Source organism: Rhododendron vialii, chromosome 6a (genome assembly GCF_030253575.1).
Source record: "Rhododendron vialii isolate Sample 1 chromosome 6a, ASM3025357v1".
Classification (NCBI taxonomy): Eukaryota; Viridiplantae; Streptophyta; class Magnoliopsida; order Ericales; family Ericaceae; genus Rhododendron; species Rhododendron vialii.
Window position 1 is genome coordinate 24666387 of NC_080562.1, and position 144179 is coordinate 24810565.

The window sequence follows — 144179 nt, forward strand, 5'->3', positions numbered from 1 at the left end:
ACTTTCAAACCCAACTGGCCTCATCTATTTTGATGAAGTTTTGAGTGAGTTATGGTTACTTTTCGAGGACTGGTCCGTTCAGGACCAACACTGAGGTTTCTTTCAAAAACACAAGATGTAGACTTTCATTTACAAATCCGAGAGTACCATTGCGTCCCTAACAAGATTTTGCTTAACAGGGGTGAATGAGAGGTTTGTAAAGTGCTTGTTCTATTTTATACGAATTTTTGAACGACAAGCAGATTGAACGTAGGAAGCACCCTAGACTGACCGGAGCCTCTTGACGGCTTGTTGGACTTGTTTTCTAGAACAAGATGGCGTGTAGATGCAAATGTGATATGTGGGTCATGTTTGAGTAAATGAAAATGTGATTCATGGTTCATTATTACATGCCTATAATGTGCTTGATAGAATGTCAAGGAGAAACAATGGACTCGTTCTTGTAGTTAAATGCCACACTTGATGTAGTGAACTTACTTTTACTTCCTTACTTCGTAACATACCGTGACTTAAAGGAAAATTTTATAAGTGTGTAAACGGATTCTAGATTATAATATTTTTAGATTATGATTGGATTATAGAATCCTTCTTGAAGATTTGGATGATTTCATTTGGTCTGAATACTCAATTTCTGAATAGATGTGAGATGAGACTGCAAATAAACAGGGATTTGTTTGAAATGAGATGTGTTTGACTGTAACGCAAGGGGTGGAAATACAGAATGCAAGAGGTGGAGTTTACTGTAACGCAAGCGGTGGAAATAGAGAACGCAAGGGGTGGAGTTTACTGTAACGTAAGGGGTGGAAATACATTAACGCAACGCAAGGGGTGGAAATACAGTCGGACATATGTATGTGGGGACACTTCAAATTTGAGTTTATAGTTGTGATATGTATTGTCTTTTATGATTAGGATTTTCTTTATTATACACATATTATTTGGTTGTTATGGTTGAACTCATATCTGTGTGCGGTTGAAGTACTCTTTAGATGATTAATTGAGATTAGAAAGTAAGGCGTACGTGTGTATGCGAATGTGGGTCACTCATGACATGTTGACGTTGAAATAAAAATGCAATACAAAGGGGACACAAAGAAGGGTACGATAGATGTTAACCTGAGAATTGATAGATGGATTTGAATATATGTTTGAGTGTCTTGATGTTGTGGTGTTGTTATTTATTTGACGTGTCATTGCTCGCATTATGTTTCTCCTCCTCATGAGTAGGGTGTATATTTCGATGATAAGTTGGTTAGTCAAATGGGACAAAAAAAAGAAAATAGTTGTTAGAGAACCGAGAATGTCTCAAAGCTGCTGGAATGATAATGAAATAACAAAACTTATATTGGTAATGGTAAGCTGTAGCTTAAGTAAAAGGCGTGTGTACATGCGTGTGTGTGGGTGAGAGTGTTGGTACTTGTGTGAAGGAGAATTCTATGTTGTCGAAAATAAAGATAGTGTTGTATGCTCTACCTTTAGTCAAACATCATTTCTTTTATCTTAATGATTTACTAGGAAGATATATTTGACCGTTATAGTTGTGATACATTGGTGAAAGGTTAGGTTAGTATCCACGAGTTGGAATTATAAAGGAAATTTATGAAAAGAGATTCAATAGATAATAACCCAAGGTTTGAAGGAGTGATTGGGTGGGTGGGTGGGTGTGTGTGTGTGTGTGAGTTCCCCGAAGATTTGTTAGTATGACTAATAGTTCGGCATTAGGGCATATTTGTTACTTGATAAATGATACTCTGATGAAGGGTTGAATTGGCATTTGCATGTAAGTCGGACTTTTAAAGGAAATCGGACAATTGTGATTCGATAGAGGAAAGATTGAAAAAAAAAAAAAAAGAGTTATGTATGCATTAGTTCTTTGAGTAAGTAAGTTAAAATGATGATGTACAACTTTATTTTCTCTAATGTCATTACCCATATTTCGAGTTCTGTATTGTCAAACAAAAAAGAGAAACACTTGTCACCCCATATGCATGTAGAGCTTGCTAGAGATTTTCCTACTGGGCTAGTGTAGCTCAACCTATCATTTTCAGGTATATTGCAGGTCATTGACATAGAGTGCTTGGAGTGCATGTTTGACTTCATCTTTTGAAAGCTAACAAGGGGACTACTTGGTATCTTAGTAAAACTCTTTCGAAGATGTAAATTAAAATTTTGATTAATGTTAAAATCTTTCGACTATGGAATTTTGTAAATTTTTAATCCTCTTTTTCTTTTTTTTTTGCTCGGCTATTTTTAATCCTCTCTTTCAGTACTAGTATAGTGATAATTTGGGGCCTTCGAGCCGGAGATGAAATCTTTGAACTTAACTTGTGTTTGTAAGAAAGAATTGTCTTTGGGGGTAATATTTGTATTAATGCAAGAGTTTCATGTATTGAAAGTTATTATTTCTTATGTTGAAAATCAAGGGCGTGACAATGGCAATAGTAGCCGGTAAAGAAGAGAGGGAGGTTCTTAGAATGTGATTTTGTGAATCTAGAAAAGAGAGAGAAAAATAATAAGATTTGGCTATGGTTTGTGTTATGAGAGAGATATCGAGAGAGAGACACACACAATACTGAAGAAGAGAAGGAGGTTACCTTCCATGGAGATTTTGGTGCAGAGCAGAGATTAGGAGAAGGGAAACGAACAAAAATCCGTGATTTGTTTTGAAGAACGAACAAAAATAGTGTTGTTACGTTTGAAAATTTTGTGGGTGGAGATTCTATTTTGACCCCCTTTTTTTGCCTAAGTACAAAACCCTTGTATAGGCTAGGACAAAAATAAATTTTAAAGTCAGGTCAAATGAGTAAAAATGGGGTGAAAATTATATCTATCCCTATTAAAATTTGTCAGCCAGTGGGGTCGGTTGCCTACACTTGTCTCAATGTCCCTCCTCCTATGCATGCATAGTTCTTTTGTGTGTATGCGTGCGCGCGTTAGCCACGGAATTGTAATACGTGTCCCTTCCAATTTCTAAATAATCTCATGCCCCGTTGGAACATCTCAAGTAGAGCTCTTGGGTCCTAGTTTGTTGTGAGGTTTCTTTCCTTCCATATATGTTCTGGTATCGTGGGTTAATTCCCCTTGTCTTTGATTTTGTTGCTTAAAAAATGCGATATTTTCCAAAATTTAAAATAAAATAAAAAGTTGGCATCATTTTTTTTTTGGTTGCCAAATTTGACATTTGAGCCTTCGTGTCACACGCAAAGTACATTTTTGCATTCTTTTTGATAGCTTTGTTTGGGGATTTGATCCCTTGTAGTTTAGGGCATCATTAGCGCATAAGTACTAACACATCGAGTTTTATTAATAAATTTTGTTGCTGGATGGTAATAAAAAGGGAGACTTAAAGAATCATCCTCAAGTGCCACTCGCCTTATGTAATGACTCAGAATTTTTTAATGAATAAAAATTTCATTTATTTATCGGAATTTCTTTTTAATTACTTAATATTACTTTTTAATTTCTATAATCCGTCATAATTAGATTCTAGTCCTTTAAATTTCATTTCTTGATTAAAAGCCCTACATGGCTAGTAAAGTTAGTTTCTAACCGATTAGTTGGAAGATCAGAACTACCAATTCATCTAGTTACAATTCTCTAACACTAGATGGACCTTTTTGACCATCTTTGAGCCTTATGAACCCCTCTCAACCCTAATTGAACCCTTAGACCTTTAGGGGTAATCATTATATTCCATGAATGGTCATTCAATCCCATATCTATCCTCTTTATATCCTTAACCATTGGTTAATAAATGCTAGGGGAATTATTATTCCTTGGATAATAAACTTTTGACTTGCCAATGTATGTATAACTTGACTAGACAAGTCATAGCCATCATGTTGCTTCCAAAAGAAGCAAGCCTAGCCATGCCATGCATGCAAACCTAGGGTATAGCCTTAAACCTAATTATTCTAGGGTTACTTTTCTGGATATATATATATATATATATATATATATATATATATATGTGCATAGTACAAGAGGGGAGAGAGAGAGAGAGAGAGAAAGGGGAGAGAGAGAAGCCGAGAGGGAGAGGGAGAGAGAGGCCGAGAGTGAGAGAGAGAGGTGTAGTGTGTGCATGTGTTTTGGATACTTGCACAAGCTACCTTATAGCCTTAAGTCTATTTATGACCATGCCAATCCATTCTAGGCTACTTTAGTCATAAACCTAGCCCATGATTTTGTTCTTCCTTACAAGTAAACTCTTTCTAGGACAAGACAAGACATAAACCCTTCATAATAACCTAGGATTCTGCCTAATATTGGATTGACAAGTGAGAGAAGGCTTTGATTTGATTGGAGGGCTTGATTTGACCAAACAATGGAGCAAAATCCATGGGAAATGAGAGAGAGAGAGAAGGCTGGCCAAAGGGGGAGGAGAGGGAGCCAAGTTTTTGCTATAAATAGCACCCCTCATTCACCATTCAACTCACACCTTCAAATCCTCTAACTTCTCTCTAGAAAATCCTTGTTTTCTTACTTTGTTCTTCCTTGTTCTTGAGTGTTCTTGAGTTCTTCTTGTGTTCTTCAAGAAACTCAACCTAAACCCCTCTTTCATCCATAAAGTTTAGTAGTTTTAGTCATGAAGAAGTTTCGAGAGAAACCTTTCTCTTTCGAAGCTACCGGAAGTTCACCATAGGAATTTACTCCGCCCGATCGTCAACTTACATTCTGTAGTCGTCACTACCGCCAAGAAGAAAGGTAGAATCCCTTGTTCACTAAACTCAACGTATAACGTAGAACCATATGTTGGAAGTGTAAGTAGATTTTCCGTATATAAGGTTATCTATTCCCTATAAGGTTTGAAATGCATGATAATTAGTAAACTTATTCTCGCTAATGGAAGTATGAACATGTTGGAATAATCGACTTTTACTCTAATAAACATGTGTTGTTTTGAATTTCCCACAAAGGAAGAAAGAACGGTTTTTCAAAATATAAGACTTTATCGTTGATAGAAGTATTTGTATTTTGATCTTTAGATGGTTATGAGCATGTGTTATGAATTGTTTGTATTACTTGTCTTGTTGTAAAGCATAAGTGATTTTCACTCCAAAGGCGTTCGTACATGTGGCGTTATGCTTTAAGTAGGAAATTGAGCATGATTAGTAACATAAAGTTGGATGATCTTGCTAGTTAGTTTCAAATTACAATGAATGATGTATAATTACGTATGTGAAAAGTCCTGCTGCGGAGTCGTTGCATGAAAACGAGACACATAAATCGAGAAAGTAGAAACATGACACATAGGATGTGGTTAATGAAAATGCGTGTTTTGAAAAGGTGAAATGTTTTGAAAACTGCAATGTGGCCGGACGTGGTAGCCCATTGTGTGGTGTGTGTTTTGTGTGCCAATGGAAACCCGGTGCGGCAGAATCATTGTGAGGATACTCGGGAGACCGGAACGGCGGAACCGAGGTTGGGTGTGTGACTTGGTTATCCGCGGAAAGGAGCTAATGCAAAGTGTGCCAATGAGAATCTTGTGCGGTGGAACCATTGTGAGGATATTTGGGAGACTGAAACGGCGGAACCGAGGTTGGGTGTGTTAAAACGATTTTGGAAATGTTGATATGGTTTATGAAATGTGGGAAATGGTGACACGGTCTACGAGAAGTCGCGTAGGAGAAACTCAAAAAATCAAGGACACAAAATGTTAGTTTGGATAATAAACGAGGATGTGTTATTGTTAATCGTTTTGTCAAATATGTGTGAATTATGTGGAAATCATTGAATTTGTGATCGATTGTTTGTAAGTTAAGGGTTAGAGGGTATGTGATATTCTATTGAGCTTTTGTAGCTCAAGGTGTTATCTTTGGTGACCCTGACATATTATATTGGTGGCGACGCCGGTATAATGTGCCAAACCTTATAGACGAATATGGTGAGCTCTACACCTTGGAAGCTTTTGGGGCTGAGGAGCTGGCCAGGATGGAGGAACTAGTAGAGCAGTAGCTAGAAACCCTAGTTCCCCTTTGTTTTGTTGAATAAAAGTACTTTTGTTAAGATTATGATGTAATATTGAGCCAGACTCAATTTAGTTTTTCGATGAAATTGTCTATTTAACGTTCCTAAAATTAGGGGCATTACACCTTAAGTTTTCATCCGGCACTTTTTTTGCACTTATAATTTCATCCTCATTTTTTTTATAATACCAAGACTCTCTCTCTCTCTCTCTCTCTCTCTCTCTCTCTCTCTCTCTCTCTCTATATATATATATATATATATATATATATATATATATATATATATATATATATATATATATATATATCAGGGCGGTTTTGGGGACACTTAAAAAAACATTTCATAGTTTCCGATCGAATTTTGATGATCCGAGCCGCTCAATGTGATCAGAACGTGATTTTAAGGGTGCCTGAGAGAAATCAGCAAAAAAAAAAGACTGGGAAGGGCTTCATCCGAATAGTTTTTTATTGAACATTATTGAACGGTCCAATAAAAAACTGCTCAAATCAAGCCCTTCCCGGTTAGTTTTTTTGCCAGTTTCTCGCGGGCACCTTTAAAATCACGTTCTGAACATATTGAGCAGCTTGGATCATCAAAATTTGATCGGGAACTATGAGATTAAGATTTAGAGTGTTTTTTTAAGGGTTTTTTTAAGTGTCCCCGGAACCGCCCCGTGTGTGTGTGTGTGTGTGTGTGTGTGTATATATATATATATATATATATATATATATATATCTCACCGAAAAAGAGGACCAAAAATTAATCCTCCCATCCCTGTTATAAAATCGGCGCTCAATTTTCTCTCAATCCCGAAATTTCCGGCAGTCTTCCATATCCATTTATTCTTTCCACATCCAAACCTTTTACAACCCCCCATATCCATTTATTTTGTAAAGATCCAAACCTTTTCCCAAATGGCTTCATCTGCAAACCTTTTTCCACATCCAAACCTTTTCCAAACCCACATCCAAACCTTCAAGAAAGGCAACCTAGCTTCACGAAAATGATTAAAAAAACCATTCGCAAGTTTTCAAAGAAGGCCAGAAAGTTGTCGGTGGAAGGACAAGTGCCGCTGAAATTGAAATCCCAAATGGCTTCCTCAGCATTTGCCGCTGCCCAACTCATCCAGCCCACCGTTGGTAATCAACCTCATTGTTGCCGTCAACCAAATCGTTGCTGACCGGCACAGTCAAGCCATCATGAAATCTGATCTATCTATCTCTTGATCGAGAACATCGCCACCGCCACCCGCTGCATCCACCACCCCATCCCCGGCTGGCTCCGTCAACCCATGGTTGATTTGGTGGGTACGTTGATCGATTTTGATGGGGAGATGGTCAATTTTGACGGGGAGATGGGCATGGAGGAAATTACCAGTGGTGATGACGGGTTGAAGATCGTTAGTTGTAAGACTTGTATGATTTTTGTAGCATAAATAAAAAAATCTAAAAATTCATTCGGATTGATATATAATATGGTCTATTTTATGGTCTCAAAAGTATTTCATGGTTTACATGGTTATTCGATTCATGGTAAACTGTTTAAATAATTTTTCATGAATTCAAAACCCACTTTGCATGGTCATGATAAGAGATGATGAATTTGCAGAAAATAGTCATGGTCCGTATCCATGAGTTTTTCAATTTTTGGGTTAAACATAAGTTTAAAGGCAGATAGCCATAGAAAGCATGGTCATGATTTTTTTTCACGGAGAATGGTCATGATAAAACATGTTGAATTTCAGAAAATAGTCATAAAAATGGTTGTCATTTTCAATTGTCATGATTCATGAAAAAATGGCAGATTTACAAACATGGAATAATTTGTATAGATAATTCACGAAAAACATAGCCGGTTTGAAAACATGGTTGATTTGTACAAAACTATGTCATTATTTGCACAAAAAATATAGTGAATTTGCAAAATTTGTCATAAAATATGGTTGTTGTAGTTTGATTCTCAATAGTCATGATTCATGAAAAAATAAATCATGGTGAATTTAGTGAAATAAACCATGAAAAAATGGCAGATTCACAAACATGGAATAATTTGTATAAATAATCCACGAAAAACATGGCCAGTTTGAAAAACATGGTTGATTTGTGCATAAATATGTTATGATTTGTGCATAAATCGATGTGCATATTGAATGGAAAGAATTTTAGTTAGTTTTAAAACTAACTAAATTCACGAAATTAAATTATTTTTGGAAATGATTCAGAATATATCCATTAAGGATTTAAAAATGTGAGAATTCAAAATTTGCTTCATTCCTATCCATTAATGATCTCATGATTTTCGGTAACTTAATTACTACAATTCCACTAATTTAGGAAAGAAATATATACATAATATGAATATCTTATTAAAAGGGTAAAATAGGTTATTCACCATCCGAAAGGATGAAAACATAGCTTTTCAAAAAGTGCAGGATGAATACTTACGTTGGATAAAGTCTGAGGATGAATATTTAAAAACTCCTAATAAAAATTGTGGATCACAATTTACCAAGGTGCAATTCTTTTTTTTCTTTTTTTTTTTTTGTCAAAAGTGTGAAGATTGTATTGATAAACACTCAACGACACTTACAAAACGGAGATCATTACTCAATGCAACAATAAGACCTAAACGCCCTTATGAATTGTTAGTTAATTAACCCATGTAATGTTGATCGAGTCACAAATTTATACTCGTATAAATTGTTGTGGACCTCATTGCGAGATTGTGTTTAATTGACAAGTTCACACCCCTTTGAATTTTGGTACCCCTTGTGAATTTGTATTTGTATTCAATTTGTAAATTCACTTTTTTTTTATCAGCAAAAGAAATTTCATTCATTACAACGATAAAAATAAAATAAAGTCAGAATAATAAGAAAATAAATGCATTGAGAGAGTCTCGGAGAGTGCACAATACCCTCATACTACTGCTACTTGCAATTTCTCAACTTACCCCACCGCCTCTCAATTTTTTTTAACAGCAAAAAAGAAGAAGAAAAGAGAAATTAACAACCACCAGAAACAATGTTGTTAGCAAAGATCGAGCCAACTCCACAAAACAAATGTTTGAACCATGCACAACCCGAACACTGCCCACAAACTTTTTTTTGACCTTAAAAGAGAAGATATTTTCATTCCAAGGAATTATACAGTATCTACAGATTTTCATCCGAATATAGAGATAAAGAAACACACCCAAGCCCCAAAACTAACAATATATAGAGAATACAAAAAGACAAAGCTAATGTCTAAGGCTTATACATGAGCCAACACTCTTCTTCACACCGTCAACATGCGCAACATGGATTGGTATACGTGGAGCTAGTACCTGCCTACCAATCGCTTCGGGATGGCAGAATTCGATATCAAAGACAACATAACAAATTGATGAAAATTAGTCACTTACTGACCCACCAACCACAACCACTAGATCTAAAAAATCCAAACCGGCACAAACCTTGGGCTGAGGAAACTAGCTGGGACAGAAAGCGGACCAAATATCCAGGCAGAAATTGGACAAAACATTCGGACAAAATAAAACCAAAAACCCTAACCCAACCTATTATCTCACCGCTGGCCTCAAACTACCAGATCTGGGAAGATATGGAGGAGACAAACCAAACCAGGCATACCCACCATCCTTTAAATTTGGGTCCACATTTTTACTGAGATATATAGTGTAGGCCTAGTGGGGGCCTGTACAACCACTGAATTCCATCTTTTTAAAATTTTTTTTTTTTGCATTTTCATTGTAAGTTGTCTTTCATAAATTATCTCTTGTATCACTCTAATACATTTTGTAAATTGTTTCACTCTTAATTTTTTATTTTAAGTATTTATCACTAGAACAAGTCCATTACATTGGCGAATAGCCTAGCACACTCTCATTCTCGATGATGCATTGATGTTCTCTTCGGGGGATGCCTCCTTGCTGAGAGGTAAGCTCGTCGCCTAGGTGGTGAGCATTGGCCGATGAATCTCCATTGGCTATGGCACCTTCCCGATGATGCATTGGCGTCCCTGCACGGCAAAGCGTACCTGGCTAATGGTCTTTGATTCTTAATACCACAGTGCATAGCCCAGGGGATGCCTCTTTGCTGAGGGGTAAGCTCGTCGCCTAGGTGGTGAGCACTGACCGATGAATCTCCTTTGGCTATGGCACCTTCCCGATGATGCATTGGTGTCCCCGTAAGGAAAAGCGTACTTGGCTAATAGTCTTTGACTCCTAATGCCACAGTGCATAGCCTAAGGATGCCTCCTTATTAAAAGGTCAGCTTGTCGCCTAGGCGGCGAGCACCAGCCGATGGATTCCCATTGGCTATGGTATTGTTGCTTCGAGAAGCTTGGCACCTTGATGTGTCAAGCGGGCATCCTCGATGACGCATTGATGTTCCCCTCAGGAGATGCCTCCTTGTTGAGAGGTAAGCTCGTTGCTCGGGTCCCTTCAGTAATCTTCCCTGATGACACATTGATGTTCCCCTCAGGAGATGCCTCTTTGATGAGAGGTAAGCTCGTTGCTCGAGTCCCTTTGGTAATCTACCTCGATGACGCATTAGTGCTTCCTTCAGGGGATGTCTCCTTGCTTAGAGGTAAGCTTGTTGCCTATTTCATTGAGATGGGCGGGGAGCGCAGTAGATGGATCTCATCCATTGGCTACGACACGTCCCTTCGGTAATCTTTCTCGGTGACGCATTGGTGTTCCCTTCGAAGATGCCTCGTCACTCAGTGGTGAGTGCCGGCCAATGGAACCCCATTGGCTATGGCATTGTTTCTTCGGAAAGCTTGGCACCTCGCTGTGTCAAGCGGGCATCCTCGATGACGCATTGGTGTTCCCCTTGGGAAATGCCTCCTTATTGAGAGGTAAGCTCATTGCTTGGGTCCCTTCGGTAATCTTTCTCGATGATGCATTGGTGTTCCCTTCAGGGGATGCCTCCTTCCTAAGAGGTAAGCTCGTCGCCTATTTCTTTTTTGTGTTTAGAGAAAAAGAATACAAAAGAACACTTTGATATACGGCCGAACTAGGCTCGTAACTATAAGTCAACGTCATACCGCAATTAGAGAAAAGGATAAGAAAAACATTTCGTGTGGACTTTTTTTTGGTACATCTGGAAGTCATAGATTAAAGTATTAAACCAACTTAAGCCATAGTTACCACTACACTAATATACGGCCTTGCTGATGGCGGAATCTCAACTGAGACCACTCTATCTCCTCCACTTGGCTCCATGCCCATTATGCTATCTCCAAGGTGTTGGTCAAGTAATTTTGTATGAGACTTTGGAGCTTGCTATTTTCAAAGATTTCAGGTTCAATTCTTTTTACCATCAATTTTTGTAGAAAAAACTGTAAGAATTAGTTAAAATTGCGTTCAAATTGGCCCGAGATATTATGCATTATCAAAAAATAAAATAAAACAAATATTTTTAGAGGGACGATAGCTCTGAAAAGACAAATTGTCTGTCTTTTCTGTCATCTCGGGGAGCATAAAGCATTAAAGTTATGAGTTGGCCGCGTCTGGTTTAGTTAACCAATTAAAGAGAGTCCACTCTGACCGCACCAAACTACCCCTCCAAAAATTCTAACTCCACACCCAAACACACACCCATTTACACACTCCTATTCACAATGGAGGTGGGGCCCACACACAATGAATGTGTAGTGTGTGCGGGCTCCACCTCTACCCCTCAGCCTATTGCTTGCCTATGTGGCAGTGGGCCCACTTTAAAAAAAAAAGGTAGTAAACGTGTTCTTCTGGATCAGGGAGAGGGGACGGGCAACACTAAACACCACCGACGACGACCACCACCGCCGAGCCCCATCACCACCTTCGACCGCCACTCAACGGCTCCACCTCCAACGACCACCTCCACCTGGTGAGCATTGCCATTACCGATACACACGGTTTACAAAAACCGACAGACAGTTTATTTATTTTTAAATAAATTTAAAAATAATTTGTGGTTTTAATCATTTTTTTGACTCAAAATGAGCTCCACAAAATCATCAATAAATCGTTAATCTATAATTGAGCGACTATTTCGAGTTCAACAAAGATTCTTCAAACTACTCATTAGTTTAAAAATATTTTTCAATTGTTTCTTCAAAAATTTAAGTCAATTAGATATCGATAATGACTTTTTCAGAATTCGTACGAATGTTGAAAAAGCCCTTACCGATATCGGATTGAGATAATTTCTTACAAGAATCCATAAAAAAAAATATTTTAAGAATAACTTGCGATTTGAATCTTTTTTTTTGAGATCGATCCGAAATGAATCCCACAATATCATCAATAATTATGCCCATTTGTTAGGCACCATATAGGGAACAAAGGGAAATGGGTGTTTAGGCCAAAACGGCACTGTTTTATAAGGAGTGGTGATAGGAGTGGTAAAATGGTGCGGTAGGGGTAGCAGCGTTGTTTCCAAACGCTTTGATAAAATCCGTAAGTCGAGGAACAGTGTCAATGGATTTATCCCCAAGAGGTTCGGTCAAGTAGGCATTATAAAGCAAATAAGTGTTTCTCTTCCAGAAGGTTGCTTACATGTTCGAATTTTATAGAGGTCATAGAGCCATAGACTCCAAACCTTTAGGGCAAACTCTTTGAGAGGTCACATGTTTCAATTATACGGAGACCAAACATTCTAAACGTAGGTCTTATGAGAGGATTTGTCTGGTCATTAATTTCAGAGCCCTGAAATTAGTCAAAGTCTGCGTAAACTGATCCGAACATTTGGTTATAAAAAAAAATTCAAAAAAAAAAAAAACACTGTCGGTGGATTTGATTATAATCGTTATCATAGACTGTCGGTTGGAGGCTTGGAGCTTATCTTATAGACTTATACTATATATATATATACATATAAAGGAATTTTCAAGTGAGGGATCCCTCATTTTGTTAAAATGAAGGACTTTTGTTTCCCGATCAAATTTTGAAAATCCGAACCGTTCAATGTGTGCAGAACGTAATTTTAAGGGTCCTCGCGAGAAATCAGCAAAAAAAATGACCGGGAAGGGTATCATTTGAGCATTTTTTTTTGAACCGTTCAATGAAAACTGCTCGGATGAAGCCCATCCCGATCATTTTTTTTGCTGATTTCTCACGGGGACCCTTAAAATCACGTTCTGATCACTTTGAGCGGCTCGGATCATCGAAATTCAATCGGGAAGGGGAGTCCCGCATTTTAATAAAATGAGGGATCCCTCACCGGAACCTAACTCTATATATATATATATATATATATATATATATATACACGCGCGCGCGCGGCAGACCTTTGAAATAAATTGAGACCAACTACCACCGAGGTGGTAGCCCAGTTGGTGAGGACTACTACTTTCCTTTAACGCAGACAGAGGTTCGAGTCCCGGCATGAAACCCGTCTACGGATCAAAGGAGGGACTTTTCACCAGCTATGCATTAAATTAGTGCAGCGGTGACGATCCGTCCTCCGGGACGGTAGCTATGAAGGACTTAGACTTTGAACTCGACTGAGAAAGAAAGGGCAGGGCAAATGAAATGCTCTCCATAGTCTCAGGTGGAAGATGGCTCGAACTGGACATTTCATTGGCGGGGTAGGGAGCCCCTATGGTCACGCTCAAGGGAAGTTGCTACGCTGGTTGTCCCTTCCATCCTTTCTGATTATCAAAAATAAAAAAAATTGAGACCAACACCCCCACAAGTTTGACTTTGATTTTATGACTAAACACATAGCACCTCGCATCCTCTTAATGAACAACTGGTACATTTATCTTTTCCCGTATAATCTATACGAGTATTGCTATGTGTACATATGCAATGTACATATCATGTACATATAAGTTTCGTTGGGCCCATCTCGGGTTCCTCAAAGATGATTCTAACTGCCCATTATTTTTAAAATAATTTTTATTGAGCCCTGTAAAAAATCAGCTCAACTCGATATTGGTATGGATTTTTTCTGAATTTGTAGGAGCAAAATTGAGCAGTTAAGTAGTTTCGCCTCCACAAATTCAAAAAAAAAAATCTTTACCGATATCGGGTTGAGCTGATTTTTTACAAAGCTCCACAAAAAAGTATTTTAAAAATAATAGGCGGTTTGAATAATCTTTGTGGGACCCGAGGCGGGCCTCACAAAACTCATATATACATAGTATATTTAAACTTATATGTACCCATAGGTTTATTGAATCTATAAATAGCCCCAAGGCCAAGCCAGCTCCCTCCAGAGTCACAAAAGAGGTATACTCCATAGAAATATAGCATGGCAGCTAACAGGGTTGGTGTTCTATTTTTACTCCTTGTTTGCGGTATGCTTATCTCACCCTCTTGTTTTGCATAATTAGCAGACTCTAAAGATAATTACTCATCTCTAAAAATTGAAACTAATTTTATTAGTCTTTATTCTAAGCACTGATATATAGTATTATACCTTTCTTTTTGAAAGTTTCTTTAGATTTATTCACGCGGCATGTTATCAAACATAAGCATCTGAGTGTTCTAATTAAGTATCAAATAACCAAACAAAACTGTTATATCTAATGTATTATATCAGGTAGCAAGGAAAACAAAATGACAAGGGCATTTTTGCCAGAAATTATTTTCCTCTCAGTTCGGCTCCTCCGTGGTGGAGATGTTTGCTCTACGCATGCACACGCGGATGTAGGCTTTCAAGTTGAATCACAATATATATTCTTATGTTCTTTGTGTGCACTGGCAGAGGTATATAGGGGCACGGGGCGGCCCAAGTCCCTCCCAACATTTCAAATATTTTACTAATATTACAAGTAATATGTTTTTTATTTATATAATTAGTACAACAATCTCTAAAATTATGACTTATTTTGGTTTGATGTAGCCAAAAATTAAAGTTATTTTACATTGTTAAGTAAAATTTTCTCAAATTCTTTCATAGACGAACATAATCAAACATGTGCGTGACAACTGTCGATAATAATGCAAAAGATATTATATTCAATATATTAATGTACCACAAAGCTACACCATATATTAAGTACATTTTTGCATGAAACTACTACTTCTCTTATGTCGGCCCCTTCGGGCCAAAATTCTGACTCCGCCACTGTTTTTTGCGTGACTGCTTTATTTTTTCCTTATGCATTTCGTACTTGTGATAATAAATAATGCATCAACTTCGAGAGCCTCAACTTAACAAAGCCTCATCAAATGATTCTACTGAATTTTACTACGAACATATTTTCCTCGCATTTGTTAATTTGCTTCTTTTTTTTTTTTTTTGGATGCACTTTGGCTATGTCAGGGGTGTTTCTACTAGCGGTCAAGCCGGAACACGCTAGTGCTAAAATATGCCCTGAAGATTGCAGAGTGGCAGAGTATATGATATGCCGCGGAGAGGAGCAGCCGGCGGCATGCAACTGCTGTTTTGCTGGACCGTGTTGCACCATTTACTACAGCGATGGAACCAAATCAGTTTGCAGCTGATATTGGATACTTAAAAAGCATCGATGGACAATCAAAGAAAAGGGCATGCAACTGCTTATATGTGGATGAGCTAGGTTTTTTTTCTTGTGGAGAATCTCGAGATTGTATTTCTTCTTCTTCTTCTTCTTCTTCTTCTTCTTCTTGTGTGTGGGCGCGCGCGCGCATTGTTACCCATGGAGGTGTAATATGTGCATCCCTTCTTACTTCTTAATAATCTCAAGCCCCAATGGAATATCTCATGCCCCAATACAACTTGTGAGGTTTAATTTGTTCCCTTCATATATGTTCATGTATCGTGGGTCAATTCCCCTTGTTTTTGAGTTGGTTAGTTATAAAATGCGATATAATGCAAAAGATAGAGTAAATTAAAATGTTGGCATCATTTTTTTTTTTTTTTTTTGTTGCCAAATTTGACATTTGAGCCTTCATGTCAAATGCAATTAAAGTCCATTTTTGCATTCTTTTTGACAGCTTCGTTTGGGGATTTGATCTCTTAATTAGGGCGTCATTAGCGCAAAACTATTAACACAATCGAGTTTTATTAATAAATTTTCGTTACTGGTAAAAAAAAATGTGGATCACAACTTGCCCAGGTGCAATTCAAAGATACAGTTTAGGCCATTTGTGGCTGTCTTGGGACCCACCACGATTGCAATCATTCACTTTTTACAGCTCAACAAGACTATTACTTACGCCAAAATTCACGTTGATCGAATAAAAATTGACATAATTTTGTAACACTGACCATGTTTATCTTGTAAAAGAGAGACTGTAATAAGAAATCAAAGCCTATTTATTTTCAGAAATGATATTGGTACCGACCTCCCGGTACCGAAATCGTACCGCCGGCCGCCGGTGGGCCGTCTCCGGCCACCGGACGGCCGATCCGATCCGTCCAAAAATTTAAAAAAAAAAAAACGAGGGGGCCAACGCGGGAATCAACGGCATCCGAGGTGTGTAAGGTGCTTGATCTGAGCACCCTTTTTTCGTGTATATATGTATATTCCCGCGAATATACATATATACACGAAAAAAGGGTGCTCGGATCAAGCACCTTACACACCTCGGATGCCGTTGATTCCCGCGTGGGCCCCCTCGTTTTTTGTTTTTAAAATTTTTGGACGGATCGGATCGGCCGTCCGGTGGCCGGAGATGGCCCACCGGCGGCCGGCGGTACGATTTCGGTACCGGGGAGGTCGGTACATGTAGCACTACTCATTTATTTTTAAGTAAATGTCATTCGAAATTATATCAACCGATATCCGATTTGTAGGAAGAGTGGATGCGCCATGCATTACCAAAAAAGAAGAAGAAATAAATAGAGCACAAAGCATTAAAGTTATGAGTTGACTGCATCTGGTTTAACAGCTTGGTAGGAGAGAGTGAATGCACATGCAGCTCGGGACTCAATGGAGTCAAGGGAGCACATGATCCCCTCAATTGTTCAAATAACACTAGTACCCCTCTTTATTCAAAGTATTTCTCATCTATTATGCTTAGAGCCCTTGTTGCAGGGTAAGCTCCTCTCATACTCTAATCCGCCATACCCTCCAAACTTTTATTTTTTGTCCTTATGCCAGATTCTTAGTAATGATCTGAATTGTTGAACTCATTGCTCTCACGAAGAACATGCATCATATCTTCAAAAATTGAGCTCGATCGTAGATCAGAAGACACATGAATAGAAATCATTTAAAATACAAGATTTAAGTTCAAAATATATTTGCCATACGTTTCATAAAATAAAAATCCGATCTGTTCATGTACCTTAGCTACTACCTATTTATGTCTGGTCAAACTAATTTTTTATAAGAATTTCAAGCAATTTCTAATTGATCAGCTGATTTAAAAAGTGCACATTGTCAAATTTTGTGTTTTGTAGTAATAAATACTAGAGTTTAAAACTACCTCAATGTGGTTAGTTAGAGGACGAAATTTCACAACTATGACAATATGGGCCACAATGGAAATATTCTCAATTGCCTCTCCCTTCCCTCTATAAATAGGCCCAAGCCAACCCCCTTCAGATGATCAAAAAAGAACCCCAAAGTGCCAACATTAGTATCGAGCATGGCAGCTAACAGGATTGGTGTTCTGTTTTTACTCCTCATTTGCGGTATATATTCTCCTTGTTCTTCCTTATTCTCTCTCATAGTCAGGGCTGGCCCCGGAGTAAGCCCCACAAGCCTTCGGTCTTGGGAACCCTTGGGCTGGGGCAACCAAATATTTTTTTTTTAAGTTACATACAAATATAAAAAAGCTTCCTATGCAAGCATAAATCATTGCCTAGGTGATGCGGTTGAACAAGCTGTTTAAGTCCTCTTATAGCCGAGTTCAATTCCCGAACTCTCCCTGCGTCTTGATTTTTCATTCTCTCTTCTAACAGTAACTAACGGAAAGCGTAACCTTCCCCTTTTTTTTTTTTTTTACTTCAAAAAATTACTTTTAGTTCTTTCTTTCTTTTAGTAGTTAATAAATATGCCATAAATTTCTTTTTCTTTTTTTTTTATGAATTTTTCCCTTTTGTTTTCCTCCCAATGCACAATATTACAAAAATCAAATTACTTTATTAAAATTTTTTGATTAAACAAACACAACAGTAATGTATAAGGGATAAGTTCTTCCATTTGATTAAAAAAATCATAACTAAAATAAATGAGCGAGCTAGTATAGTTTTTATTTTTATATTCGAACTACCATTTCACAAGAGGGATTAAAGAAATGGGCTATGATCTTAATTGAAAATGAGGCACCATTCCACTAAGAGTATTTTTGGGCATTTGAGGCTTTTTTATTTTTTTACTCTTTTCGAGACAGATCATTCTCCTCACATATATCAACTAAAAAGCCAAAAGTTAGCGGAACGGCCCCGAGTTCTTGGATAAGTAAAGTATGATGACTTAATTGAAAATTTTGCTTCATAAAATGTGAGGAGAATTTATTTTCTTTGAAACCGGGGATTACATTTTGATTTTGATTTTTTTGATGTTATTCAAGCTAAAATAACTGTAATTTTGAATTTTTTTTTGTACTTGTATATATATATATATATATTTTGTATGACTTAATTGTAAGTAGGCAACAAAATATGAGGTTAGGCTAGGGCAACCTAAATGTTGGGCCGGCACTGCTCATAGTGTTTACACTCGCTCGTAAAGTGTAATATGATATAGCACTTGTCGCAACTCACTGAATCCCTATTTACCGCCTCCCTGAATGTGGATAAATTTTGATTTGACCCCATGCATTTTTTGGTTTTTATCAAAAAATAGCGTTTATAAGATTCTCGCGTCTATCACTATTTATACGATTTGCTTGAAATTCTTTTACTCACACTTCTTTATGAATTATTTAAATTAACTTTGGTGGGGTTTTTTTTTTTTTTTTTGTGTGTGTGTTACAACAGGCATGATTCTATCGGCGGCTACACCCGCGTATGCTAGGGCTAAAGCGTGCCCTCAATTTTGCAAAAAGGCAACGTACATGAGATGCAAGAAAACCGGACATAAGAAACAGAGTCCAGCCTGCAACTGTTGTTTTGTTGCTGGGAAGGGTTGCACCATTTACTACAGCGATGGAACCAAAACAGTTTGCAAAAAAGTAAAATAAAACGGAAGGAGACACGTCCCTGCAGACCGGTGCGCGTAGCTGCTTTTATTTTTGTGAAAATAAAAGAACCTCTTGCCAATTGAGAAAGTATGACTAGTTGTTTTCTCAGCTTCCTCTCTGTTCTTAGTAGTAGTATTTGTGACTATCTGTAATAAATTTGTAGGAGTTTTTTCCTTCATACATACTCCATTTGGAGTCCGTTTTCAAACAATTTTTTTCCCCTTTTTTTAATCAAATCACTTGTTAAATCCTATTACAACAATAAATCAAATCAAGAGATCTCAAGTAATTCTTGTGTGCAGAGCTATCAAAATCATCAGACAGACTATAGAAAGAAACTTATCGATATATTTTGAGATGTTTTTTTTAGTGAAAATGCTAGAAATGCACATATGACGGAACAATTTACAAGGGAAAACAGCAAAGGAAATACAACAGCTAATATGTACATCAAAAGAAAAAACTAAAACAAAACGTGAAAGTCCGTAGTAGCTCCAATCCAAAAAGGTATTCCCCTTGTAGCTGTGGTAGTAGAGGAGGATGTCATCGCCCATTTGGTAAGACAATGGGCTGGATGGACGGCCTGGCGAGCGCAACAAAAAGTTATATGCATAATGGGAGTTAGTCCGCCCGGCTAGCTGCATGGTAGCATTTAAACAATCATAATAAATAAATACTAACATTAAAATTATGATGCAAGATCCATGCATGTGATAGCCATAAGAATAGCCAAAATTCAGTTTTCCAAGCGCACGTGCTCTCTTGGGCCTGTTTCGTACTTGGTGCCATACAAGTAGAGGGATGAGCTCCCCTCGGTACCCCATCCCCACAAATTCTTCCAAATTTCATTTTGTAGCCCCCACTAACACTATAATAATGATCCAACCTTATCGCAATGAATCCATAAATTCGATCCAAAACTGTTCGCTTTGTAGAAATCAACAAGTGGGATATTCCTCTCAGGAATAAAGTCGATTGGATATGTGTCACCGTTCATATTTTCGGTAACAATCTTCGGTCGGATATGTGTAAACTACATAACCAATTGAAATTTATTTTAAATTACAACCCAAAAAACACCGTTCATTTACTTGTCGATTGAGCTCTTGACGTAAACGGTAGCCGGTAGGTATTAAATTCCTAGGCAGAATGAAACCCATTACAGACTGTTTAATTACTTGTCGATTGAGCTCTTGATGTAACCAGTAGCCGGTAGGTATTAAATTCCTAGGCGGAATGAAACCCATTACAGACTGTTTAATTACTTGTCGATTGAGCTCTTGATGTAACCAGTAGCCGGTAGGTATTAAATTTCTAGGCGGGTTAATGAAACCCGTTACAGTCTCACAGCAACAGCAGTCGGATCCCAAGCTCCCGACCGAGGCCCAGAAAGCGGAAACACGCATGGCATTCCAAACCAGATTTCACATTCAATGATATTATGATACTGAAGTCCATAGAAGTCAGGAATTTTGAATGTTAACAAGCACATGTACAAAGAAAACATATTTTCCGAAGCACCAAAAAAAATTTACGTAGGACAAAAACACGAAAAATATATAACCAGTATGTCGAGTAACAGAGATGTCCTTAAGCTGTCTATTGGAACGTAATGTAGATAAGAATGACCATGATTATCTTTCTCCTCTTTGTTCAGGCGTTAATCCGCGGCCTTGTCCGCAACTTGGACAACTCTTTAACCCAAATCCCTGGCAATCATAGCATCTACAACAATTCATATAAATTCACAAAACCGATCAGACCGAAGAAAACTTACTATAATTATTTTTTTACAACCATAACTAGACGACGTGATTTCATCCTGAAAGAAGCGAAAAATTTTGCTTACTTCCAACGCTCAAAGATGTTTCCATTCTTCTTATTTTTCCCTGTACCCTGAATCAACAAATACAACTCAGTGTAAGTGTAACTAAACACATAAATTGACTAAACTATTCATAGTACAGGACAGGGTTATATAGGTTTTAGTGGAAATTGAGTGACAGAAGGGTAAATGACAACCTTACATCCAGCACAATCTACTGCACCTTGGCCTCTACACGTTTGGCACCTTTTTATGATCTACACAAAACATATTTATCGTCTTAGGATAAGTAAATAATTAAAGAGAATAAATTATATCCACCGTCGATGTAGAACCCCACTTTTCCACAACCTCCTATTATGGGTCTCACCGAGTGTTTATTGTTGTGATCTGAACTGTTCATATTTTAAGACCTACAATATAGTATTGCCGTGCAAAAAATCGGAAGTCGATAGATATATCAGAATTTGAATTTTGGTTTATAAAATGGATGATCTAATTTCTGTTAATAATAATAAAGATAAACTATTCATTTTACAAAGCAAAATTCAATTTTTGATACTCATATTGATGTTCGATCAAGTTTATTTTTTGCATGGATACACTATTATGTGCAATCTACAAGATAAACGATTTAGATCAACAATAAACACACGGTAGGACCGAAAAAGGTGGTGGTGGAAAAGTGAAATTTTCTACCGCTGGTGGAAAGAATTTAATCTCGTAAATAAAACACTAGAGATCGATGGAAAGACTATTTGTAGATATGGAGAAAAGGATCTCTTCTAGTATTTAGCAAATTTGTTATATGCATAGACGTGCATGTATAGGAAGTTAGGAACAACTTGTCCATATGATCAGCATGCGTAAGTTTATGGATTGTTGGTCTAGTTGGGGCATCAAATCGTCGTCGTTTATCTTTAGTGGTCATTGATAAATACTGGTCATTGATTAATGCTTTTCGATAAGTAACAGATCGATGGAATTATGGAACATCCCATTTGGCCCAACTTAACGATAGAAAAGTGTACTGTTTATTGTTTGTGCCCAATTTTAGACAGCTATTCTAAATACTACTATGCATTAGAGACTATCGTGGTTAGTAATGGAACTACTCTAAGTTGAGCATTGGGGTTGATGAGAGCATAATTCCACAGCTTTAACTCATGGCGCGCCAACTACGTACGTACGTACTACACTAAATTTATGGATCCGACAATGATTTTATAAGAACAGTTCTGCAAAGGGTACCAAAAGAGGAGGATACGGTGACTCTAAGTTCTAATTGGTGTATGTTGTTTGTTCGATATATTCATGCTCATGCACAATGAAATAGTCTTTGTTGTTCACGGCAACCTAAGTGGCTAAAGAAAAGGAATATCTACCTTCGTCGAAATATTGGGGAAAAGCATGCATGTTTCTTGTTTATTAATTGGTGATATTATTCATACTTATATTGAGCTAGATGTGGTCTTAATTTGTTCTGGTAGTACTTACTTATTAGTGTTTGTACTCATTTTTTACCTAAACGAGAAGACCTTGAATCTTGGACTAGCTGGGTCATTTTGGGCAAGGCCCAGCTCGGTCTTTATATAGGGGCCCAGTTCACTTATGAAGGGATTCCAAGATTATAGGCCAGAAGTTTCTGGGCCAAACCCATGGATTTTCAAGGAGTTTACAAGTAGGGAAAGAGCAAGCCCAAGTCTCTCACCCTCGTTAACCATTTACCAGTTTTTACAACTTCTTAGGCCATCTACAGTGGCATAATAAAAAATGGATAACCAAAAGTTGACACATCAGCTTTTGATTATCCATTTAAGAGGTTGCTAAGCTTAACAATGTTGAGGTCCACAATGGTCACTTCTAGTCCATAACTAAAATAAGGGATACATTACAATTACACACTCTCTCTCCCCTTGTGTTTTCCACCACTGATCACTTCCCTCCATTACACTTTTTTTTTGGCAAAAATATATCGATTTTTTCCTTTAATTTTGGGGAAAAAATTGGTGACTTCCTTCCCTAATATTATGAATTTGGGAAAAAAATCATGTACTCAAAAAAAAAAAAAAAAAAAAAAACAAATGTGTTCTTGAATTTGTAAAAAAAATGTAAGGTTCTTTATGTACTCAACCACAAGGAGAGGAACGAAAAAAGAATAAAATAAAAACGGAAAAAAAAAAGTGAAATACCATAATGCGGCGACAAATGTTTTCCACCATTGATCACTTCCCTCCATTACGGTTTTTTTTGGGCAAAATATATCGATTTTCTCTCTTAATTTTGGAGGGAAAGAAAAAGAAAGAGTTTGTGGCTGAAGAAAATGAGATATAGAGCAGGCGAAGAAAATACCATTTGAAACACGCGTGTACATAAATTTTAGAATCAATTAACTTATGTGGTGTGAGATCCACAAATTTTGATTATTGAAAAAGGTTGCTAGTTTTGGTTATCCAAAGCCCAAAATTTGATTATTTCTAAGAATGTTGTTAAGTTTAATTATACCATTGTGAGCCATCTTTTACACCAATATTGTTAACTTTCAAAATAATTTGCTTTTGATTATGCCACTGTGGATGACCTTAGCATTTACTTTCAGCACTTTTCATTTTCACGCAAGACTAGCTTGTAATTCCGATATTACTAAGTCTAAGTCTAAGTCTTTTCATTTCATTTCCTTTCTTGTACCTTGTCACTTTATTTACAGAAATACAAGTGACTTTTGTTTCTTGTTCCATTTTGTTATTCACTAAATATTAAGTCTTTCATGAGTAAGGCAAATCCAAACCAATTTTCATGGCCTTTTCCAAGAGGTTGTGGAGCAATCGCTTGCACGAAGAAGTCATATCAGGGTACCACGACTCCCTAATCCGTTTGAACCACGCACGGTCTTAGCACGCCCGCATCACTCACACTCGACGTTCCCTGACCTTAGGGTACAAGTTCCATTTTTGGAGCAAACACTTAGATCCTCTGCACTTTGGCTATGTCGCGATGATCGTAATTTTGAATAAAAAGAGAATTTGATTGGTAGAAATCAAATACTGCCAAATAATATCTTCTCCTACCTGAGATAATATCGTTTCAGATTGCTACTTTTGGGAACGTGATTTCTGAATGTATATCTCGTAAAAAATCATAAATCTATTTGAGTCCATTCCAAATGTCGGAATGAGCAGACGGTATCAATTCTCATTTCCGTCAAAGATTCATGACCGGAGACTTAGATTCTATGTTTGCAAATTTGTAACAGAGATGATATTATGATGATGCAAATGAAGCAGCAAATTAAAACTGGAATGGATTTTCCGCTTGACCAAAAAAAAAAAAAATAAAACTGGAACATATACGATAACTTTATAGCCACCGGAAGGTTTGCCTGGTCGTGAACTCTAGAACCCATAATTAATCGAGGTGTAAGTAAGCTAGCCCGAACATCGGCTTACGAAAACAAACACACATACCGAGTCAAGTGAAAAACCACCGGATTTGGCAGCCAAAGGCGTGAATGGACTCTTCGTCTGATAATCTCTCCGTTGTTGGTTTTCAATATACGCGACGTGCAGAACGAACGGTGAATGATCAACTGCCGGCGGTGCTCGCGGCAAAGTGGTCGTTCTCCAGCTGCAACAAGTAAAAGCCTTAGCCATCTTTGTTTCTTGAACACAGATTTGTTGTTGACTTTCTATATATCCAGTGGAGGAGTCCTGAAAAAATGAAGCAGATGGAAGAAGGGGATTAGATAGATAATGAATTAATTTCACCCACATATCTTCTATTGATGGTATTGGTGTCTCTGTCCGTCTGGAAATGACTTGTTTTTCTTTTCTCCTTTTTATATATTTTTTTTAAATGTGGACGTACTCAATAATGGGCTAAATTCATTTCACAGAGTTTTTGTTCGTTGTCATAAAGAGGTTATTTTTAACAAGATTTACAACCACAAATACACACACATACCCGGTGTAGACACCTCAATCTGGATCTCCCAATTGATTTTTTTCGATTTCTTGTTTCCCCAATGATGAATCAGATCAAAAACTGTCTTGAGAATGAAATAGTTTGGGCTTGGAAAGAATGGAATCTATCCTAAACCCCAAAACCTTAAGTCAAACCCTGACCTTAGGATCGCGCGTTGATTTGAATCTCCCGCGCGGTGATCCATCTGCCAGGTGTTGGTCAAAATCAAAGCTTTGACTATTGACTAGCGCGCGAGTTGGTTTACCCTCGCGCGTCGAACTGACTCCAGCGCGCGATGGTCAACACATGTCCCCATCACCTTTTTCCAGTTTGATTTTGTGATGATCAGGGGTCTACAAAGCTGTATAACCCCGTTTTCGTCACCTGAACAGCATTTTGCAGGGCTTTGGAGTTAGCCACCCACTCAACCTCTCCCATCATCTTTCGGGGTGGCCTTAGCCACCAAGTAACTAAGGCCAGCCTTGTTGATCGGTCTCTCCACCTTGTTTACTACCCACTACACCTCCTCTTACCCTATAAACACCCCATTGGTCTTCCAAGTCCAAGGTTACAAAAAAATCAAGCAAGAAAGATATACAAACCCTAATACACTTGGTCTTCCATTATTCTTGCCATTTCCATACACTCATTACACAAGTTCTACCACCTTATTCAAAGCCATTTTCATAGCACTCAAGCAAAGGTATAAACTTACTGTTTGTTTACTGTTTTGATCCCTGAGGGGGGCTGGCAGGGCCAAGGCTGGTAATCAATACCAGTCCTGGCTCTAAAGTCAGCAGAGTTACAAGAAATCGTGCACAAGCACTCCCGCGCGCGCGCCTGTCTAAGGCAGCACACAACGGTTCACGTGGGGATGGGATGCCAGTTGTTTTCTGTTTGTACAATATTTCAAAATTACTTGAAGCATGATTATAAATAACCCACTGTTTTGCATGTTAAAAGTCCATAGCTTAGCTTAGATTGCCTATTTAGTTACTCTAAAATGCCCCTGGGTTGCTTTTGAATATGTCTCAGAGCTCAGGCATGCAAAGCAATACCTGAAAGTCCAGTCATGACCCCCACGCAGTCATCTAACTTCATCGCGCGATGGTCAGCCTATTTCCAGGGGTCGCCCTTGCATGGGCAGCTTGGCTTTTGACCCTTGTTTTAATACACCCCCCCCCCCCCCCAGTTTTTAGGGGTTGTATTTCAATTCCATTTATTCTGTTTGTAATCATTATTAACTTTCAGTTCACTGGTCCTTCCAGAACTCAGAAGAAGATAAAATTCAACCTGTTGGAAGGATATCAACCCGCGCGCGATTGTTGGGTTTGTCGCGCGATGGTGGGCTTGCATGCAAGTTGCCCACTACTTGTGTCAAATTCATACAAAGGCGCTGTTTTGATATTTTGTCAGGATTTTATCTCATTTATTTTCTAATATATCATCCATCCATTCTATTTTCAATCACATCTTGCAAACCATTACAGCTTTAAATCCCTGATTAACTGTTTCTCCGCCATAATTGGCTAAAAATTGGTTAATAAAAGAAGAATCGCAAAAACTATGTTCACAAAATGCCTAAGTAGAGACCGATCTCCGAATTGGGCGAGAGGGGTGCCTTAAAATCCTACCCCTCTTGTAACCTGGCTCCCGAACCCAGATATAGTTATGACAGACTGGTGCCTTCACTTTTTCAATTCAAATAGCACGGCAAGTGCTTCGAAATACTGTTCCTTGGGTGTCGGACCTTCAAAACCCGAGTGGTGACTCTGTATTTTTGAGCGCTTGCCATCCGCGCTCGCGCTCCCTCGATCCGGGCCCTTGCACATGAAATCCGAAAATTCTAAAGGCATGCTGCCCACACCCGGTGATTGTGTGTTCTTGTTTGTGGTTATAGGAGATGATGTTGTTCGGTGGAAGTCCACTAGCATGGTTGCATGTGTGTCATAAGATTCCGAAGATAAATCTTAAGTATAAAGTCAGCCTTTAAGATAAATGTTAAGTATAAAATCAGTCTTTGTTCTGGGCTTTGTTTTTTTTGTTAAAGAATAATTATTTTGTTCATTTATCTTATGGTATAAAAATCAAAACTACTGCTTTTATGCTCCAAACCGTCTACAGTATTTTTTTAAAAATCTCTACTTTAAATATTAGTGTAAAAATCCAAGTAGTTCGGCAGAAGTAGGCTTAAGAACAACTCCCTCCGTCCCTTGTTTAGAGTTCAGTATTTCATTTTGTGTTATCCCTTAATAAGTATCCACTTTGTAAAGTAAGTGGATAAAAGTTGGTGAATTTTTCATTTTGCACATAAAAGTAGATTTTATTTTAAAAAGTTGGTGAGTAAAAATATAATAATGATGTCTTCATAGAGAGTAAATAGGAAAGTAGAGGTAAAAGTTGATGTGAAATGATGACTCCTTAGTAAATTGAAGTTATGAAACTGAACACTTAAAAAGAAACAGAAAGAGTATGGGGAATTCTTGATAAGAATGTGATCTTTCCTAGTTTCTCATTCCTATGAAGGATTATGGACATTAACTAGTAATTTGATCTGTGTTTGTTCTTGTTTTCTTTTTTTAGTTCCATATCTTGAAATAAGTCATACGTACCAGTTCCCCTCTATTGCGATGAAGAGAATTTCACCGCTGCAGATAACATAAGCTGTGATAAATTGTTGGTGGCAACTTTTCCCAAAATTTCAGCTCATCTTTAGCTAATTACCAATGGACATTTTTTTTCTGCTGTGTTTTGACAGACCGAATTTGACATGAGACGATTAAAAACCTAAGACCGCATTTCCGAAAGTTGAATATAACAAGAAGTGGACTAAGGGACTACGTACACACCCACCACTAATTGCACGAAAAGTGAGATAAAGGGCTTCGAAAAATGAGGTATTGATAATTTCCTCAGAATTATTTCCATCAAACTACTCATCAGGTCATCTCATTATTGGTAAAACTCATCAAAGGAGGCCTAAGAGTAAAATTCTGCCAAGTGGGGAAAACACTATTCTGCAGATACTACCATCACACTGTAGATGCCAAACAAGGAATATTATTTGGTTGAACTGAAACAAATCAATATTTTCGAAAGTGTTTTGGGCACAAATTGTCGTCATCTTCGAAACAGATTCTAGGATGGTTTGGTGTGGTGCAGGGACATCAGGAATTCAAAGTCACAGAAAATGAAAACATATGATAGTGTTCGCCATCGATTTTAGACTATTAACTAGAGTAACTTGCCCATAAGAAAAAAGGAGGAACAGCATCCAAGCTTATACCATGCGGAAAACCAAAACAGAGGCAGCCTTGTGCTAACAACCACAAGTTTTCAGTAAATCTAGAGGTCAATTACCATGTGCGCTAGTTTGGCCTGAGGAATGGAGATCAAAACAAGAACAGTTTTCATCCTCATTGGAGACATGTGCTCCAGTAAACCTAATGAGAGTAGGCAAAATATTTTGTAAATGGCAGACGTAAGACAAATGAATAAAGTTCACTATTATTGATTCTCTATAGTAAGCTGCTGGCAGAGTATTTTCAAGTGCTCACGTTTGTGGATAAAGTTTATAATAGACCCAAATATTCGGCAAAGAGAAGAGAATACCTGAGGCAAGCACAAAATAAAGGATTACAAATGAGCTTCCATGCTTTCCAAAAAAACAGCAAAGGGCTTCCATGGCCAGGCCACTAGCTGCTTCAAAAACCAACACAAATACAAGACGCAACCGGCTTCCAGGAAGTACAAAATGGGTCATCTGCAATTCAGTCCATTGTAGCCGTTATCAAAGGGATATGAGTAATTCAACTCTCTGAGTACTCAGGAGTCGGGGTAGAGCTGCGAAGGTAGCTAAAGATCTGGCTCGAGAGATGCATCTTCTCAAACATAAGAAGATTCTGCAAAAGTGAAGATGATGCGATAGGAAACAAACATGAAAGTCTAAAAACTCAACAATTTGCACAACATTATGCATAACATGCCAATGTGAAAATGTGTCATTGGTAATTGAGTAGATTTATATGTTTCAACTCACAATACAGTGCACTCACACATTAACATAATGGCACAATGTTGTGCAAATTGTAAGACCTAAACAAACAGAAATCTATCTTATTCTTTTCAAGCATGTTTTATTTCTTAATCATTTTTATACTATTATTTTCCACACCGAAATAAACAAAGGACCATGGTCTCCACCAGTTTTCTTCTATGCCATCACCAGAAGTTTTCTCACCTTCAGTAAGGTAAGGAGAGGGAGGAGGACGAGAGCACACCCCTCACCCAAGAGTTGCACTCTTTAGTGTCTCTGGTTCTACTTGCCATCAGAGGTTACGGCAGTAAGCAGTAAGCATATTCTAGACATTTCAATCTGTCTTCCCCATATAAATGTGCATCTTCTTTTTCTTAAACACCATTGCACTGCAACAAGCCATAGGCTGCCCTTCAAGCTTTCTAACTCCAGTTACTCTACATAAATAAGCCCCTAGCACTATTGGTTTGGGGCCATTCAACCAATTGTTAATGGCTTCAAGCTTTACGTTTTCTTCATTGATGATTTTAGTAAATGTTAAAGCATCCAACTCAAAGCAATTAAAAATGAGGGGAGAGGCCGCCCAAGCTCATATACTACTTTTGGACGAGATAATTAACCGATGTGGGACAAATTCCAACTGTAAATTTACTTGTGTATCCCTTCTTCTACAAAAGGAGGTTTCCACCAACATTCTTGTCTTTTAAGTCCTTCATTGAGAAGCAATTCACTTCTTGTCCTCAAATTCTAAGGATTGCTGCTGGTGGTTAATTTACTACTGTCCCCATACTCAATCCAGAATGGAGTAGTTGATAGGATGGAGCAATTGAAAGGAAGTATAGGCACCTCACGAAAGCTACCATCGCAGTTTTACAACAAACCTCTCTCCCTTTGCTTACTGGTTTGATGTTTTGGCATCTACTAATCCAATCAATGAAAAGCCAAGCTCCTCTTTCACTCAACAAATGCCTTAAGAAATTTTATATCACCAACAACCTGATCACTAATTTGTAAGAGTGGTTGGTTGGGTGTTTTCCCTGGCTTAGACCCTTAAATACAAACAAGCCACTGAATAAACAATGTCTTCTATCGTTTTGTGTTATATTTCCGCTCTCAAAGGTTATAAATGTCTAGACATTGCCACGGGAAGGTTTATGTGTCCAGCCATTTTGTTTACAATGAGCAATGTCTTAAACTTTTAGCCTTTTTGGGGTTATTTTTGCCTTTTTCTGAATTGATATGGATCAGAAAAGTAAAAAATGGAGCAAATCTGGAAGAAAAAAAAAATTCATTAATAACAAAAATAAGTCAAAAGTTTCAGCTTCTCTGTCTTTTCTAAGTTTTTTTCACATTTGGTTCATGTTTTTACTTTCTTAAGATGAACAATGTTCAACCAAAAACTCCAAAATGTTCACAAAAGACAAAAATAAAGAAAGAAAGGTCAAAAGGTTAAGACATCTCAAACACATAAGGGATGTTCCCATCTTCTCCTTTTGACTTCAACTACATCTACTACTCCACCATGAGGTGGAGGCTTGGAGCCAGCCGAGGCCACCCACCTCCATTGTAGGGAGGTAATCCCAAACAAGCACAATTAGTACCCGAGCACATGGTACCGGGGACCACATGCTAAATGAAACAGATCGCACCGCCGATGAGAGCGGTGATCGGCAATAAGGACCCATGATATGAGAAGTCATTGGTCCAAGCATTCTGCTCGGCAGTGAGAGGGCCGAATAGAGGAAGGACTCTTGTAATGCAGCCTTAAGTGATAAGGCAGTACGAATAATCTAGAAGGTACCAGTACAACTGTACTCCGAAAAAGACTAGGATCCCGCGAATAGAGGATCTGCGTGAATCCCCTAGTGAAAGAAGGATGTTTGGCCAATAAAGGAAAAGAGTCCTAAAAGGCCTCTGGAAGCGATTCGATAAGGGAACGAGAATCGATAGCCTGGGTTTCCTATACGAAATAAGGAAACCTAGGGCAACGAGGGTGCTTGGGCAACAAGCAAACAAGTGTCTATATAAACGAGGTAAACCTAGAGGCAAAAGGTACGCAATATGTTGCAATCACATTATTTTTCCTACTGTTAATCAGAGTTCTCCCTAGTACGCGATACCAACTTAGGCATCGGAGGGCCTGTGCCGACGAGAGGCATATGTGCGTTCACCCCTGTCTGTGTTTGCAGATTATGGTTCCGACGAAAAGCTAGAGTTCCGATCAAGCGGCACGAGTGGCCGTTGCGTTCAGCGTGCTATTACAAGCACCATCAGTTTTTGCTCACCTACAACTGGCGCCATATATGGGAAATGAAAGAGTTCCCCTTGAAAAATGACCATGGTGGGAGAAGATTCAAAGACACCACTCGACCCAAAGAACTTGCTGAACGGAGGGGGAGACAAATCCTTGCCAGGCGTCCCGAGAAAGTTCGAAGCAGGACATGAGAAGAGGACAGCAAGCAAGGGGAACCCACTGACCGTTCCCGATAGTTCTAAGAACAAAGATGGAAGGACGGCTACAGGGTCCACATGGAGGGAGAAATCCCAACGTAGGGAAGAATCTATTGCGCACTCAAAAAGTGTTAACAACAGTGATAATATCCTCGATAAAAAGAGGCAGGAAATCAAGGAGTTTGCGCACTTAATGAAGCGAAGAGAGCATGAGATTCGAAAAATAAAGCGGATTTAGGAGCACCCCGAAGACTCTGGACTTTCACGAAGAAATTCCAGGGGGAACAGTCGAGTCGAGCCCTGGTGAAGTACAGGAAGGCTTCTTCACGAGGAAGAAGAAGTAGGAGTAGGAGTCGTACCCCAAAACAGAAAAGGGCTTCTTCACGGAAAAAAAGGAGCAGAAGCAGAAGCCGTACCCCCGAGCGGAGGAGGGCTTCTTCACGAAAATGAAGGAGTAGGAGCCGGAGCCCCACCCCCGAGGAGGGAGGGACTAGGAAGCACCATAGGGACAAGTCCGAGAGACCTGAAGCCGATTGGGACAAGAACGGAGCTCACAATACTAGAAAACGAGAGGATAGGACCGTGATTGCACGGGAAGCAGCATGGAAAGCCCTCAGCAACAAAGCTGCTTTTCCCTTCGCAAGGAGGTTGTTGAGCAGGGTGAAGCACAACGCGTTCGTTCTATATGAAACAAGTGCGGATCTAGTAGCTCACGTACAACATTACCAACAAGCTATGATGATGCCAGCATGTGCAAGATGTTCCCATCGAGTCTGGGGAAGGTAGCTTTGTCCTGGTTCCATAAGCTGGGCCCACATTCCATATGGGGATGGAAGCAGTTAGCCGAAGAATTCACTGCTCGATTTTGACAAGCAGAAGAGCACCAAAAACCTTTGAGAACCTCTCCGCAATGAAACAGGGAGAGAACGAGCCAATCAGGGACTATGCAAAGAAGTACTGGGAAACTTTCAACCAGATTGAAAGTTGCAGCGATGAGTATGCAATTGCAACGTTCAAAACTAGATTGCTTGTTCGAGGAGAGTTGCATCGGTCATTAAACATGAGTCCGGTGGACACGTTAGCAAAATTTATGGAGCTAATCGAACAGCATGCCAAAATGGAGGATGACATACTCCGGGAGAATGGAAAAGTTGTAGCCGAACAGGCAAAGGGGACCGCGAGGAAGGCGGAAAAACCAAAGCCCAAGACCTACAAGGAAAGAAATGAGTATGGGCAGACTAAGAAAGAGCCATACAGGGACAGGCAAGCTCCTAATCCTAAGTCTTTCTTTTCAATAACCACGGTCTGGAAGGAAACAATCTATAGAATTCTTTATCGAATAAAGAATCGCCCCTACTTCAAGTGGCCCTCGAGATTAGAGGGAGACAAGGGTTCTAAGCGAGCTACGAGTCAGCACTGTAGCTACCATAAAGATTGGGGTACATGACAAAGGACTGTGAGATGTTCAAGAGACACATTGACGATCCGATGGCTTAAGGATATCTCAAGGAGTTCGTCCAGGAAGGACCCAAAGAGAATGAGAGTGCAATAGAGTTGGATAACAAGCAAAATCCAAAGGGTGTGATCCACATGATACATGGATTGGCCACACCTTATACGAGAAATGAGGTGAGGCTAATCCAGAGGCAAGTTAAACACGACCAGCATGTCATGCATCTGGAAAAGAAGAGAGGACGTGAAGGTGAAATATGCGACGAAAGCATAGTCTTCACAAAAGATGACCTGGGAGGAGTCCAAGTGCCGCACAATGACGCCTTGGTCATAACCCTACGAATTGGGGAGTATGACATTGAAAGAATCCCGGTGGACTTAAGAAGTTGTATGGAAGTTCTGTACTACAATGCGTTTAAAAAGCAAGGACTGACACAGGCAGATGGAATTCGGTGCAGGAGCAATTTGCCATTAGGGAAAGTAACGTTGCCTGTTCTGGCGGGAACAGTAGTGTAACGAACCGATTTCCTAGTGGTAGATGTTCCATCCTCCTATAACGCGATTATAGGAAGAACGTGGCTGCACAAGATGAGGGCGGTTTCCTCTACTTATCACCAGATGGTGAAATTTCTTGGATCTAATGGAGTTGAGAAAATCAAGGGCAACCAAAAGGTGGCACAGCAGTGCCTTATCTCCATTATCAAGAAGGACCCGAAAGCCCACCTAGTTCAAGCCGTGGAGGTTCCAAATCAACCGACCATCGAGGATGTCGGAGGTAACCCTGCCGAGAAAGTGGTGGAAGGTTTAAAGAAAGTACAGATCAACGAGAGGTATTTTCTAATTGGAGAAACACTGGGAAAGGACGAGGAAGCCGAACTGGTAGGGTTCTTAAAGGAGCACATAGATGTGTTCACATGGGTTCCCGAGGAGATGCCCGAGGTAGACGCAAACGTGATTTGTCACCACTTGAATGTGGATCCCCAACATAAACCCGTAATTCAGAAGAAGAGGAGATCAACCGTACAACACATGGATGCTATCATCGAGGAGGTTGATTGTTTATTGGAAGCCAAGGCTATACGTGAGGTTTACTACCCGGAGTGGTTATCTAACATAGTAGTTGTGAAAAATAAGAATGGAAAGTGGCGTATCTACGTGGATTTCACGGACTTAAACAAAGCTTGCCCTAAAGACAGCTTTCCACTACCAAGGATAGACTAGTTGGTTGATGCAACTGCAGGTTATGGAAGGATGAGTTTCCTTGATGCATATCGAGGATATCACCAGATTGCTATGTTCGTGCCCGATCAGGAGAAGACCTCCTTCATTACAATTTACACCAAGAGGACTGTATTGTTATAGCGTTATGCCCTTTGGTTTGAGGAATGCTGGAGCAACATACTAGAGGTTGGCAACGATTATGCTCAAGAAGTTGCTCAGACTATTGAGGTATACATAGACGACATGGTGGTCAAAAGCAAAGAGAAATAGAACCACATAGCCGATTTGAAAGAAGCATTTAAGATCCTGAGAAACTACAAGTTAAAACTCAAACACCTCAAAATGCGCATTTGGAGTTAGTTCTGGAAAATTCTTGGGCCACCTCGTAACCATAAGAGGGATAGAGGCGAATCCCGGTCAGATAAAGGCTACAAAGCCCAAGGACCACGAAAGAAGTTCAAAGGTTGACTGGGATGGCGGCAGCCTTCAACAAATTTATAAGCTGGTCAAGTGACAAGTGCAGGCCCTTTTTCCAGTTACTAAAAAAGAGGGAAGGGTATGAATGGGGAGCAGAGTGCGAGCAAGCCTTCCAAGACTTGAAGAAGTGCTTGGCAGCGGCACCACTTTTGTCAACTCCAGAACCGGGTGAGTCCTTGATTTTGTATTTAGCATTCTCTGAACATGTAGTAAGTGCAGTATTGCTAAGGAATAAGGGGCCTGAACAAATCTCTGTCTACTACGTGAGCAAGACGTTGTTGGACGCGGAGGTCCTGGCGAAGCTGGTCCTGGCATTAAGGACAACGGCAAGGAAGTTGCCGCATTACTTCCAAAGTCATAAGATAGTGGTATACACAGAATACCCGTTGAAGTCACTGCTACTACGAAAAGTAGATTTCTCGGGAAGGATATCAACGTGGTCGGTAGAGTTGAGTCAATACGATATTGGCTATCAGCCGCTCACCACGATTAAAGGACAGGTGTTAGCCGACTTTATTGCAGAGTTCTCTCCTGCAGTGGCTCCCCAGCCTCCTACAAGAAAGGGGCAGGCACTCGAGCTTCCCATCGAGAAAAATGAAGCACTAGCCGAACAGGAACCCCCTGGAATGGAAGTTGTTCGTGAACGGTTCAGCATGTAATACTGGATCAGGGATTGGGGTTGTGCTCTTTCCTCTTGGAGGAGTAATGCTAGAGCTGTCTGTTCGGCTGGGCTTCAGTGCGTCAAACAAACGGGCCTAAGGAGTACGAAGACTCTAAAAGTCAGAAGGATAAAGGTATATTGTGATTCACAGCTTGTGGTGAATCAATTGTCCAAGAAATATGAGGCTCGGAATGAAAGATGGCAGCCTATGTGGAGGCCGCCAAGGATCTACTTTATACTTTCGAAAAGATTTATGTTGAGCAGAATGCCCATGCAGATTCATTGGCTTGGTTGGTCGCAACTGTTCCAACCGAGTTCAAGAGAAGGGTAGTGGTGGACTACCTTAGTGAGCCTAGCATTGGAAGAAGCGTAGAGTTGGTCTTGGACGTGAACCAAGGACCAAATTGGATGGATCCAATTATGGAGTTCCTACGAGATGGGACACTCCCCTCTGACAAAAAGAAGGCTCATAAGATAAAGACAAAATCCGCGCGGTTTCGACTGTCCCCAAAAAGAAAGTATAAGATGTCCTTTACAAGACCGTATTTGCTTTGTGTACACCCCGAGATTGTGCAAAAATTCCTCCATGAGATCCATGAGGGAACATGCAGAAGCCATGCTGGGGGCAGATCCATCGCCCACCGAGCAATAACCCAAGGGTACTGGTGGCCGCACATGCAAGAGGACGCAAAGGTGTATGTCAAGATTTGTGAGAAGTGCCAGAAGTTCTCACCCATGATTCAAACACCAGCCGAGATCCTCTGGTGCCTTTAACAAGTCCTTGGCCATTTGCACAGTGGGGACTGGACATCGTGGGTCCACTCCACAAGGCAACTGGGAACAGAAAGTTCTTGTTGGTTGTAACGAACTATTACACGAAATGGATTGAGGCAGAGCCATTGGCCAAGATTACGGAACCTATGGTGGAAAGGTTGGTCTGGAAAAGCATTATCACAAGGTTTAGGGTCCCCTACTCTTTGATCACTGATAATAGGGTGCAATTCCAAAAGAAGTTCAAAGCTTTCTGTTCCCAGTATGGGATAAGAAACTACTACTCCACCCCAGTCTATCCTCAGAGCAATGGGCAGGCATAGACATCGAACAAAATCATTCTTGATGGAATCAAGAAGAGGTTGGACAAGAAAAAGGGCAAGTGGCCCGATGAGTTACCACTGGTCCAATGGGCGCACCAAACCACGCCTAGGAGGTCTACGGGAGAGACCCCCTATTCATTGGCATATGGCACAGAGGCTGTTATACCACTCAAAGTTGGTTTGCCAACAATAGGACCGCTTTGGTTGAAAGCGGGGGCAATGACAGGGCCCTGGAAATTGAGTTGGATCTTGCCAAAGAACGACGAGAGTGGGCCTTGGTGTATTTGGCCTCTTATCAGGAGCAGCTCAAGAAGAGCTACAATAAACATATTCACCCACGAGAGTTCGGTGTTGGGACCTGGTGCTACAAAAGGTGCCCGGTAACACCAAGGTGAAGACCGAGGGCAAGTTGGGGGCCAACTGGGAAGGCTCGTATCGAGTAACTGAGATTGTGGGCATAATGGCTTATCGGTTGGCGTCTGGACAGGAACCCAGTGCCAAGGCCTTGGAATGTCCACAATTTGAGGAGGTTCTTTGTTTAAAAGACTTCATTTTGTTTTAGAATGCAAATCGTGATTGTGTGGGAATTATGAATACAATTCCCTTGTTTTTTTTAAATATATTTTGTAGTTGCAAGGGGTACGTGTAACGCCCCCTTGAGTTCAGAATAATGAATAAATTACAATTTGGCAGTGAATTATGAATTTTTAGGAATTTTTTATCTTTTTCTTCGTGGTTCTATTTTATCTTGTGTCTATACGAATACAAAGCTAGAATACGCTAACGCTCTTTCTTCCTTCATATTGGGGAGCAGAGAATGGGCGCATATACCCTGGCACGTACGAACAAACGCACAAATTGGCTAAGTATGAGAAACTTAGATTTGTCCAAGTGTGAAAAACTTGGGTGCATATGAATACATGCACAAAATCTCTAAGTCCGAAGAACTTAGAAGCGTACGAACAAACGCACAAACTATCTAAGTATGAGGAAACTTAGAAGCATACGAACAACCCAAATTGGCTAAGTATGGGAAACTTAGATTTGGTCCAAGTATGAGAAACTCGGGTGCATGTTCACCCAAGTTGACTAAGGCTCCATTCTAGAACACCTTCTTAAAAAATAAGTATTTATTTCATATTTTCAAACTAAAAAATAATGTAAATGAAAAATAATTTTTTGATTTTTTTTTGCACCGTATAAAAGATTTTGATAAGATCTATTAAACAAGATCCATATTGGTAGGAAAATTATTTGCGTAAATACATTATTTTTGAGCTTGAAATTATCTTCTTAAAAAATAAGTAGTTATATTGAGTTCAAGAACGGGGCCTAAGCATATGCACAAATTTACCTCAAACTGACTAAGCATGAACACACTTGGGGATTTCCGTATGAGCCTACAATATATGTCTTTGGTACGAATGCCACACATATCAATACTGGATATGAAACACTTGGATATATAATACAACTGTGAAGTTGGAGCAACAAACAATGCTTAAACAAAAGTTAAGACCTCGCAGGGATGCAAGAAAATTTACCAAGCTGCAAAGGGCCACCAAATAGGGTTAAATGCCACAAAGGGCTAAAAAACATGTGTTTGAGAATGTATCAGTGCCACACAGGGCAGAATCTATGGTCACGCAGGACTTGCAGGTTGGTAGAGTAATGTTCTAGGATGAGAGATGTTTTTTCTTACCTATCCCTCCAGGGTCAGGCCTTGAATAGGTGCATGAGTGAATGGCCTGTACGGTGTTGACCTCCGCAATAGTGCTGCCAGCATTGTTTCCACTGGCCGGGGCTGGGAACATTTCACCTTCTTGCATGGCGTCATCCGTAGATTGCGCGAGGTGTCCAGTGTTTAGCTCCTCGTCCGGGTTGTCCTCCTCTTCAGCAAAATCCTCCTCAGGCATAGCCACGATGCTCGGTAGATCGTTCTCGGCCCAAAGTGGGGACGTCTCCGGAACACCAGCCTTCTTCAAACACGTGGCCCAAACAGCAACCCAAACTTCATCTTGAATTGTGGGCAGAAGGCCTTGTAGCTCTCCGTAGCAGAGTTTTATGAGGGCTTGGTATCTTTGATACCATCCAATTTCGACTTCAGGTTCTCCGCAGCAATACGAGCTTGGTTCCTTTCCGTTTTCCGTTTCGAGCCTGGTAATGGAGCGTTGCAATTTTGCGTTCTCACTAGAAAGCTTTGCGCGTTGGGACTCAGCTTGGCCCAGCTTTTGGGCCATGGCCACCATCTTTTGCATTGCCTGATAAATGAGGGGATCAGTAGCGAAAATGGGGCTGTTAAGCAAAATAATGAAGAGGGGGAGTGTACCTTGGCACTGTTGACCATGAAGGAGCTAAGGAGCTTGTCGGGGGAATACTCAACCTCCTTTTGCATGTCCCCGGGCAACAGGAAGGCCTGAGATAGGGCCAAAGCGGTGTCCTCAGCGTCAGCGCTGTCTCTCACATTAATGGGGCGATTGCCATGAGAAAGCTTAGGGGCCCAAATCGGAATGTAAGCAGTGGGTCCACGAGTAGTAAGGTTTCCCTCCGTTAAGTCAGTACCTGTGGGAGTAGGGTCAGGGCGCCGGTGCGTGTCACGATGACTGGCAGCGATCTCTTCAGGGGAAAAGCCCAGAGGAATGTCGGAGTGAGCAACGGCCCGACGGCCATGACCTTGAGAACCGTCACGGCCTTGGTAGGAGCCTCAGCCATGAGCAGCGCCGTGACCCTTACCATGACCAGGAAGGGATAGCAAGCTGCTGAGGTTGACCGGCTGGTTCATCTCTTGTCTGGGAAAAGGGTGCGAGGGAGAGTAACCTCTTGAAGATGAAGTGGAGGTTTCTTCGGCAAGGAGAATGGGCTCGTCGGGAATTTGAGGGGTGTGACCGGCTATGTCTCTCTTGAACAGGATTCGAAGTAGAAGAAGTTGGAGGCCTTTGATCGTCAGTTGCACGAGTGCGGCGGTCAATGAACCCGCTGTATGAAGCTCTGTAGCTAAGAGGCACTTGAATAGCTCTTTCTCGACATGCGAGATGAGTCTCCAGCCCATTAAAAGCTAAAGCGCGACTGATGTCAGCCACGTGAACTAAAGGGGTGATGATGTCATGCCCTTGGTTGACGTTTGTAGCTACAAAGAAAGAAATGTGACAGAACGATCAATTAAGAAAACAATGAACAAAGGTTGCTCAGCAAATGAAAAATTCTATAAAGAGTAAAGAACTAACGTGGTGTGCTAAATCTATGCGGCACATGAAAGCCTACCACCCTGCCGTCCTCATCCTTGGGCTTGAAGTTCCCTGTGACGATGAGGAAATCATTGTCATCCCCCGAGCAGAGTCAGGAAGCTCAAGAACGAATTTTTTCCTAGAATTCCTACTTTTCAGATAATACGTGACGGCATCATTTGTCCTAGAAATACTGTACAAGTGATGGATGTCGTACAAGCCTAGGGATGTACCAAGCATGTGGTTAAGGGAGTTTACACCCATAACAATGGGGAAAAAGTTGGCAAAGAAAACCTAACACCGCCCTCGACGACGGCGACGAGAGGAATATGAAGAGTGTCGTTATCGGGACACTCACGAACAGCGTTCTCAGGGGCAAGGGCAGTAGTTATGTTGTCTGGTATGTCATAATGAGCCCTAAAATCGGCCATAGCTCGAGGGGTGTTACAAAACCGCCTAAACCTCCCCATTTTTCTGAGCACAAAAAGATGCAATTTAGAGGGGGATGAAAACTACGAGAAAAGCAGAAACCCTAGGAATGAAAAGCCCTAAAATCAACGAAATGCGATTGTAAATAAGAGTGGAGTGGGGAGTGATGACTTACGAAACGGAGATTGAATGAACCTAGTGCAAAAAGGAGAACAGTGCTCCTATGGCGGAAGTGCACTCTCCTTTCTGTAGGGGGAGTATAGAGAGAAGAAGTGAGGTTCAAAATGGGACGAAATCCCATATATACCCTAATGAGTGGGGTGGCGTATGCGAAACGTCACCCCAGACGCCGTTTGTGCGTCTCGTTCCACGTAAACGTTCGTTCACATTAAATGCGAACAGTACGGATCACGTCGCGTGTAAAGGCGGTTGCAGTGAAAACCTGTATAACTCAAAAAGCTAGAACATTTGGCTTGGCCCAATGAAGAGGTTGCACCAATTTTGAGTTTGAACGGTATAAAATGGAGGAAGCAACAAGATTTTGCTTGGCATTAAGGAGCTTTGCTCGTCATTTGAGTAATAACAACGAATAAAGCTGGGGAGCAATTGTAGGGAGGTAATCCCGAACAAGCACAATTAGTACCCGAGCACGTGGTACCGGGGACCACACGCTAAATGAAATGGATCACACCACCGATGAAAGCGGTGATCGGTGATAAGGACCCATGATATGAGAAGTCATTGGTCCAAGCATTCTGCTCGGCAGTGAGAGGGCAGAACAAAGGAAGGACTCTTGTAAATGCAGCCTTAAGTGATAAGGCGGTACGAATAATCTAGAAGGTACCAATACAGTTGTACTCAAAAAGACCAGGATCTCACGAATAGAGGATCTGCGTGAATCCCCTAGTGAAAGTAGGATGTTCGGCTAGTAAAGGAAAAGAATCCTAAAAGGCCTCTGGAAGTGCTTCGATAAGGGAATGAGAATCCGACATACCCTAGGTTTCCTATATGAAATAAGGAAACCTAGGGCAACAAGGGTGCTTGGGCAAACAAGTGTCTGTATAAACGAGGTAAACCTAGAGGCAAAAGATATTCAATAAGTTGCAATCACATTATTTTTCCTACTGTTAATTAGGGTTCTCCCCAGTATGTGATAATACCTTAGACATTGGAGGGCCTATGCCAACGAAAGGCATAGGTGCGCTCTCCCCTGTCTGTTTTGCATATTATTGTTCCGACGAGAAGCTAGGGTTCCAGTCAAGCGGCACAAATGGCCGTTGCTTTCAGCGTGCTATTACAAGCACCATCAGTTTTTGCCCACCTACACCCGTATTTCTATGTTTTAGTAAGGCTTATGTATGTTAAATTGGTCCTCAATTTAGATTAAGTTACCATGTGCCTTGAAAATTTATCTTAAAATTTTCATGTAATTAACATAACCAATTATGCGTATTCTAGTAGATAAAAGAAAAGAATAACAATTATGTGATGTGCTATACAGAGGAAAAAATATGTAATAATGATGGTGTATTAACGTCAGAATTTTTTTTAATCACGGTCAATTCAGTGCTTCACAAATGAAGATCTTGGTTCCGCCACTGACTCACCATTACTTTCTCCCTCTTTGTGCCTACTTTATCTGTATCACCTCCTCCTTAATACCCTAATGCCTAATGCCTCACAAGTCAGCATTCGGCCCATTCCTGAATTTCTTCTGGATCTCCTACTTATGTTTCCTCCACACCTTCCAATTCTATTCCTATTGAACCTATTAAAGTACACCTTCCTCCATTGTTTTACCTTCCTGCAATTTTACCCAACCACTTAATGATCATTCCTACTTTACCTCTAGACTCGGAGGTGTATCGCGTGTGGGTGAATATTTAGGGGTCAAAATGTAAAAACTCTAAACTGAGGATATTCATATATGGGTGCAAACTATGATACAAGTTCAGGGATACATTAACTAATATTTAGCCAAATATCTTCTAAATTAACATGAGTTAAGAAGTTGGTGAATAAGTTTTTTCGCATAAAATTTGTTGGGCAAAAAACAAGGATAAGTCATTGGGCTTTTTCCAGACCAGTCCTATGTAGATAGACAAAGTCCCAATAAGTCCTAGCAATCTAATCCAAGAAAAGTTCATACCCCAATAGGTCCTGTACGTAAATTTGGTTCAAAAATAACCTTTGACCCATTAATTCCTCATCACACACGCGTGGGATTATTTTTCCTTTCTGCCGCATGTCAGGTGCTTTGGTTCTCTCTCATAGGCACAATTGTACATCACTTTATTCTCTCTCTCTCTCTCTCTCTCTCTCTCTCTCTCTCTCTCTCTCTCTCTATATATATATATATATATATATATATATATATATAAACTCTGTATATTCGATTTCTCTCTCTCCCTCTCACTTCTTTCTCTCCTTTTTTATTTTATTTTTTTTATGAAAATGCCTAAACCCCAGGGTATCCTATAAAAATGCCTAAACCCCAAGGGTACCCTATGAAAGTGCCTAAACTACTAAAACCCTATAATAGGAAAGTGCACACTAAAACTCCTAATTCCTCATCACACACACGTGGGATTATTTTCCCTTTCTGCCGCATGTCAGGCGCTTTGGTTCTCTCTCACAGGCACAATTGTACATCACTTTATTCTCTCTCTCTCTGTATATATATATATATATATATATATATAGTCTGGATCCAATGAGGGATCCCTCACGGTGCTACCATGCGGGACTCCCCTTTCCCGATGTAATTGTGACGATCCAAGCCGCTCAAAGTGATCAGAACGTGATTTTAAGGGTACCCGCGAGCAATCAGCAAAAAAAATGATTAGGAAGGGCTTGATCCGAACAGTTTTTAATTGAACGGTTCAATAAAAAACTGCTCGGATCAAGCCCTTCCCGATCATTTTTTTTTTGCTGATTTCTCGCGGGTACCCTTAAAATCACATTCTGCACACTTTGAGCGGCTCGAATCGTCGCAATTCGATCGGAAAAGGGGAGTCCCGCACCATAAGGCCGTGAGGGATCCCTCATTGGATCCGGACTGTATATATATGTTTATATATAAACATATATATATATATAAACTCCGTATATTCGGTTTCTCTCTCCCTCTCCCTCTCCCTCTCCCTCACTTCTCTCTCTTTCCTTTTTTATTTTATTTTTTTTATGAAAATGCCTAAACCCCAGGGTATCCTATAAAAATGCCTAAACCCCAAGGGTACCCTATGAAAGTGCCTAAACTGCTAAAACCCTATAATAGGAAAATGCACCCTAAACCTCCTAATTCCTTGTCACACACACGTGGGATTATTTTCCCTTTCTGCCGCATGTCAGGCTCTTTGGTTCTCTCTCACAGGCACAATTATACATCACTTTATTCTCTCTCTCTCTCTCTCTCTCTCTCTCTCTCTCTCTCTCTCTCTCTATATATATATATATATATATATAAACTCCGTATATTCGGTTTCTCTCTCTCCCTCTCCCTCTCACTTCTCTCTCTCCTTTTTTATTTTATTTATGAAAATGCCTAAACCCTAGGGTACCCTATAAAAATGCCTAAACCTCAAGGGTACCCTATGAAAGTGCATAAACTGCTAAAACTATAATAGGAAAGTGCACCCTAAAACTCCTATGAAAACGGCTAAACCTAAACCCCAGAGTACCCTAAACCTTAGAATATACTAAAACCTAAAATCTCAAGGTACCCTAAGATTTTAAGATACCTAAAGGTACTATGGTACCTAGTAGGATACCACAAAACCCTAGCATACCCTAAACCCTAGAGATTTCAAAAAATATTTTTTTCGCAGAAATTGAATATATAAAATAAAAGTTATACTGTACTTGGTAAGAATTTTAGAAGTAAAACAAAAAGGGAAGTGAGAGAGAGGGGGAGAGAGAGAGAGAGTGAGTGACGAGAAGAAGCACATGAGCAAGAGAGAGAGAAGTGAAAGGTAGAAAAGGACAGCACAATTGGAAAAGAGAGAGAATGGACAGACAACATTTGTTGTGGGCTTCTGCCGTCTGGCATCGTGAGGGCAGTAATGTAAGAATACAAGGACAGGACTTTCTCAGCCATGGGACTTATAGGAGAAGGATCTCTCCAGCCATGAATTATAAAAATAGTACCGGCCCAGCATTATCTCTAAGTCATTTAAAGCTCCAAAGCCCAAACTCTTTAATAAGTTGTCAGCCCATAAGCCTTATTGGACTTCCCTTACATGCAAACCAAAAAATAGGAAATCACAGCAGTTAATGCATATGTCATAACTGTCCATGCAATGATAAGAAACAAGAAATCTTTGCTATAACAGTCCACAAAGCCTGCAGGTGATAAGCGTGTCCGTTCTTGAAATGTCATGTCTTGACATATTCCACAACATGTCTTGACATATTCCACAACACATCCACATTGTGTTGATGTGAGTGCTTTCCCAAATGACAAGTCCATGTAACATACGCTCATTCCATAGTCCATACTTACTAGGTCTAACGCTGGGATTTCAAAATCCAAAAATCTATATTGTCTTTATGCTGTCACCATTCCCTCACTTATTTTGCCATCAAATTATAAGAAACGACTGCAATCTCTTATTGGGGCTCTAGTCAATATGATAAATACAAAGGTACATGGACGCTTGTGCTGTTATAGCTTCATAAGACTAGCCATAAGTTGTAAGTCTGTTTTGAACCTCAAAAGGAATTCAAATGGTTCTATAGCTAAACAGAAAGCTAGGTTAAAGGCTAAGGGATACCTCAAGAAGACGATGTTGATTTACTTGAGACTTTTGGAGATTTTTTTATTTTTTTGATAAAAAAATTAAAACAAAAAGGGTAGTGAGAGTTTTGGCATTGTGACTAAGCAATTGTACAAATAGACTCTTAATCCCCTAGGCATTTCAATTTCTTTCCACATGGGAAACTTTGATGGAATAGCCCTCACATTTCTTCAAACATACAAGGAGAAGTGTGAAATTCTTACATAAGTTCCCTTATGCATCAAAGCACTTATTAAATGCAATTGATTATTCTAACACTTGCCAAAATGAATACAAGAAAATCTAGCATACAAGGAGAAGTGGGCAATTCTTACACAAGTTCCCTTATGTATCAAAGCACTTATTAAATGCAATTGATTATTCTAACACTTGCTAAATATGAATATGAAAAAATCTACCATGGTAGGAAACTATAGCTACTATGGATATTAGTATCCAATAAAGCTGAAGCTACTTGACAAGGAAAATTCAATGCAAAATAAGAAACTATAAATTTGGCCCCACCAACATATTAAAAATAATGAAACGTTCTAAGTACTTTATTTTTCATAACTCACTCTCCTATTTAGACAATCCAAAGGAGATTTAGAGCATTAAAGTAGATTTCCTCTGACAACACAATAAATGTATTGAGTAAATAAAAACAAAGAAAAGAAAATAAACTAAGACAATCTTTAAGGAGAGTGAACAAGTGGACCTGAAGTGATCTCTCATTAAAGTCATTACCCTTTTTGGTTAGAGAAGTTTACATCCAAAACATCCCAAAAGGGTAATGAAAGTTTTTGACAGGTCATTTCTTACAATGAAGATATGGCCAAGCAGGCTCTATTCAGGCCAAGAGTGGATTACTACTCATTTAAGAAGAGAGAATCGTCCGCCAAAGTTCATAGGATTAGTTACTTTTCAGCAAAGATCTTACCTGTTTGTACGGGTCTACTCCTTAGATCATTTTCTATATACTTTATGATTTTCCTAAGGTTAGGTGAGTGTGTTATAAACCAGAACACAGAAAATATTTGACACACAAAACCAGGTTTTTGCCCTTAATTAGAATAGAAAACCAGGCTCTCTCTCTCTCTCTCTATAAATATATATACACACACACACACACATTCATATATGCATAGTTGTTATGAATTTACTCTAAGACTATGTAGTCCTTTTTCATTTCTGCTACATTTTATTGTGTGATTAGGGATACGAGTTATTTCAAGTCATTTTGCATACAGATTACATGGACCTGAGCAAAGATCCTAATAGAAAACTGGAAATGGCTGCAATCATGGTTCCAGGAAAGCAGGAATCCTTGATTTCTTCAATGGGAAGAAAGCATGCGCCCAATCGGCATACATTTTACCAAACTCAAAGGCTTGAAGCGTAAGGCGAAAATTGGTTCCAATTTTCCTTCTTTTTTTTTTTAATTTGGTGTATAAATGAAGCTTAATTTGGTTCCCTTATTACAGCCTAATGGACAATGTGTTATAACACTTGTTCATGTTGATCCTTACACTTTTAATCGAGTTTTTTTATTTCTTAGTGAATAAAGGCATGTTGTTAACGTTCCTATCATCATATGATCATCATATGTAACTTCTTTGTTCCAATCAATTTTGAATCAGACTTTGAGTGTGCATGCTAAAGTCATATGTACTGTTTTAGATTTAGACATTGATTGTATGATTTCAAGCTTGAATGGATTAGTCCCATTTCTATCTTTCTCTCTCTAATGTAACAACTTTCTTCAATCTTTTGGATCAATCTTGATTTGTGAATATTCTACTATCTGTTTGTTTGTCAATCTACACTGACATGGATTTTGTCTTGTTCGTGCTGAAGATTTTTTGAGGAGTGTCAACATCCAACTGAAAGACATCGACATCAATTAGGAAAGGAACTAGGACTTACCCCCACACAGATCAAGTTTTGGTTTCAAAATAAGAGGACTCTAGTGAAGGTTCTTTTTCTTTTTGGTTTCCACATTCCTCTTTGGGGCAGATGTTAGCTATTTTATCAATTTTACTAACAGATCTTGGTATATTTCAGGCACAAAACGCGAGAGAAGAAGGCAATGCTCTTCGGGAAGAGAACGAAAGGCTAAAAATGGAGAACTTTGAGACTAGAGAGATGCTAAAGGATGAGTATTGCTCTAGATGTAAAGGTATTAGCAACGAAGTGAGTGACCACATTCTAGAACTACTACAGATAGAAAAGTCCCAATTAATTGACAAGGTCAGATCTCTCCCTCCCTCCCTCCCTCCCTCTCTCTCTGCTATTTAACATTATTTTATTTGAGTCAATTCTTTGTTATGATGTCGAACTATCCTTCACACATGTTGCCAACATGTTTTACCCTAGCATATTTTGCAGTATGAACGACTAAGCAACCTCCTCAACTCCATGGGTATTTCGGCTTCAAAACGCTTTTCACTACCCCATTCCCCTGGGTCATCATCAGATCCACAAGAAAATTTTATGGGACAAAGGATAGGAGGTATTTCACTTCATCAAGACCTTGACTCAACAAACCATAATGATCACATACAACTCTACCGAGAAAAGCAGCTCGAACACTCTGACATGTCGCACATGGCTTTGACTATTTCAAAAGCTACTAATGAATTGTCAACACTCTTGGTCAATGAATCGTTGTGGATAAAAGATCCCACAAACCAGAGATATGTAATTCACTGCAAGAACTATGAAAAGACCTTCACAAGGATTAATCACCTCAAAAGTTCACATGTGAGATTTGAGTCGTCAAAAGTGAAGGGTCTTGTCAGAATGAATGCAACACAGTTGGTTGAAATGTTACTTGATTCGGTTAGTCTATATAATTACCCAACTTTGCCTACTTTAAACGTATGACCCTATTTAGCATATCTTTATTGGCACGTCCCATTAACTACCAACCAAATTCTGCAGACTAAAAGGCAGGATATTTTTCCTACAATCATCACAAAGGCAACGACACTTCAAGAAATTACAGCTCGAACACCGGGAAACCCTACTGGTTCATTCCATCTGGTTGATAGCCAAAAATTATTCAATCCATTTCCTATACAACGAACTTCGCTCAAGTATAGTTAATTTAGTTTTAAGATTTTCATGCAGGAATATGAACAAATGCATATACTTTCGCCTTTTGTGGCACCTCGAGATTTCTACTTCCTTCGCTATTGTCATCAAATCGGTGAAGGTGAATGGATGATAGTAGAGGTATCATATGACATCTTCCATGGAAGCCGAGAAAGGGACTGCCATTCCCACTCTTGGAGGCTACCTTCTGGGTGCATAGTGAGAGACTTGTCGAATGGGTGCTCAATGGTGAGGATTTCTCTATTTAATAATGTTGTCACATTTGCAAATTATATTGTTGAAAATTAAGTTATGGAGATCATATTTAGAACTATCACAATTCACAAGCTATATTTATAACACAATAAGGAAGGTTTTACTCGATGTTAGTAACTTAATTTACCAAATACGAACTAAACAATCAATCAATATCTGGGCTTTCTTTAAGTAGCTGTAGAGTAGAATGACTACTTACCATACTTTGTTGACTAGATGAAGTACCCTAAATCCTATTTTTTAATGGAGGTGTTACTATCATGGGCAACTAGTTTTTATTGAATATGATGATACTAGAGAAGAACTAAACCCATAGGAACTTAAATATAACGTCTAGCATAGTCTGTTGGATTGTGCCCCACATCGTTTGGACATGCTCCCTCTATGCTGGTTATAAGGCCCTAGCTTCCCTCTCATTAATATCTAGGTTTTAAGGAGACTTTATGGGCTGAGCTTTTCTAACATAGTCCTTAGTCATGCAAAATAACATACAAATCATTTTTTTGGCCATATTTTCCAAGGAACATCTACCCAAAAGCTTGTTCATGCCCTACTTTATATGACTGCAAAAATAGAACACAAGCACAATGCTCATTAATTAATATGAACAGCCTAACAACTTTGGCAATGATAGTTATAGTATGGCCCTTAGCGACAATATAATACCAATAGTGTTCGTGGTTGTGGATGTGGATCTAATTTTGGCAACAACATCTGCAATTCACCAGGCAAAGGGCATTTAACAGATTCAACTTTTTGGGTAGTGTCAGTAATTCCACCATTACTAACGTAATATTATCATATTATGTGTCTCATTTAACCACCGTTATGCACTTCCACATGTTTCAAAATAAAAAGTTCGCAAGAATAAAAATATTGCTACCTTCCTTCTTACTCAAGGTTTTAAATATAAGTTGCTACATGGCATGTTTCAAAATAAAAAGTTCGCAAGAATAAAAATATTGCTACCTTCCTTCTTACTCAAGGTTTTAAATATAAGTTGCTACATGGCATATCGGTTTTTACGCTTTCCGATACCGTTAAACCTCGACATAGCAGTGAGATGCATCGCAAGCATATAGGCCGGTTCCCCTTATGTATCGGTTCGCTTCCAATTCACATACCAGTTCATAGCCATTACGGTTGATAGCTTACTTGTACAGTTGATTTAGGCCTATAAAATTATTTCTTTTGTAAAAGTGATTTTAAAAAATTGAAGAACGCTACAACTGATTCGTGTGACGTATCGTTGGATACTCCTGGTAGGACCGCTACCGTCACGGGTCCTGATACCGCTATTTAAATCCTTATGTACTGCTAAGTTAACTTTAATAGGAGCCCCATTCCTTTATTTGCTAGATCACTTGGGTGGAACATGTTGAAGTCAATGACAAGGCCCTAACTCATCAACTTTATAGAGATTTCATATCTTGCGGTCTGGCATATGGAGCAGAGAGATGGCTTCTCACTCTTCAGAGAATGTGTGAAAGATTTTATTACAATATGATAGAAAGTCATGATCTTGGAGAGGGTAATCTTACCATCAACTTTTAATTTCTTCTAATCATGCAATGACTTGTTTCTATCCATATCATTTTCTCTGGGTTTTTTTTTTACTTTACATGTCATGCGGGGTTTCTGATGGTGTTTTTTTCCAAAAGTAATCTATTCGCATGAAGGTAGAAGAAGCATAATGACCCTTTCACACAGGATGGTCAAGAATTTGTGCACAAACTTAGGGATGAAAAATAAACTGGACATACCTCATCTCCCTGAAAACAAGAATATTGAAATCCGATTCTCCGTTTTCACAAGCACCGTAGGAGGAAAAACTGATGGCTTGATTGTCAATGCCGCTACCTCCATTTGGCTACCACTTTCATGTCCATCTGTCTTTGAATTTTTAAGAGACGAAAAAATGAGAGCTCAGGTACGCAAACATTCCAACTTTTTTTTTTTATTGAATGTTACATGTACTACTTGCCACAAATGTCATCCTTGATGAGCATTAACTAGTTGGACTCCTTTCATTGTTTACTAGTGGGACATTCTTGCTAAAGGGATTTCGTTCCAAGAGATTGCAAAAATGTCATACGGAGATCATAAAGGAAATCGCATATCTATCATCCAGGTAAGCTTTTATAGAGTTCTCCTTTAGTTACAGAAGGGAGTATGTGGAAAACCACAAGAGAGAGAGAGAGAGAGAGAGAGAGAGAGAGAGAGAGAGAGAGAGAGAGAGAGAGAGAGAGAGAGAGAGAGAGAGAGAGAGAGAGAGAGAGATTTTCTACATTCAATATACATGGATTTTAGTCGTGTTAGAAATGGCAATGCTATATAAAGAGAATTTTTATTCAAAAATCACTTATGCAGAATAACGTGGCCTTTTTCGCAGTCCTCTCTTCTAAACTAAAACACCCGCCATAATCACTGATAGTGTGAAAATTACTCATGTCATACATTTTAGACGAGACTAAAAAATTCTTTTGTAATCTATCATTCTTAGCACGTATTCGACAACAAGAATGCAAGAAGTAATTGTCCAAGTTCATGTAACATGCAAATCTTGGTTAAGTATGCTAGGCTTCATGGTCCTCACTATTCTTGTCAAGAACAAAAAATTGATCCTAATTAGAATCAGTCTAAGGAAGTTAACTGAAATTGCTTGTCTCAAGCAGCCTGTTATTTCCTCTGGGAACAATATCCTGGTGCTTCAAGAGAGCAGTATCGATCATTTGGGAGCAATAGTAGCCTATGCCCCGGTCGACATAGCATCCTTAGACATAGCAGTGAATGGACAAGACTCTTCCTACATACCGCTAGTTCCATCAGGGTTCGTAATATCCAGTGATGGCCATCCAGGCACCACAACTGGTGCATCTACTAGCACCACTACAAACCCTGAAGGTTCGCTTCTCACCATAGTTTTCCAGATACAGGATTGCGATGCCTCTTCTCCAAAGCACGTGAGCATGGAGATGGTGGCCAGTGTCCATGCTCTTATTAGCTCTACCGTGCGGAGTATAAAGTCAGCTTTGAACTGCACCAGTTTGGCTTAACCTCTTCGTGGTGGATGGATTTGTGTTTCTATAATTCGCCATAGATTTGTGCTCTTCTTTCTTTTTTTGAGCTAATTGTCTGAATTTGGGATTTCATAAAATGATGTCAACTACTGGGACGTCAAGTTGCTCATTGCTGCTGGTTTTAATTTGAGGATGTTTTCTATGGTATTTTAAGCATGTTTGCCAAGCTAGCTGTATGTCATCTAATTTACGACATATAAGTCCTAGCTAGTAATCCATGAACCTTACTTTCATCATGTTTTCTCAAATAACATGCCTTCGATGGCATTTTATCATGTTTAAAACTAATTCTCAGTATGTCTCCATGAGTTATTATATGCCTTAACACGTCATATTAGACACGTTTACTAGGCTAGGCTAGTGTGCCTTCAATGTCATTATACAAACTACTTGTATCATCTGTACTCAGTTATTCCACATGCTATGCGTACGAACTGATTTGAGTTCGTCAACGTGAAAAATAAAAATAAAAGAAAATAATCCATCCATCCATGTAGTGAGGTATCTTGCGTGAAAAGAACATAAAAGGTTGCGCATAACAAAAATCGTATGCCCATGAACAATCTAGAGACGGCATCAATTGTGGTTTTATTCAGCATGGTCCATCCATATTTCAAATTTCATCTCTAATAAACAACCTAAAACTTGACTGAAACATGTTCTCATCACTTTCAAATGGGTTCTTCGCATCACAATGTCACTTCACTTGAAAAGAAAATTTTGAACACCATCTAAAGATAGCATGTACCTTGAAAACATATGAACAACGCAACGAGTAGATGTGTTGCACAAAGCAGGGGATGGAAACCAACCTGCCAAACAAATAACTATTTGTAAGTTGATCAATGAGCCTTGATTCTGGCCTTAAAAAAAAAAAAAGGACCAATTGAAAAAATAGAAATTTTCAAACCCCAATTCACTTGAATACTCAGAGATTCAAGAACTGGATTGCCATCCGAACATCATCTTTAGTTATTTTGCGTCAACAAATTTGCCCACAAAACCTTTGCCTAGCAACAGCCATTGTGTGAGCGCAGCCGCCCGGAGGGTGGTCACCCGGCACTCGCGTGACTGAGCACATGTGGATAGACTTTACTAAAAACATGATGACTAGCACAAAATACTGTCAAATACTTGCAATTAAACAAATACTCGACAAAACTCAGAGTCGCCACTTGGTTTAGGTCCAAGAACCATGAATGACTCTTATAGAAAGGCTTGATCCTAGCATCACCATAGACAGGTCCGAGGGCTAAGGTACCGAGTGGGAAGGTGTTAGGCACCCACTCTACCCAACCTGATGATTGGCCTCCACTCATCACCATTGGTTCAAATCATCTCTATCCTCAATGCACGAGACTCAAGCAAACAGATAGGTAGGTTTTAGTAAACACGTTTTTAAAAATGGAGTCTTTTACAAGAGGGAAAAATCATTTGAAAAACTACCTCCGTCGAATGCAGCACACAAAAAAGAAAACAAAAAGCAAACAACATAAGGATGAAGGCCTAGAGATGAACAACCCATTATCATCCCGTATCCACATGTAATGATCAATAGCCATCCTTAGGTCCTCATACGGTCCCTAGATATAAACTAGCACACAAGAAAGATTAATCCGCCGTTGCGAATGCCGGAAGGGTCCTTACTTCCAGGGGAAGTTACCCTAAAGCTAACGAGCATAGCAAAGGCCTAAATTGAATGAGTGCATGCAACATGTGATATTAAACTAGACATGCAACTAAATAGAAATAGGAAACATGCATGATATGATTGAACTGAATTGAACTAACATGCAACATGAACGAATTAGGAAACTAGCTAAAACTGGGAAACTAACCGGATTAGGAAACTTTCCAAATTAGGAAACTCGATCAAGTTAGGAAAGTAACCTGATTAGGAAACTTTTCAAATTTGAAAACCGGGTTACCCAATTAGGAAACCACAGGCTACTCACGGATGAACCATGAGGGCAAAACAGCTAATCAAACGAACATCATGCTACTATGCGACATTTACGGGTAAAACGGTAGTTTGACATGCTGGGGTGAAACTGCCAGCATAATGACCGTAAAACAGATGATATGCACAAGGGTATACGGACAGCGTAACGGCATAGACGAAAATATCAATATGCATGCGGATAGCATAACGACTGGGGTAAAATGGTAAATATGCATGTGAGCAGAGTAACGACTACGTGGATGCATGTGCGAGTGATCATACGGACAGAGTAACAGCAGGGTAATTTGTATGAAGAACTAAACGTGCAGTACTACGACTAAACATGTATGAAGGGCAAAACGGTCATTATACTTGATCTATCTAAACCCTAGATTATCATGCATGAACAAAAACTACACTAGCATATGCTTTTAAAACGAATTGAAAAGCCTAAACTTGCATGAACTAAGCAAGAACAAGGTTGTCAAATCGTGAATCAAATCGAGAATCGGATTGACCCTTTTCCGAATTGTGAATCATAATGATTCGATCCAAATTTCGAAAATACATTAAAAAATATATCTACGCACCTAAATAATAAATATACATTGTAACATTAAGAAATTTAAGCTTAAATCTATATTAAAGTTTGTTTTCTATTATTAATTTACTATCACATGGTCTAATAGGAAATACTTGTGCACAACTTGAAAATAGATAATATAGTAAAATGGATATGTGCATATAGGAGTTAATGATTCATTGCAAAAACGAAAGCTTAGCCTTAACTAAGTAAAAGTTTGTAGCCGGATAGGTACAAAACTAAACTATAGCTTGTATGGCAACATATGTGGGTTGGTTTGAAGCTCTAAGCCCTATCCCGATCTATGATTTAGAGGATACATTGTAGAGACCCGTATTTTTGAGGTCGTATTTTTTCTTTTATAAACGCCCGGCCCGTCGAAATAGACAGTACGGATATTCGGTGTGACGTGTTCGTAGAAGGATATAAAGGTAATTATGTGAGAGGTGCACGTGTGAGTGTGTGGTGCGAGAAGCGGGGGATTGCTCCCCACTTCTATAATTCTTCCCAGGAGAATTATTTCTCCTCCCTATTCTCTCATTCTCTCTCGGCTATCTCTCTCTCCTCCTCTCCTCCGAAAGACTCCCTCTTCTCTTCTCTCTTCGATTTCATCTACTTAGGATGTGATTCCGGACAAGGCCGGAGTATTAAAGTTGTTATACGGAGCACGGGCTTTCCGAATATCCAAGAAAATTCATGATCGGACCTCGTTAGAGCTTGGTTGACTCGGTCAAAGGCTCGGATTTTGCTCAAAACCCATGAGGTAGGGATTTCTCACTTCTATTATGTGTGTATGTGTTGATTTGGTGTTTGAATCGTGCCCTAGATCGTTGTTTTCGTTGTTAGAAATGTTCTGGTGGAGTCTGAAAATCGTGCAGTGAAAACCCAGGTCCTACCGGTAGGAGTTTTGGCCCTACCGGTAGAAAAGCTGTCTAGTAATGTCATTTTCGTGAAATTGTGGTCTCCTACCGGTAGGAAAATGTGTCCTACCGGTAGGAAATGAAAATTTCAGCATTTTGGAAAAACTTCGAACGGGCATAACTTTTTCATCCGAACTCTGTTTTGGGAAAATTTTATATTGAAATTCATGTACCGGAAATGTACTTTCCAATGGTGGTGGTCCCATCTCCCAATTCTTAACCGATAATATTTGGCAGCCAAAATAAGATAGATATGTTCGTATACGTTGGGAAATCCTTTTTCCTTAGAATCGTTTGGGTGAAACATGGATGTTCTTAGGTTCGCCTAAGTACTTAGTTGAGTGGTTTGATGAGGCTAGTGGTACACTAGGCTTTGTAGTGGTTGTTGGGTTCCGTGTGAGTCCTTTGACACCGAAACGAGGGTTTAGAGAACAAAAGGAACATAGGTGGGCGAAGGTTGTATGTGTGACGTGCGATGCGAGAAACAAACTCGTAGATTACTCTTTTGAGTCAAACAACGCTAGGCGCGAATACATGTGACATTTTCCTTATGTTTGATATGTGACACATTTCTTGCGTAACTTCTATGGTTTTATGAGTGGCAAGGTAGAAATCTACGAATCGTTGAGAATGAGTTTACTTTGATGTGAGATGTGTGGATATGTGGATGATAATATAAGAAACTAATAGTGTTATAGTTGCGAGTAGTTGACAATGGGGTTGCCTTATACTTTCTACATGAACGAGTCTCGCCTATGAATCCATTTTATGTGATTGAGATAAATAGTAGAGTTATGAAGTGTAGCAATGACTAATGGTATTATGACCTATATTATGTGGATTGAGTTTGTTCCATCTGTGTGAGAGGTATTTGTGGGAGTGATGGGACTCCATGAATAGCCCGAAAAGAGATCCGCACGTGACGTGTGGCATTGGTTTGCAATTATGATATGGAAGCAAATAAAGGGTTAACGGAATGAATCCATGAAAGAAATGGTTGGTTGTTCGGACACGATACTGTAGAGATGTACTTGTTACCGTTAAATGTGAGTTGTCACATATATTGCGACGTTGGAATATTGGATAGGTTATATCGGAATGGGTTGAGAGGCATTGGCAGTCGTGAGTAAATCATATGGGTATTAGATCTTCGAGGTGTACTTAAATATTGGGGTGTTGACAGAGAGCTTTCCTTCTGTAGTCGACGGTGGGACATTTAGTACACACGTTCTGTTGCCATTAGAGACACAGTATCTACTTCTGTTATTCATTCTACCTATCATCCCATTTGCATATAATAGTGGTGTAGATTTCTCTACTGGGCTCTTGTAGCTCAACCTATCATTTTTCAGGTGTGAACCCGGAGCAGTAGCATGGAGCAGAGTGTTTGCATTCAAGTGAATAATTTTGAAAGGAATGGTAAAAGAGACTCATGGACTTTTTGATAAAATATATTTTGGGAATGTAATACAATCTTAACTTTATTTCTTTTTATGATGTAATATATTCAAACTCATGGAGTTGGAATTGTAATTTAATGATTAGGACATGGTGAACTCTTTTGGGGTATCATGTAAAATATTGTGAGGAGTTTTATTTATGAAAAACTATCTTTATTTATGTTGAAAATCGAGGGCGTGACATACATGAATTGAAAAAAGATCGATTTGCTAGACAAAACATCCATATAGATATTATGCTCAACAATATTCACAATTACTTGTATAATTACCATCTAGCAAAGGCAAATTGCAAATGTGGTTTCATATTAGTCAAACACAACAATTGTGACAAACCTTGATTCACCTATAGATTCGTATCGTTTTTGTGTGAATCGTGAATCGAATCGCGAATCGTGTTGTGAATCGTACGATTTTGACAACCATGAGCAAGAACATAAAATAAACCCTAAACATGCGACTAGCTAATTAAACTAAGCAATAATTTACTAGCAGCTAAACTAGATTAAACAATAAAGAAAACAAAAAGAACGACATAACTTGACTCCACAAAACCAAGCGGACCGCCCTCAGGAATTGAGCGGGAATTGAATATGATTGCCCGTAGGGGAGCAACCTTGATGCAAGATGCCTTCGGTAGCCTAACGGCGTAGAGAAGACTTTACTATACTCGAGTACTAGCCAATAGACCTTGGCCTACTCTTAAACGAAAATGATTTTTTGAACAAAGGTTCTGAACGATTTGAAACCTATGGAGGTAAGGGGTTTATATAGGGTGAATTCGCGGAGGAAAAACGCTAAGTTTTCGATGTGGGACTGCAGAAAATATGAAAAAATGCAGAAACCGAGGAAAAATAACAAAACGGCGTTGTGGGGGCCCATGGGGGTGGCAGAAAACCCTCCTTTTCCAGTTCATCTGGACACAATTTAATCTGTTTTGTTCACATAATACAGTAAAGCTAGGCTCACCACACCTTTGTCCACCGCAAAAAAAACATACTCCCCCTGTCCCAAATTTTTGGTCCTTTTTGAGCAGTCGTGCCACGTAAAAAATTATCTATATCTCACAATCATTAGTGTTTTATATAATTTCAAAAATATCATATTATAATACTATTTGAGATGTCCCAAACAGTAAAAAAGGACAAGCAATATGGGACAGAAGGAGTACATATGGGATAGAGGGCGTACATTCCAGTCCAAAAGTCTAGGGAGCTGGAAACGGGAGCACAACCCAACCCATTATGCTGACGTGGAAGTGGGCCCCACGTCTGCGTCAGCAAAATTTTAAAAAAAAAAAAACATTTGCAACTCCTTTCTCTCCCCCTCTGCAACACGGACCCTTTCTTTCTCTCTCCCCCAAATCAGACGCGACCCACCTCCACCAAAACCCTAATTTTGCCCCAAACACCATTGACGACCACCATCAATCGCAGAGCACACCACACACACACACACACACTCTCTCTCTCAAATTGAATGGAAAAAAATACAAGGAGCATTAATTAACCTGCCATGCTTGAAATTCATCTAGATATAGGCATTGGTTTGCATCAAACAAGACCCTTTCACACATGGGGGAATCCAATATTTGCCGACGGGCCAGAAATCATGTTACTACAAGGCGATAGAGCTGGTTCTAGATTTTCATCAAACTTCTGTCGCGCACAGGCCAAACGACGAGGTTTAAATGTGGGTATGCAAGCATTTTTCATGTACCAGTAACAAATTTAATCCTAGTTTAATCCAAAATCAAGGAATGAAAGACTAGACAATTAGAGTGCTTTCTTGGTATGATTCTGATTTCATTTCTGTGGGGATTTTGATTTAGGTGGAACCTACAAGATGATTCAATTTTAGAGAGAGAGAGATGGAAGCTGCAGAGAAAAGGGTGGTTTGGTGATGGGGGTGGCGTCCGTGGTGGTTGCCGGGGTCGATGGTGGTTACTGGAAATGGTGTCGATGGTGGTCGTCAATAGTGTTTGGTGAGAGAGAAAGAAATGGGTCCGTGTTGCAGAAGGGAAGAGAAGTGAGTCACAAATGTTTTTTTTTTTTAATTTTGCTAACACGGACGTGAGGCCCACTGCCATGTCAGCATCATGTGCTGGGTTGTGCTCCCGTTTCCTGCTCCCTAGACTTACCCCGGAACTATTGTGCACTCACCCCAGATATTAAACTTATAGTTATATTAGCTAAAAACACCTTGGGTAGGGAAACAAGTTAACCAAGTAAAGGGGATCAAACGCAATAAACACTCTCAACGGAAAAATATGAAGCCATCCGGTTGCCTATATCCATTAAAGTGACAAAAATCTCGATAAAGAGGAACCCAATATATGATATTTGACATTCTATTGAATGGAACTAGAGCATAACACTCTCAAAGGGTCAAGGTATCAATTCTTCTCCGTGAAATCATAAATTACTCATAAGCACATAGTGAAATTCAAGCCATATATACAGATTTATACGAACCATGAGTTTATTTAGGGCTAGATAAGAGAACTATGGTTTACACTTCGGGCTTAATTTCTGGAAACAATTGAGGGTTTTCGAATCTAGTTTCTTTTCTAGAAAAATCTAGGGTTTTCTGAAATTGGGAGTTATAGATTTCCCATATATGTATAGCAAGAGAGAGAGAACCAACCAGGTTGCCGTATCTGTAGTGTGTTGTTGCTACTCGTGGGTTCTCTGAAATTGGGCTTAATTTCTGAAAAATTCACTCGCTTGCAAATGGCGGAGACTGCTATCCTTGTTTTCCTGTGTCGCGACACACACACAAACAAACAGAGAAGGAGGAGGATAGTGGGAGGAAGGGGTAAAGGGGGAGATGAAGTTTTGCACAGAGAGAGAGACCTTGTTTGTGTCCAATGCTTTTCTCGATGGTGTGGAACTGATCAACGCACTTGGGCTTGGAGACTGCTATCCTTGTTTTCCTGTGTCGCGACACACACACACACAAACAAAGAAGGAGGATAGTGGGAAGAAGGGGTAAAGGGGGAGATGAAGTTTTTCAGAGAGAGACCTTGTTTGTGTCCAATGCCTTTCTCGATGGTGTGGAACTGATCAACGTATTGGGCCTGTAGATCGCGTCGCCAGGAAAAGCTTTGTCAGAACTCACCATTTTCTAGGGTTTCAATGCCAACCAAGAAGAAGATCTATATTTGCGCCTCTGATTTTGCAGGAAAGATTGAAATTTTCAGAAGGGGGTGTGCGATATAGGGCGCCAACTAAAGGAATTTTTGTGGAACGCTATTGTATGCTATACTAAATGAAACGCTATAGTATTTTAGGCGCAAGCTTTTCCTCCACTCCTCATCACTGAACACTATCATTGGTTTACTTTCATAGATTCTTAAAAGAACGCTGTTAGATATAATGCTATAAAAAGCCATCTTTGTTGTAGTGCATGCATGACGTAAATCATAACCAAACAGTGCATAAAAACAGTAAGAAAAGCAGTCAAACAGTATTGCATCACGTAATAATTTGTCTTGGTGCATTTTGGCATACGTGACAAGAGGTAGCATCTGCAACGAATAAGATGTTGTACAGAAAGAAAACATTGCGTACACCAACTTGTCTTTGGTTGTATAAAATAGGTAGAATGATGAACAAAATATATTGCTATGCGTGTCATAAACAAATAAACACAAATACCACAAATAAACACAAATACCACAAATAAACGCCAAAAACTGCATTTCCAACGAAACATGGCATACTCTAGAAAGACGAAGCGGATGCCATGTTCACCCTTACGTCCACAAGGAATAATGTAGCGCACAGAAAGATGCAACTTTGCAACTCCGACTTCGTGAGGTTCTATTTTCAAATGCTACTTGGGCATAAGACACAATATCAACAACTATGCCTGAGGCAGACGTTTTCCCCTCAAAGAAAACATTTGTAAACGTTAGGAGTATTCTCACCTCAGCAAGCCTTTATCTGACCACTTGCCCTTCAAAGTACAAGTTGACTTTTCACTATATGGGTTTCCTACTAGACGATAGCCAATAAACTCACAAGAATCCTTGAATATGTGTTGAAGGACTCAAAGGGAAGAGTAAATGCCTTGTGTATATCACATGTGTTTATTACTCACCAGGAGAATAGTTTCTCCTCTCTCTCTCTCTCTCTCTCTCTCTCTCTCTCTCTCTCTCTCTCTCTCTCCTCTCAAGCCAATCCCTAGCTAACTCCATCCCCCCCTACCTAGAGGTCAATGACACTATTTATATATAAGCAAATGGGGTTTTCTCCCATTGGCCCAAGGGTCTCTCGAATGGCTGGTTAGAGATTTTCACAGTCTACACCCCACAATTACACACATTGATTATGTTGTCAGTCACAAGACATCTTATGGTCAAACCTTGTGTACGATAGATTAAACCTTGTATGCAACAAATTAATATTGCTTATGATACGTAAATCCAAGAGCATGCAATTTGGTCCTATCTGACAAACTCTCTAATGTATACAGTGTACAGGTCAGAAGCTCAAACCTTGCGTATTGATTAGTCAAATGTTGCATCCAGCACATTTGCTTGAGTCAATTAATCTTTAGTTAACATTTACGTTGACTTTGTGCCATAAGACCGAACAAATACAAATTTCCTTGTACTTTAAAGGGTCTAAAATCAATCCGTTGGCCTGTCAAAGACATTTTTCGTCATCAGTCCGGAATACCATTTTCGGGATTCATCTGGTGGTCCCAAAATGAGGTGTCTAGAATATGTTATCGTACTACTTATGTTGATTAGCAATATTTTATTATTATCAGTATCAGCAGTGATAGGCCAAGTTCAAGGGGCGCGTACCTGCTCAGACCATGCATGGTCGAGCATATGGAATCACAGTGGGTAACAAACCTACCGCCCTAAAGGGGTTCTAGGTGGGCAAGGATTCTTTTATATTGCATAACGTCTCTATGGAGATAACCCTTAACAGTCCTAGTTCGATGGAAACTCTTAATCTTACAGAAAGAATAACTAAGGCTATTAATGGACCTGTGAAGTGCCAACACTATCCCCACCGCTAAGTCTAGCAATGTAAATTTGACCCGACCTGACCTAACCCAAAAGTCATTGGGCTCTAGCCCGGCCCAAGCCCATCGAGATAACACTAAAATTTGGGCTAACATCGAGCCTGCCCATGCCAAAATATCTAGGACTAGGCGTAGCCCATGACCCTACCATATTCAGGCAAAGGGACACAGCTATATTTTTAATCTTTTAATATGATTGTTACTTTAATTACCTAAAAAATGAAGAGATTACATGATTTTTTTACTGAAGGCTTTCTTACAGAAGGCAGGTCAATCCACTATTAAGTTAAAAAACTTCTTCTAGGGGCAAACCCTGGCTCTGTGGCTCTAACCTCCCTAAGTGTACCACGGGCACTCTAAACACACCTCTAAGGGTATCTTCATTCCTTAAGAGTTCCACAGATTTCATTGGATTTTCATGCTTTGATCCAAGCATACGAAAACCCATCGCCCCAAGGCGGGACATAAATATTTACGCAGCCAAATTGGAATATCTACAAATAGTACAAACTACAAACATTTTTAGAGCCCACTTCTTAGTTCAACATCCCTCTTACTCAAATTCAAAGAATTAGTAGACCTATTCCATGACTCTGTCCAAAACGGAAACGGACTAGGGTTAGGAACTTATTCCTTGTAATCTATTTATTGAATCGGTTACTTCACTATATGTTCTTAATTGAAGAGCGGGTTCTCGAGCCATGCCACCGAATCAAGAGCTCCAAGTGGGCGACTTTCGATAAGCAAAATAGGTAAAGCAGGATGAACTCATAGTCCAAGTAACAATGTCCAACTGAGAAATTAACCTAGAACCCCATAAATGGTGTTGGAAGATTAAGGCAGCAAGATTGTGGCAATGATAGGCAAAATCGGCTGAGAGGTCCTATTAGGTAAGAGCCTAGGAGGGCAGAGAGGTCATTGCAAAACTTAGGTGCAAGCTTGAGTGCAGCAATCGTTGGTACGGAACTTGGTAGTAGCAAATTATTCAAATGGTAAGTAGATAGATGATACAGTTGGTCAAACTTAAAGTCCATTTGATCAATGGCCAAGATGCGAATAGTCATGCTGCAAAAATAGGGTGTCGGTTAAACCCCATCCCTCCCCTCTCTCTCTCCCCATAACTGTCATCCATATCTATTTGTTGAAGCACATTAGATGGAGATATGGGCACATTTAGGGAATTTCAGGTGAACAGTTAAGTAATTCATTTCCTTTTTCATATACAATGATAGGAACAAAAGTCACAAAGGATAGATGGACAAAAACCATTTTCCAACATCATAGTAAGTTCAGATTTTGTCAAACTACAATCTAACACTTTCAACCACAGCAAGCGTTTACGTAGGGGTGTTGTATGTAAATGTCATCTAAAATCAATACAAACAAGCAGATTGGAGGCGGCAATTTGTTTGGTTACAGCAGATATTTGACACTTTTAACAATAATTTGATAGGACTTCTGTGGGAACTTCTTCGATTTATCTATAATAGTAATTAGGACCAGCTTCCCCAAGTATATAGCATAAGGATTTGTCACAGCAGCACAAGATAGTTCTATTATTCCACAGTGCCACAAGGAAAATGGTATCATGTAATCCCTAGATTTTTTATCTAGCAGAAAAGCTTTGTACATATGCTACTATCCTAAAATATGTCTCTAATTATTTCTCCCTCTGGTAGAGTTGTGAGGTATCTTGATAGCCAAGTCATTCAAAGTCCGACTAGAATTTAAATTGCAAATGCCCAAAGCATTGCTTATGTGGGCACACAAATCTACGACGTGAACAGATAGATATCAATAATGGAGATTCCCCCAAGAAGAGTGTCCCTAACACGTTAATGTACATCCCTAACTTTTCGGAACTCTAGCTTCATTTAAGAGGTTTAGTGCAATAATTCTTTTGGGTTTACTTGTCAGATAGTATACGCATATGATCAGTAGAATGCAGCGCAAATCCTACATTATTTTGGTGTAGCAGATTATTGAAAGGATTCCACCTTTTATCTTTTCTCTCTGTCCGGATTCCTCTTTCTTGCTTCTTCTCCTTCCTTTCATCAGATTCTTCGGCTTCGGCTTCTGTTCTCTTCTTCCCCTAGTCTCTCTTTATTTCAATTTATCATATCGTTGTTGTTCAGCATAAAGAGAAAATTTGAGGATAGTAAAGGAAGCATAGATTCTGGAAAGAAGCACATCTCTTTTGAACCTACGTAAAGTTTGATATCAAATGGACCAGGAAAGAGTTAATATCAACTTTGAAAATTGCAGCGGGAGAAAAACTAACCCAGAATAATACATTAAAAGCTGCAAGGATAAGCAAATCCATTAAAAGATAGTTCGTTTCTCTTTGACAGAATAATACAAGAATCTTCCAAAAGAGACGAAACAGAGAAAAGCGAAACAACAATATAATGGAACGAGCATTGAATCTACTTACGTTGTAGATAAATATGCGTTGAGTGATACCACTGATATAAAGCAGTGAAGCATCCACAATTTCCCATAAAGTTGGAAAGTTTTCCTAAACTTGGAAATGTTGATACCACCATGCAAGGGAATTTCTTCTCCAACCGACTACCATATTAAGAGGTCAAGAAGTTGGTGATGTGTTTCAACAAGAGCGTGGAGCAATGGAAAGCTAGAACAGGAATAAATGGAAAGGTCTGTCACTCAGCAACTCTATGATCACTTAGCAGTATTTACTTCTACGTTATTTCCATTACCGATTAGGACTCCCCATTTTTCACATACAATCATACTCCAATTGCATGCCTCCAATAGGAGACAGTAAGACCTTGTCTGTTTTAGGGTCTCAATAGCCATGGGCATGGTCTCCAATAAATTTCTCTATCTATCTCTCTACTCATTATTCTAAAAAACCTCCCTCAAAACCCAAAACAAACAGGGCCAAAGTGTTTTTGGCACAACATTCACCACACACGCGCTCAATAGTAGGAAGCCATGTGCTTTTCTTGTAAGGAAAAAAAAAGGAAAAGATGGACACCTAGCCCCTACTATTGGAAAGAATGGGTTACATTCTTAAAAGATAAATAGAAGATATAACAGAAACATCATGATCAATAAATTACCAGGCATGGATATGTTGCCGGGCATGGCATGGTTTTTTAGGAGATAATCCAAGTAAGAAAGAAATAAAATAATTGATTTGTTCCGGAAGAATTTCTACAAAAAGTGTGAGATGTTCCCGGAACACTACACTATTTAAACCTCCAACAGAGCATCAGCTTGAGACATGAGATTAGAAAGGGTCATTCAAGAATGAAAAAATGGCAGCTAAATAAAATTCTAGCCATATTCAAAAGCATTTAGAAAGTATTCCAACTTATTTTGCTTCATAAGAAAAGGATTTTCAACTAGACGACTACAAAATCCAACTCATGGCTGATCAGATACAGTCAAACCACGTTCTATTCATAATTTGCTTGAATTATAATATGGAGTGACCAACACCTCTAACAAAGGACATCGAAATGATCAACAATTTTACCAACACAACATGTATTTAGTCATGGAGAACAGAAAGAAACTTACAGAGTATTGAGGAGATTTGCAGAAAAAATCACTAGGACAATGGAGAACTATTCCGGAAACGTCCTTCCCCCTTCCCCAATACACACACTGATCAACATGCTTCTCACTGCTCAGTTTAAGGATCTGAAATGAATCCTCTGGAAGCCAAAACTTGGGATTTCTGTGAGCCAAGCAGTCAATGTTAACAACATAGACCATATTTCCATCCTACATGCAGATGAGTAATATCTTACATGCTAATCCTCATAAGAAAATACCGAACAAAAAAATACCTAATAAGAAAACCAGACTTTCCTCGTAGGAGTCTTCACAAACTACCATTAACAAAGGGAAAAGACAAGATGAATATGATCTAACCCAATGAGAACCATCCCACCTTCAACTGTCATTCACAGTAGAAGGCAGCAAAGCTGAGGGAAATAGGGCGAGATGTATGCCCCTTTGTATAACAAAATGACTACATCGATGATTGTTAAGCGAAAACACCCATAAAATTCTAGAGTGAGAGGATTATAAGAGCGGGAGCAAAGGCCTTGTTGAACAATTCTGGGACTAAGGTCCAAACACATTCTTAACTGAAGACGCACGCTAGTGACCAGCTGAGAATCTTCTCAGTTCTGTACCAGATAATACCACCCTGCCTGTGTAACGTTGAACACTCTGAGCACATCAATATACCCTGTCCCTAACAGACATAAGCCGATTCAAGACTCAAGAGAGAGAAATCGAGAGAGATTTGGAATCTTTAAATCAAAATCGAAGAGCCTCTTGTATAATCTCTCAAGTGATGTGACAAAGTGGGGTAATAAAAACATGACAACTGAAAGCTTTCATTCACATTTGAGAACACAAACTTTAAACTATGTGGTCTTGGATAGTATAATTTTTCTTTGTTGTGCCTCTGTTTTTCCCTTTTTCTACAACAATTTATGTTTTATTCTAACAGTAGTTACAGTACCACTACCGACGATGTATATCATTCTCCTTGTGGCTTCTATTTAGAGGTGATGTTCACGTAAAGTAATTAAGAGGTCGGATTAACACATTAGTTCCTTGCACCAGCATCAAGGAATATGTTGCCAAAGAGTATCATTTTCATTTTCAAGTTTTTATGACTCCAACCTCAATAGGAAGTAATGCATCTGTGATTTCCACTTAAAAATTGAGAGCACTGTTACTTAACCTGAAAACCCCCACGTTACAGAGAATGGGTTAGTCAAACAAAATCAATCAAATCAACCAATCTTTGGTTCCAGTAACCAGAATTGCTCAAGCTTGGATTATGTGGTAACCAAAGCCAAAATTCTAGTTGAGCATACCTCATTTGCTCGAGAAGAGAACGGGACAAGCACTTTTGGGTAGTTTTAAGGCGAAGTTGTGTTGGAATATGTGAAAGTGTAATGCAATGTATTAAGTGCAAACAAGCTTTTTTTTGGCTTTATGTGAACCTTAACCACAGCCCAGTGAGCGTTTGTTAGCATGGCCCTTAGTTTAAAAGGTAAAAGCACTATGCCTACCTAACAGAGATTTAGGATGCTGCCGGAAGATAACTCCAACATCCTCATTGGTGAAAGTCATCTTTAAAAGAAAATATCAAAGACAAGTTCTTCATGCTTTGAGCATTAGGCATGATTAGAGAGTGTCTAAGTTAGCACCAGTTAGAACTAAAACTTTAATTTTTACCTTCTTCAGCATTCACAGTCCCTTGATCATCCTCTCGACGAACAAATACATTGTCATTAGAAACTCTGGTGCCTTTGAAAGCTGATATATCCTTCTCATAGCTACGCTTAGCTTTCTGGTAGACAATAGGAATGAGAGGAGAAAATATCATATATAAGAAGATCATATCAGTCTTAACTAATACATCACCGTACAAGATAAACGTTTGACAACAATTCAGACCATACACAAGCACTGCATCAAATATATCAGTCATTCTGAGTACCACATCAGTAAAATACCACGTCTTTATCCAAACTATTGAGACAATTGAACCTATTCTGTACTTCCTGTTCTGTATCGCAGAAGTATAGTTGGAGGAAAAAAGGCTCATTATTTCGAGGATATAGATTATTGATGTAATGATACACCTAACCTTGAGCACGGAAGGTATAGATACCCTTTTCTTTTTTGGAGCACTCTGGATCTTATGTCATGCCAAATGATACTTGTGGTTCGAATAGTGCATTTCTTGTTTGTGCATGGATGTTTCATGATTCTGCTAGTATGTGTAACTCAAACAATATGAGTAGGATTTCCTTATTGGAGGATAAGACTTTGTGTTTGGGTGTGAAAGATGGTGGATACTTGATGTTGTTGTATTGATACAACACCTAGGTCTATCCTTGATTTATGCATATCTCAGGATGCACCAATCGATCTAAAAGGGCCCAGCTACTGGCAAGGCAAGCAATGCACTAATCGCTAGCAATATCCAACAATCCATTCTAGACCAAGGTTTGCTATTACAGCGACCTCCCTTACTATGGCAGTAGCCAAAATGCTATTGATATGACTGCATATACCATGTTCATGAACAAACCTTGTTCCTCTTGGTATTATGCTCTTCTCAGCTTGTTTAAGTATTAAATAAGCAGAGCTCGAGCTCCACAATAGATCTTGTATAAAGAAATATGAGGCACCAGATGGTCCCTGTTCGACTCATCTATGTCCATGATCGTAGGCTTTTAAGTATTGTCTAGTAACTTTGGCAAACGCCCATGGATTTGGAAGGAATTGAAATGAGGTGTCACAGTGCTCACCTTTTCAAACACCATATCTGCATTGAGCTGGAAAGAAAGCTCCAATCTCTTGCAACACTGGATTTATACAGACAAGCATCCAAGTTGAAGCGAATAGAAGTAGGCTGCAAAGAAAAGCATTCAAGTCAGACATTTCATATGTGAAGTTCACGTCAAACACATTATAAAACCTCTTAAATCAAATAGAAGTAGGCATGCCTGATCATAATTTGCATGTTACTTCATGAACGATACCCACGTAGGCAAATAGCTTTCTGAAAATCTGACTATTTTATATTTCTTTCTGATGTTTCTGTTACCTTCGGATTTCATTTCATTTAGGTTATTCTCCTGTGGATTTTAGTTGAAAGTTGGCTCATGAATTTTCAGCGCATTGATTTTTCTGGCACCTATCTATTAAGCTTGAACTATTTGGGATTGAAACAAAATGATAAGTCTATGTGTACATGGAAAATATTTTCCCTTGTTAAAACCTGTACACTAGTCACGGAGATGAGTATAACATCCAGTGCATGGTCACCTCAAACTGATGGATAACAATAGCAGATTAGTGTAAAAGTTTTCACCAATTGAATAATTGAAATTTCAAACCCAAGGAGTTATACTCGGTGGTGTCCACCAATTATGGGCTAACCAACATTCTTTCAATAACGTAGGCATGTTATCACAAAGAGCAATCTCATGGTGTTTCTGAAGTATGCAGTGTGCACAAAACGACCGGTCATAATGCAAGTTTCTCTTGTTTGTATGTCTGGTAGAAACATCGTACCAATGCTAGCAATGAGAACGATAAAAAGGAGCAGTTACATCTGTATCTAGCTTCACTTCCCTTTCCTCCAATTCCAAAACCGAATGGCGCAACTATTCTATATCAGACACATAAAGAAGCCAAATGTGCACATCTATGTTTTTCGAACACAAATGAAACTCTAAACATACCCCTATCAAAGATTTACCCAGTCTCAACATATATGAACACTTTTTTAACAAATAAACACAAATAACCAAATTCGTAGGTGCAAGCAAGTTTTGTTTGAACGGCAAGCAAGTTATAGTAGTAAACTTGACAATGATATCCATCACATAAGTTCAAAATCCCTCCATATCTGCAGTCCTAATCACTCCTAAATGCTTGTCTAAATAGAAATATAGATAGGAACAGATGCATCAAAACCCTGGCAGCATAATATACAACCACAGGTTCACAACATAACAGTTGAACAATAACTAACCACCAACTCATATGAAGCCTGAAACCATACGCTCTCCTTACACTCATCTTTCCTTTCTTCCAAATCTTCAATTACATGCCACACCGAGCTTCAAGAGCCTGGGCTTCTGTTCTTTAAAAGGCTAGCCCAAAGGAAATACTGGCAACCTTCTCAATCTGGTGACCGGTTCACTCCTACTCTAGAAGAACAGCAGCAACAGCCTCTCATTTCCATCCCGGTATCTCTGTTATCCACCTGAAGCTATGGGCATCTTATTCATTGCAGTCATTGCAGTCATTTGGCCTAAGAGAAGCGACCTCATTAGATGAAACCTAAAGAGAAAGATGGACTTAAAAACTTCCATAGATTGCATATCCACAAATATGAGGTTCGCAAATCCATTTGCCAAAATTCTAATTCTAAATATTGGAAACTCCGCGTGATCAAATAATGTCATGGTCTCTTAATTTTCAAATTTGGTTTTGGATGTGCTCTGAATGGAGAAATTCTTTAATTATTATTTTATCGTTAAATTAAATGTCTAAAAACTGAGAAATTCCCGATTTGTAACAGAACTATTGGTTCGCTATACAGCACAAGCTTACATAGACGAAATTGTTAGCTAGAGAATCTCTGAGCCCATATTTCCAAGATGTGAAAAAGTTACAAAAAAGAAGGCACAAAGAAATATAACTCACCTTCGGTTCTTAACTGATAGTGGATCTATGAAGTAGTGGATCTATGAAGCACGGGTACTTCAGAAATGTTGCCGTACCCGTGCCGGGTACGGGTACGGGTACGGGTACGGGTACGGCGCCGGTACGGCAAAAACGTACCGGGTACGGCAAAATTTGATCGGGTACTTTTGATAATTTTGGGTACGGCATGGGTACGGCAAGGGTACGGAATGGGTACGGCAAGGGTACGGCATGGGTACGTTTTAGCCCAAAATGATTTTTTTTTCAAAATTTCAGGAATTTTTTTGTAAATAATTATAAAATATGGGCTTATTGTGTAATTTTTTTGTCTTTTATATACACATACACGTTTACTGAGTCACTGAGAGAGGCAGCGGTCTAGGGCTCCAAATCGGAACAGAAGACGTAAGTTCTCTCTCTTTTATATACACATACACGTTTACACTGAGTCAATGTTTGTAAGTACTGTTGGTATGTAAGGAATAAGGAACTCGTCTAGCTTTGATCTAGGCACGTTGAACTTGATGTATGAACTTCGAACTTTTATCTATGTTACTTTTTGTTGGTAAAATGGGTTTATATTTCATTTAAAGCAATAAAAAATAGAAAAAAATTATATATCTATTCGCCGTACCCGTACCCTACTTTTTTGGGGTTTTGCCGTTTCCCGTACCCGTACCCGTACCGTACCCGTACCGCGTACCGGTACCCGTGCTCCATAGTAGTGGATGCACTACAGTTTTCCAGTAAGGGCGTGAAACGACAAAGAGACACTGACAAATCAAATTGCAGTCCACAGCCACAGTCGTAGCTCCTTTCCCTCCTCCATTGGCAACGATGACTGCTCCATCCACATTGACTCGAACCAGTTTCTGCCAATCAAAAGAAACCGAGAAAAAAACACAAACAAGTAGTTGAAGGACAGTAGCCGAACAATTAGTTGAAAATGGGGCATATAACATATTTGAAGGACAGTAGTCACGAAGCACGATAAAAGAAACATGTACCCTACAAAAGAACTCAGATTGATGTGTTTGCATGTGTTGGTGGCTATGGCAGGAGGTTGGGGGTGTTTCACAATTGAATTGGCTATAAACACCGAAAATTCGCCAGGGAAAAAGAAATTGAATCGGCCACAAAAAAAAGAAACCGTGGTCTGTTCAACACCCTAATCATCGTTTCAATACTGAGAAAGTGAGTAAACAGTAACACTACTTCAAAACGGATATCAAATTGAACTTAAGATCCTCATATAACTATTCAGCTTGAAGGAGTTGAATTTCAATTCTTTCACCGGAAGGGGAGAAGAAGTCAGTAATAGTGAAAAAAGTTGGACCTTGTTCTTTGTTAACTTAACATAGTCTGTGTTAATTTCTTCGTTTATTGTTTCTTTAGGAGAGAGAGAGAGACCTATGATGGTGCCGTGAACAATGGTGCCGTTCTTGAGCTCAATCATGTCTCGTTCTTCAACTTCATCAAGACCTGCTTACACCACAAAATTAAAGATCACACAAAGAAGATAATTCTAAAAAATCAAACGGTGAATCACATGAATCGAAAACCGAAGATTCAGAATGCATACGGTCCAAACTCTAACTTGCTATTTATGAATTAAATCTCCCGAACAATAAAGAATGCATATGGTGCAAATTCCAACTTAAGAACAGATAAATAACTAAAACACCCATGCATTTGGAAAGTGAGAAAAAGCTAGCAGCATAAAGCTAGCATCACAAAAGGGAAGTGGTGTTAACAAATAGTGGAGTGGCAAAATCATTAGCCCTAAATAATCTGGACATACAAAAAAACAAATAATAAACTGCAGAAGGTGGAGGGGAAAAACAACTTAAATTCGAAACCTCAAACTCTTCCAGCGGTCCACCCTGAAATACGCCGCTGCCATTGTTGTCATAACCATTCTCGAGGAGCACTTCCGAACCCACTTCACACGATCCCTGGGAAGATCCAGAGCTATTTCTCCCTGCAACGAGTTGAGTTTTGTTAACCCTCCGCTTAAAAGGGTGAACATTACCCTCCTTTCTATTGGTTGAAATGATGTGGACCCCACCACAAAGTGATGTCATGCTTACCAAAAAAGTGTATTGCATGGTAAGCATGACATTTTGTGGTGGGTAATGTTCACCCTCTTCTAAGGAGGGTGAACAAAATTGCACTCCCATGCAACACTTGAATTCAATAAAGACAGGGAAAATACAGAACGAAAATAAAGACAGGGATGAGAGGATGGACCCAACGAGCTTCATTGTAGAGAGAAGCACGGGTGAAGGAAGGAATGACTCGGTTTTGTGGATTTACAAAGCTAGGGTTAGGGCGAAGAGGAGACGAGAGAAAGAAAAGAGCACTATATGGCAGCTTTTGCTTAGGAAAACGTACAAGAGTAGGTAGAAAAGAAAGAAAAGTGAGCTTTTCCTTCTTGAGTAAGAAAAAAGTACACAGTGCCATAAATAATTGCACGTACCAAAATTACTAAACAATCCTCGCAGCTAGGAAGACAAACGCACTAAAGCGAGGGGCATTTTGGATATATCAAGTAATCGTGGGAAAGGGCAGTCAAGTCACCATCTCAAATAACGAATTCTTATTGAGAAAAAATGTGTCAAAACTTCTATAGTAATTAAATGAGAAGAAAAAATGTGTCAAAATGTGTTATTTGCTCATAATGTTTTCATGTGATTGACAAGCACGCTGAAGGGCCTACGTTTCTTTGTTCATCATGTAGCGGCAACTTTAGACCTAATTCTCATCCTATGTGTATTTTTCTTGATCAACAAAGTCGTAGTCAAACATCTGAATGGTAACTTAAGACTCATCCTGTATGTATTTTTCTTGATCAACAGAGTCATACTAACACATCAGACATCTGAAACAGCAACATTGCACCTAAGTTATGACTAAGCGGCCATGCTGAATACCAAAGCCTATCAAACACTAAAGCCCAACTCCTTAGCATAAATTCTTAATTACCAGCAAAACCTTATCACACCTTGCCTAGCTTGAGATATCTGAGTTAAATAGTTTGCACCTTTGTTAAAAAATAGGGCCAAGAGTGGTTGGGTTTCCAATTTCCACGTTCATAGTGGGATCTCAATCCTGACATCCTGACCCATTCCCTCTCATGTAATCCTGAAGTTCTTACAGACAACCAAAAAACTGCAAAACAAGAACCCTACTGATTAAAAGGAAGTCATTAAGAGGGAGAAAAATATCATTGAAAGATAGTCAATGCAAAAAGCTTCTAATTGCCTTTTATTACATGACATCAATTAAACAGAAACTAAACCAAACGTGAGCATGAATTACGTGAGTAAGCCATGTGGACGGTCTTTTGGCTTCAACATAGACCAACAATAATTACGTGAGTTAAAAAAGTGGTGAAACATGACAATTACAACAAAAATAGTCATGACTGTAATTTACATGCCGTACAAATGCATTGGGACTAAGTACCACATCACATTTCTAGTCAAACCCACCTATGCGAGGAAAAAAAAAAGGGAAATTGACCAATATGAGCTAGCCAAAAATTGGCTCGCCTTAATATCTAGAATTCATCCTGAAGTAGACCAGATTTTGGCCAAAAGATAGAGACAAACTTCTTACAGGCATTGAAGATTTAACGTACTAAAACTTGAAATAATAAGAAGCCACTATTATCTCATAGATGCGCCTCTGTTGTGGATAATAAACAATGGCAGGGTATGCAAACTCATACTATATTTGCTCTAGACTGTTATAGGCAACTGATGGGAGAAGAGCTGCCTGGTTTAAATGTTAACGAATTACAAAATTTGGAAAACCAACTGGAAATGAGTCTTAAAGGTGTTCGTTCAAGAAAGGTCTGAAACTTCAATACCCTGTGCAAATAATTATCTGACGATCTGTTACATACATCCACAGCTGGATTATCCACCCTAACACTTCTAATTTTGTAGGACCAAATACTGATTGATAAAATTCAAGAACTTAACCGAAAGGTCTATTATAATAACTTGGCCACTAAAGGTGCTTTATTCTCGTACAATTTCACCTTTACTAGCTTAATTTGATGGAATTTATTGCAGGAAACCTCATTCACCATGAAAATGTGGAGCTGTATAAGAAGGTAAACATACTTCGTCACAAAAAAAAGGAGTTATGTAGGAAGGTAATTAGATAGACAACTAATAGAAGCTTAAGTGTAATATAGACTACTCTCTTTCCATCCTCGAACTTATCTTAAGAAGCAAAAAGCATTGAATTGTTACCCTCAGAGCAAGCGTTTCGCACATTTCCCCTGGTCTATGGAACAAGGGAGATAAATGAAGGAAATAGAAATTCTATACTCACAAGCAGTTTAAGCTTTGGAGAGGACTTGCATATACCAGTCCATCTTCAGCTTCGCCAGCCACAGCAACAAAACTATAAAACGCCAGCAAGAGCGACAAAACTGGGGTAAAATCAAAACTGTGCAATTCAGTATCTCTGCAAATTATTTTAAATGAATTCACATTATTTTGATCCCAATTTCTCTTTGCGAAAATGTGGCACACTACAACTGCATTAGAGAAGATGGATCGACCATTGGATGCACGTAGTTGATCACTTATCAACAAAAGGCTGCAATGGCTACAACTTATTCTTCCATTAGGGAGAAGTGGTATAAAAACCACAAATCAGTACGCAGGAAAACTTGATTCAATGTTATCAATGAAATCAGTACTAGAAAGTGTGAGGTAAGGAAAGAAAACAGCTATGTAAGTAAAGTTGAGACGACTAACAATAAGGAAAGGCTAAAAGCACTGCATGTGACGGGTGATTTTTAGCTTCTTAATATATTTATCACCTGAGATGGACAAATGATTAACTATTTTGTTCACTGTTTTGTGAAAATAGTGGTAAGAAGTACATATTGATTTGGTTGAACATAATATCGCCGCCAATTGATTCCATTGGTGATAAAATAGCGGATGCCAACTCGGTAGTGCAACTGAAACTACTGGTATTGTTCGTGCATGTTCCGTTGCCAAGAAAGAAATACTTGTTGGGTCAGTCCAGCCCGTCACACTTGCTAATATATTTAAGAAACTTCATGTCATTAAAAATCAAGGGGGGGACTAATATATGCTCCCAACGATATAATCAACATAAATCAAGAGGCATTTCATGTAGTCTAAATCTGTGCAACCCAAAAACCCAAGATGTTTAGAAGCCAAAAGATTATTATATTTCCCTTCATTCAACCAAAAAAAGAGCCATATCAACAATAGATGCATTTTTCATTCAGTTACTCGTGAAAAGGGAAAAAGTCGTGTACCTTCTTATTTATCATTGACTTCATAGTCTTCAAACTAAAGCAGTTCTGTCGTCACATGTTCTACATTGTGATAATAGGTGCCTGCACACATATAAGCAGTGATGCCAATACAGATTACTATAGTAAAATAAATATACAGAACGAAAGCTGCAAACAAGTTATAGATAAAAGATGCAGGTACAAGACAAGCTGATTTTCAGTATGTGCCAATGGATACAATTTGATAGATACGGTTGTAAGTGCGATCTTACCCTACCAATCTTATGATAAGAAAGGTGTACTGAACTATAACTGAAACTAAATCAACAGATAATCTGTCAAACTTGCAGCAAGCTGCCATAAAGTTCAATAAGAATGGACCAGCTAAAAATGAATAGTCATGCCTAAGATGTCATTCTCCAAACAGGGCGTGACCAAGCAGACTCCTTTCTTGCTGCTGATGGAGAGCGATGAAACAAGTCCCATGCAGAGATGAGAAGAACCATTTTACAGCTCCTTTCCACAACTCAAAATAGTTGGCAACCTCCAACCATTCTCGACCTATGAGATAAGCAGTGGAGCCTACCAGAAGAAACAAAACACATTCCTAGCTTGCCCAAGTACACAAGTAATGCATAGGTACGATTGTACAGTCCACTTACAACACACTACTCTCTGATTCAGAAGCAAACTCCCAACCATCATAGACATGCATACATGTATATAAATGTGATAATCTGATAAATTTCAGGGAAACTTAATCAGTACCAAGATGATAGAGAACAGAAATCAGAAAAAGACCCAAATATTTTAAATACACATTACTTGGAAAAAAATCATATGGTGGACCAAGGGCAACAAATCTGATAACAAACGGTCGAACAAGAGATGTTCTGATAAGCTAGTCCCTCAAGTTTGAAATTGAGTTGCTGCACAAAGCAAAAGGACAAGTTCTCTTTAGTTGAGAGGGAAATGGATGCATTGGTTTTAATTGAGAAGCAAAAGTACACATCTTCTTTATAACTGAGAGGACATGGATGTCTTAGTAAGAGTAATTAATGAAGAACCTTTTCATAGAGGAGAGCTACAAGACAGATAAAAACTCTAACCAGGTAGTTGGGAAGCAAATGCTGTTTGAAATTTAGCAAGAAAAATATTATCTTTACATCATGAAGATAAGCGACATTTTGATGAACTTAACAAATTCGGGTAATTTATAGGAACAAAAGCCCGGACTACAGATCAAACCTGATTTTACAAGGGACAAGATAACAAAATAAAAGTAACAGGCTAGTAATGTAACGTCAGTTGAAAGTGCCCCAAGTAGAAAGTGACATGCAACACTAGCTTCAAAAATAATATTGCCAAACAATGAACTACAATCAACTAGAGTATTTTAACTAATATCCACCATATTGTTTCCGCTGCAGATGCAAAACCGATTAAATAGAAGATTCTCAAAAGATTTTCTTCACATACCGTAGGGGTCCCAAACATTGTGCCGAGGGTTGCAAGTGGTTGTCATATAGGTGGAGGGCTGCAGCAGCACCAAAGAATTACAAGAACTATTATCTAGAAAGACAGATAGCTGAAATGTGGAGTTATTGAGGAAGGCTTCTTCAACTTGCTTGGTCAGAGGTTAGCAAATGATAAGCTAATTGAAATGCATTACTAACTGTATGAATTACTTCAATGCGGCCGATCCAAAAATAAAATAAAATCACTTCAATGTGGAAAGTTTATTTGCCATCCCGTAACCACAAAATCCTAGTCGATTGGAAAGGGATTCATTCACAAGATCTGGAATAGGAAGGAGGCAAATCAAGTCAAAACTACCATAAAAATTCAGTGGATCCCTAACATCCGTAACATGACTACTCTAGAAACAACATACCGTTTTTTCACCTAGCAATATAGATTCCAAAGCATTGTCAAAGCTATCATCGACATTAGCAAGCAATGTAAGACTAAGAAAAAGGGGTGCCAGACATTTATGTGACCTTTGTCCAAATCATATAGGGCTGTAAGAGAAAATGATAAGAATATGACTTGACTTAAGCTATATCCAATGCAAGACTAAGAAAAAGGGGAGCCAGCCATTTATGTGACCCTTGACCAAATCATATAGGGCTGTAAAAGAAAATGACAAGAATATGACATGACTTAAGCTATATTCAAGATATTAGCACATGGAGGCTTCTTGAAAAATAGTACCACAAAGTACAAGTTTAACAACCCATTTAGCTAGAAGGGAAGGATTGAAGGTGGTCAATTGACGTTACTTCATTTTTTAAGTTTTGTGAAACTATTTTTGTTTGACTTTTGTCAATTTCTTCCCTCAAGTTACATTAGGGATAAGAAAAACTAAAGGTTCAACATTAGCAAATGCATTGACTGAGATGCTCAAGTAAGAGGAAATGGAATAGATAGACAAAAGCTTCTACACATAATGAAACAAAAGAGACAAACTTCAAGGGCTTCAACCAACTTGGAAGGTTGCTTAAATTCGTGTTAGTTTTTCTCATTATTCGTTTATAATCTTTGTTGGTACTTGGAACTTCTTATTTCCCATGGGTAGAAAGGAAGGTGATTGCATTTTACTAAGTTTTTTCTAATACCTACTTAACTAAGACGAAACCAAGTTAACTTGCAACATAGGTATCGGATCGCGTCACTACTAGAGAGAATGTTATTTTCGTTATTTTCATGTCTTGTTTCTTTATGATTAGTAACCAAGGTATTATTGTCATTGCTGTGGCATAATATATAAATACAGGTTAGGAGAAGAAGAAGATTATGCAACCTTGATCATTATCTCCATATGGCTAATACTACAGCCTGTGTACTTACCTTGAGGAGATCTAGGTATCAAAGCCATCTTGTCCAACCCTAATAGACGTAACAACTCTACAAACCGTTGTGAGGTGATTAGGATGGATTAATATCTTCATATCTTTAATGACGTTGGAATTTGTACGATATCAATGCCCAGCAATTTCAATTAGCGATCTGCAAGTGAGGATGGTGATTTTGGTGGAATAATTTGAAGTCATTATTGGGAGAGTCTTGCAATTTTCTAGTTAATTTTGAATCAAATACCATAGCTGTTCGATTTGCAATTTGGAGCTTTACCCAAAAAGTATGGTGGTTGAAATCCATCATAAGGAGCCGTTATAACTTGTCAAGGACAGATCTACCATAGTTTTACTCATTTGGTGAGATTTTAACATGCTTTCTAGAGTGTATTTGTTCGGGCTCATGTACAATGTCCGAAACCTCAATTTTGCACCCTTTTTTTTTTATCTCGACAACTTATTTTATTGTGTTTTCTAATATGCTTAGTGTATTACCTCTAAGCTACTAAATAGTGTCAATTACCTCTCCTCAATACATGTTTTTAAAGTCTTTCTCAAGGGTAAGACAAAACTGAGATACATAACAGATCTTCCTCCACTCAAAAGCTAATGCCACTCTTCTTGAATGGGAAGCTATGGATTCAAATGTTATGGCTCGTTATGGCATAGTTTGGAACCTCATATCAGGACAATCATGAAGTTTCATGATGCTCCCAAGCATATTTGGGACTACCGGCTAATTTGTCAAGTTCCCTAGCCTTGCTCTCGAGTCTTTTACTTTAGATTTGACCATCAGTGTTTGTAGTCGTTGAATAGCTTGATATACATTGTTGGGCCCATTTCTTAATAGCTTTTGGGTTACATGTGAGGGAGGGTGTTAAACAGCTTGATATACATTGATGGGACCATTTCCTAAAAATTTAAGCTTTTGGGACTAATAGTAACTTAACAGTAGTAGTGGTCCACTACTTTTGTGGTGTTGCGGTAGGATGGATAGAGGAGGTTGGACAAAGATGACTGTCCCACCCAAGTTCCAAAAAGCCTCCTCGTATTATTAATGAAGCACAGACACTTATTGGAGGTCATTTACTAACATCACATCCCGGACACATACGCTCTCCGAACATGTCTGTTGCTCAAACGAAAACGTCTTATCTTTTCTCAATTTTTTTGCAAGACGATAGTAAGGGAAAGTTTCCTCGGGCGGATGGTTAGCCACATCTCTAAACTCAAACGACATAAGCCAAGAGAATGGGATAGGTCAGAAGCCCCGCAGTTCAAAAACTCGCCCACCCACGAAGCAAAAAATGGAAAAGTTGAGAGAAAAAGTTGAAGCAGCAAAGTAATACTCAGCAAGAAGAAACGGGAAGAGGACTTGAAATTGAACCTGTCTGAGTTTGAGCTAATCCATGTTCAGCTAACATCCACCCCTTTCATCCTGAAAATAGAGCCGGAAAGGCTGCCAATGGAATCCACTCACCTGGCTGAACATTGCCTCTTTCACTACTAACCAATGATGCTTTCGTGTGTAAACTGATCCCTTTTAGCCTGGGTGAACATTGGCTACTTTGTTTGGTTCAACAAACATCTTGAACAGGTGTACCTCTGATAGGAAAGGAGCAATCAATTGGCTCGAATCGTGACCAACACTAAGTAGAAGAAAGAGGTTAATGCTTTACTCGAGCCTACAGAAAGGCAAGAATGAAACATTCCTGACATAAGAAACTATTCAATGAAATCAAAGGTTATGACCCCAAGATCATCGTGACATCATTTAAACTCAGATGTGATTCTAAGTGTTCAAACTTCAAAATCGTCTTTTTGGTTCCCTTAGCTAACATGAACGAGCTAATGAGCCGCATCGAACTACAAGCTAGGCTAGAAGAAGCAAAGGAACAATAATAAGTGGTCGAGGAGAACTCATCCAATAACGAGGGAGGGAAGGAGACCTAAAAGAAAGCAAACAACTCACAAATAAAATCTTTAAAATAAAAATTTACAACATGCCATTCTTCGGACAAACCCAGGAGTTTATGAGGGATCCCAAATTTAGGGACTAGAAGTTAGGAAAGAGGACATATGACAACCAGTTGGAGGATTGGCGGCGGTCAGCCACTTGAAGGAGTTCATTAATGAAGAGAAGACCAAAGTCACGTCACCAAAGAACCAAGACAAACCCAAAGATATCGATGCGATCAAAACCATCAATGGCATGGTGAATGGGGAGGCCGAGCGGAGGCTAATAGCTAAACTCTGCTAATCCCAATAGGACCAGCTCATGATGTAGTTTCTACCAACAGCCAAAAGGTGCCGAGTAGATAAGACAAATAACCTTAACCAACAAGAACCTCAAGCGAATGCAATTTAGGAATAATGCGTAGGGTATGAATCAGGGGACCCTATTCCACTCCTGTTCCTCAATTGGAGAATCTTTTACCATCCCCGCCCCCATCCTCAATGGGGATATTGAATAAATCACCAAACCCACCTCCAGATGGGGATCAGATTTCCCCCGGCTATATCCATACCCAAACCATAAAGTAGAAGAAGAAATAAATTACAGTGCTAGAAAAACATCGAAACCAGCAAAAAAGTGGAGTAAAAAAAAACTTTGAATAATAATTTTCAATTGCCCAACTTAAAAAATAGTAACATCCTACAAGGATCAAGTAAGCATTATGTTCTCTTGTTGTCATAGAGTGATAAACAAGGTTACATGTAATTGACTAAATATAGTATGCAATAGGGGATTTAACATCCTACAAGAATCAAGTAAGCATTATGTTTTCTCGCTGTCATGAAGTGATAAACAAGTTTACATGTAATTTAGTATGTAATAGGGGAGTTTTTTAAATGTAAGATCCGATGATTAGAGCACATGCATGCGCTCGCACCATCTTAGAAGGAAAAATGAACTACCTCATACGTGTCAATTAGCGCTGAGGTGGGAAGAAGTTGACTGAAACATGCAATCCCAGAGATACAACAGGATGCTTCTAAATACAACATCCAAAAATTCTATTTCTGGGAATGCATTTTTGCCAAGATTTTGAAATATTACGAAGCAGTACTTAATACTTATGATAAAGTAATGCAGTAATAGTACCTAAAATCTCTAAATTCATCACCACCAGAAACAAGCAAACAAAAGATGGAATAAAAAGAGTTACCAATGGAATTTTGTTGCAATCAATGGGAAAATGCATCTAAACAAGGAGGCAAATCAGTTTATGAAGAACAGAAAGGGAAAAGGAAAACAATATAGTAATATACCCATGCTACAAACCATATTCCCAATACATTAGACAAAACAAAGCTAGAAGGTAGTAGCAAATAAGCCACACAAACCTCCATCTCTTTGCCAGCTTAAAAATACATGTGTGCAATTCTAAGTATTTACACATGGAAAGGCCACACAAGTTACAACTGCTTATTTTTCTCCAGGCTAAAGAAAGAAAAATGTAAATACTGTACATATGACGAGGCCATAGAAGAAGGCAAGAAGCATTGAATAAACATTCATACCAGCAGGCAGCAGCTTTATTTGTCTCTATGCTAAAGATAGAAAATCACAACTACAGTATGCGTACATATTGTCTTATCACACACCAAAAGCCATTATCATGACATCTGCGAATGACATATAAATCATCTAGCCAAATAGTAAAGGGACCAGTAAAGCCATAACGTAAGGTGAAAAGTCAGAAGTAAAAAACGTTAAGTTGAAGGAAAGCTGAATTGATACACTAAAGATTGCTTTTGAACAGGCAAAAACATCAAGTTGTCGGAAAGCTGAACTATTAGAACACACTTAAACATTTACTTTTAAACAGTTGATTTAAAGAACCACAAAGGGAAACATTAATCCGCACCTGATAAAAGGAAGAATATCCACATCTGATCACACATCCACCTTCCTTCTCCCGTTGATCTGAAATTTTTGCAAAATTACCTTACACCGTCAATCTTCAAAATTTTCGAAAACAAATAACAGGATCCTAAGATAACAATATGAACAAGTTGTAAGTAGTTATATAGAAGAGCATACGAGCCTGGTTATTCATTGGGCAGAGTGCGCCTTACCAGAACGGAAGTGATCGAGATGAGATCAAAGAGAATCGCGATACCAATACGAACAAGTTGTAAGTTGTTTGACTTATCCAAAAAAAAAGTTGTAAGTTATTTAAAGTTAAGCGTATAGTTTTATAGCAATAGAAAGAAGTAACTGGTAAAAACATTGAAAAGATTTTGCCGATCAAAAAAGAACAACGTTGAAAAGATTTCAGTGAAGAGAGTAGAAGAATATTTAAGAAAACGCTGCAAACGCATTCTTTTACTTTTCCCCTTTTTTTCTCTAGTTTACTCGACAACCAAACGTAGAACACACGAAATCAAGAGCGGTTAACACACAAGAACGTGAGAAATTACCAGCGCAATGAATAGCGTGGAATGCGCGTTACTAGACCCCTAAGACGATCGAGACGACACTAAAAAATCAAAAAAGAAAAAGGAACGCATTCATTACTAGCTTTTCCCCCTTTCTCGAGGTTTGTCGAGAACCAAACGGAGAATAGCGAGATCGATCAAGAGCGTTCAATACAGAAGAATAATGTACAAATTACCAACGCAATGCATAGCGTCGTCGTGTACGAAACTAGGCATTACCAGAACGAGAGCGATCTGAGACGACATCAACGAGGATCACGCTAGATCGAGGATATGAAACGAGAGATAGAATCTGGATTTGAAATTAGAATGAGAGAGAAAGCACAGGCGGAGATAAGAGAGAGAAATAGCCGTTGTGCTTCATAAATGGGGGAGCGGGGGACGTTTTGCGTTAGACGAAGGTTAAACGAAGGCTTGAGAGAGAGAGAGAGAGAGACGAGTCGTCTACAACAAATATCTAGAACGATACGGGCGGGTGGGTTCCCCCCGGGAAATTGCATATCAGTGGAGAAAGGAGTAAATAATGCTCAAGTGATGGAGTAGTTTCTAGGAATTCAAAAGTCATGTGAACGGAGAAAAATATTCGGGCAGGTGGGTTCCCTCCCGGGAAATTGCATATCAGTGGAGAAAGGGGTAAATAATGCTCAAGTCATGGAGTAGTTTCTAGGAATTCAAAAGTCATGTGAAGGAGAAAAATATTTTTCAATACATGGAATCCAAAACAGACTTGGACAAAAGTACCCCTTCTTCTACACGCGCCGTTGTTCCCCTTTTTTCTCCCACCCAAAACACGTGAAACCCTCCCAGGCTCCCACCCAAATCACTCTAAAACCCTAGCGCCTCTCTCTCTGAGTGTGTTGCTCTCTCTCTCGGTGCGTTGCTCCCTCTCTCCTCCTCTCCAACAACCAGAGAAACCCTTTTTGTGTGTGTGTGTGTGTGTGTGTTGCTCTCTCCCTCCATCTCGTTACTCTGTTGATTCCTCCTCTCTTTGTTGCCAACTGACAACGACAATAGAGCAGCCCTCTTCCTCAGTCGATATTCAATGGGTTTGTGGCAGTGCTTCCTCGACTTTCATTCTTGTCCAAGGTAAAGAGTTTTTGACTTACACAACTTCAATTTTATCTCACGTACTTACTATTATTTGGGACCATTTTGAGGTTGAAACCTTCCCTCATGCTTCGGTTTAGCTAATTTGTCACTTTAATCATTCTATTGTGTTTTCCCTATTAGATGATCCCTGTTTATGGGTTGTGCAACAGATTACTCTCTGTCTCTCTAAATAGGTTGGTTTTCTTAAGTTGTTGGGAGGAGTTCTTGAGGGACATTTCATTAATTCCTAGATCATAAGGAAATTAGCTATCTCAACGGATGATTATGGAATGCCCAGAAAATGTAGACAGAAGCATGGATAATCTTTTCAAAAGCCTTGATATTCTGTTATATATACATAGATAACCTTAATATTCTAGTTCATCTGTATTTTAACCTTCCTTGCGATTCTAGTACATCTGTAAGCTAAACCACGTATATCTTGGTCTCTCTTATTTGTTTTTTTTGTTTGGTTTGGTTTCTCCGTTATTTTTCGCATATGTTTGGTTTGGTTATTTTCCCAATATCATAAACATCAATAATGGTCGGGTTGTGGTTGGGTCCTTTGGGGGCCCACCGCACAACACTCTCCAATGTGGGATCTGGTTGAAGGGCTGGACTAAATGGTTCACTTAACCTTCTAAAGTACTTGCATAAAGTAGCTTTTATCTCCATTGAACTGGGTGTTAACAGTAGAGCATGAGGTTTTCATCTTGCACCTACCAATGGTATTTTATTTGGAATGAACAAAGTGAAGAATTACTGTTGGAGATTCATATGAGAGAGAGAGAGAGAGAGAGAGAGAGAGAGAGAGAGAGAGACATTTTGAAGGAGATGCCACATAGACCTTGACTAGCCACCCAGTAATGAGCGCATCAGTAGGTGCATGCCTGGGGCAATCCACTTATGATTGCACTACATAGAAGTACAATCATGAAACACAAAACAAGGATCATCTAAAAGAGGGACATTGATGTGCCTTGTAATTATTCTTCAGTTAATGCCAACTTGGCAAGTTTTTTTCAAACTTTGTATTTTTCTTCTCATTTGTATCTCAATCATGGAGATGTGTGTCCCTCAAGGATACAAAGCTGGCCAATGTTGGCGTCCGAACATACGCGTACCACCTTAGAAAATGTCCTTGGCTTCTTAGTTTTGTATATTCTTCTTAAAACATTGGTTTCACTTTGTGAGTTTTCAGCTAAAATGTTGTTGTAAAACCATGTATTAGTGTATTGAGTGACACAATTCATGCATTTAATTATTAGTGTTAGGAGTGACTAATTCATGCATTTAATGAATCACAAGATCTTTCCATTGAATCAATTCTGTTCTCCATTGGCTCTAGATCACCTACAAGTATGATTTGCCCTTTGTTAGATCATGGGTCATCCTTTCTTTTTATTGCCTCTCGAAAGTTTTTTTAAACTGGGTGCAATTATTGGTTTTTTTTTCTTCTCAAGAGCGATCTATGTTACCCAATTTCCCCTTGATTGCTTACTATCTGATAATGGATCCCGTTTTCAATAACTCTATTCCAAAGCAGATTTGACAGAGAATTTCCCACTGGCTTTTAACTTCCTTACCACTGTATCCTCTTGAGTCATGTTTTGGGGTGTTAGCCTTGATTTCCTTAGTGACAAAGTTCCATGTTCTTGGCCATTTGCACTCATTATTCTCAATGATTTAGTGAACCTTGGCCTTGAGGCTTCTCCCTAAATTGTACACAATTCTCTCACCGAACTTATTTTGTAATGTACCTAGAGGGCGCCAGGTTTCCAACCACTATATTATGTAGCTATGTGACCATATTTTTATTTATTTATTTTGGTTTGTTTCTATATTCATGTTAATTGGGAGTTCTCCTTCAACCTCATCGATCAAAATTCTGAATTTGTGTGTGTAAGAATGGTGTAAATTCAACTGTCATTAGCTACAAAAATCGTCCATTGTAGCCAACTCCTCTCCTTACGCCTTCATCGATCAAAATTCCGGATTTGTGTTTGTAACAATGTTGTGGACTATGTAGTTATGAGTATATAGAGTATGAGAGAGAGAGAGAGAGAGAGAGAGAGAGAGAGAGAGAGAGAGGGGGGGGGAGGGTTTTGTGCGTGGAATTGTGGATTCAGATCAACCAACACACCTTTGTAAAGGGACAACCATGAAAATATAAGTCACTGCCCTTAACAGTCTAGGGCATACATTCTTACATAGATAGCAACAAAAGTTCTTACAAGGAGTAACATTAGGTAACTTAAAGAGCAACTGTTTTATTTTTAGGAAAAACATGTTACATGAGTTAGAACGTTATGGATGACAACACATTGTTTTTTTCTGTTGCAGTCATACTATTGTGCCTTGCACATTGTTAGACTTAGAAAGTTCCTAATTTGTTCCATTAGTTGGAACGAATTATGGTGCTAGGACATTGTCAATGGAAAAAATACTTGAGTGAAGGCCCTCGAAATGGTTTGCTTGCGTTGTTTTCACATCACTATAGAAAGGAGAAAACTTATCCCAAAAGCTAACAACTTGAACAAGAACCATATTTCATACAAACCAACACACCTTCGTAAAGGGACAATCATTCAGTGAGCTAAAATATAGGTCATTGCCCATTGCTGATAGGAGAATGAAACATCCACAATATTTCGCTTACTCCGATATAATGTGGAATAATACCCCAAGCGTAGAGCTTAACACGTCGATTGAAGCATAATAAACCGGAAATCCGGGAACGTACCCAAGGGAATAATTATATGGCTTGGTCGGATTTGTAGATGCAAATAAGGGCTTTCGGCTTTTAGACAGCTAACTTTGTTTTACTTTAAACGGTGGAAATTAAAAGGCTAAATTAAAAACGAATTAACTAGAGAAAAGATAGGCTAGGTCTAGAAATTATTAACACCCAAGACTCGAGCTAAATCACACTCTTCACCCAATTACACAATTTAAGATACTTGATTATAGTTCTCAAATCGGAAGATAAAATGATTTGTGAATCAAGCTAGCTCTAGAATTCATTTGGCAAATACCTCAAGCGACAGAGCTTTAAGCATCATGTGTGGTGGGTAGGCGATGCTCCCACCTACACATGATTAAAGAGGTTAACACCTCGGTGATTTGACAAACAAACCCGAACCCCACATCAATTTTCAAATCAAAGATTAAAGCTTTATTGGGTGCAAAATGCAATTTTCGCCAGAGCCATGAGGTGCTAATCACCCCATGACCTAACCTTGAAAAATTACTCACCCATATCTAGAGAGATAAGAGCAAGTGAAAAACTACTTAACATAATGAAATCACAAGACTTGAAATAAACTAGAGATTAAGATAGATCGGGAGAAAATAAACAACTTTAATTAAAGCAACAATATCAAAAACTAACAACTAAAGGCAGAAATTGAAATATTTAAAACTAAAAACGAAGAACACTCAAGAACAATTTGAATTGCAATGAAATCTAATCTATATCTAGAAATTATGCTACTTGAATCTATCTAATTTTTTGTACAAAATGATGAAATAAGCTTTTATACTTCTAAGATCCGCGCCTGGAATATTCCTTAGATGCTCTGAAAATTCGCCCTTAAGTCCCTCGGCATCGATGGCAACGGCCTTAGAGTGCTCTGCTATGGGGACATCCCATCGATGCCGAGGTGGTTAAGGGGCTGGACCACTGAGGGGCTCGGCATCGATGGACCTTAGAACTTGACATCGATGCCGAGCTCAATAGCTCGATGTTTGGCCGTCATCTTCTGCCTTGGCTGCCTGCCTCTTGCTCAGGCAAATCTGTTTCTCCTTGGGCAATTCTGCTTCTGCTCGAGCAATTCTGCTTCTGCTCGGGCAAATCTCCACAGCATCTTATTTTCATTCTCTAAACTTAAGTAAAGATTGCATTTTAAACCTTTCTTTTACCTTTTCTTTACTTTAATTTATTTAATGAAAATAAGAAAGTACCCCCCGGCTTTTAGTGTAAAACAGAAAACAACACACTTTTCTATCGAATAAATTGCTCAAAACATGACCTTAATCTTTGAATAAAACCTTGCAATTTTGAAGTTGCTCTTAGAAAAATTCAAGGATCAATTACCGCCATTTTTTATCTCGAAAATCGATATTTTTTCGAAAAGTGATTTTTCCATACTTAGACAGATTTTCAGGGGCCGACAAGGTCTTCATTGGTTCCTCGGGTACTTGGACGCACTCGGGCCATGGATGATGTCAAAATATGTCTTATTCACACGATTTACCTGAAAGCACTAAAAACATACCTTATGAGTAAACGCAATTAAGAAGCAACTAATTAAGCGATGAAATTAACTAAAACTAGCTACTAGCGCACCTTGCATTGCATTAACGGGTGCTTATCAAATATCCTACGTCTAAAATATAGGTTATTTCTTTCTCTTCAACAATTTATCGAGCACATGCTATGCATGACAAAATAGGTACCTCCTCAGTCTATCTTTCAGAGAGGCATTTTTGGCTTAAAGAAATTGTAGTTTACTTTCTAATGAAATTGTTTCATTAATCCTATCAGTTTGCTGTTGGAAATTGGGGCTGGGCTCTATTTCGAAATTTGAGAAATTCCTCGAAGCCATTTTGCTTGCGTCGTTGTTTTCGCGTCATTATCTATATAAAGGAGAAAACCTAACCCAAAACCTAACAAACTTCTGCCTTTACTGCCTTTACCAGACCACTCACTCATGCTGAAAATATCAAGTTGCTTACAAACAGAGACATAAGGATGAAATGAGAGAAGAGAAAACTGCAAAAAAATTGAATCACCCAAAAATCTTACTAGCTGCGTATGACGATGAACTCGCTCGGGGAAGCAAAGATGCTGCTACTTCTTGGGTCGAATGGAACAGAGAGATGAAGTGAGAAAGGGAAGAAGATCGAAGTGAAGGAGAAGAGGTCTGAGGATAGCAGAAGCAGTAGACGAAGACGAAGAACCCTACCTCTGTTGTTCTCTTCCTCTTTCAGCGCACGAATGGGATTGAGAGTGGATTTTGAAATGAGAACGGTGGATGGGATTGGGGATTTAGGGTTTTTTCATGAGGGGCATAATAGTCTTTTTAGGTGGCCCTCTCCATGTATTGGGAATTATTTTTCTTCTTCTCATATTTAGATGAATTCCCTGAAAAGTGGTCCATGAGTTGGGAATTGTTAACCCCTTTCTCCACTGTTCAGTAATTCCCCCTCCCCTATATAGGAGGAACAAGTTTGGAGAAAATGACGGCTCATGACGTATTTTGATAATTAACACCTTTTAAAGATATATTAAGAATATTTGTTAATAAAAAAAATATTCTTGGTGGGTATTAATTATCAAAACACGCCATTGGCCGACATTTTCCCAAATTTTTTTAAAATTTTAGCTAATACTTCATCCTATCCTAGTACGTATTGATTTGTTTCGATTTTGATTTCTACGGCTTTGGAATTTTGAGTGCAATTTTAAAAATGGTGAACATTATCCTCTTTTTTATTGGTTGAATTGATGTAGGTCTCATCCGTGCAATGCACTTTTTAGTAAACATGACATCACTTTGTGGTGAGATCCACACCATTTCAACCAATAAGAGAGAGGGTAATATTCACCTTCTTAAGTAGAGATGAACAAAAATCAACTCTGGAATTTTGCAGGGGAAATGGTGGGGTGAGTCAACTACTTGTGTCGGTGAGTGTGAGTCTTGGTTTCTTGAGCCGTTTAGACCTAAAATCTGATAGTGAAAATATGAATCGGATTGCGTGACACGAAACTAAATATAAAGTAAATATGAACCGGGCTATCAATGTTCGATCGATTTGATTTTTTTTATAGAGATGTGAACTATTTGATTAATACATTCTGAACTGCTCGAATTAAATTTGTTATATATTGGTTAAATTCAAGGAAAAAGATGAGGACATTTACGCTAAATTTTCTACATTTTTTAAAATTAGACATAATTGCAGATGCAATAAAATCCAGAGTGATTATGTGCAACAAAATTGAATGTTGAGGGATATATCTGCACATAAGCCAAAACCATACATAGAAGCAAGTACGGTGGACATTTAATCACACGTCAACCCAACCTAATCAAATAGATTTAGGGTCCCTATAGTGCACCATGGACTATGAATGGTAGTGTGCTGCAGTGCCATCCATTGAGATATCATTATCACCATCCGAACCGCTCATCTTTTATAGAGCTTGCCTAGTACTTTACTTGTACAAGGAATTTGATTAATTGAAAGTTTATGACTACATAATTAGGAGAGATTTGTCTAAGTACGAACTATCTATTTCTTTTAAATATTTTGTTGTCTAATCATGTGCGTACAAAAATTCGGTCAACCTTTTTTTTTTTTTTTGGAGGGGCAAGTGTAGTGTCATTGATCAAAAAAGGATCAAGCGTACATCTATTCTCAAACTTTTGGCAGAGATCAAGTGTAGTTAATCAAAAGAAAAAGATCAAGTGTAGTATCAGTTCGTGTCATATGTGTTCTTGGCCTTTTGGCTAAGATCAAGTGTAGTATAGCCAATAAAAAAACAAGATCAAGTGGAGTATCTGTTCTTGGCCTTTTGCCTAAGATAAGATTAAGGGTAGTATCGCCGATCAAAAAAAGGATAGTGTATATTATCTAGTCTTGATCTTTTGGCCAAGATCAAGTGCAGTATTTCTGATCAAAAGAAAAAAAATCAAGCAAAGTATCAATTCTCCTCCATTTGGATAAGATCAAGTGTTGTGTCGCCGATAAGAAAAGAGATCAAGTATCGTGTGGCAGATTGAAAAACATATCGAGTGTAGTATACTTTCTAGGCCTTTTGGTTAATGTCAAGTTTTGTATCGCCAATGAAAAAAAAAGATCAAGTGTAGCATCTGTTCTTGGTATTTTTGCTATGATCAAGAGTAGTATCACCTTAATAAAAATAAAATTTAAGTGTAGCATTTGCTCTCGCCTTTTGGCTAAGATCAAGTGTAATATTGCTGATCAAAAAATATATTTATAGCTTCTGTTCTCGACCTTTTGGCTAAGAACAATTGTAATATTGCCAATAAAAAAAGATCGAATGTAGCATCTATTCTCGGTCTTTTGCTAAGATCGTTTGCAGTATCGTCAATAAAAAAAAATCAAATATAGCATCTGTTCTTGGCCTTTTGGTTAAGATCAAGTGTAGTATCACCGATAAACAAAAATGAAGTGTAGTATTAGTTCTCGGCCTCTTGGCTAAGATCAAATGTAATAGCGCTAATCAAAAACAAGGGCAAGTTTATTATCACTAATTAAAAAAAAAAATATCAGGTATCGTATCTGTTATCAGCTTTGTGGCTAAAATCAAGTGTAATTCCGCCGATAAAAAAAAAGATCAAGTGCAGCATCCGTTCCCGATCTTTTGGCAAATATCAAGTGTAATGTCTCCAATAAAAACAAAAAGATCAAGTGTAGTGTTGCTAATCAAAACAAATATCGAATGTAGTATGTATTCTCGGCCTTTTGGCTAATTACAAGTGTAATATCGCCGTTCTAAAAAAGGATTAAGTGCAACATCTGTTTTCGGACTTTTGGCTAAGATTAAGTATAGCTAGTATCGCAATTCAGAAAAAAAAAAGAAAAAGTGTAGCATTTGTTATCAGCTTTTTTGCCAACATCAAGTATAGCATCGCCATTCAAAAAAAATAATATGAAGTCTTGGATCTGTTCTTCACATTTTGGCTAAGATCAATTGTAGTATCACTGATCACACAAAAGATCAAGTGTACCGTTTGTTCTTGGCCTTTTGGTTTAGATCAACCGTAGTATTGTCGATCCAAAAAAAAGATCAACTATAATATCGCCGATCCAAAAAAAAAAAGATCAACTATAGTCTCGCCAATCCAAAAACAGATCAAGTGAAGCTCTGTTATTAGACTTTTGGCTAAAATGTTACACTAATCCAAAAAATGTTCAAATTTAGTATTTGTCACTTCTCGGTCTTCTGGCGATGATCTAGAGTATAGTATAGCCGATCAATTGAACAAATACATACTCAAGGAAAAAGCCTTCAACAGAGGTTAGGAAAGTTCGAGCCGCATTTGGAAACAAATTTTTGAACCATTTTGTTATAGGCTCTTTGAATGCAGTGAAATCGACCTGGATCTTAGGGCATGTTTGATAACTTAAATTCAACACTTAAAACTGTAATTAAATAATAAGTGATTCAATAGGTTTGATAACAACATTATACACCGCTTAACAAATTAAGTGCTACTTAAAATGTAGGCTAAAAAGTTTTAAAAAAATTAAGTAGCTTTGAGCTACTTAATTCTGGCTGAATTCTTGTACACTTGTACTTAATCACCATACCACCACCACAACCACTCCCACCACCACCACCACCACTCCACTACCACCACCACTTCGCCACCATCACCACCACTCCACCACCACCACCACTCCTCCCCCCACAACCACTCCTCCACCACCACCACTACACCACCACCATTACCACACCGTCGCCGCTGCCACCACCACAATTGCACAACTATCACTCCATTGACATCACTCACTGTCACCATTACACCATCACTCCACTGCCGCCACCACTCCATCACCACCAACACACCACCACCACCACCACAATCACCATTCCACCATTATTATAAGTACATTGTGACCATTAGTAAATTAAGAGAGAATCAGAACTAAAATTAATTTATCATTTTTTTTAATTCAGTACTTAATATGTTTACCAAACAGCTTTTTAGCTTAAAAAATTCAGCATTCAGCTTTCAGTACTTAATTTTTCAGCATTCAGTTTCAGTTTTATCAAACAGGCCCTTCACTTGAATATATGTTGCTTGGAGACACTATATTCAAGGAGTTAATTGGCTCCACTTGAATTAGTTTTTTGACGAGTTTAAATAGCAACATACATGGTGGCGGAACTATAGTGAGGTTGACTTGGACCCAATGCTGGCCCCGATGTTTGGATTGCCCAATCCTGACTCTAAACTTGGTTTCTTACTCTTTTTTCTTTTTATCCACAACTTGGTTTCTTACTTACTATTATTAATAAGTTAAAAATACAAAGACAAACAAGTAATAAAAATAAAAAAACCAAGGTTATACTATGCTTTTAGCTTGAATTACATCCAAAAAATCAAAATCAACATGTAACCTCGGTTACAAGGCTTTATGATTAGCACGATCCGACTCAAAGAAAACAACCTATGGTTGCATTTTTTGAAGCAATAATTTTTTTTTTTTTTGTGATTATTTTTGGTTGCTCATGGCAGGGGGTTGCCCAAACCTGCAGGCTTACGGGCTTATCCCTAGGCCAGCTCTAGCTGGACCCTTCCCCACCCAAGCTTATGCAAGTATAGGATACAGTAAAATAAATACTATCTCCATCCCAAAAATATTGTCCGATCCGCAAAATAAGAATTAAAAATAATGTATACATTGTTTTGTCAATAAAAGTTTAAACTTTGTGCCGCTTATTAGTAGAAGTGAAAGACTTCTTATCATTTTTCAGAAAAAAATTGTTAAATTTTTTCAGAACGGAAATGTAATTTTTGAAGTTATCATTTTGCGAACCGCACAATTTTTTTTTGGGACAGTGGGAGTAATAGATACTTTGGATTTCAACTTTTCGTTCTAAGCCAGTCTACGTCAAATTAGCTTGTGTAGTTGATTAACAAAAATGCGATAGTACGTAATTTTCAACATATAGTTGAAATCTGTGGACCCACTTCTTATTTACATTGAATCAAGGGCTGTCAAGAGCGTGCTTTAAGAAAGTTTATGTCTTTCCTAGCTCCAAAGGGAGAGGATGAAGGAATATCTCCGGTCCGCACTGCTATGCATGAGACAAAATTTTCTTCTCTATCATAATTGCGTGTCTTAGTCAAGTTACGTGCATATTATTTAATTTTTAAAAGACTAATTTCACCGGAAGGCCCTGATTAAATCTAGACCAAGTGAAATATGTGTGGTTAACAAAGGGTCACATTTTGATGAAAAAAGTACGAATCATTTAAATTTAAAAGAAACTATGACATTCCCAGCAGGGAGAGAAACTTATTCACTGCTCAGCCGTGAAAAATTCTTTACAGTAACAATCAATCATAACTGTCCAAAAGTGTTTTGGATAGACCAGATTTTACTGAAACTTTTCGGGAAAAAGTTTAACTCTTTTCTGAAAAAAAATCATTAATATTCGGACCGTCCAAAAAAGCAATTGGCTCCGCCGTTAAAAAAATTTCCATCCCAACAAGTTCCCTGCTGGCAGAATCACCACTCAAGTAATCTTAGTGATTTCCCTAATTTGATTTTGAGAGTTACGAAAACACCAAAACAAATGAATTTAATATTCCTTCCCTCCAATTTAGTTTTTTTTTTTTGAAAATGTCAATTTCATTTCATAACAAGCCCGAAGGCAATACAGACTCCATTAAAGATACAAGAATGAACCAAAACTACCAAGACTTCAACACAGGTACCCCCTGCAGAAGCAAGACCGAAAAACGCCTAGATTAGGAACCAATCTAGGTCCAGGTAGTAGAAAATCCCAAGGGACCACAACTCAAACTCGAGAAAGCGCAGATGAAATCTGGACACTGAAAACTCCCAGCTATAGTACCCCAAACGCGGCCGAAGCTGCCAGCACAACCCAGACGCGAAAGGAGGCCCTAATCACAGCTGAAAACTCCGGCCAAACACCCAAACCCTAACTAAGAGAGATTATTCACCCACCACCAACACCCATCGGATGTAGAAACTAGACCGGTATAGACCGGGCAAGGGAGACCCGCCGGTAGAAAAACCAGGCCAAAACAGCCGGCAGAGAGGAAAATAAAAGGAAAACCTAAAGCCCATTCTCACCTTTATTAACTAACCCACGTCCGCCGCTTGCCGGACCACCATACGCCGTCTCCTCAGCTCCGATCTGCACCGAAATCGCCGAACAACACGGACGGAACTCCGTCACTAGAGCCAGACCACCGGATAGGAAAACGGAAACACCAGAAGAACGGACGAGAGGGGAAGCAGAGAAAAACGGAGGATAGTAGATCTAGGAGGAGGGAGAAGGGGGGATGGGGGGAGAGGGGGGAAGGGGGGGGAGGAGGGAGTGGAAGGCGGCATCAGCCCCCCTCCCCCAAAACCAGGCTCAGAAGTTTTTTTTTCTAGAGAGAGAGAGCGCAACAGGAGGAGGGTCACAGGTCAATATCCCTCCAATTTAGTTAATTACCAGAAATTTGATTTACTTTTAAGAGGTCGGACAGATGTGAGATAACAATGGATGAATTTACACCAAAGTCTACCTATATTATAAAATAGAGCAGTTTTTATCTATACATATAAACCCAGCGTATGCAACCATCAGATCGCCTTTACGTATTGATCCTAGCATCTATAAATTTTTTCCTTATATATAAACCTATTTAGGGATACGTTTTCTAATCTTTTTAATTATGTATTGACCTATAGTATAATACGAGTATATACACTTTCCTTTTCAATTGATTACCTTTTAGTTTCCCCTTTTAAGTTGATTTCATTCGTTTAAAGAGGGTTGATAAGAACGAAAAATCATCAAATTAAAAATGAGAGCGCATCTTACAGAAAATGTATTATTTTTAAACATTCTTTGATGTTGCATTAAATTAAGTGTGTCATTATTATTTTATGTAGTTGACTAAATGAACTTTGTTTAAGCATATTTGAAAATAATACTTATAGGATTCCCCAGCTTGGTTGGTAGAGCAGCCAACAATAGAGAAGGAAATTCATTTAAACTATGTTCAAAGTTACTTCATGCTTGCCTTTAGGTACGGGCAATAACTAGTTCTATTAATTTCTCAAATTTACCATCTTGTTTTGGGCTGATCTATCTATGGCCCAGTTTTAAAATTTTGAGAATCATGGCATATGCTTCATTCACTAAATTTTGGGAAAATGACGGCCAATAACGTGTTTTGATAATTAATAACCACCAATGACATTTTCAGCATTAACAAATGTTCTCAGCATGTCCTTGACAGGTATTAATTATCAAAACACGTCCTAGGCCATCATTTTCCCCTAAATTTTTTCCCAATTAACCGAACCAGATTGGGTAAATCCAATTATGTATAAAACATTAAGTATATAAATATTATTAAATACATAGTACCCTTATTTTTATTCTCAGAAGTTAATTTTTTTTTAAGAGTTTAGGGGAAGATGTGCTTATTTATATCGTATGTAATTTTGAACACTAAATGATAATTTTTTGGAGTGCCTTATATTGGATTATGGATATTGCAAAAATCATTACACTACATTTATTTAAAAACAGAGTAAAAAACTTTAGAAATATAAATATATATTGTGAATCTTATTTTTATTTTTGAAACTAAAAAACTTTGACGAGTTTGGTGGAAGGCTAAAACTAAAAATTGTCTCTTTGAGATTTCATCAAGTGTATAGTATGTTCTTGGCCTTTTGGCTAAGATCAACCGTAGTATCGCCAATGCAAAAAAACATCAACTATAGTATCGCCGATCCAAAAAAATGATCAAGTGTACCGTCTGTTCTTGGCCTTTTGGCTAAGATCAACCGTAGTATCGCCGATCCAAAAAAAATATCAACTATAGTATCGCCGATCCAAAAAAAAAATCAAGTGTAGCTCTGTTCTCAGACTTTTGGCTAAAATGTTACGTTGATCCAAAAAAGGATCAAGTTTAGTATCTGTCACTTCTCGGTCTTTTGGCGATGATCTAGTGTATAGCCGATCAATTGAACAAATACATACTCAAGGAAAACGCCTTCAACAGAGGTTAGGAAAGTTCGAGCCGCATTTGGAAACAAACTTTTGAACATTACCCATTTTGTTATGGGCTCTTTGAATGCAGTGAAATCGACCTGGATCTTAGTGAAGAGCCAATCGAATATATGTTACTAATATTGACTTAATATTCAATGTGTGTGTGTTTTTTTTTTGGCCATTCATTAATTTTCATCTATTCTAGTCTAGGAAATTTGGGAGGGAGATAAGTACTTAATATTCAATATTGGGTGAGCAAAATTTCGATCGCTCTTCCATATGGTCTCTATTTGCTCCGTCGTTACTTTATCCGGAGATCTTCAGAATTGCAATATTGGCATGGAGACACTATATTCAACCAGAAAGTCTATGGGTACAGAAAAAATGGTACAGATTTTGTACATAGATTTTTTGTGGGGTCCACTACGGGGTCTTACACAAATGATCCGAGTCGTTCATTAAATGTAAAACATTTTTTCAAAGGTTCTTGTAAAAAATCAGCTCAATCCAATACCTATAGGTGCTTGATCTAATTATTATCCAACTTTTCATTACCCGGAAATCTGAATGAAAATTTAGATGATTGGATTGAGCACTTATAGGTATTAGATTGAGCTAATTTTCAACGAGGACGCTTAAAAAAATATTTTACATTTAATGAACAACTTGGATCATTTGTGTGGGACCCGTGGTGGGCCCCACCACAAAATCTGTGCACAATCTGTGCACAGATTTCTGTACCAGTAGCAGGGCTCATATTCAACGAGTTAATTGGCTCCACTTGAATTAGTTTTTTGACGAGTTATAGTGAGGTTGGCTTGGACGGTCCAATACTAGCCCCGATGTTTGGGTTGCCCAATTCTGACCCTAAACTTGATTTCTTACTTACTATCATTAAGTTATAAAATACAAAGACATACAAGTAATAAAAAAAAAAAAAAAACCAAGGTTATACTGTGTTTTTAGCTTGAATTACATCAAAAAATCAAAATCAACATGTAATCTCGGTTATAGTGTTATGATTACATTGATTAGCATGATCCGACTCAAAGAAAACAACATATGGTTGCATTTTTTGAAGCAATAAATTTTTTTTTTTTGTGCTTACAAATTTATTTTTGGTTGCCCATGGCAGGGGACGGGGGGTTGCCCAAGCCCGCAAGCTTACAGGGCTTACCCCTAGGCCAACTCTGGCTGGACCCTTCCCCACCCAAGCTTATGCAAGTACAAGTAGGGAAAATGATGGCCAATGACGTGTTTTGATAATTAATAAATACTATCTCCATCCCAAAAAGATTGTCTGGTCCACAAAATATGAATTAAAAATAATGTATATATTTTTGTCAATAAAAGTTTGAGCTTTGTGCCACTAATTACTACAAGTGAAAGACTTCTTTTCATTTATCAAGAAAAAATTGTAAAATTTGTTCAGAACAGAAATGTAATTTTTGAAGCTTTCATTTTGCGGGCCCAACAAATTTTTTTTGGGACGGTGGGAGTAATAGATATCGTGGATTTCAACTTTTCGTTCTAAACCCGTCTACAAGCTTGTGTAGTTGATAACAAAAATGCGATAGTACGTAATTTTCAACATACTAGTGGAAGTGCACGTGCATTGCACGTGGTATTTTCTTGTTATTGGTCATTGTTATTATGTTCGCTTTCTTGTATCCTTTGAATGAAAATGAAACAGATAAAGGAGATGGAATAAAATAGGTCTTTGTCAGTTGAACTGGGTCTCTCTCTCTCTCTCAATGTGTGAGTGAAAGCTAATTAACTCATGTTAGACTTACATTCCAAAATATTGACACAGTAGGTTAATTGAGAAAACATTTCTACTATTAAGAGCATAGACCATGCGCAATCATATGAATGGACAAAGAAGTCAAAAAGAAAAGAGCAAGAAACCACAACAGTTTCATAACTGAAAATATATATCACACAGATACCCACAACATTCCATGGCATAAATGCAGAAATGCAATTTAGTAAACAAAAATCCATTGTTGTTTTTTTTTATCTGCAAAAAACGCATCAGAGCCTTTTAATTACTCCAATATCCATCCCTAAAACTGATACAAGATTGAGAGGAGGATTACTAATCCAATTACATGGAAGCAAATTACGTAAAGCTGAAGCAGCAACTACATGAGGAACTTTGTTGGTAGCCCTGCTGATCCAACTGAAACAAAAACTACCATCTGTTGAGAGTTGGCGAATGTCTAGAACCACAGCTCTTGAATCCCAAGGAGGAACCAGTTTGGAAACACTCAAAAGTATGGCCTGCTTGTTGTCCGATTCCACCTCCACACCTTTAAGCCCCAGGTTTACTGCCACAAAACAAGCATCCTTGATTGCAAGGAGTTCTCCACGAAGGCTCAAACAAACTTTAACAGTTCTAGCAAAGCCATTGAGCACCAGGCCCCCACAATTCCTTAAGACCCCTGCAATTCTGCCCTCTTTTTTGTTGAGAGGAACAACTGCATCACAATTTATCTTGAAATTACCAAAGTCCAGAGCCCTCCAGTGATGCAAGACCGCCTGGTTTGCTGGGTTATCCATATGTAAACTCCAAACTGCTGAACCTGATGGAGGCAAGTAATTCTAGAGGATTGAGTCTCTTTCCTTTAAAAACACAATCGTTCCTAGCCTTCCAAATGTTCCACACAATCTGAGCAATTAGACCCAAAAATTCAGAGGCCTCCTTGCTTTCCATCCTTTCTACTATCTCTGCTGTCCACTTCATAGATGATGCATTGCCCCCCAAGTTCCCAAGAGGAGAAATGTTACTGCCAAACCAAATTGGCCTTGTCCATGGACACAACGACAAAAGATGCTCCACATCCACCTCTAAATCACAAATAGGACAGGAATTGGATGGGGCACACCTCCAGCGAAAAAGATTTTCCTTTGCAGCCAAGCTATTTTTACATACCTGCCACCAGAAATTTTTCACCTTATTGGGGGCTTTCATCTTCCACACACTCTTCCACACTGCTTTGCTTGGTTTGAAAGAAGGCTTAGGATTCTCTTTCCTTTTGGTCATGGACTGGTTAACAGAATAGATTCCATTAGAAGAAAAAGGCCACACCAACTGATCCACCCTATCCACCACCGGGAGAGAGAGAGATCTAGAATGGCTTCCAATTCTATTGCATTCACCTTGCCAGCTAGCTTCTGTTTGTCCCATTGCCTTTTCCTTGAGTCGATAACGTCACAAACCCTATCAATGGATTCAATGCAACTGTTCGCTGGTTTGGTAGAGGATAGTTTGAAGCCTGGTAAAGAAGGAACCCAAGAATCCCCCCAAAAGTTGATATTCCTCCCACTTTGCGTCTGCCACCTCAGCCGTTTCTTTAACAAATCTCTGCCATGAAGTAAACTGAGCCAAGCCCATGAGGCCCTACTCCCTCTAGCTGCTTGTAGAAAGGAAGTGTTTTGGGGAAATAAATCCCCTTCAGAAATCTGGCCCAGTAAGCATGGGGGTTCATTAGCAGTCTCCAACCTTGTCTAGCCAGCATGGCTTCATTGAAAGCCCTATAATCTTGAAACCCCACGCACCCATCCTCCTTGGCTTCAGTCAGATTGTCCCAGGCTACCCATGCGCCCATCCTCCTTGGCTTCAAGGGGGAAAAAAAACTATAGCAATATTTTTCCAGGGAAGAACACTCACGAATTGAAATAAAAAAACACCAACAGTGTTCAATGAAGCCCGACTTCCTAATTTGATGTTCACCTTTAGTTTTTTTTGGCTCAAACCTCACCCAACAAACCAAAAAGTCGCAAATTCATATATGAAGCATTAAAAGACTACAAAACCTGCACCAAAAGTTTTAAGGGACCAAAAAAATAAATGATACAAAATTACATAAACTGAAGCCTGTTTCCATGGGATAAAGAATTGAGTCTGCTTATCAAACTTTGTGCACAGAATATGTAAACACTTTGTTGTGAGGACGCCAGCCCCTTATCCAATCTCACCCCAAATGATGTAAAAGAGAAGACACAATTATATGCTCAAGTGTTTCTACGAAATTCTTTTCCTTGATCGCATTAGGACATATATAATTTGCATAAAGACTCTTGAAGGCAAGGACTTGCGAATACTACTTTACCACCATAGCAACAGAAATTTGGAGTTTCATATTGGAATTTCTTTGCACCCCAAAAAGAGCAAGGTATACTAAATCATACATGAAATTCAGAGCTAGAAATCTATAGGTGAAAACAAAATCCAACAACAAAGTTATAAATATTGATAAATCATAAATATTTAGATGCTATTGTGCAAAAAGATATGAGCCTAATGGGTTTGGAAAGACGGATCATTTTGCGTATCTGATGCACGATTGCTAGTGCGACCTTGAATTCTTCTAAGGATATTTTGATGCCACCAACCTCACCTCTAGGAAATAATAACGGGTATTGCAACGGATCATAGCAACCATAATAGTGTTGCACTCTATGTTTATGTTTAGAGTTTGAGTGCACTATAATGTCACGTTCATGAGAGACATTTGCATTATTTCCTTCTCTCCATATTGCAGCCACCTGGTCAGCCGTTGGAGAGTTGTAAACCCTTAGGTCGAGCTTGACGTCAATCCTTATGTGTATTCTATATGAATCCAAGGAACTTTGGTCTAGTCTCCTAAGAAACATAGCATAAGGGTTTGCAGAGAGCACATCTATTAGTGTTCGGACAATGTGTGGGTTAAGAGGGGTTTTTTTCTTTTTTTCCAGTTTGTTTACCATAATGTCTAACCTAATTTGGAGTTCATTATCAGTATATAGAAGTATAGTTGGAAGTAACAAGGGGAAGTAGCAGATGGAATCAAAGATGGTAGTTTATGGTAAATTGGCCCTTATGCACGAAATGTGTAAACTCCTGCTGTAGAATTAGCAAGTCCTTTGTCTAACGTGAAACCGAAGATGCTATTATTGGCACGGATGGGTTTGCGAAATTCCAAAGCTTCAACAGTTTGAGAAGTGAACAAGTTTCATAGGTTTGATTGTACAGATGGACTTGTCAGAACTACTTCTCCGTTGTCGCAGCAAAAAGTTGGAGGTTCGTTTTGGAACCTTTTAGCCCGACAAAATCGGCAATTTGCCATGCTCTGCAATTCAAGTGGTTGGGAAAGATGGACTTCTCGCAGTCGTTGTCCTATGAATGACACATTCATAAATAAAGGGTAAGGCATTTGTGGTAAGTATATTCTATTAAGGTTTTAATTAAATAACTTGTTCTAAACTACTAACCGATTGTTTTGGACTCCATTAGGTGGTCCTTCAAAGGTGGATTTGGCGATGGATTTTGTGTTTGTCCATCTAAGAATTGACGACCAAGATTTTTGTTTGGAGAAGTATAATGGGCATTGCGTTTCCTCTTCCTGTTTTGCATTGTCTTCTAGATTTTTTCTGCTCTTTGTGTAGGTGTAAACCTAGCATATCTCTTCCTTTGACGAATGCGGCGCCGGCTGATTTCATCTTCGCCAAGGCAATCCAAACCTTGAAGTGGACGGGGAAAGGGAATACAGAGGTAGTTCACGATAAACGCTTGAAGTGGACAGGTAGCGTAAACTCATAGTTGGTAATGTTTTGCCGATGGTTTGTGGAAAGGTAGAAGTTCAAAATGAACTCTCTTTTTTTGGTATCATTGACTTAATTTTCTGACTTCTAAGTTTGAAGTTTTTGACATATATTCACCAACTGTGATAGCAATTCAATGGACAGTGTCTTAAGTACATGGATCATTGACTTAATTTTCTCTTGCCTCTCTCTCTCTTGTTTCTCTCTCCCTCAAATATAAGGTTACTCCTCTTTTCTATATTCGACTATTTTTTAGGCAACTAATATAAACTTGGCGAATCCATCTAGCGCATGTTTGCATTGGGCTAGATTCATGTAACTTTAGGACAGCGTCTTCGAAGTGCCTCTCACGGTTACACACACCAATTCTCTAAACCCTTACTTCTGTTTTATTTATGTTCTTGTAGGATTGTCTATATCTAAATCGTTTTCCTAAAACTATTTATTTTTATCGAAGGGTTTTTCTATTATCAATGATTTTTCCGTAACAATCATAAAAGTCAAACAACCGCAAACTTGGACAAGAATCCAATAAGCTGTAAAGGCCACACAATTTCTATCAGAAAATTGCTAGATAAAACACGGAAGATTTTCAGTTTCATTTCGTATAAGATGTCAATAACAATCAAATTGAAGAAAATATCATCGTCTACCAATTGCAATTTACATCCCCATAATTTATAGTGTGGGTAACTGTGCTTTTGTCTTCCATGTCTTTTTTTACAGGCTGAATGAGGCTGGGCTTTGCGGGAATGGGTTTCTTTCTTTTTTTTTCTTTCTAATTAAGATGCTTCAAGTAAAGTCTTGGTGTATCATTTCACACAGCTTTTATTATAGTATCCCAACTTTGACTGTTATTGTTAAATTGCTTTTGTCATGTTCGGCAGTTTGAATTGGCCCTCACAAAACCATCTGTTAACCGAAAGAGTTCAAAGCCACACTTTGGCAAACAGTTGGTGTGTGGAGTTATGGTCTACAGAGTTGTTGATTTTGGTGGATGGTGTCGGCATAAGTGAGAGAGGGGAAAGTGTTTGCAAATAACTCAAGGTACATTTTGTCAAACAGTTTGTGGGCGAATTTTACAGAGTTGTCGGCATAAGTGAGGTAGGGAGGAAAGCAGGGAGAAAGTTGAATGCATGACTTACCTATATTGGACTTTTGCTGGGATGCACTTGAGTTGAGTCCGATATGTTGTTGTAGTTGGAGGCTTGGTCGTCCATTGACGGAAGCGATTGTGGAGAACACGGGCTGTTGGAAGGAGGCTGTAATGTTTTTTGGGGGAGCGCAGGAGAGGTAGTTGTGGTTTTGTATGGCAAAACCGTTGGGATTTTGCACTGTAACGGTTGGGAAGAGGTGTGGGTTGGGGCAGAGGTTATTTGCAATGGCGAGGAGAGGCGTTTGCGGTTTCGGCTGGTTAAATCGTTTTTAATCGTTGGCGAGAGTAGTAAAGGTTGGAAAGAGTTGTGGGGTGGGGCTGGAATTACTTGCAAGGGCAAGGGGCATTTGTGGAAAAAAAAGAGTAGAAAATACTTTCGTACATTTAAAAGAAAAGAAGTAGTATAGATAGTTGAAATCTGAAGTCCCACTTCTTATTTACATTGAGGGCCGTCGAAAGCGTGCTTTAAGAAATTTCATGTCTTTCCTAGCTCCAAAGGGAAAAGATGAAGGAACCTCTCCGGTCCGCACTGCTACGCATGAGACAATCTCACCGGCACATTATTTAATTTTTAGAAGACTAATCTCACAGGCTACTAATGAAGGTCATCATTAAATCTATACAAAGTGAAATATGTGGGGTTAACAAAGGGTCACATTTTGATGAAAAAAGTACGAATCATGTAAATTTTAAAGAAGAGAAATTAAAACTTATTAATGGGCCTCCGTGAATAAGTTTTTACGGAACGCGATCCCGGCCGTCTGTTTCGGTCTTGGGCAATTCGGATGTCATCTCTTCTCCAAAAATTTTTTTAATAAAATCTAAACCGTCCAAAACCATAACAGACGCGGGAGATTGAGCGGCTTTGCGAACACGATGTTCACGGAGGCTCCGTGAATAAGTTTCTCTCTTTAAAGAAACTCTGACATTCCCAACAGGTCCCCTGCTGGCAGAATCACCACTCAAGTAATCTTTAGTGATTTCCCTAATTTGATTTTGAGAGTTACGAATAGGAAATTGATTTTGGCACTCCAATTTTTACCACTGGCACTTATACTTTGTGTATTAATGATATGAGAAAATAAAATTAAAAGTGAAGTGCGGTTAAATTTGAAGTGCCAAAATCACCTCCCTTACGAAAACACCAAAACAAATAAATTTAATATTCCTTCCCTCCAATTTAGTTAATTACCAGAAATCCGATTTACCTTTAAGAGGTCGGACAGATGTGAGATGACAATGGATGAATTTACACCAAATGCTAGTCTATTAATTTCCCAAATTTACCATCCTATTTTAATCCATTAATTAAATATGTGGACCCATAAATGTATTAGCAGTTATGGACTCTTTTGAGAAGAATAATAAAAGTCTAACTATAAACCCATCTATGCCTTCAGCCGTTCAACTACAACCCAGAGCCACACTATTGTCTGTATATTTATTTCCTAATTAAAATTATTGCCCTTGTATAAATGGAAACTTCAGTTAGGTTGGAATAGAAACAATATCAATTACAATAATCACACCAAAGATTAATATACTACTGAATCTTTGCAACAATTGAAAAGCCTTTTTTGTCCTTTCACATCCCATTCCCAATCAAGTACCGAACGTACGTACCATCATAATTGTGCAAGCTTGTATGTTGTGTATATAAGAATACAGAAAGGTGAACAAACGCAGGAGAGAGAGAGAGAGAGAGAGAGAGAGAGAGAGAGAGAGAGAGAGAGAGAGAGAGAGAGAGAGAAGAAGAAGAAGAAGAAGAAGAAGAAGAATGAAGAAGAAGAAAATGGCTTTGGGATGGAGTTTTCTCAAGATTTTCTTCTTAGTGTTAGCTTTGGAGTGCAGTACCACCCATGTCCATGGAGGTCGGGCGCCTGCGTTTTTTGACGTAACAAGTTATGGTGCGGTTGCAGATGGCAAGACTGATAATACCATCGTAAGCGATTATTTTTTTTCCTACTGTATTCGCAATCTTATTTATGGCTTAATTGTTTTTGTTTTCTACGGGCTATTTTTTACGGTTATTTGCATCATGAAATATTTGTTCCTGAATCCTCACAGATCTGCACCATTTTTATTCTTTATCTCTCTCTATATATCTATCTTAATTGGTACTTAGATTGAGCTTTCTTAATAGTATTTAGTTTCGATGGCTGTGACTTGTGAGTAAAAAATATGGGAAACAAGAATGTAGATGACAATCTTTTTCTATTCTTTTATATTTGGATGAACAATCCAACTCTGTATCAAAAAAATAAACATTCGATTTGTTTTTAAGGGTGGAATTTAATAATACTTATTAAAAAAAGATTTTTTTATTTATCAAACTCTATTTTATTTTATGTCTGTTAGTTCTAACCACTATATTCTAGTGATAGGAAAATAGTGATGTTGCTCTTCAAGTTTGTGCAAATAGGCGCTTGGAGCATATACACATTCCAGATTTGATGATGAAACCTAATTAAATATGGTACATTTGTGTGATCGTGATTATTTTTCTTTTTACATTCGTAGTTTCTATAGCCATTGTGAGTTCCTCTTTTCATTATGTCCATAATTTCTCACAAAATTGCTCAAACCTCCACACTACAGGAGTCTCATATACCGTGCTTTCATTGGAAAATAAATGAATAGTCCATATTGGTGACACCTGATTTTGCCCCACCACTACCTAGTCAAATAAAATTGGGGCGCGATACTATGTTTTAAGTTCTAATACATTTTCCTTTTTTTTTGGTTAATGTTCTAACACATAAATTTTGACATATATTCATAGGCCTTTTCAAGAGCTTGGAGGGAAGCATGCATGTGGAAAGGGAAGAGCAGGGTTGTGATCCCAAAGGGAACATACATGTTGGATTCAGTGATCTTCAGAGGCCCATGTAATGGGCCGATAATGTTTATCATAAAAGGGATACTTAAGGCCTCTACCGATCCTCATATGTTCTTTATTGACCACTGGATTGGGTTCCAATACATCGATGGATTGGTGGTTAAAGGTGGAGGGTCTTTGGATGGCCAAGGTCCTTCTGGTTGGCCTTACAATGACTGCTTCTCCAACCCTAACTGCAAGCCTCTCCCCGTTGTAAGTTCTATTTTTTTCCATAGGCATCTATCCTACTCAATTTAATTTTTTTTGAATTTTTTCTTGTAATTTTAATCTCATCAATGTGAACTTTTAACTTTCATTATCTATTCAAGTTAGCCCCTCCATCATTTTCAATTGATGTTTGAAGTGGACGACATATTTGAAACTTCAGGCACCAAATTGAAATAGGAAAAAATAGTACTCCCTCCGTCCCATAATATTTGTCCGGTCCGCAAAACGGAGACGTAAAAATAATACAATTTTTGTAAGAAAAGTTGAAAAAAATTCAACAATTTATTAGATCTTGACGAGTTCTTTTAACTTATGAAAAAAATTTGAATTTTTTCTTGAAATAAATACATTATTTTATAGTCCTCATTTTGCAGACCGGATAAATATTATGGGACGGAGGGAGTATAAGACAACAAGAATAGTTTAGTAATTTACTCAGCGCTTAAAACATAATAGATAGAAGATAAAAATTGTATAGAGAAAAACTAAGAAAGGGGGCGTCTGTCTTGGTAAGATCACATAGGACATTTATATCTTGAATCTGCTCGATAAACAAAATTTCACCAGCCGACAATGCTCATTGGAGTACTAATTTTCGTAATCACTTACACATAATGCCTACCAAGTAAATGTCTTGAATCATAAAAAAAAATGGTTCCATTTAATAGAACAAAATAGATTAAACAACATGGATGACCTTTTGGCGAGGTCTTAGGTGACTAGCTTTTCTTGCTGGTATTGTGACATGCATGTCTAAATTACCTAAAAGTTTGGTTACGTGAGTTTCTCTAATGAAAGGAGAGCATGACGAAACACTGAAACGGAAACGAAAAAATGATGGGATTTAGTTGATGAAAGCAAAACTATGGGAACAGAATGTACATATATTAAAACCATAGGGATCGATTGCATAATATATATCATTCATAAGGAAAATCTTACAAAACGGTTTATTTCATTTAGGTCTCCTGGATTTCCTTTTCCTTTGTTCTTTTTGCTGTAATTAGGTTTAGTCTTGTTCATGTCTTGTGGACTAGTATTAGTATTATGAAGATGTCAAGTTGACCCACATCACTTATTAATACTAGCACTTTTACTATATAATGCGTGTTTACCAGAAATTACTTTTGGAGATTGTAAGAATCTATTACAATATGTAAAGGGGGAGCACCGTTTGGTGAGAACTTTCCTCTTGAGATTGGCAACGACGGATTCTTTGGGCAGCCATATTTGCGTGGATTTACACAAGTACATTAGTAAGACTAGCGCTCACATTTTATGTTTCCTTAAAAGTCCCTGTTTTTTAGGATGAATCTACTTCTTGAATTCCTTAATGTAAGGATAAACATGTAATTCATCGTCCGATTAGTAACTGCTCCTCCAACGTCCAATAAGGAACCGCACAGCACAATGGTTCCTTTTGCTTGAGACCTCATGTCCATTTTACTCCCCCTTTTCTATATACATGTGATACAAATTTGTGTAGGCGTTTATACTTAGAAAGATTATATGCTCATAATATTTTTTGTTTGTTTCATATATCTCATGATCTTCATCTAAAGAATAAATCTGTCTGTACTTTGAATCTAAGTTAACAAATTGTGCACACGCATTCCGTGTGCTACGACATCGGTTATTATAAGAGGCCACTCATTTTAATGTGAATGAAAGTTTTAGAAACAACACACATATTTTATGTGTATTTTAACTAAACTAGGGACTAGGTACATGCGATGCGTATGCAAGTCATTTTGATCAAACACACAATGTCGATAAGTCAGAAATTACTGTCCATAGTGGAATTATGCACCAAAAAAGAACAAAGACTATGGTTAAGTTGAAGTTTTTGGTCTTTTTTTTTTGAAAATGCTTCAATACACGCTCCTAGTTTTAAAAAGTGTGGTGCCTATGTTTTGTTAATGTTACGTACACCTCCTTAGGTGAAATGGTATGCACCTTTATAGGTGTTATGCCTATTGTGGTAAATTGTCAAGCCTTTTGGGGTGAAATGTTATGCCTCTTTGTGTTGAAAATTTTATGCCTATTTGCAGTAAAATGTAACTCTTCTTTGTAGTGAATGACTAGATGTTACGTTTCTTGGTGGTTAATGTTACGGGGTGCATATCATACAAAAATGGGATGTGTGCTTGACCAATTTTTCCTTTTCTCATTCTTTTGTTTCTATTTCCAGCTGTTTATGTCCTGTTCGGAAAATACTTGGAAAAAAAAAACTATTTATGTCGTTGTGCTAATCTCACATTGGTTGGAGCAGTCAATGAGGTTCGATTTCGTGACCAACTCAAGGGTGCACCACTTGAGGTCAATCAACAGCAAAAACTCCCACTTCAACTTATTCGCATGCAACAACGTGAACATGAGCCACATTCGAATCTCAGCCCCGGAAGGCAGTCCCAACACCGACGGAATCCACATTGGAAGCTCAACCAACATCCGGATCACCCGATCGATCATCGGCACCGGCGACGACTGCATTTCCATGGTCTCGGGCAGCCAAGACATCCACATCGCTGGTGTCTCGTGTGGCCCTGGCCACGGGATCAGCGTTGGGAGCCTAGGAAAGTCACCGAAAGAGTTTGTGACGGGGATCACAGTGAAAAACTGTACTTTCCGTGGGACCCAGAACGGTGTTAGGATCAAGACATGGGCCCCTTCTCTGGCTAGCGTTGCTTCGAATTTTATGTTTCAGAATATCTTCATGGATAACGTGAACAACCCTATTATCATCGATCAACAGTATTGCCCGAAGCCTTTTTGCAAGGACGATGTATGTTGTGCTCTAACTTGTTCTTTTCCAGATTATTCCTTATTTCACTTGAAAGAGTCATCCAAGAACTATTCAATAGTTCTCAAGTTGGCACGTGCACGTCTTGCTCTTGACTAATGAGGGGCAAAAAAAAAAAGAGATTGATTGGCAGAGCCATGATTTTTAACTAATTAGTAGGATTAAATATTTTTCTGAAGTCATAGACTATTTCAAAATGAACATGATACACTCATGTAGAATACTACTAAAAATATTTTTCAAAATACACAAGCAAATTATCAATCATCCATGTATTATTTCTGCATTCAAATTTCTCCCTCGTCCATTCGAGTCTATCGGTTGACTCCATCGATCCTGTGAGTGCTACTCTTTTTGGTCGTAGAGCACCATAAAAACATTCTGGTTTGATGATCCAAAATTACATACTAAGTACTTAAAACGCGTCGTAACAATCGTGATTTATCTATTTCATTTGTTATGTGCAGGATTCAAAAGTTGAGATAAGCAATGTTACATTCAGAAACATATGGGGGAGTTCAAGCTCAAAAGTTGCAGTTTCCCTACAATGCAGTGGGATTGTTCCTTGCCAAAACATCAAGCTTGTGAACATCAATTTGTCCTACAATGGCCCTCAAGGACCTCCTTCTACTTCTTCTTGTTCTAATGTCCGAGGTCAATCTTTTGGTCGGCAAATCCCCTCCAGTTGCATATAGCTACCTTCTCGTCCATTCTCGGAGCTACTTCGATAGATTTTCTGTTCAGTTATAGATTCTTCGTAACACACAATGTTTTATACCCTCTCATTCATGATTGTAATGGGTCCCACATTAGGTATTTTCGTGTGGACCTCACCAGCATTGTGAGAGAAGCGGTGAAAAAACAGGCATCTTTTTAGTTTGGTGTTTCTAGAGTAGTTTTAATAATTGTAGGAGTAATTTGTGTTAAGACACAAGACTCTCGTAATTTCTAACTTGTATTTAATTTAATTTGCTAATGATATGCTAATTAGTGGTCTCAAATTGTCTTAGGCTCCGTTCTGGTTTCTTAGAAAATGAAGGCAATTTCAAGCTTAAAAATCATGTGTTTACGTAAATAATTTTTCTACCAATATAGATCTTGTTTGATAGATTCCATTGAGATCTTTTAAACGGTGTAAAACAATTTGAAAAATTATTTTTCATCTTCATTATATTTGAGCTTGAAATTACCTTCTTTTTGAAAAGGGAAATTTACAAAGAAAGCGGAACGGCACCTTAACCTATCAATATTGGTGGATTATAGATTTGTTTCCCAGTACATTTTTTAAATTATACAGATCATCATCCATTTGTTATAATCAATGTTGTTTGAACAAGGGACTAATGACATCCGATCAATTTGTAAAAAAAATTTGAATGATCTACTGAACGTACTCTACAAATTGAACAATTCAGATCACGGTGACAAAATCTCGATAAAGCATATCGGGGCACCATACACCCTTGTAGTTCATTGTCACACTACAGGAACCCAAGATGTTTAATGTGAATACTCAATTTAGAAAATATGGTTTTTGACTTTCAAATAGTGGCCAAAGTTCACATTTTACATGTGTATTGGTATAACCCTAGAATTTACTATTTCACCCATCCGAATAATTGACTGCTTACCATTCTAGGTGAGATTTGCAATGGGCATGGTAAATAATTGAGTGGTCTCGCTTATATATGTTACCTCAAATATTTTTTTGACCTGCAAAAATGGAAAATACTGTTGTCTCTGAAGGAGTATACAATCCAAGAAGATCCAAAGATTCAGCATAGGAAATCATGGAAGAATATTATTTATAAAATATGCTGTGATCATCAATCATGACTAGTTTAGTTAGTCACCCTCCTATATTCTCTATCCAGAATGATTACTTTTCCAAAGGAGTTTTCCACCGTAAACAAGTTTATTGATCTTCCCATTGAAACTATTTTGTGGAATCAATTTGGTTTGTTGCAGTCTCCTTTCACTTAACCTTTGGGGGTTATGTCTTTGTAAGACCTTGGTTATACATGTTATTGGTCTTAGTTATGCTTGTAATGGTCGATTATGTTAAAAATTACGGTGTCCCCAAAATGACCAGGGACACTATAGCGCGTGCGCGCACACACACACATTCTTTCTCTCTCTCAGGATCCAATGAGGGATCCCGAACGGCTTTACCGTGCGGGACTCCACTTTCCCAAGCGAATTGCGACAATTCTAGCCGCCCAAAGTGATCAGAATGTGATTTTAAAGGTACCCGCGAAAAATCAGCAAAAAAAATTATCAAGAAGGGCTTGATCCGAACAGTTTTTTATTGAACGGTTCGGATCGTCGCAATTCAATCGGGAAAGGAGAGTCCCGCACGGTAAGGCCTTGCGGGATCCCTCATTGGATCCCAAGTCTCTCTCTCTCCCTCTATATATATACTAGGTTTTCGCCGTCGTGCGCGCACGAAGATTTCGTGCCCGTGGAATTTGTGAATATGAGAATTTGAGGGCCGAATTGTGTACAAAAGTCACTTGTACGTACAGATTCAAAAGTACTGAGCATGGTCTGCAAGCATTGTAACCAAAATATACTAATTAGTACATTGCAGGTCTATGAGTTCAATAAATTCACAAAACACAGGATTCTCTGGAGGCAACTGTTCACAAATCACAGTCCAAGTTCTGCTTCCCATGCTGATAGAAATATTATCCAAATTCAAATCATCAATAGTTGGACGCAGCCTCCTTTCTTCTTCTTTTTTATCCGCAAAAAAAGCCCTTACTGGCTTTCATTAAAATCAGGATTTAAAGCTGATACAAGAGATAAAGGCGGATTCGAAATCCAATTACAAGGTAGAGAACTACATAAAGCAAGAGAGGCTAATTCATGCGCCACCTTGTTTGCCGACCGTCGAACCCATTTGAGAATAAAAGCTCCTTCTTTGGCGTACTGCCGAATATCCAACACTAAAGCTCTTACATTCCACAGTGGTACCAACTCAGAGACGCTAAGATTTATCGCTTGCTTATTATCAGATTCTACAACTACCTCTTTCATTCCCAGCCTAAGCAACATTTCACAAGCAAATCTAATGGCATACAATTCTCCTCCAAGGCTGGAACAAGCATTCATTGTTTTTGCTGCTCCTTCCAACACTTTTCCCCTCCAGTTTAGGAGGACCACAGCAGCTTTGGACGCAGCCTCCTTTCAGATTCCTACATAATAACAATCTATATCAATTTTTACCAAGGAAGCGAACATAATTACACTGCAAATCACTGATATCTAAAGAGGAACACAAACAAAGCGATTCCTTCAATTTATACCGCAGCGTTAAACCTATGCGATCCACATATATACACAAATCTGGCCACAAGAATTCTACGCTGAAGTGTCTAAGGGAAGCATGCACTTTGCAGATCATCTAACGATCAGCAGAAATCAAACGTGCAATAAATCAAAGCATATTTTGATTGCCGTATAAATCTATGGCAGAACAAATGCATAACTAAGCTCTGGGTATTAGTTTTTACATTCTCGCTCATACATTTCCTGCCAATATGGATTTAGCCCTTCAGACTGATCATATGTCAATTCAACATCATTCTGACTCAGGATTATAGTATCAAAAAAGCCACCTTCGTTCACAGCACAAAATAAGCTTGTACCCATTTGTCAGCTTATGAGCCGCACAAAAATCACTCCATCCAAACGACATAACATTATTAACAACACGAGTAGGCCAACACTTAGAAACTTTTTTTAATAAAACCCAAATTGTACTTCCGGAACCTTGAATAAACCGTGTCAAGCCTGATGGCAAAGCCTAGACAGGAAAAGTAATATAACTGAAAAGTGGAAACTAATATGAAAGACCATGGAAGAATATTTGTGCATATAACCATAGATATAGAGCTGGAGGCACAAACCATCAATCCAGTTAAGTGATGATCCGCAATGAGCTAAATATCAGCAACGACCAACACCTAGAAGTACAATTCAAGGTTAATACGATACCAGGGAAACATATGTGATCACCAATAAATCAGGTCCCGAAGGTTTGTAATTAGAGAACGGAAAATAGGAATATATGAATTTTGAGCAACTCTGATATTAAATGTATACCAGCAACACTTCTGTACATGAGAGAGAGTTATGCACAACAACATCTAGCCAAACTCCAAGATTGTCTTCTGATTCCCACTCCAAATCACCACCTAAGATCAATTGAGGAGCTTAGCAATGCATAAATGTGCTGTAAGCTTTGTAGACCACCCTACCATCTTCTCGTGGGTATGGTATGGCAACATTTTTTTTTCGTTTGAGTCGTGAGGAGATAATAATAGCCACCGACATCACGCATCTCACTTGGATGGCTTTCAAAAGTCCACCGGAGAAAAGCAGACCAAACAACCATACCACTGTAAAAGACAACTCAAGTTAATGAGCAATGAAATCCCTATACTCAACAATTCTACCAATGCTAAAAAGAACATCATAATTGATATAATCAATAGGAAATACATATAGCCATATAAGATGCACAGAAGCATTGTCAAGACTCAAAGCATATATAATTGTATTATGTAGGTTGACAAATAGCAAGCTCAAAAGCAGAGGAAAATGAAGTAGTATGATGGGGGAGTGGGGAAAACTGAAAAGTTGGCCAATCATCCATAGCCATCGAGTTCAGGATTCGTCCACAAACGTAAATATTTTTGTTATCAGAGCATTGAACACAAACATCAAGCAGGGAAATTAAGAAACAAAAACTCTTGGCAAAGAGAAGCCATTGGATCAAAGTTCTCACAAAATACAGGGAAATAAGAAACTCAATGTATACCAAATTTGCAAAGTATGACTACATATGAACAAAACCATTGGGCTAATTATTTCGCCATAATAATAGGGCATGGTAAAAGCGCAAGTAGCTGAAATCAGCCGGGCGCCTTCGATATGATAAAGACTACACAAAAATCATAGCGGAGACTACACGGAAACAAAGAATGAGGACAAAATCTAGTCCACTAAACCATATAAAATCACTGCTGGAAAACCACTCTTAAATCTACCTTTTTGCGTCCTTGAATCCTTGATGAATCGCCCAAATCCAAGAGACCCATACCTGATACAGAGTGACAGAAAGGTCAACCATTGAGCGAAAAACCCAAGAAAACCCTAACATGGTTTTAAATGCGCCGCAAGCCCAAATTCGCTGGAAAGTTAATCGATTCACAAAATGTAAATGATGAACAACAAAACAATTCAGTATTTCGTCCGAGAGATAAGACCGATTATCTGAAGCCAACGGTACCAGAAGCATGCGAGAAACCTAGACACACACCCACAGCGTCATTGTGACCAACGTCACATGAACGGAGAGCAAGAGAGAGGATAAAAGATGCTCCGTATATCATTCCCATCTTGAAGACCCCGGATTGAAAGACGTAACCCCATTCAGCACATAGCGAAGAACCAGCGGCTCAAATAAGGACAGCATTCTTCACCACGCTTTGACCAAAACACCCCTGGAAGGTAAGCTAGAACCCCTCCAATAAAGGGACTTAATTGGAAAAATTGGACCAAATTGGGAAAGCCTTTCAACATTCTTTTACTAACAGGTTAGATATTTGAAAATTTAACTTCTTTTGTCAACAAATGTTGCAGTCCAAGGCAATCACTCTCTGTCCATATATAACGCCATAAGCTAGGTCTTTCTAAAGCCACAACCCCAATGGCAATTTACAATTGGCTGCGGATTTTTTTTCTTCAGAAAAAGTTTTGCCCAAGTCCACAACCTAGATATGGGCAAGCATACTAAAACGGTTTTTCCAAGAAAATATACTGAATTGAAAAAGACTGGGAATGTGAAATTCTCACGAAGCGCATTTACCCAAATACCTTTTCAGAAACGTACAGACCAAAAGATATAAAGATCAACCCAACGAAACTACATTCCATGAGCTACAGACCATTGTAAAGCGAGCATGTACAGATTGTTCCAAGGACAATAGGAACAGAACTTCAGACAACGTCAAGAACAAAGGGGGAATAAGACCTTTATAGCTCCTAACCCAAATATACAAAATGCATGAAATGATAGTGCACCTCTTTTCTACCTGCTTTGTTTTCAACACAGACAAAATGCACTCTCTGAAAAATCATAAAATCAGGCTAATTAAGAAGAATCAAATATTATCATTGAAGTATTACTTAAAATTAAAAACCATTAAAAGAGCAAACGATTCAATCAAAATATGTGAAGGACCACACACAAAAATGAGTACAAACCATCATTTTTGGAAAACAAATAGTAGCAACTGAAGAACAAGGGGAAAATTTGCAATATCGAGCCACAGGTCTACTTCCCATTTTTGTGAAGTGATGGATTTGTTATTAGCAGAAAAAGAGAGGACATTTGGGTTTTTGGGATATACAAGCAAAAAGGCAAAAAGGAAAAAAGAGAAAGGAAAAATGACCTCCCGAGGCCCTTCTAGCTTTTGCTCTCCTTGCATCAAATTTGCAAATGCATTTATGGAGAATGGGTTTTGGCTTGTCTCCCCCAAACACCAAAAATTTGAAAAGCTGAAAGTAATTTTCAGATATTATCGAACGTACTGAAGATACTGTTTGCTCGCTAAATAAATTTCTACTCTGTAAAAGAGTGATATTACCTGGAACGTTAGGTGAATTGTCTCAAAGACTATTATTTCGGCTACTTGTCATCATATGCAACACAGTGTGCTTTACCTTCCACTTCAATTTGGTAGAATTTGGCAATCTCAATGAACCGAGGCTTTGCATTGATATGAATCTCATAGAACACTATGTAAGGAAAAATTTGTGGGTAGAAGACCTTGTTATTTCCAGTGGATTGGTTTCCGTAGTTCTGCTCTATTTTGGTTAAACAAATTTCCTCTGCTGTTGTACAAATTCCACCAAGAAATCAAATAAGAAAACTCACCCAAAATCGTAGACCAAAAGGTTCATATCTCAAACGACATCAACTCTGTGCTCCATATCTGCTAAAAAATTGCCAAACAAAGAGGGAGAGGGGGACAACGCTGATGAGAGGGAAAATGGTGGGAGGAAGACGACAAGAAAGAGCGAGAAAGAGAACCTGTGGAATAGAGAGTGCGAGTTACTTACCGGCATGATCATGGCTGTGATTCTGGCCGGAGATCCGAACTGCTCAGCTGCGCTGAGACGGAGTCGCCGTACACCGATCGATCTAGCGAGGGGTAGAGAGAGAAAGAGAGAGAGGTCTGCATTCGGTTGAGATCCAAATGAACAGAGACAAAAAGAGAAGAAGAAATAGAGCCAGAGACCTGGATCCTTCTAATCCAGCAGATGTAAGGCACGTGGCCGCATCTGGTCTGTAGGGAAAAATGCATGGCTCAGATCCAAACAGCCTTCATCCGTCCCATTTGACGTAAATATCCCTGAACACAAAACTGCAGCCCCTCCAATCAAGGGACCTAATTGGAAAAATTGGACAAAAAAAGGAAAACCCTTTCAACGTTCTTTTATTATAAAGTTAGATATATATATATAAAACACGTTGATGGTGCTTGTTGTCGACCTCATATTTATTTGACACAAGGATTTATTTGCATATAAATGGTTTGTAGTAAAAAAAAACTATTTAAACATAGAGCTGTAAACGAGCCGAGCCGAGCTTTGTCGAGCTCGACTCGTTTGGTAAACGAGCCACAAAATTGAGCTTGAGTTTGGCTCGAGTCTCAACGAGCCGAGCTTAGTCATTTACCAAACGAGTCTCTTTAATCGAGTCGAGGCTTCCTTAACAGCCAAACTTTTGTCGAACGAGACAAACTCCATTCGGCTCGTTTAGTAAATGAGTTGATAACTCGAGCCCGAGCTTAGCTCATTTACTAAACGAGCTAAGCCGAGCCGAGTTCGCGAGTTGTTCGGTCAATTTGCAGCCATATTCGAACATCCCTTAATGACCTTAAACTAAATCAAAAATAAATAAATACTTAATGCCGTTATTGTACTTCTCTCCACGAACAAAGAGGGATACTTACTGACGAAATTTGAGGAGGAAATGGTTGAACAAAGACGATTATTCCCTAAATTTGGTTGCATGCGGCACCCATGACCATTTTTCATCATGTTTTATTGGCAAAAGGGAACATTGCAAGCAAAAGCGGACATTGCAAGCCAACCAAATTGCATGTGTGGTTTAGTATGCTCAAATTGAAAGTGAAGCGTGCAAAGTGACACCTAATGTAAAGTGCAGCGGCGCGAGGTTTGCGTTTATCCTATTTTCTGAAACCTCCTTGTGATTGGTAAGTAGAGTAGATATCAGGCTGCAAGAATTCTAAAAAGACTATATATGGATATAGTCATTCGATCGAAAGTTCAAATTGTGAAGCAAGAAAGCATGCAGTGGTTTATTCAAAAGGCTAGCAAAGCATGAGCGGGTCTGGACCATCCACGCAAAATGAGGTCCCGTTATTATTGATATATATATCCCAGTCCACACGAACATTCTGTCCTTCATGTTCCCTTCATAGATACTGGAGTATATATCTTCAGTACTGCACCTCTCTATGGAATCCTGCACATGTGTTAATAAAATCAAGATTAAAAAAAAAGAAAATGAAATAAACATAAAAACCCAATACATATGGAACAATTTCATGAAACTAGGAGTATCAAATTAGATGGTCTTCAAGTTCAAATCCGAAACATGGAGCCTAGAGCAACGTCCATATGCTATTTAGGCTCCGTTTGTTTCAATGTAAAATGTTTTTTCAGAAAACAAACTTCAAACTTTTATTTTCCGGTGTTTGGTTGGCACTTGAAAATGTTTTAAGAATCAACAAAAGAGTGTAGAGAGAGGAGGGGCTTAAACGATGAAGAGATCTGAGAATATTAGAATTGAAGGCATTTTGGAAAAATAACTTGCGGAAGATTTAAGGGTAAAGTATTTTCATCCAATTAATTTTCTTATTTTTTATACAACCAAACACTAGAAAATAGGTAAAACATTTTACTGGAAAATATTTTACGCCCAAACAAACAGAGCCTTAGAGAAAAATGAGAAAAAAAACTCAAGTTGAGTCCATTTACCTACTACCTAACCGTGGTTATAGAACCCAATCAATGGTCCTCTCATGTAATATCACTCCTATGATCCTCCTATATACTTTATAATTTAAACAAGAACCATCACGGTCCCACTTGACAATCCAGTAAGTCTATTTGGTAAGTCTAGATTTGTTCTTGGGTCCATGAAAGAAATTAAAGTGATCAGACATTTGTACATGCTTGATCCTATTGTATTGGTCACAAGACAAATGGGTTGCCAGACACTAACCATTACTTTCTCTTGTGTTAATTATGCTTCGTTCTGGTAGATATTGAAATCAGATCAATCTTTTTTTCTTTTTTTTTTTCCAGCTCGGATAAGAAATACATTGAGGCCTTTCATCAAATTGAACTACAATCTGTCCTATTTTGCATCACATGTGAGTTACATGACAAGATCATCACATGAGACTCGGATGCATACTTGATTGAATCTGCTTATCGGGAATATTCAAGCGATAGGCATTAAAAACCAGGTTTCATAATTGCTACTTCTTAAAACGTAAGTAGCCAAAAGAACTAAAAAATAGTACTAGTTTAATCAGTCATATTATCCCTGAAAATGTATTGAATTGGCTACAACTGAACCAAAACCTATTACGAACTAGGGATATATGAACTCCTAATCGGTACATGAACAGTTGAGGGGTTCAAGTCAAAGAATTGAATACAAAAGGAAGAAGAAAGAAGAACTTACTTGCTGCAGTCAATGTTCCTAGAAACTAAGAAGGGCATGGAAACACCACATAACCTAGGAAGTGCAGCGAGCGCAGCATCCCTGAAATTAGGGTACTGAGGGACAAGCTGCTTGTAGCAAAAGCATATTCGTCTCCGGTCAATCGTGGTTTGCGCCCTACCACTGAGCCGTCTCAGCTCGTTGCAGCATGCGAGAGACGGCTCACGCACCACGCCTGTAGCATATAGGGAACATTGGACCATGGATGGGCCGAGATCAATGCACCCGAGGGCCGCCACCACATGTGCCATGACAACCAATGAAATGACCAAAGCTGTTGCACCACTCTTCACCATTTTGCAGTAATAATTAGCCAGATCACATGAACTCGGACAGGGTTTTAATGATATATATAGCATATGAGTAAGGTATGTATCGGTCTGGCAGGCAAGCCGAGTGAATCATTTCCTAGTCTTAGAAAAGCATTTTTGGCTCGGAGGACTGGAAATAGTAGTAATGTTCTCGTGAGTGTTACTGGAATTCTGGGCAATTTGTTGAAGTTGGTTTTGTTACGTTTTCGAATGTAGTAAGAAGATGACCTGGGTTTTTGATTTATTTGAATTTATGAACTACTGACAAAGGTTTTCTCATCAGCTCATAACCGCTCTGGGCATTTTCTCGGTTACTATTTATAGCAAGAAGGGAGTGGCGTTGGTTTTTTGAAAGGGAAACAGATAGGAGTTGGCTGGGTAGCCGCTGTGCCCTTTCCAAAGGCCAATTATTGGGTACTCCCAGAGTGTCATGTGACGTTGCCATGTGATACTACTGCCCGCAAAATACAAGATAGTCACAACACAATGTGGATCACTCATTGTCTTCCAGTCACCCATCAAAAGTGAATGATAATGTCCCTACCGCGAAAATTTGTCGTTACGTAAATGGCTGGAAGTACCACGTAGGCAATGCCACGTAGTACTCCGGAAGTGCTGAATAATTACTCCTGTCCAAATGAGATCCACTTTGGGTCAATATAGTAATTCGAACCGTTCATTCTGAACAAACGTTGAGGCAAAAAATTAAGTTGAACAGTTTTTTGATTTTGAAAGAAAAAATAGACATTAGCTGCAATGTATAAAGCCCGAGAAACAAATCCTCTTCAGAAATATAACCTTTTTCATAGAGTCTTTTAACAGTGAATGGAAATTTCTTGAATAGATTTCTCCAGTACTATCAACAAAGCCTCTTCAGTATAGACAAGAAAGTTGACTGCAGTAGATTGTTATCCAAAGATCATGATAAATGACGAGAGATAATCTTCAATGTCCGAAAATCAGAAGACAAATTTCCCCCCTTGAAAGCACGCACTTGGTCAGTATTGCTAGTCCATTGAGAACATTTATGCTACATGGATGAGCGAGCCACTGTGGTTTCACTGTACTGTGGGCAACAGAAAACTTTGGACAATAATATGTCTAGTATATGCCACTGAGCAAAATGAACATTTCAATATATTTCTCCCTAAAAATGTGCGAAATATGAAAAATTAGACAGACAATAATGTGTTTGTCCAATCTGAAAAAGCTAAGGTATTCTTGTTGGAGATAAACTATTCCTGAAAATACTAATTTCTGTTGCCTAAATCATGGATATTATTTTAAGGTGAAAGGATAGTGCCCAACAGTAACAGAATGAGAATTTTATCACGAAGATCTGTAATTGGCATCGTAAAATGGGTGAAATAGAGTTTGAACCTGAAGTACTTCCAATTCTCAGTTTGGCCCTTGAAATACAAATCTTTCCTCATGTGGAGCATTTATTTGTCCCAATTACTTATCGCCATCCATTTGGCCCTTTAGGTGTACCACTGGAAACACCACATGGTACTGAAATTTTCCATCTTTCGCCCTTTAGGTGTACCAATATTGGCCTTTCATATCAATGTCACATGGCGTTTTCTGGTAGAAAAGTGGACGTCAGTTATGCATTAGGTTCATTGACAAAATTATATAGTGTATGGACCAACTCAAGAAAATCTTATGTTCAGGGACCAAAGTGAGAATTGATAATTTAATCCAACTATGGTTTCTTTGCTAGGTCAGCATCCCAGCCCAGCCTTGTTGAATCCAAGAGACAAATCTGAGGGCCTTGATGCTAACGACCAAGCAAAGCCCCACTGGCTCCTGAAGGACTCGACTCACAAGCCTTGAACACAAGCAAGGTATTGAGCAAAGAGCAGTTACCTCAATGAGGACTCATAGCATACTTGCATTTGATTTACTCAGCCGATGAGAACATAACCTGATCCATCAGGGAGTATCCCTGCTGCAGCAGAAGGCATCTTGGTTCGGGTTGTTTTTCGGACTTGTGCATGCGCCTCAGCCTCCTGTTGAAACATTTTGACAAGCTCTTGGAGCTCTAATTTTCTTACTTCAACCAGGTCTTCAGTGACTGGTTTTCTTAATCCAAGATAGAGCAACCCGATGGCAATTAGCACAATGCCCAAAAAGATGAGGAGGCCCGAAAAAAGGGCAAATGCATAAGGTGAATTTTCAGACCCCGGAATTCCATCCACATTTATTCCGAAGAGTCCAGTTATGATAGAGAGAACAAGACCACAGCCACCAAAGACTCCGAGATTATGACTGACCCTCAGGCTTTGATCCTGAAATCATCACTCAGAATCAGAAATCTTCAACAATAATAGGGAAATGGAAATCATAGCATAAAGTCTACCTTAAAAGCAAGTAATAAAACATTAGAAAGTCTACTAACACAACAATGTGTACACAATTTACACATGTTAACATGGCATTGCATGATTGGTAACTGAAAAATAACTGCTTTGTAATGACCAATCATGAGGTGCCACATTCACATGTTATGTAAATTGTTATACACGTGTTGTGTTAGTAGACTTGCTCATAAAACATTACTGCACTCTGCACAGAACCTTTATCAATATCTCTGCCCTTACAAATAACAGTCCAGAGGAAAAAGTAAAATAGACCTGCTACTGTAAAAAAATAGTGTATCGTTGTTTGCAGTTTAACCAAAAGCCCACTACTTTTTGGGATGTTTCGTTCTTGAAACCCACTGCTTCCAGCTCTACCATCAAAGCACGATTCATGCTTCCCGAACTTTGCAGTGAAATTGCTTTTACATAAATTGACTTCAAATAACTAACTCTATAAAACAGAGAAAAAAAGAAAGAAAAAAAGGAGTAACATGAGCATACAATTTCTTAATTGTCTCGTACAATTTCTTAATTTAATACTCCTATGTTTGTATTTCGTAATTGGGAAATTCAAAAATTGAAGGGGAAATTCCCCTTAAAATCTACAACACAATTTATGTCCACAGCATACCCACAAAATTAAGGGGGAAATTCCACCATTCCGCTACAAGACCAGCCATGTTAAATCGCATGGAGTGTTGGACGTCTTAAGAAACAACATGTGAATAAAATGAGTATTTGAAATGAGAATATTGAGATGTGTGTATAGTAAGACTTTGCAAAATAGAATTACAAACGAAAACCTTTGCAGGATGGTAGGGGCAGCACCAATAAAAAATAAAATCCGAGGAAGGATTAAGGTGTCGTCTATTATAGACCGGTCCATGCACTATTACAAGGAGTGATATGGTTACAGTAGATGGTAGCACTAAGAGGAAGGGTAAACCAAAATTGACTTGAGTGGCGGAAGTTCAAAAAGACCTAGGTTCCTTGGATATCATGGAACACAATGCCCTTACCCTACAGGAAGACGAACTATGTAGTCCTACCCACCCACCAATAAACTCAATTGAAAAAATAGATTCATGTAGCTGAACCTAATTGATTGGGACTTAAAGTTCAATTGGGTTTGATTTGGTTTGGTGAGAAAACAATGTTGTCATAATAGAAGTTGGTGATATAAAACGTCACTTTGAAACCAATAAACGAATAACCGCCTCCAAAAAAAAAACTAAGACAAGTTAGTTAACATTCGAATGTCTAATTTCTTATCATCTCTTCATTATTCTAAATTAACTGGCATTGTAGTGGCCTCAATAATTAGCTCGGACCATGACCAAGCCATATGGCTCGAGGTGGTCCGTTGATCTGATCGGGCAGACAAGGTCCGTTAGGACAAGGCGGATTGTTCGGATTTACTTGATTGCTCGGCCATTACGCCTGGGCTCTCTCCGGTGCAACCGGGTCATCGTGCTCAGACTTATACAAGTCATGGATAACCGACCCGGATCCGACCAGTGCAACCGGCGTACTGTGGAAGGCATCTTGCCCATGTGCACCTAACCGCCTGGTCACGTACGTCATGATGACGTAGGCCGAAGAGGTTACGACACATGGCAAGCGCACTCATAAGGGCCAGCTCGTGTCATGTTCTCCGTAACCGTCTTATCCGATACGTCAAACGTGACATCATCTGAAGAGCAGTTACAGGACGTGTCGAACACATGGTTGCTTGGAGAGCAAGTCTGGAGGTTCTATATAAAGGAAGAGCTCAAGCTTTGTCCATTGGCTTTCTCCTCCCACAGAAGACATACTTAACCATCAGAGTGCCTTCCCGGTCAACTCCGGCCAGTGTGGGCACTAACAGTGGGTGTCACCTGTGCAGGAACACCTGAGAGCAGAGAAAACAAGACCTGAGCTCGGATCAGAGGATCAACCTAGCCCCAACTGATCAACTAGAACGCCACAGGCACCTACTTTGGTCAACATCAACTGTCCTGTAAACCATCTGCATCATCATAGACAATGGGACAGCTTCCCAGTTTTGTACTCTACAGCTAAATAAACGACTAATGGACGATAGAACAACTTTGATGCGAGCCTGTGATGTAAAATTTTTCTCATTCCGTCCAATATCATGATAGATACTGCTACTTCAAATATGATGCAACCTCCTTTCTGAAACATCACCCCTTGCCACAAATTATCCTATGACCCCAAAGAGCTTAACAAGCCTTTGTAGGTCATAAAATAAACATGCAGGGCCTTCTAATTCTCTCCAAAGTCCAAACTACTTAATCACTTGCTGATGTAGAAAACTAGCTTCCCTAATCAATCTTCCTAATAATAAACAGCAGTGATTTTGCATTGCCTTCATTTGGTTCATTCATGATTCCTAAATTTTCTGAAAGACCATCTTTCCCAAATAAAATCAGTTTGTAGCATGTGTTATTGGTATAATCTAAAGTGAATGATATCAATGTTCTAAAAGTCCCCGCCTAGGGCCGATTAGTCCCCGCCTAGGCGCTAGTCCCCCGCCTAGGTCCCAGGCGGTACCCAGCCGACTTGGGAGCGCCTAGCGTCTTTTAGAACCTTGAATGATCCATATGAAGATATGTGGGTAGACAAATTAAGTGATCTGTGATGTATGTGTACAGTATACAGCTACACACATACTTGTGTGTTTATAGAGAGAAGTTTCAGCTGTAAAATAAGAAAAGCAAAATATCACGAATATTCTTAATAGCTAAGATCCAAATTCTCAGTATCCCAACTGAACCATAACACTGAAGCATCAACAAATTACCTCAGCAGTGTTACAACAAAAATGCTACCAGTTAAACCAAGTATGTAAACAGTCATTATCACGAGGAAAAAGAGTATTTTGAAACAAAAGCTTTTGAGCATCATGGTAGTGTAATACCTGCAACCATGCACGAACAGTGCTCTGTATGACATCTTGAATTGTGAACAAGCGACCACGAACTGCCTCTTGCTCATCAATCATTTCCCTAGTACTCTTTCTTATTCCTTCTAGCAAATTCCTGGCTGCATTTCCCCTCAAATGCTGGACAAGCTCAAATACAATCTCCTCTCTTGCATGTAGAGACCATTTTACTCTGATAACCTGGAATAAGATGAAAGATGGAGAAGAACTTACAAATAATTAGCATACAAGCTGTAATGGGAACCTAAATCTACTGCATATTGCAAGTAATGTAACTCCCAATAGAAACCTAAACTTATCTACTGGCTCCTGCAGCCTGCGTAAAGGTTATGGAAGCCTCAGATGTTAATGTTTCTCAAGACAAAATTTTGAGCTATAACGTGACCGTTCAATTGATTAGAGAAAACTAGACACTAGAAACTTTGCATAGATAACAAGGAAGGGTTCCCAATTTTCAAGTCAAGGCCAAGTAGCATTTACTAGATTATGTTCTAATTTCAAAGGAGGGAATCCAATACATCTTTGTTGGATAGATAGGTATACATTCTTGGGCTTGTTCCCAATAGCTCAAGCTTTTGGGGCAGTTGTCGACACAAAGTGCATGAGAGCTTCAGTTTATGAGAGGTCTTGTGTATGCATATCTTTGCCTGCACCGTCGGGTTTCTTCCTCTCTATTTGTATTCTTCTTAGCACCTTCATTCTTTAGGTACAAGACAGGGTTGCAAGTGATGGAGGATGTTGATACCTTAGCTTGATTGATACATGGGTGGGTCAATCGAAAAATAATTTAAGATGTTATAACAATTGGTGATCTAACAGTCTGAGTAGGTTTCAACTAGCATATCTAAATCCTACATTCAAACCAATGAGGCTTCAAGAAAAGAAGAAAGGAAAAGAGGTGGATAGAAATCTTCCACACCCCGTGTATAAAAAGCCACGGGTTTGATCAGTTTAGGCAGTAGTACGCACTTGGTGTTCATCTCTTAAAAACTCAACTAAAATGAACTGAAACAGTGGGCAAAAATTCACAGGCTGCTGAACCTTCCCAATTTCAAGTAGTGTTTGGGCTCCATAATCAGGCATTCAGAACACATGATATCACAACAATGGTAGACCTAGTAAAGACAACATACGAAGCAAGTAACAAACCTGAATGTCCCATAAATCACCACCATAACTAAGGTCCAAAATTGGTTTAGCCCCGACTTCTAAGATAAATTTTAATACGAAGAAGTCCACCCAAGAATCAACCACCCAAGAATCAAATTAGCCCCGAGTTAGCCCGAGTGTGGGAATAAAAGGCATGTTGAAAGATTGACCACCAACTCACTTAAAAGCTCAAGTTGCAAGATAGAGGGGTAACTTGAATCAATTAACTTGAGGCCCAGCTTCCCTCAATAAAAACAGCAAACACTTCCACATATTACAATTAACAATCTACAAGAGCAGGCAAAATAAAGATTTTTCACAAAGTACAGGGCAATGCCCACAACAGCTGGGAATTTTGTATAGGCAATGATTTTGAATAAAAATTGCTCTTTGATTTTGTTGAACAAAGTTTAAGAGTTTGTGTAGACACCCTATTTTGGACTGTCCAGACCAGTTTACTTACGGATTTTGATCCCCCAATGATGATTATGGTCAAGAACACTCCGAGACTAATGGTGTGTTTTGAGCTTGAGTGTCCTGAACCTCATTCAAACCTATGTCGAGTCTTGCCCAGACCCTTCAAGCCAGAACCAAATGGCCTCAGCAAAACCATACTTGCTTACGCCAATACTGTGCTGGCGTGCGCCGGTCAACTGCCACGTGTCAGTCATCGACCGTTGACTCAGTTGCCACCGGCACACGCAGGTACAATATAGGCGCACGCCAGTCAAAAGTCGGTCAAACATCACTATTCAACCATGTGCTCGGGACTTTTGTGGCCACCCTGACGTAGTCTACAGTCCCCTGATGATTACCATTGTGCAGCCGGCTCTCCCTCTCTCCTACACCACCTTTCAACCCAAGTCTCATGTATTTAATGCATGGGAGGCTCACTTCTTAACCTAACCAACCTCTAACTCAATTGATCAGCCCTCTCCTCAGCCTATTCCTGGCCTATAAATACCCCCCTTGCATATAAAAGAGCATTCAAGCCCTCTCTCTCCTTCTTCTTGCTCTCTCTCTTCTCCCATCAGTTGGAAGAGAAAGCCAACCCTCTTCCATACACTCATCACACCCCCATATTCATCATCCATCCCTTAAACTTCAAGTTCAAAGCTCAAACCTTCCATCAAAGGCCAATAAAAGGTATACCACCTTTGGTTCTGCAACCTGTTCTGACCCCTGAGGGGTGCCAGCAGGGTCAAGGCTGGTAATCAATACCAGTGTCCTGACCCCAAAGCTGGTAGCATTTCAAGGATCGCGAATGGTAGTCAATGGCGCACGCCAGTAACAATAAGCCGTACGCCAGTCATGGTGATACGTGTAGTACTAGCGTGGGGATCATTGACCACCAATCTTTCTGTTTTCTTTTGTTTCATCACCTTTGAGCATGATAAGAACCAGTTTACTGCTTTCTGTATCTTAGAACTGTGTATTTGCTTATCTGTTATTTCTGTTTTAGAAGGCCTCTGGGATCCTCCTGGTCGTGTTCCAGAGCCCAAATCATGCAAAGCCAAGCACTGACCAAATAGTGTAACTGGCGTACGACAGTTTCAATGAATCCAGTGGCTGGCCCTTGCATGGCAGTCAAGTCTTGGCCTCTGTTTATGTTCTCCACGCTGTTTATGGGGCATTCTGTTCATTTTATTGCTCTATAAGCCATTTCTGCTGCCAGTAACTGCATTTATTCTATTATATTAACTGCGTGGTTTGTCCTGGGTGTGCACTGGTCCTTCCAGAGCCCAGAGGGTTGAGAAAAAAGGAGCTGTGAGTTTAGATTTACCGGCGCACGCCAGCACACCGGTGGCGCACGCAAGTAGCCCCTATATGCAGTGGCCCGGCCAGTGCATATAGCCTCCCTTTGCGTGCCTCATTATGGGACAGCGTGTTCCAGTCTATTTAAAATGCTCACAGGTGCTTGTTCTGAATCTATTATCATCTGTTTCGACGAGCACCCACCACATTCTGTCACATAAATGCAACTTTTTATAGTTTTAATCCCTTTAACTGTTCCCCCGCCCTAATTGGCTAAAGAAATGATTAATGAGAGAGAAATGCAAAGGTTTTACAAAATGCCCGAGTAGAGACCGATCTCCGGATTGGGCGAGAGGGGTGCCATAAAATCCTTCCCCTCTCTTAACCTGACTCCCGAACCTCAGATATCGAAGGTGACGACGGACCGGTCTATGCCTTTTCAAAATCAAACAACGTAGCAAGCGTTTCAAGTTCGGTTCCTTGGGTATTTCACCGCTAAAACCCGAGTGGCGACTCTGAATTCTAAGCGTTTCGCCGCGCTTCCCGAAAGAGGGCGCACCCGATTTTTAAGACAAATTGAAATTTTGGGGCGTGTGCCCACAGTTTGATGTAACAATGACGCACTTGAGGATGAAGGAAAGATGCTTAAGATCAGTCTTCTATTAGTCGAAATTGAAGCAAAGCAATTACACACTTGATGATCAGTTTATAGAGTCCCCTGGCTTAACAAAAAACAAAAGAAAATGGAATCAAACCAAGCTTCTGTTACTCGAGAAAATCTACAAATCTAAGGGATTAAACATAATTAAGAAACAAACTATTGCTTTTCAAAGAAGAGAAAATTATTAGCTTCATTCATGAAAATATGATATCAGTTGCACTTTCCACACACAATAAACAAATGACTTCCCCTCAAAGCAAGAAGGAAAGTAGGATACCTGGGTGGATAGCCTTCTAATTTCTTGGTTTAAAATTACGCTGAATAGTTGCATGTCTTCATGAGTTCTCCTATCAAAGTAAAATCGTTTCGTTTCTGTAAATTATATACGAAACATATTTAAGTCACATTGAGTGAAATTTGTATAGCCAACAAAAATGTCGCCACAGTGCAGGAAACCACCTATTCATAAACTTCAACTCAATTTCATCTGCTTCCCCGAATATGGATTTGCAAAATAACCTACATAAAGTAATATAAGCAAAACCTTTCACTATGACATATGCAGAAATGATAAATCAATTAGCACCTATCATCCCATTTAGCAAGGCGGCAAGCCAGGAGGGCAATGACCTCATGGATTGTTTGCGGTACATTATAACCTCCAGCAGCAAGCATTTCCTGATCAGAGGCAAACAGGAAATGACAAGATGAAGAGAACAACCTCAGCATGAAAACTGAGACAGAATTTGCTGTTGACAGAAACAAAGGCACAAAAAATAGGCACATGGCTGAGCACGTACGAACCTGGACTTCTGCAATGCCTAATACATTAATATTTGATGCAGACCCTTTAACATGCAATGCAGATACTAAGAAGTTTTGTGCTTGCCATGATCGTAGAACTACAGGGACGTCATCTTCACCAACAAAAGGATCACCTGCTGACTGCCCTAAGAGCTCAAATAATAATCCACCAGAAACCCTTACAGGAACCTGCATAGATAATAACCATCATTTGGCAGTATAGATGAACCATCCCCACAAAGGTACATAATATTTGGGAACCATAAAGGATTTTTCATTGAGAATACACTACCTGTCAAAGCAGAATTTCTGGAGATGATTCTCATACCAAAAATAGATGATTTGTTTTAATGGTCTGATTGCTTAGGACCCGCAAATCAGTTGTAGGATCTTTGACTTGTATGATTGCTTGTGATAAGGGAATTAGTGGTAAATGGCTTAATCTTTGGGATTAGATAGTTGTAAACATTTATTGTATAGAATATTGAAGAGTATAAGAAGAGGGTCTTCCTAAGGGAATTACAAAACAGTTTTCCAGAAATATACTTACTCTCATAGATTTGTCATGGTATCAGAGCCCTAGCTATGGTGTCTCGTTTTTAGAAGTGTAAGCATCTTAGAATCCATTCTTGGTTTTGTGTTGCTGTCATCAGTTGTTCTAGAGGTATCATCCTTCTCAAGTACTCAAGTCAATCAAGTTTTTTTTTGTGTCATTTTTTAGAGTTTCCTTTGTGGTTAAGAATGTCAGAAAAATCAGAAATTTTTTCCATCAAGATGGATGGGAAAAATTATTTTTCTTGGGAGTTTCAATTTCGCATGTTTGTGAAAGGGAAAGAATTATGGGAACACATAGATGGGTCCATTCCTAAACCAACTCAAAATGCTGAAAAAGCAAAGTGGGAAAGTAATGATGCCAAGGTAATCACTTGGATTTTAAGCTCAGTAGATTCCAAAATTGTTCTCAATTTGCGTTCTCATACTTGTGCTAAATATATGTGGGCTTATCTAAAGAAGATTTACAATCAAGATAACCCAGCTAGAAGATTTCAGCTTGAATTAGACATATCTGAATACTCCCAAGGGACTATGCCTATTCAAGAATATTATTCTGGGTTCATTAATATTTGGGCTGAATATAAGGAGCTTGTTTATGCTAATCCACTGGATGCAGCTTTTGCAACTCAAGCTAGAGGAAAGGATGTGAGCACAAAACAGTTCTACAGCTGCAAAGAGTTTGGCCATATAGCCATTAATTGCAAAAAGAAGTATTACAACTACTGCAAGAAGCCTGGACACCTGATCACAGAATGTCATCGCCAACCTCAAAATCGATCTCCTAATGCTTTTTATGCTGCTCCTGTTGAGGGTTCGCACATGGTTCCTAATGCTTTATATGCTGCTCCTGCTCATACTTCTACTACTTCCAGTGCTATGACTTCAGAGGTAGTTCAACAAATGATTCAATCTGCATTCTCAGCTTTTTGCCTCACAGGTAAAACTATCTCATCTCCTGTTTGGTATGTTGACTCTGGTGCTTCCAATCACATGACTTTTTCCTCAGCACAACTTGCAAATATAAAGCCATATGTGGGTAACTTGCAAATACAAACTGCTAATGGTGAAGTTGTGCCAATCAAAGCAATGGGTGATATTCCTCATACTTTGCCCTTGCATAATGTTTTCCATACACCACGTTTGGCTTCTAATCTTATATCTATTGGTCAATTGGTTGATGACAATTGCAACGTCTCATTTTCCAAATCTGGTTGCATTGTGCAGGATCAAGCGTCAGGGAAAGTGATCGGGAAGGGACCTAAATGTGAAAGGATGTTTCCTATTCGTTTATCTAGCTATCCCAAGAATAAATCCTTGTTTTCATTACTTTGTTCTACGTCTACTCCATCATATCAGATGTGGCATAAAAGATTGGGGCATCCTAATGCCAAAAAATTGTTGTTCATGTTGAAATCTGGTCTACTCTTGAATAAAGATCCTGTTTCTTTACAAGATGTTTTGTTCCATTGTGATAGTTGCAAATTGGGTAAAAGCAAAGCTCTTCCTTTTCCAATTCACAATGACATAACTACCAATTGCTTCGACTTGATTCACTCCAATGTTTGGGGGATTGCACCTGTTTCCTCCTATTCTCACCACAAATACTTTGTTAAGTTCATAGATGACTATAGTCGCTACACGTGCGCCTATTTCTTGCATCATAAATCTGGTGTTTCCGATGCCTTCAAACGCTTCATGGCTTATGTCAAAAATCAATTTTCCACATCTATAAAAGTTTTGCGATCTGATTCTGGTGGAGAGTATATAGATCATGGATCTCAAAATTATCTTCAAAGTGAAGGAATAATTTCCCAACGAACTTGCTCGTATACTCCTCAGCAGAATGGGGTCGCTGAACGAAAAAATCGACATCTCTTGGATGTTACCAGAACACCTCTTCTTGATGCATTTGTTCCAACTCATTTTTGGGTCGAAGCTCTATCTACGGCTGTGCATCTTATCAATAAACTACCTTCACCCAATCTTCAAAATCAATCTCCACACTTTCGGTTGCACAAAACTCATCCCGACTACAACCAATTGCATACTTTTGGTTGTCTTTGTTATGTTCACTTGCCGGCACCAAATCGGAACAAATTAATAGCGCAATCTGCACGCTGTGCATTCCTTGGGTATGCATCTAATCAAAAGGGATTTTTGTGTTCTGATCTTTCTGTTCGTCGCATTTGCATTTCTCATCATGTTGTCTTTGTTGAAAATCAGTATTTTTTCCAAAATCATCATGCTTCTACTCCTACATCATCACTCTCTTACCTTCCTGACTTTGATAGTACTTCTCCAACTTTGACAAGGTCTAAACCTGGGATTGTATATCGGCGAAGAGGTAACACTACCATTCCACCAAATGGTCCTAACCGTGAATGCTCCCCGGCTCCTGATCCAAGTCCTAAACCTCCTTAACTTCGAAGATCCACTCGCCCATCTAGACCACCTGAACGCTTGTCGTTTTTAGCCACTTCGTCCCCGACATCAATTCCAGCCACTTATTCACAAGCCATGCAGCATTCATGTTGACAAAAAGCAATGCGGGAAGAATTGGAAGCTCTAGAGAAAAACCACACTTAGGACATTGTCCCTTGTCCAGTAAACCATAAACCGATTGGCTGCAAATGGGTTTACTCGGTTAAACTCAAATCTAATGGCTCCTTAGAACGATACAAAGCTCGGTTGGTGGCTCTTGGAAATAGACAAGAGTATGGCATTAATTATGAGGAGACTTTTGCTCCTGTGGCTAAAATGACAACCATTCGTGCACTGATTTCTATCACAGCTTCTCAATCTTGGCCTTTTTTTCAAATGAATGTGAAAAATGCCTTCTTACATGATGATCTTAAAGAAGAAGTCTATATGAGACTTCCTCCGGGTATCCAAAGGGATTTATTACAAATGTATGTCGTCTACGACGCTCTCTTTATGGGCTAAAACAAGCACCACGGGCTTGGTTTGAAAAGTTTCATTAGAATCTTCATCAACTTGGTTTAAGTCAAAGTGCTACTGATCCTTCTCTGTTTATTCTCTATTTATTCGTCGCTCTGGTGTTGGTATAACTATTCTCCTTGTATATGTCGATGACATCATCATCACGGCGAGGGATATAAAAGGTATTCATCAGCTACAAGAATCTCTACATTCTTCTTTTCATATGAAGGATCTTGGAACCCTCACCTACTTCCTAGGACTTGAAGTACATAAGTCAACTCAAGGGATTTTTGTTAATCAATTCAAACATGCAAAAGACCTTATTGCTTTGGCTGGTCTTGAGAACTCAACTCCAGTGGACACTCCACTTGAGGTTAATGTCAAATATCGGAAAGATGAAGGCAATTTACTCTCCGATTCTATGGCATATAGACAGCTAGTAGGCAGCTTGGTCTATTTAACAATGACCAGACCGGATATTTCCTACGCTGACAATTTGATGAGTCAGTTTATGCACCAACTTCAGCATCTTCATCTAGCAGCTGTCAAGCGAATCATCCGCTATTTATTGGGAACTCCGGAGTGTGGGTTATTCTACAAAGCTGGTTCATCTATCTAGCTTTCAGCTTATAGTGATGCTGATTGGGCTGGATGTCTAGACTCACGTCGATCTACAACTGGGTGGTGCATGTATCTTGGCGATGCTCTTATTTCCTGGAAATGTAAGAAGCAAGAAAGGGTTTCAAAATCTTCCACTGAAGCCGAATATCGAGCCATGTCTTCTGCGTGTTCTGAGATTGTTTGACTGCGTCACTTGCTCTATGAATTAGGCTTTCCACAAGTGGATCCCACGCCTTTGCATGCTGATAATCTGAGTGCCATACGTATTGCTGAAAATCCGGTACTTCATGAACGAAGTAAACATATTGAGCTGGACTGCTACTAAATTCGGGAAGCCTGTATTGATCACATCATTACTTTGCCTCATGTGTCCACGGAATTTCAAACCGCAGATGTTTTCACAAAAGCATTGGCAAATTCTCGCCACCAGTTCTTAGTTGACAAATTAATGCTGGTCAATTCACCTGCATCAATTTGAGGGGAGGTGTCAAAGCAGAATTTCTGGAGATGATTCTCATACCAAAAATAGATGATTTGTTTTAATGGTCTGATTGCTTAGGACCAGCAAATCAGTTGTAGGATCTTTGACTTGTATGATTGCTTGTGATTAGGGAATTAGTGGTAAATGGCTTAATCTTTGGAATTGGATAGTTGTAAACATTTATTGTATAGAATATTGAAGAGTATAGAAGGGGGTCTTCCTAAGGGAATGACAACACAGTTTTCCAGAAATATACTTACTCTCATAGATTTGTCACTACCGTCAATAACCAAATGAATTGAGTGAGAAAATATCAACAAGAAGCAGCTAGAGCACCATTCTTGGTATGCGGAACTTTGTGAAAGTTCGCATTTTAGCAGCTACAAGGTTTGTTACTCGCAACACAATAGAACTTTTCAAGAAAGAAGCAGCTATCCCGATAAGCTAAGTACAACAGAACTTCTGAAGGGGTCATCTCCTTTTACAAAACCATGCCAAAGATAAATTTCTTGACCCCGTAACAACTCTTGAAATCAACGCAAAATCATGTTATGGTCGCAGAATGAGCATGATAAGTTGCCAACAAGTCACACAGAAAGATTGTTAACAGCTGGAACACAAAAGGTCCCATCCTTAAGGGAAAATATAGGAACTTCCATATTGCAGACAATAGGTCATTATCTAAGAAACTAACACTAAGTGTGCAGAATGAGTGTGAAGCAGAGGATTAAAAATAGAACAAAAGGAGAGGAACTGGTGTATGCACTGCCATTTTCTTTATTCATCTTTCAATTTATTTAGTTATTCTGGCTAAAAGTCTCCACACACTTCCTCATGTAATTTTTCTATATCATTGTCCATATGATGTAGTTTTTGGTACCCGTCTTAGGAAAATATGAGAAGGAAACTGAATTCTGTCAGATAATGGTATTTGATAACCAAAACGCATTAACTGTCAGAGGTGGTAATCAGAAGGAAACTGAATTCTGTTGGTTAATTTACCATACAAATTAACAAACATATGCACAGCCATGGCAATCAATTAGTCAGAGGTTAAATAATGTCCATCTCGAATTGCTCTAAAATTGGCCCAAGCATATAACATTTTTATGCCACTACTTAATTCATCCTTGTACCTCATCCTTTTTTATTTTAATCTGCCGTCTATTTGGTTTCTTTTCGCCTGTTCTTTCCACATTATGCTTTTCAACTTCTAAGATAGACCAAACATAAAAGGTAACCAAAGGACATCTTATTCTTTGAAATGCCTACATGAAATGCACTAGAAGTCATCCAATTGAGAAGGACAATAAAGTACCTCATAAAGAAGGTGCTTCATACACTCACTTATCAGTTTACTTTCATCTCGTAAAGCAACGCTAATAGCAGGATGTAACCACTGAGCATTATTTAACCATGTGTCGACAAATGGATGGCCTGCCATTACATGACACCACCACGTTGGCCCTTTAGGCCGTTCCCAATATGGTGCTGCAACATCTGCAACAGTAACATCATCTTCCTCTTCTGTTAACTCAGTGGGCTGTGAGGCCCAGCCTGCATCAACTTGCACTATCTGGACAAGTTCAGTTATTCTAGCCCAACCAATTGGTACCCAATAACTTCCAGGAGACCTTTCCCTGACTTGGGAACACCGTAAATGATAATCCTGCTTATAACTATTGCCATCCAATGTATCCATCTCACTTGCTCCGGGTTCTTCTGTGGGTGATGAATCTAAGTTATTTTCATAAACTTGTGTGGGTAAAGAATTTCCTGGTATAGATCCAGGAGTTTGCTTCTTTGACACCTCAATGGAACCAGATTTTGGCCATATTGTCTTCTTACGAACTCGAACAAATTCGAAAGCACAAATAAGTCCATCAGTCCACAACTCACCACCCAGAATGATGTCTGAATTTGATTGCTGTTGGCGATTCCCTGGTTTCTTGGGATTGTTACTTATGGCTATGGGAGCTGAATTGCCATCACCCAACGCCCTACTACTCATGTTGTATTTTCACCACACCAAACCAAGTAAATACTTCCGAGGGATCTTCAATTAGCGGGCTGGAAGCTCGAAAATCAAAAGTAAATGTGTTTTTACAACCAAGATATCAAGAGAGTTCTTCATGACAAACCAAGCGAAGAAAAAGCATGAAATGATGGTTACAAAACATCATAGAAATATCCTAGGACTAAATAGATATTTAGAAGTCCAAAGGAAAAAATTGGATAGTCAAGAACACAAAATAAAACAAGAAGTACATGTGTCGACCCGTCTATCAAAGGCAGACAGGGAAAAGTAAATTCAATACTGAAATTGCTCTTTTTAGCTTTTTGTTCTTTGCAATCTTCAAAGTTAGTAACAACTCCGCCTTTAAGACTGGTAAACCTCACCGCACGGCACAATGGGCACATATTAAGAAACAAAAAATGATGTCAAGTTAAAACACATTTTGTCCCTCTACCCATCCCAGGCAGGCCAAAAACCTTCATCATTATGTATCGTCACGGTTATCACAGCTGGGCCAAAACAATAGAACTCACGCATTAGCAACACAACATAGGCAGATGATATATCATACAATAAAACCTTAATCCTTTGATATACAACATAGGCAGATGATATATATACAGTAAAACCTTAATCCTTTGATATTTATATGGAAAATGGAAACCAGATTTCATTGCAAACAAACAAAAATTCCCCAAGGTAACATAAACAGGAGCCTAACCAAGACTACGAAAGGCTAACTTTCTTGTGACGCACTGTAGGTGGTTGCTTTACCACTTCAGTAAAGGGAAGTGCCATAATAGAGCTTTGCTTCCTCTAATCGGGCCTAATCAGATGGGCCTCGCTAGTGATTAATCGGCGATTAATTCCTTGTTTTAGAAATTCCTTGTTTTAGAACACTGATTTTCTTGACTGATGAACTATAATGCCGGAAACAACCACAACTCTTGATCTTTCCCCTTAACCTGTAGAACCCTCAATTTCAATCATTTTGCTTGTGGGAAACTATTAGTCTCTAAAATGGAGCCAAATAATCTAAACCAAGTCCATGTAATCTTGTAACTTGATAGAACTAAACTCCTGAAAAACTAATTCTGTTTCAATAAAATACTAAAGAGAATGGAAGTTACTTCATGGGTGTTATAGACCTGAATAATAATCTGACGGTGCTCCTTAAATCCAAGTTGGAAACTCAGGGGAATTAATGTGTTAATTAGAGATGTGTTACGAATTGCAGTAGTCTGCAGAGGGAATTAGAACCTTTGTTACAGTGACGCTTCTAAATGCATGAAGTACTCATGTCGGACACTCAGTGCTCGGGCACGGGTGTGAGATATTTGTCCAAAATCAGTAAACTCGTATCTGAGATGTTTAGCTTCGTAATGTATGACGGTTGGACACATACACGCACCAGATACTCGTAATCTATTACAGTAATCTATTCGGGTTCCCAACGAACGGTCGTACACAAGTAAATTCAGGGACCAATTCAATTCATAGATTATCAGAAGCTGAAAATTGATTGAAAAACAAATATGGGGTTGAAGAAACATGAGAAGTGGGGTGTACCCATGACAACACAACACAATGTAAACTGAAAATTTAATCCGGATAACCCAACGTGAATTGAAAATTACCCGCTAAATCTACAACATGAAAGAACCAAAATCGAATTCAGATTAGGGTCGAAGTCGATACAGAGTTATCGGAACATCGACAATTTGTTGAAAAACAAATATGGGATTTGAGAAATACGAGAAGCGGAGCGTACCCATGACAATGTGAAGCAGTAGGATGGAGCTCCGCCCACTCCCGCATGAGAAAAGCGGATAACCTCAAGATGAGATTAGTCGAGTAATGCCCAGGAAAATCGACTTATCTGCTATATACAGGGGTGAGCATGGATCGGATTGGTCTGGTTTTATAGTAATTCAATAACCAAATCACTACTTACGGATTATGAATTTAGAGAACCAAACCAATCCATAAAATTCATAAAACCAAACCAATCGAAACCATTCAAAGGCGGTTTGGTTTCGGTTTTAAACCACGGTTCGTTTAAAATTAAGATATCATTACTATAAACTATTTTAAGTACTCAAAATTGCATAGATAACTTAAACTAAAAGTTATATTGAAATTAATATATTAAAATCATTAAAACTCACTAACATTAATCAACTAAATAAGAATAGAATATATTAGAAAATAAGTTACCGAGATAAAAGAGTAGGAAATCACTTTACTAAACCCAAACCATGTATGTTTAGCGTAATGAAATTGTAGGAATAGGAAGTTTAGGAAATTAATATTGAAAGTGAAAGAAAAGAATAGGGTGGTGGAATAGAGTATTAGATAAGGAAATTAAGTTTATTAAGTATATCTAAACAAATTATATACTATATGTGTGTGTGTCTATCACACGGTTCGGATTGGTTTGGAACCATAACCATTAACGTAAATCCATAAACCAAACCATTTAACACGGTTTTTATTTTTTTTAAACCAAGACCTAACCACATCATTAAAAAACCAAACCAAATTATTCGGTTTGGACTGGATTCACGGTTCCATGGTTATTTTGCTCACCCCTAGCTATATATATATCAGTCCGTCTCCCGCAAGAACCACTTCATTTTAATAAAATGCGGAGCTCTCTATCCCGATTGAATTTCGATGATCCGAGCCGCTCAATATGTTCAGAACGTGATTTTAAGGATACCCGCTAGAAATCAATAAAAAGAATAACCGGAAAGGGCTTCATCCGAGCAGTTTTGTTTGTTTTTCATCGAACGGTTCTAACAAAAACTGCTCGGATGAAGCTCTTTCCGGTCATTTTTTTTGCCGATTTCTCGAGAGTACCCTTAAAATCACGTTCTGAACACGTTGAGCGGGTCGGATCATCGAAATTCGATCGAAAAATGAAAAAAATGAAGAGGCCTGCATTTTAACTAAAATAAGGACTCTCTCATTTAAGACTGATTGTATATATATATTGATATGGTTTAATAAATTGAGAAATACGTTGTGCCCGCTGCGGAGAGTCGTCCTCTTTCTGCATGTCTTCTGTAGTATAATAACTACCTGGGGAGGGCTTGGACTCTGAAGAGAAATTACCGCCGTTGCCACTTTGCCTAATTTCTGCAGTCAGTACCCGTATCTAATCTATGAGTCCGGCTCCTCTCCAATCCTAAGGGAATTGGAGGATCTTTCGATTCTAATTAAATAGTCAAAATTATCTTTGTAACTTCAGCCCCAAAACTCATCTGGCATTTCACGGGCACCCAATTACTCCTCAAATATTTTTCAATTACATAAGCGTCTTCTCTCCCGTTAAACCTAACTCTTAAAGAATTTTTTTTTTATACAGCTCATACTTGGCCATTTTTGGTTTTCTTATGTTTTTTTGAATTATCTTGTTGTAGTGAAACTCCACAATTAATGACTCTATGTCAGTATGCTTCATGTGCAACTTATAGTAATTAGCTGCTTTATAATTTCTTTTTATAACTGGATGTTCGGGCCAATTTGTGCGCACCTAAACTAATTCCAGAGTCTTGAAAGTAACGATCGGGCAAAACTGCCAGTGGCCCCAAATGATTTTAATTTTTTTACATGAAAAACAACTACAATGAGCATGCAACATCGTGCGAAGAACTTGGAAATACACTAGTGTCAGTAAATAAAAAAAAATCTTATGAGCCGCGTAATATCAACAAAAGAAACCAGGCTGAAAGAAAAAAATTACTGATATAACATTAGTAAAAAAATCCTCATGAGCTATAGCCTATATATTATTAGTGGGAAAAAAAATCCTCATAAGCTATATATATATAAAATAAAAATAAAAATTCTTTCAGAGGCTGGTTTAACGGGGAGGGAAAATAGCCATGTAATTGAGGAATATATTAGGAGTAACTGGGTGTCCGTAGAATACTATATGAGCTTTGGGGTGGTTGGAGTTACTAGGATGATCCTGACCATCGAATTAGAATTGGAGGATACTCCAATTCTCTATGAATTGGAGAGGAGCTGGACTCCTAATTTATCTAGGACATGCTGAGAACATTTATTAATGTTGAAAATGTCTTTTAACGGGTATTAGTTATCAAAACACGTTATGAGCCGTCATTTTCCTTTATTTTTGCGATTTGGTGATAGGTCCACTACAAATATTTCATAAGCCCACAAGTCCACATTTTAGTTTTGTAAACTCGCAAGTCCACATGCTAGGGTACCATATGAAAGTGCCTAAAATCCTAAATCTTATAAAAGTGCATAAATTACTAAAACTATCTAATAGGAAAGTGTACTCTAAAACCTTATGAAAGTACCTAAACCCTAAGATATCTTACCTTAGGTACCGGCTCTATAATCGGAAAGTGCACTCTAAAATTTTATGAAAGTGTCTAAATTCTAGAATACTCTACCATGAACATTTTAAATTGGACTTGACATCTTACAAAACTAATAGGTGAACTCATGGGTTATGAAATTCACGTAATGGACCTAAAAAGAAGGAGGAGGTACTTAGGAGCTAAAGTCCCATGTCTCTAAAATTTTACAAGTTAAATCGGCATTTGGATGTACTCAAAAATGCCCTCTCATTGGCGAGAGCAAGTATAACAGTGCAAAAATGGCTTGAGTCAGTATTAAAAATAACTGCGGAACAAAAAATATAGAAAAAATACCTGAAACGACAAATATTGGTGGACGCAAATCCTCTCCACACCTCTTTTTCCAAAGATCTACCCAACTTTTTCACAGGGAGCCAACAACACATTAATGAAGCTATCGCAAGATTTAAATCGCTTCTCAACTTTTAAGTTATGCAATGCTGTCTTTTCGTCTCTTTGGGAAAATGACGGCTAAGGACATGTTTGATAATTAATACCCTCCAAGGACATTTTCAGCATTAACAAATGTTCTCAAATGTTCTCAGCATGTCCTTGGCGGGTATTAATTATCAAAACACGTCCTGGGCTGTCATTTTCCCTAGTACCTACTAATTGATTAACGCCACCATGGTATACATTTCAAAACTCTAGGCGCGCTAAATCCCGGCCCATTAACCGATCAGGGCTTATTTTACTAAACAAAACGTGACCTTTAAAACTTTATTCCCAAACGGGCCAAACTATGCTAAAAGTCGCCCTTTGAGACCACGCTTTTAAACAAGCGTGTTTTCTAAACACGTTTTTTTCTTGGAACCAAGCAATTACATAAAGGGAACACAAGCCCATTTTCTAAACACGTTCATTGTTGGTTAACCCGTATTAAGCAAGAAAATTATGTTAATCATAATCCAACCTAACCAAACCAATACGTGCAACACCATAAAATTCTGCACGTATCAAGTACGGAGAAGAACACGAGCATGTATTGGTGTATCCCAGAAACCACTACTTGCCCGTCGGCATGTCAAAAAGTATTGTAGAATCCCATAGAAGAAGTATAGTTGTAAATTCTTTTTTTGAGTCGAGCTAAGTAACAAGAAAAGAGTTAGGATGTAATCTTTGGTTAGCATTTCAAGTCGTGACTTGTCGAAAATTTGATTGGCATTAGTCATGTAGTTGTCACATTGCTACTGCTATTTTTTGCTTCACCTACTTGTCATTCATGCCACTTTATTAAACCCAACAAACAGTTGCTTAGTTTACTTCCTCTTTAGTGTCAGTTGAGTTTGTGGTGATGTTACTAATGTAGTCCTAATCACTTTTCTTTTTCTTTCTTTTTTCTCAAACTGGTGTTTTACATTTGAGGTTTACTTCCCTCTCAGTTTTATGTTCGTCGGTTTCGCCCAATCCAACCGTCACCTATAAAATTTGGCACGGTCGGTTTTGGAAAGAAGTTTGGTCGATTACAGAGGAGTAGATTTCAAACCCACGCTTTCAGGTTGGATGACATTGTAAACCCGATCTAAACCGACCCGTGCACTCCCCTAATGGATGCAAAGACGTTTTAATGTGTTTGATGAAATTATGGGAAAGGTGGAGCTTCTTTAGCAACGCTGATGCTATAGATGGAAGTGAGGAAAGATACATTGACCTAATCACAAGATTTTGACTACAAATAAGTCATTAGCTGTTGTTTGATGCAAAAAGAAGAAGAGGAAGAAGACTGAAAACTTTACTCAAACTTTAGTAGTATGTTCAAGCATCCGCCAGGGATCTTGGTCATGTAAATTGGCTGAGTAAGTTAAAGATTTTGGCAAGGGAATATTCAGAGACCGAGCAGAACTCAATTCTCAGCTTAGTGGCGAAAAGATTGCAATGATGACTTCTAACCATGGTTCTAGGCCTTCTGACCAAGGACCAAGGTTAGGTAGCCAAACATCTGCTATAAATACACAAACTAGTCACATGGCAAGGGATTTCAAAAATGGAAAATTCTAAAATCTTGGGCTGACGATAGCAGATGTGTGAATGTATATTAAAAGATGTAGAAAGTACACAGAAATACGTATTTTTTTTAATCTTTTAGTGTGTTTATCGTCAGCCCAGTGGGCTGACAATTACAAGACCGTTCAAAAATATATTTCGAACCCGAGTGCATGGTCAGTGAAAGTTATAATGTGTGATTCATTGAATTTTGGTTTGCTATTCGAGGAAATTGACTTCAGCGTCAGAGGATATTTTCGGCTACCAACATCGGCCGGAGGGTTCTCTCTTTTGAAGCAATAATTCCAGAATTAAACCATTCTCGATCCTTCGAAGTAGAAACTCAAAGGGTAATAGCGTGTGAGAATATTTTCGGCTATCAACTACGGCTGGAGAGTTTTCTCTTTTGAAGGTTCACAGTCAAATCATTCTCCTTCCAAGTAGGAACTCCAAGGGTAATTCCCACATAATAGAGCCATAGAGGGAATCATAAACCTGGCCTCCACGAGATTGATCTCAAATGAAGTTTATACTTGAGACTTTTATTCAAATTTTGAATAAAACATAGTATGAGTTAAGGCTAGAAATGGCATAAGAGAAAACTCAAGTGATTGACTACTGAAAGCATTGCATTTAGAAGAAATCATAACGAACATAATTCCTACTAATATCTGTTCGGAATAGGAATAAATGATTTTATGAGCTAGCTTCCCAATCTGATCTCACCCTTTAACACTTTCTCCCCGGTGCCCAAGAATACACTTCAGGAGGCAGCGTGCCGTTTGTCAGCAGATTTTGTGGCACCACCCCATAAATCTCCGCCACGTCGACGCGGTTGTGGTGGTGCTGTCGTCCAGCCACTGCCGCCGCCGCGTCATCTTCGTCCAGCGGCAACCGGTCGAAAGTGGCATTCATAAACGACCCCGCCATTATCACCACGGGACCCGAGGCAACGAGCGCACCCACCACGCTCCCGCCCACGACCTGGCCCTGCGCCCCGGCCAGGTAAACGGTTAGTCCCGTGACCCCCGGTGGTGCAGGCGGGGGCAGGATGGATCCGAGGAGCGAGAGGATCTCGAACCGGCCGTGGAGGGTTACGGTGGCCCCCGTAGTCGCCGGCTGCCTCAACGTCACATTGGTGACGCAGCCGGCGGCGCTCAACACGCATACGCCACGTTGTTTCCTTCTAGCAAAGTTGAGTAAGCTCTCACTTATGTCACAGCCGGAGCCCACCTCCATTGCGTGGGCCCGGAGCGCGTTCGGGCTGTCCCGGGTTATGATGATAGGCTGCTTGGGCTTGTTCTTCGAACCCGCGGGCCTGCCACGGGGCCTCCGTGCGGTTTCTCTTTCCCCCTGATCAGCCGCTGGCATTGCTGAGTTGCTGTCCATTTTGGAAACCCAATTGGAGAAAGTGGAGGAGTCACTGGAGCTGTGAACTGGGGAACGAGGTTTAAGTAAGGGAAACAGGGGATATAAATTTATGTGGAAAAATCAAAGGAATGATTTGAGGGGTAGGAGATGGTTAAGTGACACCAACTCTACAATCTGCAATTGAAAAGGGAAAGCTAGCCCAACTCTCAACCGACTTTTTCTCTCATGTCAATTGCCTTTCCCAACAAATTCCTAGATCTGGATATAGGTAATCCGTTTTTTTGGATTTAGCTATCCCTCGCCCAGAATGAGATTTGGTGCTTTGTTTCTGTTTTCTTCTTTGTTTTATTTTTCACTCAAAGAAACAAACAAACAAAGAAGAGAACAAAAACAAAACAAAACAAATGCCAAGAAGCTAAAATATTCGTACCATTTCCCAAAATATTTGTACCTCGTCCTTCCAAGACACACCCCTTTCATAACTAGTCAAAAATATGTGTAACATACACCAAAATTACCCTGTAAGCTACACCAGGGTGTACCATAGCTTTGTCCGCGGGCTGGACCCCAATCAACATCATGCAAGTCTTTGCCTGAACTACAAAAGGCCTTGATTGCCTAGCTTTGTTTGCGGTTGAATACATTTGAGTAGAAAAGGGAACAGAAAACTAACAGTCCCAAAACAATTGATAAAACATTTTCCGGAAATCGGCTTTGCATAAATTAGTTTTGCCTGAGGAGCTATTGTGTGTCTTGCAGGGATGGCCTATAATGTATTCTACCTCAGTAGGTTATATAGTTATCCTGTAACAACTGACCTTGGTCCTGAACCAGACCCATGAACTCTCATACCAAGATCATCAATCTGGTAACAGAATGCAAAATGGTATTAAACTATACAGAAAGCAAAAGCAAAAGAATATATGGCACAAGACTTGTGCTATGCGGAAGACGGGAATTTAATCATGGAAAACATCGATGAGATCGAGTTGCAACTAACCCTTCATTTCTTTAATTTGAACCCAAGTTTGAGAACCCATAACTCAACTCGACTAGTTGACATCCAGACCGTCATCTGCAATGTGCAGATTTAGCTCAAAGCAGGCTTCTATAAATCACTCAAACAGCTAGAAAGGGCAGAAAAACATTCGACCCCTACTAATCGATTCGTATTCTGGGTTAAAATTATGTATATAAAGAATTTGTTACTGAATCTGAATCTAGAACAGGTTGTCCTTCATCTCGTAACATTAAGCTTAAGTCATTTGATAGATCATAGATGTTTTGGACTTGAGGATGCAACCTTCCCCCAGCTACAAACTCATGAACCACTCCATTTACTTCAATGGAGCTACATCCCGGTTGCTTCTCGACTTGCTTCTCCTTCATCAAAACTCTCTCCTGTATCGCTTCCTCAAAATGACCGGATGCTGCATACGCATTTGCCATAAGCACATGGCTGCAACTCTCGCTTGGATCCAACTCTATTATCTTCTTCGCCACCCATTGGCCTATCTCAATATTTTCATGCCTCCAACAAGCTGAAAGTAAAGTCCCCCACATAACAGCATCTGGGTCCATAGGCATACTTCTTATAACCTCTTGTGCTTCTTCGAGCAATCCTGC

At 38.9% G+C, this 144179-nt stretch overlaps 7 protein-coding genes and 5 long non-coding RNA genes across 21 annotated transcripts in view; 5 read left to right on the plus strand and 7 right to left on the minus strand.

Annotated features, from left to right (window-relative positions):
• Positions 1–14178: 14178 nt before the first annotated feature.
• Positions 14179–15685, plus strand: LOC131329136 (uncharacterized). The gene is made up of 2 exons (XR_009200652.1): positions 14179–14255; positions 15227–15685. It is a non-coding gene; the product is annotated as an uncharacterized LOC131329136 (long non-coding RNA).
• Positions 15686–17437: 1752 nt separating this feature from the next.
• LOC131329137 (uncharacterized) lies at positions 17438–19306 on the plus strand. The gene is made up of 2 exons (XR_009200653.1): positions 17438–17524; positions 18815–19306. It is a non-coding gene; the product is annotated as an uncharacterized LOC131329137 (long non-coding RNA).
• A 65-nt stretch (positions 19307–19371) lies between these two features.
• Positions 19372–20734, plus strand: LOC131329139 (uncharacterized). Its single transcript, XR_009200654.1, has 2 exons — positions 19372–20146; positions 20321–20734. It is a non-coding gene; the product is annotated as an uncharacterized LOC131329139 (long non-coding RNA).
• Positions 20423–24720, minus strand: LOC131329138 (uncharacterized). The gene is made up of 4 exons (XM_058362215.1): positions 24307–24720; positions 21040–21099; positions 20867–20913; positions 20423–20742 (listed from the first exon to the last, which is right to left on the minus strand). The coding sequence occupies exons 1-4, from the start codon at positions 24610–24612 to the stop codon at positions 20652–20654; spliced, it is 504 nt and encodes a 167-aa protein (XP_058218198.1). The 5' UTR covers positions 24613–24720; the 3' UTR covers positions 20423–20651.
• Positions 24721–27857: 3137 nt separating this feature from the next.
• On the minus strand, positions 27858–67735 carry LOC131329141 (uncharacterized). Of its 3 annotated transcripts, XR_009200655.1 has the most exons (7): positions 67337–67735; positions 66255–66369; positions 64572–64731; positions 51823–51886; positions 49758–49887; positions 28415–28704; positions 27858–28245 (listed from the first exon to the last, which is right to left on the minus strand). It is a non-coding gene; the product is annotated as an uncharacterized LOC131329141 (long non-coding RNA). The 3 variants fall into 3 exon arrangements; XR_009200657.1 differs by lacking the exons at positions 27858–28245; positions 64572–64731; positions 66255–66369; positions 67337–67735 and adding exons at positions 58626–58738; positions 58835–59648 and having other exon boundaries at positions 28285–28704; positions 49758–49883; XR_009200656.1 differs by lacking the exons at positions 27858–28245; positions 64572–64731; positions 66255–66369; positions 67337–67735 and adding exons at positions 58626–58738; positions 58835–59648 and having other exon boundaries at positions 28285–28704.
• On the plus strand, positions 45148–51175 carry LOC131329140 (homeobox-leucine zipper protein HDG12-like). The gene is made up of 10 exons (XM_058362216.1): positions 45148–46020; positions 46480–46597; positions 46687–46872; positions 47011–47463; positions 47566–47667; positions 47755–47967; positions 49354–49525; positions 49656–49924; positions 50036–50125; positions 50670–51175. The coding sequence occupies exons 1-10, from the start codon at positions 45878–45880 to the stop codon at positions 51048–51050; spliced, it is 2127 nt and encodes a 708-aa protein (XP_058218199.1). The 5' UTR covers positions 45148–45877; the 3' UTR covers positions 51051–51175.
• Positions 67736–70985: 3250 nt separating the features above from the next.
• Positions 70986–81452, minus strand: LOC131329142 (uncharacterized). 2 transcript variants are annotated; one of them, XR_009200659.1, is made up of 5 exons: positions 81266–81452; positions 76018–76075; positions 74560–74640; positions 73593–73692; positions 70986–71226 (listed from the first exon to the last, which is right to left on the minus strand). It is a non-coding gene; the product is annotated as an uncharacterized LOC131329142 (long non-coding RNA). The 2 variants fall into 2 exon arrangements; XR_009200658.1 differs by lacking the exons at positions 70986–71226; positions 76018–76075 and having other exon boundaries at positions 72119–73692.
• A 22785-nt stretch (positions 81453–104237) lies between these two features.
• LOC131329882 (exopolygalacturonase-like) lies at positions 104238–109232 on the plus strand. Its single transcript, XM_058363297.1, has 4 exons — positions 104238–104399; positions 105240–105548; positions 107836–108348; positions 108834–109232. Exons 1-4 carry the CDS (start codon positions 104250–104252, stop codon positions 109059–109061), a joined length of 1200 nt encoding a protein of 399 aa, XP_058219280.1. The 5' UTR covers positions 104238–104249; the 3' UTR covers positions 109062–109232.
• Positions 109233–116732: 7500 nt separating this feature from the next.
• Positions 116733–119128, minus strand: LOC131329046 (non-specific lipid-transfer protein 4.2-like). The gene is made up of 2 exons (XM_058362098.1): positions 118160–119128; positions 116733–116929 (listed from the first exon to the last, which is right to left on the minus strand). Exons 1-2 carry the CDS (start codon positions 118555–118557, stop codon positions 116920–116922), a joined length of 408 nt encoding a protein of 135 aa, XP_058218081.1. The 5' UTR covers positions 118558–119128; the 3' UTR covers positions 116733–116919.
• Positions 119129–119272: 144 nt separating this feature from the next.
• LOC131329045 (uncharacterized) lies at positions 119273–136677 on the minus strand. 7 transcript variants are annotated; one of them, XM_058362097.1, is made up of 9 exons: positions 136574–136677; positions 134104–134855; positions 128189–128377; positions 127971–128062; positions 127844–127903; positions 127662–127731; positions 123796–123999; positions 120379–120800; positions 119273–119516 (listed from the first exon to the last, which is right to left on the minus strand). In XM_058362097.1, the coding sequence occupies exons 2-8, from the start codon at positions 134794–134796 to the stop codon at positions 120417–120419; spliced, it is 1692 nt and encodes a 563-aa protein (XP_058218080.1). In that variant the 5' UTR covers positions 134797–134855; positions 136574–136677; the 3' UTR covers positions 119273–119516; positions 120379–120416. The 7 variants fall into 7 exon arrangements, with proteins under 7 accessions (XP_058218080.1, XP_058218079.1, XP_058218076.1 ...); XM_058362096.1 differs by having other exon boundaries at positions 119273–119539; XM_058362093.1 differs by having other exon boundaries at positions 119273–119570.
• Positions 136678–141861: 5184 nt separating this feature from the next.
• LOC131330145 (AT-hook motif nuclear-localized protein 16) lies at positions 141862–143560 on the minus strand. The gene has a single exon (XM_058363638.1). The coding sequence runs from the start codon at positions 142569–142571 to the stop codon at positions 141912–141914; it is 660 nt and encodes a 219-aa protein (XP_058219621.1). The 5' UTR covers positions 142572–143560; the 3' UTR covers positions 141862–141911.
• Positions 143561–143700: 140 nt separating this feature from the next.
• Positions 143701–144179, minus strand: part of LOC131330144 (pentatricopeptide repeat-containing protein At2g42920, chloroplastic) — a 1746-nt gene continuing 1267 nt past the window's right edge. The window contains exon 1 of the mRNA XM_058363637.1: positions 143701–144179. This exon is cut by the window's right edge and continues 1267 nt beyond it. Within this exon, the coding sequence (XP_058219620.1) occupies positions 143739–144179 (441 nt within the window). The 3' untranslated portion in view covers positions 143701–143738.

Excerpts from the sequence above, each read along its gene's own strand:
- LOC131329138 (XM_058362215.1), bottom strand. The coding sequence starts at position 24,612 with ATGTGGGTGAAATTAATTCATTATCTATCTAATCCCCTTCTTCCATCT. Across the intron at positions 20,914-21,039 it reads TAGATTGTGCTGGATGTAAG|GGTACAGGGAAAAATAAGAA; the intron begins GTTGTCATTTAC and ends TTGTTGATTCAG. Across the intron at positions 20,743-20,866 it reads AACATCTTTGAGCGTTGGAA|ATGCTATGATTGCCAGGGAT; the intron begins GTAAGCAAAATT and ends GAATTGTTGTAG.
- LOC131329046 (XM_058362098.1), bottom strand. The coding sequence starts at position 118,557 with ATGCTATATATATCATTAAAACCCTGTCCGAGTTCATGTGATCTGGCT.
- LOC131329045 (XM_058362097.1), bottom strand. The coding sequence starts at position 134,796 with ATGAGTAGTAGGGCGTTGGGTGATGGCAATTCAGCTCCCATAGCCATA. Across the intron at positions 127,904-127,970 it reads CTTGCTAAATGGGATGATAG|GTTATTTTGCAAATCCATAT; the intron begins GTGCTAATTGAT and ends TACTTTATGTAG. Across the intron at positions 124,000-127,661 it reads TTAGAAGGCTATCCACCCAG|GTTATCAGAGTAAAATGGTC; the intron begins GTATCCTACTTT and ends ATCTTATTCCAG.
- LOC131329882 (XM_058363297.1), top strand. The coding sequence starts at position 104,250 with ATGGCTTTGGGATGGAGTTTTCTCAAGATTTTCTTCTTAGTGTTAGCT. Across the intron at positions 104,400-105,239 it reads GCAAGACTGATAATACCATC|GCCTTTTCAAGAGCTTGGAG; the intron begins GTAAGCGATTAT and ends ATATATTCATAG. Across the intron at positions 108,349-108,833 it reads AGCCTTTTTGCAAGGACGAT|GATTCAAAAGTTGAGATAAG; the intron begins GTATGTTGTGCT and ends TGTTATGTGCAG.
- LOC131329140 (XM_058362216.1), top strand. The coding sequence starts at position 45,878 with ATGGACCTGAGCAAAGATCCTAATAGAAAACTGGAAATGGCTGCAATC. Across the intron at positions 47,668-47,754 it reads CTACTGGTTCATTCCATCTG|GAATATGAACAAATGCATAT; the intron begins GTTGATAGCCAA and ends ATTTTCATGCAG. Across the intron at positions 49,925-50,035 it reads ACGAAAAAATGAGAGCTCAG|TGGGACATTCTTGCTAAAGG; the intron begins GTACGCAAACAT and ends ATTGTTTACTAG.
- LOC131330145 (XM_058363638.1), bottom strand. The coding sequence starts at position 142,571 with ATGGACAGCAACTCAGCAATGCCAGCGGCTGATCAGGGGGAAAGAGAA.